The 121291-nt window shown below is 42.5% G+C and overlaps 5 protein-coding genes across 13 annotated transcripts in view; 2 read left to right on the top strand and 3 right to left on the bottom strand.

The window, feature by feature from the left end:
• Nucleotides 1-16517: 16517 nt before the first annotated feature.
• Nucleotides 16518-41102, bottom strand: c1qtnf12 (C1q and TNF related 12). Of its 2 annotated transcripts, none has more exons than XM_014136084.3 (8): nt 39874-41102; nt 28408-28512; nt 27893-28004; nt 25857-26044; nt 24702-24810; nt 24380-24473; nt 17444-17522; nt 16518-17260 (listed from the first exon to the last, which is right to left on the bottom strand). In XM_014136084.3, the coding sequence occupies exons 1-8, from the start codon at nt 40045-40047 to the stop codon at nt 17162-17164; spliced, it is 960 nt and encodes a 319-aa protein (XP_013991559.1). In that variant the 5' UTR covers nt 40048-41102; the 3' UTR covers nt 16518-17161. The 2 variants fall into 2 exon arrangements, with proteins under 2 accessions (XP_013991559.1, XP_013991558.1); XM_014136083.3 differs by having other exon boundaries at nt 25857-26047; nt 39874-41101.
• Nucleotides 41103-44647: 3545 nt separating this feature from the next.
• LOC106567133 (45 kDa calcium-binding protein) lies at nt 44648-59028 on the top strand. The gene is made up of 7 exons (XM_014136086.3): nt 44648-44992; nt 54257-54631; nt 55517-55653; nt 55987-56100; nt 56342-56500; nt 56715-56890; nt 57406-59028. The coding sequence occupies exons 2-7, from the start codon at nt 54312-54314 to the stop codon at nt 57580-57582; spliced, it is 1083 nt and encodes a 360-aa protein (XP_013991561.1). The 5' UTR covers nt 44648-44992; nt 54257-54311; the 3' UTR covers nt 57583-59028.
• A 154-nt stretch (nt 59029-59182) lies between these two features.
• LOC106567134 (coiled-coil domain-containing protein 42) lies at nt 59183-61518 on the top strand. The gene is made up of 7 exons (XM_014136087.3): nt 59183-59432; nt 59626-59731; nt 59888-59992; nt 60112-60312; nt 60573-60794; nt 60965-61129; nt 61305-61518. Exons 1-7 carry the CDS (start codon nt 59368-59370, stop codon nt 61386-61388), a joined length of 948 nt encoding a protein of 315 aa, XP_013991562.1. The 5' UTR covers nt 59183-59367; the 3' UTR covers nt 61389-61518.
• A 607-nt stretch (nt 61519-62125) lies between these two features.
• Nucleotides 62126-85032, bottom strand: hipk1a (homeodomain interacting protein kinase 1a). Of its 7 annotated transcripts, none has more exons than XM_014136088.3 (18): nt 84701-85032; nt 83470-84239; nt 83149-83340; nt 79959-80140; nt 79615-79738; nt 79303-79422; nt 78988-79080; nt 78607-78788; nt 68120-68270; nt 67785-67989; nt 67356-67474; nt 66973-67101; nt 65862-66031; nt 65292-65429; nt 64951-65112; nt 64542-64744; nt 64263-64396; nt 62126-64121 (listed from the first exon to the last, which is right to left on the bottom strand). In XM_014136088.3, the coding sequence occupies exons 2-18, from the start codon at nt 84235-84237 to the stop codon at nt 63732-63734; spliced, it is 3462 nt and encodes a 1153-aa protein (XP_013991563.1). In that variant the 5' UTR covers nt 84238-84239; nt 84701-85032; the 3' UTR covers nt 62126-63731. The 7 variants fall into 7 exon arrangements, with proteins under 7 accessions (XP_013991563.1, XP_013991564.1, XP_045549212.1 ...); XM_014136089.3 differs by having other exon boundaries at nt 65862-66028; XM_045693256.2 differs by having other exon boundaries at nt 65862-66028; nt 78994-79080.
• Nucleotides 85033-91136: 6104 nt separating this feature from the next.
• acap3a (ArfGAP with coiled-coil, ankyrin repeat and PH domains 3a) overlaps nt 91137-121291 on the bottom strand; it is an 81445-nt gene continuing 51290 nt past the window's right edge. The window contains exons 5-24 of one of the 2 annotated variants that reach the window (XM_014135588.2): nt 114381-114439; nt 111494-111677; nt 110614-110658; nt 110397-110492; nt 109729-109803; nt 107566-107577; nt 102004-102119; nt 101603-101654; nt 101041-101141; nt 100693-100804; nt 100268-100476; nt 98472-98636; nt 98034-98251; nt 97782-97883; nt 97552-97653; nt 97103-97332; nt 96583-96692; nt 96192-96302; nt 95926-95987; nt 91137-92502 (exon numbers count right to left, since the gene is read on the bottom strand). In XM_014135588.2, the coding sequence (XP_013991063.1) occupies nt 92396-92502; nt 95926-95987; nt 96192-96302; nt 96583-96692; nt 97103-97332; nt 97552-97653; nt 97782-97883; nt 98034-98251; nt 98472-98636; nt 100268-100476; nt 100693-100804; nt 101041-101141; nt 101603-101654; nt 102004-102119; nt 107566-107577; nt 109729-109803; nt 110397-110492; nt 110614-110658; nt 111494-111677; nt 114381-114439 (2268 nt within the window). In that variant the 3' untranslated portion in view covers nt 91137-92395. Of the gene's footprint in view, nt 92503-95925; nt 95988-96191; nt 96303-96582; nt 96693-97102; nt 97333-97551; nt 97654-97781; nt 97884-98033; nt 98252-98471; nt 98637-100267; nt 100477-100692; nt 100805-101040; nt 101142-101602; nt 101655-102003; nt 102120-103853; nt 104599-107565; nt 107578-109728; nt 109804-110396; nt 110493-110613; nt 110659-111493; nt 111678-114380; nt 114440-121291 lie in introns of those variants that run through there. The other variant, NM_001173659.1, reaches the window with a different exon arrangement.

Raw genomic sequence — 121291 nt, 5'->3', positions numbered from 1 at the left:
GCATGGCTCTCTGTTCCTTACTATGATTCACCTGAGTGAAATGCCTCAAACTCTGATTAATGACGGCTTTATGGGTGCCAGGTAGGTTGTGAAATTAACAGGGTTGTATATTTATGGGCAAGGCTGCCTCTTCCTGTAAGCAGAATGAGACGTGCAGAAAGGTCTTGAGAGGTCCAAATCCTGAGAGAGGTTAGTCTTTTTATACCTTTATTTAACTAGGCAAGTCAGTTAAGAACAAATTCTTATTTTCAATGACAGCCTAGGAACAGTGGGTTAACTGCCTGTTCAGGGACAGAACAACAGATTTGTACCTTGTCAGCTCGGGGATTCGAACTTGCAACCTTTCGGTTACTAGTCCAACGCTCTAAACACTAGGCTACCCTGCCGCCCCACCCTGCTTGCCAGACAGCATGTTCTCAATGTCTTTCTCCTGAGCTACGGCTGGGCCTAGGTAGGAATCTCTTATCTGAACACCAGTGTCACAACAACAGCATCCCTGTAGACTGGTCTGGAGTAGAAGACGCGGGGAGAGAGAGACTTGTCAGCAGCTGCTTCAGCCTGTTGGATGGTGTCGAATACCTCTGTCATAGCCTACCTAATGGTAATTGCCAGGAGCGCTAAGAGCCCAGTGTCTTGTCTGTCTTGTCTGTTTATAGGGGACAGATCATCTCTATAGGGGACACATCATCCTTAAAGGGGACACATATTTATAGGGGACACATCATCTCAACGATGGGTGTGATTGTGGAGAGACAGACAGAAGCTTGGTTTCTCCTGCTAGGGTTCAGACCGCTTTAGCATATGGGAGCTACGTAGATCAGAGTGCTGCAAACTAAGTGAGCAAAAAAGAGAGAGAGCGAGAGACTGGGAAAGAGAGAGAGGGTCGGGGAGAAAGAGAGAGAGAGAGAGAAAGTGTTAGGGAGAGATGCCGCCCGCCCGCCACAGCCAGTCAGACTGTCTGGCTGCACAAGGATCTCCAGCACTCGGCGTCATATGATTCCCGGGTCAAAGGTTATCCCTACTGATGAATATCGGTCTGAGGCCAGTCTCTTGCACCTCGCCCACAAAAGAAAGGGAGTTGTTTTCACTCCCAGGGTCTGGAAAGTTTATTTCAGGAATTCATTCTGCCAGCATGAGACTGTAAACCTGTCTGAAGCCAGGAGAGTTATGTCCACAAATATTATATTATTTTCTAAAGTTTTATCAGCCTGCCAAGAGATCTAGACAGTCTTTTTCATATAAATACATCGATTTATATCCAAAAGGACTCATCCCACACTAGATCCCATGTCTTAGCCAGCCTCGCTGAGATACTGTATGTAAACCGCTACGAACAGAATAATCACAAGGGTATTTAAAAAACACTGTCAACAGGATTTCAACTAAAAGCTTCTGAAAGATTACAGCGTCTCCGCAAGTGACTTCTGATGTATGGGATAAGACATGTAAAAATGGATGGTAGAGCAGCCAGGGCATTTATGGGGCTAGATCAGACTCAGGTTGGACATACAGTATATACAATCACGACAGCTTTGATTTTTAGGACTGAAATATTATTGCTGATTCATTACCCCCTCTGGACTAGAGTGAAAATGGTGGTATTCATTTGGGCAAACGTATCAACATTTTGTGCAACGGAAAACAAGTGTTTCTTATTGGACAAGTTTAGATAGTACCTCCAAGTTTCAGCCCATTTTCTTCCGTTTCGTGCCTAGTGAACACAACCCTGTTCATGTCCGACTATAGGTCCAGGACGATGGGAGCTCCCTATGGACTAGATTCAGATTCCCCCATCTCCATCTCTCCATTCCTTCTCCCATCCCATTAGAGGCAGAAGCACCGCCATCGCATAGCGTAGGTTAGCCTTTCCCCCCGGCCCAAAATCAAACCTGTGAAGGAATGAATGGTGCTCACAAATTTTAACGAGGCAGAGTGCTGCCAGGTTTAACGTTTACAGTTTATTAACACGGTAACAAGGAGAGGAGTGAGTGATGGCGGGTTGAGGGAGATGGCAGGAAGGCTGTACAAATCCACGCCAAGCCCAGTCCACATTCCATCACCATCCGGAGAAGGAGAACTCTAGTTGGATTGTTGACAGTGAACTTTCTGGAGTGTAGTGGCAACATATCAACCAGCTCATATAACTTTCACCCACTTTTGCCCTCTTTCCTGTAGCTGCTCAGGGATTCTGTAAGTCATTTACACCAAAAATATAATAGGAAATCGGCCCAATATAGGTACTATCTAACACAGTATGGGATGCAAGACAAATACAGAAAGCCATAAAAGACCAATGACTGGCAATGAGTCGCAAGGACATCCTCGGAACGGTCACCTACAGTTACGGTTTTGTCTAGTTCCCAGTTTGTTCCAGAGACATACCCCACCTACTGGGCACAGACGTCAATTCATTGTCTATTCCACATTGGTTCAATGTAATTTCATTGAAATTACGTTGATTCAACCAGTGGGCAAGGACCCCTTGTTACTGAGCCCATCAGGGCCCTGAATGGTGAACCACTGATCCATTCACTGCTCTTTGTCATGTTGGCATGGATAGGGACACCCACACACACACATAGTGTTTTCAACTTACATATTTGACATACAGTGCATTCAGAAAGTATTCAGACTCCTTGACTTCTTCCCCATTTTGTTACGTTACAGCCTTATTCTAAAATTGATTACATGTATTTTTTCCCTCATCAATCTACACACAATACCCCATAACGACAAAACGAAAAACAGGTTTTTAGAAATGTTTGCAAATGTATTAAAAGTAAAGAACAGAAATACCTTATTTACATAAGTATTCAGAGATTCGAACTTGAGCTCAGGTGCATCCTGTTTCCATTGATCATCCTTGAGATGTTTTCAAAAACTTGATTGGAGTCCACCTGTGGCAAATTCAATTGATTGGACAGGATTTGGAAAGGCACACACCTGTCTCTATAAGGTCCCACAATTGACAGTGCATGTCAGAGCAAAAACCAAGCCATGAGGTCAAAGGAATTGTCCGTAGCGCTCTGAGACAGGATTGTGTCGAGGCACAAATCTGGAGAAGGGTACGAATTTTTGGTTTGCAGAATTGAAGGTCCCCAAGAACACAGTGGCCTCCATAGTTCTTAATAGGAAGAAGTTTGAGAGCTGGCCGCCCGCCCAAACTGAGGGAGGTGACCAAGAACCCAATGGTCACTCTGAAAGAGCTCCAGAGTTCCTCTGTAGAGATGAGGGAACCTTCCAAAAGGAAAACAATCTATCTCTGCAGCACTCCACCAATCAGGCCTTTATGGTAGACTGTCCAGATGAAAGCCACTCCTCAGTAAAAGGCACATAACAGCCTACTTGTAGATTGCTGAGGGTAAAAAAACGATTTAATCAATTTTCGAAGAAGGCTGTAAAGTAACAAAATGTGGAAAAAGTCAAAGGGTCTGAAGACTTTCCAAATGCACTGTACATGATTACATTGTGCATGTTCATTTGTACAGTATTTGTTATTCAACATGTTCTCACCTTTGATTTGAACTCACAGTCTCTTGGTTCGTGGTTGCAATCTTGGTTCCAATCTTCCTGCTACACCACCATGCCCGTGTCAATGCCTGAGCGAACCTGTACTGCTACACTTTGGAATTTAACCCAGTTCTGTTACAAATACACTCAAGAAAAACAATGGAATTGATCATAGTGATTAAGGAGTAACATAAAAACAGAGTAAAATGCCCCACCAACATCAGACAACTATACAGAAAAGCCTCAAATTGCTGTGATAATGATGAGAGAATAGTCAGATTAACTGATAACTAGAATAGCAGTGCCGACAGCACTATTTTCCTAAGTGCAGAGATATATTCTAGGTAATAAATGTGTTGGTCACTGCAGAATGTGTTTGGTACTGCAGAACGATCAGCATTCAGTTCAAAGCCCACGTGAGGGTCATATTAAAAGGTCAGTATAAAAAAGTGTCATTGTCCCACTTACCTAAAACCCCCAATTCCATTCCATTACTTACTTATAAAACAAGTGTCCCGGGAATGTCTTAAAAATGTCCTGAAATGATCCTCAACGACGTCCTGTAAACGTACAGGGAACTTGACAAAGCTCCCCCAGAGAATCTTCCCAGAGGACCATCATGCGATGTCCTGACGACTGGTAAAACAAATGTCATGAAAACGGCTTAAAGATATCCTCACATGGTCTTCAACAACATCCTGGTAACTTACAGGGAAGTAGACAAAGGTCCCCCAGAGAACGTTCCCTTGGGACTAGAAACATTTATGTCCTGAGAGATCCCCCTGAGAATCATGGCACAACATCCTGGCTAAAGCAAACTAGGACCTGTGTGGAACATCCTTTTGTGCTCGTTGAAAAACATGAGGAGAACGTCCTGTCAAAGCCAAACAGGGTCTCGGCCTCCCGAGTGGTGCAGTGGTCTAAGGCACTAAATCGCAGTGCTAGCTGTGCCACTAGAGATTCTGGGTTTCGAGTCCAGGCTCTGTTGCAGCTGGCCGCGACCAGGAGACCAGTGCAGCGGCGCACAATTGCAGCGTCATCCGGGTTAGGGGAGGGTTTGGCCGGCAGGGATGTCCTTGTCCAATCGCGCACTGTTGACTCCTGTGGGCATGTACGGGAGTGTACGCTGACACGGTCGCCAGGTGTACGGTCTTTCCTCCGACACATTGGTGCGGCTGGCTTCCAGGTTAAATGGGCATTGTGTCAAAAAGCAGTGCGGCTTGGTTGGGTTGTGTTTCAGAGGACATACGGCTCTTGACCTTCACCTCTCCTGAGTCCGTGCGGGAGTTGGAGCGATGAGACAAGACTGTAACTACCAATTGGATACCATGAAATTGGGGAGAAAAAAGGGGTAAAAAAAAGTCAAACAGGTTCGTTCCCTAACGGTCATTCAAAGACCTTATTGTACCATACTGCCAGTAGTAAACCAGGACCTGTACTGGTAGTCCCCTTGTGTTTGCTGAATGTCCTGTCTAAAACATCTCCTTGTGGTCAATGAGGACAACTTTATGTCAGAACTAGGGATTCATATTTTCCCAAAAATCTACCAAGTTTCAATACCAGGAATAATTTGTATTTATCCAGAGAGTACCAGGAAATAGAGAAAAAATTGGCAGATCTCTAGGCCCTCTAATCTTTTATCAGGGAACCTAATAAATCAATATCAAATTAAAGTGTTTCAAACCACGATATGGTCACTCTGCCAGGGTTCTCCCTAAATAAGAAGGCGCTGCGCCACTATGTAAGGATTTCAGAGCAAATTAAACTGATACATAGTAATAATAAAGTAACTATCTTTGAAAAAATACATGTTTATCAAAAACGACTGCTTTCCGCACCTAAAGAATAGTAGGCCACAATTACACAGAACAATGTCGTATTTTTTTATAAAACGTCATTTTATCTGACGTCGGAGCTCCAGTCTGCCCACACTCGTCGCCGCTCAACTCCATCGTAAATTGTGGAGTATAGCGTTGTCGAATCATACAAACTTTGTAAGGGCAGTTAAAGAAAAGTCAAGTGACCAAAGTTGCTAAGCTTGCTAGATAACCTCCTTCAACGAATGACAGAATATGTCCTATATTTGGCTAAATTGAGTTGATGATTATATGCCTACAGATAGTAGACCAGCGCATGGATAACATGCAGGGAGATGTTTAAATAGTTTAAATATCAAAGTATCTTACATGAGACCAACACTGTTAAAAATATCCATATCTATTCTCATACCGTTTGTTGATCACACATTCTCTAATGAAGCTCTCATATGGGCAGCAAGTACGAGACAGCACAGAGAAGCAGAGGAAGTGGTATAGCGTAAGATGTGCTTGGATAATGCAATCTATGGATCACAGAATTTGCATGCAAGACAGGAGTCAAGATTTTGGGTTTCAATGGGATTGGGACTGGATAGGAAAATAACGTAGGCTCTAGGACAGGAGAAAATTGAATTTTCCCTCTTGCGTTTCTGAATTGTTAACAGCCTTCATGTCTGTGACAGATATGCCTATGTAGTGAATTGTGCATTGGCCTATCAAATTTGTGACTGTCTGAACAGTCACAATGACAGCTCAAAAAGGCACAAGTTATTTTATAGGCTAAACTTTATGGGTTTCCTGTGGAGTTTATTAACTGCATTCGGGTCGCGTGTGCAGTCCGGCAGTGTCAATTATGCGTGTGCTTTGAATTCATGGCGACTTTGTGTGCAGTAAATAGGCTAGGCTAGAGGCTTCCATCCGACAACCTGTTTGGATAATGTGCTATTTTATTTTTTGCTAATCTGCTGCTGTGCATGTTGTGTATTTTGTGGAATTGCATTAGTGCGTCATTGGGAATTTTGTTTGTAATTTTCAGTATCTTCTCATTTTATTTTTAACATTCACTAGTGAACATCAAAATACTTTATTATAGCGTTTTACTGCGATTAAACCGGGACCTGTACTGAACGTCCCTTTATGGTCCTGAGGTGAACGTCTTATTTTAATTATCCTAGAACATTCTCAGAACAGTGGGATAACATATTGCCACAACCATAAAAGGGACCTAATGGGAATGTTGCCTAATGTCCTTAGGACATCCCCTGTTTGCTGGGGGAGCACCTATGCTACCATGTCTGTTTTTCATGGCCGGGGATTATCACTGAGTCTGTAAACTCATCTTGGTCCAGACGAGGTCCAGACCAGGACACTTCCATCCACACCAGCCCAGCCCCTCTCTGCCGCTACCCCAGTCCCACTCCCTATTCCCAGCCCCCCAGCCCCCTACCACATAACATAATACCAACCCCCTACCCAAGTCTCAGTCCCAGCCTCTCTACCCCCAGCCCCTCTACATCCCTTATCAGTCAGGGAGACATAATGAGGGGGAGATTTAGCCTTTTTAGTGCCATTAGTTCTATTCCCTGTCTAGTCATAATCAGACCAGTGAAGACGCTTGACATGTTTTTCATTACGACATAGCTTAGTGGCGCTGTCGAATTAGGTAATCAGCTGGTGCCAGGCACGCAGGTACACCACACATGCACACATGCGCATATAAACACACACACACACACACACACACACACTGAGCGAGGGTGAACAAAAACTCAGCCCAGCCAGTTTCCAGACAGGGCACATTGTCTCATGTCTGTATGCAGCGTCTGCAATTGTCTCTAATTCAGAAATTCTGACATTGATTCAAGGAGCTCTACATTCCATTGGCTCTTATGGTTTTTCCCGCTATGTGTCTTGGAGCCTTGGCCCCCATTAACACGATACCAATCTCACCAATGGCTCCAGTCAGTACGGGCCTCTAGCTCTCCCATGGGCTCCTCAATGCAACCTTTCCAACTCCAGTCTAGGAGGATCCAAACATCCCCCACCATCCCCTTCCACTCCCCATGGAGGTGGGCATCAGGACAAACAATCAATGTCAGTGACAGATCCACGTCAGACAGATGAGATGGAGGGTAGGAGGATAATTATGGGAATGTTCTGAAAGACACTCTGTGTCATTATGACATCGTCCACCGTCTCCAGTCTAAACCCTGGACAGGAACCTTGTCTCAACCTGGGGTAAGAGAGTCGGGGACAAATGACCTTGTTTTGTTTTGCTTCTATAATATATTTGGCTTTGTGTCCTTACACAATTTGTGCATAGTTAAACCTAGAACCATAGTGTAGAGAAGCTGGGAGCTGGGACGGATGGTTTGGTTTGTTGTGCTGTTGTAATGTCTTACAATACAGATGGGGATGATTTCGAGATTGTTTTGTGTCCTTCCACTGTTTAGTACATAGTAGTGGCATGTTGCATTTGAAAAAAATATAAGGAGACTGAAGATAATTTGATGTGGGAAGGACAGAAACAGGCACGGATGGAGCATGTGTGTGAAAGTCGTGTATGAAAGTACGAAACTATAAATGCACTTGACAGCTGTGTAATTTTAGAATAAAATGACAGGAAATTACTCTATTATTGCTGTCTGCTCATAAAGAAAACTTTTCCTCAGAAAGGCAGATGTAAAACAGATTAGCTAAATGAAGATATGAGAGATAGGATGGACAGTTTGAATTGACTATATCATGGAGGGGATGAGTGTGCAGTTTGCAAATATTTTGCAGATATGAGTGGCCAGATATAATTACCAGTACTTCCCCTAATAAGCCACATAAACCTTTGCAAAAGCAAAGGACAAGAATTAATGATAATGAACTTGCAGTTAGTTGGGTAGGTTTCTTTGACAGACTGGAAAAAGAAGTGTAACCTAGGCAAGGTATCTATATCTATCTAGGAGCTATGGTTACTGTAAATAAATGACCAACACGTACACCAACAATCTCTACCTTTCTGTCTAGCTCTTTACATGGACTGATATGGACAGACGGGGGGGGTTAGGTACTGTTAGCGGAAAAACGTCTCCCACTCCTCCTGTCAAGGTGTGGATGCTTTCCTGGAGCCTCCAGGTATGAAAAACAACCCCTGCTTCTGCATCTAGAGCACAATTTATAGAAAAATCTAGTGTTGCTCACTGGCTGTGTACTTTGCTCATTCCAAATCTTCACTGAGCTGCATGTCGTAATGTAAGCTTTGACTAGGGGATAATTTACCAACCCGCCCGACTAAAGAGAAAGAAAGAAGTGACGGGGGAGAGAGAGAGAGAGAGAGACTCCCCAAAGAGAAAGATAGTAGAAAAGCTTAAGGAATGCCACACATGACCCCTCCGTTGCATTTTCTTTCACCTTCTTTCTTTTCCAACAGAGAGACAAGAGAAAGGACTTAGATACCAAGCTGGTATCATAGCAACAGTTGTGTTTAGGGCACAGGAGGTTGGTGGCACCTTAATTGAGGAGGACAGGCTCATGGTAATGGCTGGAGTGGAATTAGTGGAATGGTATCAAATACCTCATTACGTAGGGAAAACCTGTAGAAGCCTTAAGATCCAGATCAGTGAGCACCACAGCAATATAAAGACAGGTGAAACACAAAATCTGGTTGCTGTTCATTTTGTACAAGCTGGACATCCTATTAGTTCTCTGAGATACTTTGGGATGGAAATGGTTAAGATGTCACACAGGGGAGGGGACATTGAGAGGAAACTTCATAAAAGGGATCCTTTCTGGATCCACAGGCTGAACACACTGTCTCCTCTTGGCCTTAACGAGGTTTTTGACTTTGAAGTTTTTATAGTTTCAAAATGTCAAAATGATTGTGTTTTTTATCCTAATTGAATAATGTGTGATATACAGTACCAGTCAAAGGTTTGCACACATACTCATTCAAGGGTTTTTATTTATTTTTACTATTCTCTACATTGTAGAATAATTGTTGGCTGCTTTTCCTTTACTCTGCGGTCCAACTCATCCCAATCCATCTCAATTGGGTTGAGGTCGGGTGATTTTGGAGGCCAGGTCCTCTGATGTAGCACTCCATCACTCTCCTTCTTGGTCAAATAGCCCTTACACAGGCTGGAGGTGTGTTGGGTCATTGTCCTGTTGAAAAACAAAATGATAGTCCCACTAAGCGCAAACCAGATGGGATGGCGTATTTCTGCAAAATGCTGTGGTAGCCATGCTGGTTAAGTGTGCCTTGAATTGTAAATAAATCACAGACAGTGTCACCAGCAAAGCATCCCCACACCATCACACCTCCTTCTCCATGCTTCACGTTGGGAATCACACATGCGGAGATCATCCGTTCAACTACCCAGCGTCTCACAAAGACACGGTGGTTGGAACCAGAAATCTACAATTTGGACTCATCAGACCAAAGGACAGATTTCCACTGGTCTAATGTTCATTGCTCATGTTTCTTGGCCCAAGCAAGTCTCTTATTATTAATGGTGTCCTTTAGTAGTGTTTTTTTGCAGCAATTCGACCATGAAGGCCTGATTCGCGCAGTTTCCTCTGAACAGTTGATGTTGATGTGTCTATTACTTGAACTCTGTGAAGCTGCAATCTGAGGTGCAGTTAACTATAATGAACTTATCCTCTGCAGCAGCGGTAACTCTGCTTCTTCCTTTCCTGTAGCGGTCCTCATGAGAGCCCGTTTCATCATAGCGCTTGATGGTTTATGCGACTGCACTTGAATAAACTTTCAAAGTTCCTGAAACTTGACTGATTGACTGAAGTTCATGTCGTTTCTCTTTGCTTATTTGAGCTGTTCTTACCATAATATGGACTCAGTCTTTTACCAAATAGGGCTATCTTCTGTATACCCCACCTACCTTGTCACAACACAACTGATTGGCTCAAACGCATTTAGAAGGAAAGAAATACCACAAATGTACTTTTAACAAGGCACACCTGTTAATTCAAATGCCTTCCAGGTGACTACCTCATGAAGCTGGTTGAGAGAATGCCAAGAGTGTGCACAGCTGTCATCAAGGAAAAGGGTGGCTACTTTGAAGAATCTCAAATAAAATGTATTTTGATTTCTTTTACACTTTTTGGTTACTACATGATTCCATATGTGTTATTTCATAGTTTGTATGTACAATGTAGAAAATAGTAAAAATAAAGTAAAACCCTCGAATCAGGAGGTGTGTTCAAACTTTTGATTGGTACTGTATATTACTGTAAATACTGATCACATTCCTTGTGTATGATCATATATTTTGATACACTGAATGTCAAATAATATTGTCATATTATTTGTACCTCCTGTTTCAGGAAGTGATGTCACAGAGTACTGCCCCTATATACAGTGGCTTGCAAAAGTATTCACCCCCCTTGGCATTTTTCCTATTTTCTTGCCTTACAACCTGGAATTAAAATAGATTTTTGGGGGGTTTGTATCATTTGATTTACACAAATGCCTTCCACTTTGAAGATGCAAAATATTTTTTATTGTGAAACAAACAGGAAATAAGACGTAAAAACAGAAAACATGAGCGTGCATAACTATTCAACACCCCAATTATAGCTGCAAGTCTCTTGGATATGCCTCTATCAGCTTGGAACATCTAGCCACTGGGATTTTTGCCCATTCTTCAAGGCAAATCTGCTCCAGCTCCTTCAAGTTGGATGGGTTCCGTTGGTGTGCAGCAATCTTTAATTAAGTCATACCACAGATTCTCAATTGGATTGAGGTCTGGGCTTTGACTAGGCCATTCCAAGACATTTAAATGTTTCCCCTTAAACCACTCAAGTGTTGCATTAGCAGTATGCTCAGGGTAATTGTCCTGCTGGAAGGGGAACCTCATCCCAGTCTAAAATCTCTGGAAGACTGAAACAGGTTTCCCTCAAGAATTTCCCTGTATTTAGTGCCATCCATCATTCCTTCAATTCTGACCAGTTTCCCAGTCCCTGCCGATGAAAAACATCCCCACAACATGATGCTGCCACCACCATGCTTCACTGTGGGGATGGTGTTCTCGAGGTGATGAGAGGTGTTGGGTTTGCGCCAGACATAGCGTTTTCCTTGATAGCCAAAAAGCTCAATTTTAGTCTCATCTGACCAGAGTACCTTCTTCCATATGTTTGGGGAGTCTCCCACATGCCTTTTGGCGAACACCAAACGTGTTTGCTTATTTTTTTCTTTAAGCAATAGCTTTTTTCTGGCCACTCTTACGTAAAGCCCAGCTTTGTGGAGTGTATGGCTTAAAGTGGTCTTATGGACAGATACTCCAATCTCCGCTGTGGAGCTTTGCAGCTCCTTCAGGGTTATCTTTGGTCTCTTTGTTGCCTCTCTGATTAATGCCCTCCTTGCCTGGTCCGTGAGTTTTGGTGAGCGGCCCTCTCTTGGCAGGTTTGTTGTGGTGCCATATTCTTTCTATATTTTAATAATGGATTTAATGGTACTCTGTGGGATGTTCAAAGTTTTGGATATTTTTTTAGAACCCAACCCTGATCTGTACTTCTCCACAACTTTGTCCCTGACCTGTTTGGAGAGCTCCTTGGTCTTCATGGTGCCGCTTGCTTGGTGGTGCTGCTTGCTTGGTGGTGCCTCTTGCTTAGTGGTGTTGCAGACTCTGGGGCCTTTCAGAACAGGTGAATATATACTGAGATCATGCGACAGATCATGTGACACTTAGATTGCACACAGGTGGACTTTATCTAACTAATTATATGACTCCTGAAGGTAATTGGTTGCCCCAGATCTTATTTAGGGGATTCATAGCAAAGGGGGTGAATACATATGCACGCACCACTTTTCCATTTTGAATTTTTTTGAATTTTTTTAAACAAGTTCTTTTTTCATCTCACTTGACCAATTTAGACTATTTTGTGTATGTCCATCCAAATAAAAATCAATTTAAATTGCAGGTTGTAATGCAACAAAATAGGAAAAACGCCAAGGGGGATGAATACTTTTGCAAAGCACTGTATAGGACCTTCCACCCCCATCTGGAATATGGATGCCTGATGAAGACCTAAGGGTCGAAACATTGTTATAAATAAAATCCCCTCAGAGCATGAGCAGCAGTGTGCGGCGTTTTCCTTTCTGTTTTCCATCAAATACATCAAACACATGGTTTCCTTGTGTTTGATGCCATCCCATTCGCACCGTTCCGGACATTATTATGAGCCGTTTTCCCCTCAGCAGCCTCCTGTAGTTTAGAGTACCCTGCCTAGGTATCAGTGGGTCTTGGACTGAGTAACTGTTTGGAGAAACTTGGGTTGCTGTGAAAAAATTCAAAGCATGCACAAAACATAATATACAGGAGCTTGGCGTGCGTCTCCAAGGGAGAGACAGTCTCTCTGACTGTGTCCCAAATGGAACCCTATGCCCTTTATAGTGCACTACTTTTGACCATGGCCCATGGTCAAAAGTAGTGCACTATGTAGAGAAGTGGGTGACATTTAGGACACAGACTCTGTCTGCTCTGCTCTCTGCAGGTAGCCTTGTTTGGAAGTGCTGACAAATAGGAGAGTGAGACAGAAAGCCACCTCTCATCCAAACAACATCCCCTCTGCATTGTTCAGCTGCAATCTAGTTTTTGAAAAATTCCTGTATTGTATGATTGGGAGAAAAAATGCTTTACTGCATTGCTTGTTACATTGAAGGGAGAACAGAGGAAACACCCTGTCTAAAATGCAGGTTGGCTTTTATTGGGATGATTAATGTACTAGAGGCAGCTCTGCAGAGTAGTCCCTAGCTTGCACAGTCAAAAATTCATAGAATTGTATTTTAAACCTAACCCTAAACTAAACCCTAACTTTAACCACACTGCTAACATTATGCCTAACCCTAACCCTAACCCTCACCTTAAAATAAGACCAAAAGCAACTGTTTGTTGTCAAGAATTTTGACGATATATAGGGGGGCTCCCGAGTGAACGGGGCTCCTGAGTGGCGCAGCGGTTTAAGGTACTGCATCTCAGTGCTAGAGGCGTCACTACAGACCCTGGTTCGATTCCAGGCTGTATCACAAACGGCCATGATTGGGAGTCCCATAGGGCGGCGCACAATTGGTCCAGCATCGTCCTGGGTTTGGCCGGGGTAGGCCATCAGTAAAATAAGAATTTGTTCCTAACTGACTTGCCTAGTTAAATAACTCTGCCTCCAGGACAGGATTCATCCCAATAAACATCAACCTGTGTCTTAAAAAGGCAAGCTACTTCACCAGATAAGACCTGAATAAGTAACTGAAATGACGTGCATTGTCATTTTCCTCTGTGCCAAGAAGCTGAATAAACCACTCACGACTTTGCAGTTCAATGCAAATGAACCATTTCATGACAGGGACACAACCCATTAGTGCTTCGCTTCTACAAAACCTGTCTTGAGTTATTCCTTGCAGAGACAATAATGCACAACACTGATAATGTTGCATTGGTACTTGGCACACGAGTAGGTAACCATTGTCACGAGCTGCCATAGCCTTCTGGTGTGAATCACTGCCCACCATGGAAGGTACTCTGCTAAAGCCGTCACACCATCACCCCACAGACCCCAGTAAGTTTCTAAACAGGGAGGAATCCTGCTAGCTAACTAAAGCCTCATTAAAGCTATACAGGCTTGTTTACATAACCCTGAACCAGTCAGACAGCCAGACAGAAAGACAGAAACCTCACAATTTCACAATGGGCCCATTCATAAACTCAACCTCTCCTCTCTGGGATAGGATAGGAGGTGGAAAAGGAGGAAAAACGGTTGCTCTTAGCATTTGGGCAGATGTAATTGCGATCACTCAGCTCGTCTGATGCTGATAATGGGGCGATGGGAAATTCCTGTCAGGGAGTCTCAGTCGAAGACGTGGTTTTGCAACCGCTTTGGCAGGCAGGCTCTTTCGTGTGTGTGTGTGTGTGTGTGTGTGTGTGTGTGTGGTGTGTGTGTGTGTGTGTGTGTGTGTGTGTGTGTGTGTGTGTGTGTGTGTGTGTGTGTGTGTGTGGTGCGTGTGCACGTGCACGTGCACGTGCGTATGTTAGATGCCAGGACAGAGAATGAGTCGCGGCATGCTCACAAAGCTGTCATTAAACACATTTTAGGAAAACATAAGACAATCAAAACTCTCAAGTATGTGCCTGGCATGGCATTCAACTCTCAAGCAATAAGGAGGAAATGTATTGTTGAAATAGAGTGCCTTTCTCTTGCCCCATTTCTTGGAACCCTATAGTATGGTTGTTAAAAGATGTATGAGTTTTGGGAATTGTCCCTCCCTCTCATGACATCATTTTAAATACGGTAAGTCATTTGTATACCGATTCAGTCTTCATTCCTGCCCCAAACACACTAAAAGTCATGTCTGATTCACCTGTATAAGAAATGACAGGTTAGTGGTTAGTCTAACACAATTAACACAGGCAGTATAAATACTGGTAGAAGGGTCTGATACAGTCCAAATCCAGGCTTTAGATTCAGCCAAAATGGAATTTAAAGGGCTTTCCCTTGGATCAGCAGATTACTGTTGTAGTTTGACTGGTGTAGATAAAGTCTTTGTGTTTGGTGTGTGTGGGTACAGTGTATGGCACTTTGGGCTCAACAATGCTTCCATGAGCAGAACTCTCTTATTAAGGCATTCATGACTTGATGCTAACAAGCTCGTACAAGTGGCTGGACTGACATTTGTGCAATGGAGGCTAAAAGCTGCTTATTAGGGCCTTGTGATACACAGACCACCCAAGATATTTATATCTAAAAGAAATATTCATACCCCCATTATAACTCCATTATATGACTGGTCAAGGTGGTAAAAAGGCTCGCATTCCTCTCTGTAAAATGCATTGATTATTGATACTTTTAGTCTTCTCCAATATACACTGAGTGTACAAAACTCTAGGAACACCTGCTCTTTCCATGACATAGACTGACCAGGTGAATCCAGGTGAAACCTATGATCCTTTATTGATGTCACTTGTTAAATTCACTTCAATCAGTGTAGATGAAAGGGGAGGAGAAAGGTTAAAGAAGGATTTTGAAGCCAATTGAGACATGGAATGTGTATGTGTGCCATTCAGATGGTGAATGGGCAAGACAAAAGATTTAAGTGCCTTTGAACGAGGTATGGTAGTATGTGCCAGGCGAACTGGTTTGAGTTTGTCAAGAACTGTAATACTGCTGGGTTTTTCACTCTCAACAGTTTCCCGTGTGTATCAAGAATGGTCCACCACCCAAGGGATATCCAGCCAACTTGACACAACTGTGGAGAGCATTGGAGTCAACATGGGCCCCCCATCCCTGTGGCACGCTTTAGACACATTGTAGAGTCCATCCCCCTGGTGAATTGAGGCGGTTCTGAGGGCAAAACGGGATGCAACTCAATATCTGGAAGATCTTTACACTCAGTGTAAATGTCAAGCTTTTTCAGCACTAACATGTATTTAGTAAACACAGAAATAACATAATATTTGACCATAGTTTAATTTTGATCTCATTACAATATATCATACTGTATTAGTTCTTAAAAAGCAAATCAGTATAAAACATAACGGTACTCCAATCTGTGCTAGTCTTGAAACTCTATATAACCTGTAAATGAATCCCTATGGTAAGAAAAGATATGAATATCCATTTGTGGTTACATTTGAACATAAACTCCATGTACGTCCAAATTCAATTCTTAACAATGTGTATTAATTAAATATAATAATTTACAGAAAACGTAATCAACTATATGGCGAGAAAAAAAACGTATAGATATACACAACACAAATCTATATGTGAGTATTTTCTAATTGAATAGATAACATGATCGGTCTCTTTTGCTGAAACAACTGGCATTTTATAAAACAATATGTAACATCTTTTCTGCTTGACCATGGCAGTTATATCATTTGGCGTAAGCGTAACTTGGAAAAACTGTATATTAAATACATCAGTATAAAACAGAATGGCCGACACACTCGCATTTCATTTAAATGCTCTAACCAAATTGGTTCGTTTGGATTTGAATCCCACAAAATAGTTCCAGACAGAAACTAATCTCTGTTAACCCAGAAGTAAAATGTTGTGTAAATTTGGTCAGCTGCGTGATTAACTTTTGTGTTCATAACGTGTTAGAAATTGAGAGTTACGGCAAAAATGAAGTCTCCACCCTCACAAAAGGAAACTCTCAGCCAAAGACCCCCCCCCCCCCCCCCCCCCCCCTCCCCCCTCCTTCTGATCCATTTTAAGCACCGCCTTCGCCCAATCCTGATAAGTCCAAATAACCAGTGACGAAAACCCCAAAACCGGAACTAATGTTGCTCTCATGCATCTCGTTCAGTCCTACCAGATTCTCTCAGTCTACACGCAGAATCTGCCCACGGAATATTATACAGAGGCCAATTTTCCCCAAAATTCCCTGTTTTTTCCTGGAATTTTGCAACCTTAGCTGAAACGTTTGACACCCATACGATGCATCTGAGCATCTTTGCATCATCCAGTGTATATACACACTCACAGGTCTATGTACTGTACTTACTTACTGCCATACAAATGAATAGATTGACATAAAAACCTTTCAAATAAAAACCTTTCATTGAGTGATTTGAAGTCTTGTCTATTAGGATTTGTCTGTTGGAATGTACTTAATGTCTTTCTTGGCCCACGGGAGTGCTTGCTTTCATGGTGTCTGTGGAGAGACACAGTCCTAAAGCTTTCAAAACTGTCCTTTCTCCTCCATGGATGGTGATAGGCCAATAGCGTCTGTTAGTAGTCCAATTAGATACAGATGCCTTGCGTGGCCAGGGCCCTGGTGTCCAATGGGAAGAGGTAAGGTATACCCCCAGCTCCAAGGCCAGGACGTAAGGCTATACACCCAGCAACATTCCCATGAAGTCAGAGCCATTCTGTATTATGATGGATGCCCCAGCTCCATTGTCCACAAATATTGAGGTGTACTGTCCAACCTGAGGAGATACAATAACATTTTAAATACAAGAATATGATTACTATTTGTTTTGTTATAGTGATAATACAACTCATTATACAATAGTAATTATACTTCCAAACCTTTCTTAAAGGCTTTATATTCAGCTCAACCCTACTGGAGAATCTAAATGGTGAGCGTGGTTTGATAAATATAAGCCTACCTGTAGCTCTAGTAACCCTTGCACATTCACTGTGAAGATCTTGCTGTTACTTTCCAATCCAACAATCATCTCTAATGACCTGCAATGAAGAAGAAAACAAAAAATTATTGACAATTAATCATCATCTTTTTTTCCTGAACTTTATATTTGTTCTAAATAACTTTACTTAATCTATACACACCTAATAAGTTCTGAAACAAAATCATCTAATTGCATGATACTTCATGCAAAATGTGTTTTTGTACACATTAAATAAACATGTCATTGCTTCATTTTGAGTCTTGAATCATCATAATCATTACAGTGAGTCTTTAATGAAGTCTGCAGTGCAGAGAGTAATATGTAATATAGCAGGCATGGAGTCTAGTTGTACAACTCTTGCTGAGACCACTGGCTCCTGTTTAGTGGAAAACGCACAATTTTTATGGTGAATCAATCATGTTTGTCTTCACTTTAACTGCCATCGCAATGAGCCTCATTTCACATTCTCTGCATTTTCATGTGTGGGAGAGCGAGACAGGCTGGAGGCTTAGGGGTGGAAAGGCAAAAAAGATTGAGCCCACTTTTTCGGATAACAATATTATTTATACATTTCTTTCATAATACCAGGTTGTGAAGCAAGGTTGTTGGCCTGTATATATGGAGGAAAACTTGGGTACCGTTCGTTTCAACATTTCAGATTTTGCTTACTTTATATAAACAAAAAAGGCCAAAGTATGTGAACAACAGTACTCATATCACCGAAAATGGGTGTGTAATATTCTGGTATTTACAAATGAGTGTGTAAAATTCATCCTTCACACATCCCAAAAAGGGCATTTCTCTATTCAGGGTCGTATTCAATAGGCAACACATTTTTTTAAATAGGACTGAAACAGGGAGGGACTACCTGAACCTTTCCCATATGAAATGTTCCTTTTCTTCATTGCAAAATGTTTTGCTATGATGATAAACGACCTTGGCCTGTGATGTTGGAAGCAGCAGCAGGGTTTCTCAGGTGTCAAAGGTGAGTCTAGAACAATTTTGGAGGCGAAAGGGACCAGGAGAAGGAGTGAGAGGACATTTCATTTAAAGCGTGCTTCACTTTTACACAGGAAATGCCTAACTTGTTCCACACAACGTATAATAAACAACTTGTTTAACAGGTCATAAAACTGGCATTAAACTCTGATTATCACGCATGACTGCTGTCAATATAGAGCCTCAAGAACACAACAAGAAAGGCTGCCCTGGCAGACAATAGAATGGATTAGCTAACTCTTTTGGGGGTAAAGCAAAAATAGTTTTGATATTGTTTTGTTTTTACTACACTCCAAGTATGTTGCAAAAGCCAGCGGTCCGCGGTCAAATGACCACCCCTCATCACTGTCAAACGCTCCCTAAAACACTTCTGCGAGCAGGCCTTTCTAATCGACCTGGCCCGGGTATCCTGGAAGGATATTGACCTCATCCCGTCAGTCGAGGATGCCTGGTCGTTCTTTAAAAGTAATTTCCTCACCATCTTAAATAAGCATGCCCCTTTCAAAAAATTTAGAACTAAGAAAAGATATAGCCCTTGGTTCACTCCAGACCTGACTGCCCTTGACCAGCACAAAAAACATCCTGTGGCGGAATGCAATAGCATCGAATAGTCCCCGTGATATGCAACTGTTCAGGGAAGTCAGGAACCAATACACGCAGTCAGTCAGGAAAGCAATGGCTAGCAAAGTTTGCATCCTGTAGCTCTAACTCCAAAAGGTTTTGGGACACTGTAAAGTCCATGGAGAACAAGAGCACCTCCTCCCAGCTGCCCACTGCACTGAGGCTAGGTAACACGGTCACCACCGATAAATCCCTGATAATCGAAAATTTCAATAAGCATTTCTCCACGGCTGGCCATACTTTCCTCCTGGCTACCCCAACCCTCCCCCCCCCCCCACAGCTACTTGACCGAGCCTACCCAGCTTCTCCTTCACCCAAATCCCGATAGCAGATGTTCTGAAAGAGCAGCAAAACCTGGACCCGTACAAATCAGCTGCGCTAGACAATCTGGACCCTCTCTTTCTAAAACTATCCGCCGCCATTGTTGCAACCCCTATTACCAGTCTGTTCAACCTCTCTTTCGTATCGTCCGAGATCCCTAAAGATTGGAAAGCTGCCACGGTCATCCCCCTCTTCAAAGGGGGTGACACTCTAGACCCAAACTGTTATAGACCTATATCCATCCTGCCCTGCCTAAAGTTTTCGAAAGCCAAGTTAATAAACAGATCACTGACCATTTCGAATCCCATTGTACCTTCTCTGCTGTGCAATCCGGTTTCCGAGCTGGTCACGGGTGCACCTCAGCCACGCTCAAGGTACTAAACAATATCATAACCACCATCGACAAAAGACAGTACTGTGCAGCCGTCTTCATCGACCTGGCCAAGGCTTTTGACTCTGTCAATCACCATATTCATATTGGCAGACTCAATAGCCTTGGTTTCTCAAATAACTGCCTCGCCTGGTTCACCAACTACTTCGCAGACAGAGTTCAGTGTGTCAAATCGGAGGGCCTGTTGTCTGGACCTCTGGCAGTCTCTATGGGGGTACCACAGGGTTCAATTCTCGGGCCGACTCTTTTCTCTGTATATATCAATGACGTCTCTCTTGCTGCGGGTGATTCGTCTGATAAACCTCTATGCAGACGACACCATTCTGTATACAATCTGGCCCTTCTTTGGACACTGTGTTTTAACAAACCTCCAAACGAGCTTCAATGCCATACAACACTCCAACTGCTCTTAAACGCTAATAAAACCAAATGCATGCTTTTCAACCGTTCACTGCCCACACCCGCCCGCCCGACTAGCATCACTAGCCTGGACGGTTCTGACCTAGAATATGTGGACAACTACAAATACCTAGGTGTCTGGCTAGACTGTAAACTCTCCTTCCAGACTCATATTAAACATCTCCATTTCAAAATCAAATCTAGAATCGGCTTTCTATTTCGCAACAAAGCCTCCTTCATTCACGCGGCCAAACTTACCCTAGTAAAACTGACTATCCTACTGATCCTCGACTTTGGCGATGTCATCTACAAAATAGCTTCCAATACTCTACTCAGCAAACTGGATGCAGTCTATCACAGTGGCATCCGTTTTGTCACCAAAGCCCCTTATACCACCCACAACTGCGACCTGTGTCTAGTTGGCTGGCCCTCGCTACATATTCATTGCCAGACCCACTGGCTCCAGGTCATCTATAAGTCTATGCTAAGTAAAGCTCCACCTTATCTCAGCTCACTGGTCACGATAACAACACCCACCCATAGCATGCGCTCCAGCAGGTATATCTCACTGGTCATCCCCAAAGCCAACACCTCCTTTGGTCGCCTTTCCTTCCAGTTCTCTGCTGCCAGTGACTGGAACAAATTTCAAAAATCGCTGAAGCTGGAGTCTTATATTTCCCTCACTAACTTTAAACATCAGCTATCTGAGCAGCTAACCGATTGCTGCAGCTGTACATAGTCCATCTGTAAATAGCCCATCCAATCGACCTACCTCATCCCCATATTGTTTTTATTTACTTTTCTGCTCTTTTGCACACCAGTATCTCTACTTGCACATCATCATCTGCTCATTCATCACTCCAGTGTTAATCTGCTAAATTGTAATTACTTCGCTACTATGGCCTATTTATTGCCTTACCTCCTCATGCCATCTGCACACACTGTATATAGACTTTCTTTTTTTCTATTGTGTTATTGACTGTACGCTTGTTTATTCCATGTGTAACTCTGTGTTGTTGTTTGTGTCGCACTGCTTTGATTTATCTTGGCCAGGTCGCAGTTGTAAATGAGAACTTGTTCTCAACTAGCTTACCTGGTTAAATAAAAGGTGAAATAAATAAAATAAATTAAACAAAAAACTTTACCATACTGATTTGTTGATAGATGATCAATAGACTGAGACGGTAACACTTCACTGTAGGTATCCTTATGAATGCATTCATAAAGCCTTTACAACAGCTATATAGCACATACCATTTGTCATAAGCTTCCATAAGTAGTTCTAAATAGTTATGAGTAACGACATAAGATGTAATTAAACAATTTTTAATGAGTGTTGGAGATGACTGTTCATCCTGTTGTCATATACTCTGTCAACTGTTAATAACAATTGCTTTTACACCATCTGCATGACATATGACATAAATTGTTATTGCATGCTACATAGGAGTCTACATACCATGTGTTATAACAGGGCGTTATGTCATTTACCAACCTCTGTGTACCATTATTACATTTCATGGAATGATCGATGTCATAACCATGTCATCTGCCCTTAATATAATGTGCAAAGACACCATAAGTAAAGTGACATTAATTTGAAGTGTTTCACAATAAGACAATAAACTGGTCTGAGCTGCACAAAATGGACCACGTCCTGGTATAAAAAATATAAAATGCAACATGCAACATGCAACAATTTCAAAGATTTTACAGAGTTGCAGTTCATATAAGGAAATCAGTCAATTGAAATAAATGTTTTAGGCCCTAATCTATGGATTTCACATGACTGGGAATTCAGATATGCATCTGTTGGTCACAGGTACATTAGAAAAAAAGATAGAGGCGTGGATCAGAAAACCAGTCAGTGTCTGGTGTGACCACCATTTTCCTCATGCAGCGCGACACATCTCCTTCACATAGAGTTGATCAAGCTGTTGATTGTGGCCTGTGGAATGTTTTCTCACTCCTCTTCAATGGCTGTGCGAAGTTTCTGGATATTGGCGAGAACTGGAACACGCTGTCGTATACGTCAATCCAGAGCATCCCAAACATGCTCAATGGGTGATCCGTCTGGTAAGTATGCAGGTCATGGAAGAACTGAGACATTTTCAGCTTCCAGGAATTGTGTACAGATCCTTGTGACATGGGGCTGTGCATTATCATGCTGAAACATGATAATGAAGGCGGCGGATGAATGGCACGACAATGCATCTCAGGATCTCGTCATGGTATCTCTGTGCATTAAAATAGCCATCGATAAAATGCAATTGTGTTCATTGTCTGTAGCTTATGCCTGCCAATACCATAACCCCACCGCCACCATGGGGCACTCTGTTTACAAGGTTGACATCAGCAAACCGCTCGCCCACACAACGCCATACATGTGGTCTGCGGTTGTGAGGCCCGGTTGGACATCCTGCCAAAGTCAAGGGGTATGAATACTTTCTGAAGGCACTGTATATTATAAAAAAAATGGCTTGTTAGTCAGGTAACTAAGTAGTTGACGTTGCAATTGCGTTATTTTTACGACCCACGGATGGCATTGGGGAACCGTCAAGGCAATCTACACGTTCAGAGAAGGCCCAATTATAAAATAATTGTTGTATTTTTTAAATATAAATGTCGTTTTAATTTCAATTTCATCTTTTGAATAATATTTCAATGGTATTCTGATTATACTCTTCTTTTCAATTACATTCTGATTTAATCTCTTCCGTTTGTATTGGAAAGTGTTAAAACTGAGGAGAAAAAAATATCTAAATCAGGATTTTTCTTTGGTGGTTTCTGTTGAGATAAATCTAGCTAGATAGCTCACCAGGCACTAAGCCCTCAGAAGCTCGATAGAAGACATCTGCCATTCAACTGAGCAGAATTTTGTAGTGACAGTGGAATCAACCAATCACATTTTGACTTGTAATGGGTGGAAACAGTTTTTTTATTGCAGCTCACTTGCTGTTGTTAGCTATCTCTGAAAATAACGCATTATGTGTGTGAAATGTTGTTTCATTTAAACTTTAGATCACTGGTTACTTTATGTGCTGAACTGTTGTCACTTTTGGTAATAGTGTTATATTGATGGCGTTACGTGGGTTACCATAAGTTAATGTAAGCACTGTGGTTGTTGTTACTGGTAATGGTAGTGTGGGTTCTGTATCTGTGATTTTCTTGATTATTTAGTTTGGTACAAAAAAAAATCCCCCACTGAAAGGCAAGGTCCAATAGCCACGGTTCGCAGCTGACGGACTGCTTTAGCTATCTAGCTAACGTTAGCTATCTGCTAGCGCTAGATAGCTAACTTCACTAGCTACAGGTGGAATAAAAAAAAAAAACTCTTTCTCACGTTACACATATACATCCTATTTTACTTGCACAATTACCTTTTCATCTTAACAAATCTTATTTAACTCAACCTAACTGGGTCATTATTATTCAGATGATTTACTGTCACAAATCCTGTTGTGCCCCAGCAACCTTGATTGTGTTGTAAAATTCTATTTGATTCCATTTCGTTTAAAAACAAAAAGTGTTTTTTTTTGCAAGTTGATGGCATTATAATGTGTCCTTTTTTATATCTGGACATGGTCTAATTTGTTCAACTCAGAGCTGTTTATTGTCTCGTTGTCAAAATGAAGAAAATCCCAAGTACATATGTGCTCCCATTTGCCCATGTTTGTTGGAGATCCTTTGAATTGTAAAGTTTTATGATAGTTTCAACTCATCCTGTGGTATAAGCACATTCATAACTGTTTTATAACACTTCAAATTAATGTCACTTTATTAAGGGCATATGACATGGTTATGACATCAATCATTCCATGAAATGTAGTAATGTGACACAGAGGTTGGTAAATGACATAACACCCTGCTCTAACACATGGTATGTAGACTCTTATGTAGCATGTAATAATACATGGCATAAGTTGTCATGTAGACTGTTTAATAGCAGTTGTTATTAACAGTTGACATTAGAGCATATGACAACAGGATGAACAGTTATCTGTAACACCAATCAAAACAGGTTCAATTACATATTATGCCGTTACTCATAACTATTCAAAGCTACTTACAACAGCTTATGACAAATGTTACATTGTGCTATATAGCTGTGATAAAGGCTTTATGAATACATTCCAAAGGACACCTACAGTAAAGTGTTACTGACTGAAACTGATGGTACTCACGTATATCGATGACACAGGGATTCGATGCAGATCAGCACTCGCACATTGTCCCTGGCTCTCAGCTGACTCTTACTCCTCTTCACCTCATTGTGGTCTTCAGGGAGAAAACAGAGTTCATCTGAGGTCAGACATTATCGAGCTCAGAAACACCTCTCTGAATACAAGGTCACAGAGTCCTCTGAAAATATATAGTATTTTAGCCAAATATCTGTATAAATGGGGCCTCATTCATTGTCTCAATATATTTCAATATATTTCAATATATTTCCCAAGATGATTCCCTGTTATTTAGATTTACTTATTGTAGAGAAGCATTCCCTACCGATATGAACATTAGCAGAGAACTGGTAGATCCCTGTGACGGGAGCCGTGAATCGTCCTGTGGATTGGTCCATTCCTGTCCCTCTGAGGAAGGCACCTTTAGCAAGAGGCTGGAAGGAGAAATACAATGTGACATGCAGAATGGAGTTATACAATGACTGACGGATAGAAAATACCAAGTTTTACATCTCATATTTGGGCTCAATTGATATCTGTACGTCTGCCAAAGTGAACACCCGAACAATCAATCCGAACTTTTCCAACTGACATTTCTTAAACTTGGTAAATGTCTACTCTTAAAGGACCAATCAGCAGTTGAAACAATAACAAAGCACATCCCTGCCACTGTTTTGGTAAAATGCTGAGGGATGGGGCTGGAGAAATGTAATCACTCTCAAATTCATAGACAGACCTATGGATACAAGGTATGGTATCAAAGTTATAGTTTTAACCATGTTCTGAGGCTATACAGTGTTTGTTTACATTTACTTTGTTAACAAACATTGGAGTAAAACAAGCTTATATTTTGGGTTCTGATGGGGTATGACAGTTAAACTAAGCTCATGAGAACTGTATAAGATATATTCTTCAAGAATCAATGGGTACATATCATTCATTTAGAAATCCAAAAATGGATGTAGCAACTGCTGATTGCCCCTTTAACCTCCCGCCTCAGAATGTCCCTGGGCATAGTTCTTCCACTACAGCATGCTAATTTAAACAGTGTATAAATTTGTCCTCTCCACACCATATTCCAAGTCCCAGACAGAGTGCCTTTTGTATGCCGACCCAGAAAGAGATGTGGAGCATTGGATTTTTGACTAAGGAGCCAGTCTGAGCTCCAGCCTGGTACTGCTTTGTCAGACTCTAGGGATGGGGTGATCCCTAAGGATTCCTGGCATCATTCTTATACATCAAGTGGACATAACTAGAATCATTGCTGGTTCAATCTTCAATCCCAATATTCAAACATGGCTAAAAGAAAGAAAATTGAAAGATAGAAACCTGACTGTGAATATTAATACGGGCTTGATATTGTGTACTAAATGGCTAAGAGTAAGACAAGAGGATCCAAAAGATGTTCAAGGGGGTGACCAAATACTTCACAAACGTCTACATCCTTTACAAACTTCTCGATTGTTCCTCTAAAACGTACCGTCTGAAAGTTCTGTAACTCCATCAGTGTCTTCTTGTCGATAACCACAGGTCCTTTGAGTTTACAGTGGAAGGCTTCCTCTATCCTCCTGTAAGAGGTCATTCTTTCCAGGGCGATGTGGGCCGTGGGTATCTGACTAGGACTGGTACTGGACTGTCTGTCCACTGCAGCAGTTCTCCTCTCTGTAGCTTCTGATTAAAACACAGAAGGAATATGAGATAATCTCAACTAGAAAGATGACACGAATATGGACTTGACTTTAAACTATAGGAAAAACTTTCTCTGGCACTACAGTACACCAATAGGTTGCTGACCCAATATCTACAGTGAGGGGAAAAAAGTATTTGATCCCCTGCTGATTTTGTACGTTTGCCCACTGACAAAGAAATGATCAGTCTATAATTTTAATGGTAGGTTTATTTGAACAGTGAGAGACAGAATAACAACAAAAAATCCAGACAAACGCATGTCAAAAATGTTATAAATTGATTTGCATTTTAATGAGGGAAATAAGTATTTGACCCCCTCTCAATCAGAAAGATTTCTGGCTCCCAGGTATCTTTTATACAGGTAACGAGCTGAGATTAGGAGCACACTCTTAAAGGGAGTGCTCCTAATCTCAGCTTGTTACCTGTATAAAAGACACCTGTCCACAGAAGCAATCAATTAATCAGATTCCAAACTCTCCACCATGGTCAAGACCAAAGAGCTCTCCAAGGATGTCAGGGACAAGATTGTAGACCTACACAAGGCTGGAATGGTCTATAAGACCATCGCCAAGCAGCTTGGTGAGATTATTCGCAAATGGAAGAAACACAAAAGAACTGTCAATCTCCCTCGGCCTGGGGTTCCATGCAAGATCTCACCTCGTGGAGTTGCAATGATCATGAGAGCGGTGAGGAATCAGCCCAGAACTACACGGGAGGATCTTGTCAATGATCTCAAGGCAGCTGGGACCATAGTCACCAAGAAAACAATTGGTAACACACTACGCCATGAAGGACTGAAATCCTGCAGCGCCCGCAAGGTCCCCCTGCTCAAGAAAGCACATATACATGCCCGTTTGAAGTTTGCCAATGAACATCTGAATGATTCAGAGGACAATTGGGTGAAAGTGTTGTGGTCAGATGAGACCAAAATGGAGCTCTTTGGCATCAACTCAACTCGCTGTGTTTGGAGGAGGAGGAATGCTGCCTATGACCCCAAGAACACCATCCCCACCGTCAAACATGGAGGTGGAAACATTATGCTTTGGGGGTGTTTTCTGCTAAGGGAACAGGACAACTTCACCGCATCAAAGGGACGATGAAGGGGCCATATACCAACAAATCTTGGGTGAGAACCTCCTTCCCTCAGCCAGGGCATTGAAAATGGGTCGTGGATGGGTATTCCAGCATGACAATGACCCAAAACACACGGCCAAGGCAACAAAGGAGTGGCTCAAGAAGAAGCACATTAAGCTCCTGGAGTGGCCTAGCCAGTCTCCAGACCTTAATCCCATAGAAAATCTGTGGAGGGAGCTGAAGGTTCGAGTTGCCAAACGTCAGCCTCGAAACCTTAATGACTTGGAGAAGATCTGCAAAGAGGAGTGGGACAAAATCCCTCCTGAGATGTGTGCAAACCTGGTGGCCAACTACAAGAAACGTCTGACCTCTGTGATTGCCAACAAGGGTTTTGCCACCAAGTACTAAGTCATGTTTTGCAGAGGGATCAAATACTTATTTCCCTCATTAAAATGCAAATCATTTTATAAAATTTTTGACATGTGTTTTTCTGGATTTTTTTGTTGTTATTCTGTCTCTCACTGTTCAAATAAACCTACAAAATCAGCAGGGGATCAAATACTTTTTTCCCTCACTGTACCGTGGATGGTCAGGTACTAATGAAATACTTCCGCCTTCACTGAGACAATGATCCATCAGTAGTAACAGTCAATCACCAATGTCTTGAAATCAATGAGTCCTCTTATACACAGCGAAGGACTTTATCACATGTTATGTCTTGATATGACATTTTAGGACTTTATATGATGTCACCTTTTATCATCTTTTTGAACTCCTGGAGGAGGACTTCCTGGGTGACCTCTGCCCCGGGGGATCCAGGTGGTCCCTGGGGGCCTGGGGGGCCAGGAGGACCTGGTGGCCCGGGCTGACAGAGACCAAGAAATAATAACACATTACATAATAATATAGGATCATATGAATAAGAAGATAATCTACTGTACAGCAGTGGAGGCTGCTGAGGGGAGGAAGGCTCATAATAATGCCTGGAATGGAGTCAATGGAATGATATCAAACACATCAAACATGTGGTTTCCATGTGGTTGATACCATTCCATTGACTCCATTCCAGCCATTATTATGAGCCATCCTCCACTCAGCAGCCTCCACTGCTGTGAACACGATTTGAAACAGAAACTTGTTTCAATATTCAAACAACCAATATTCTACTTATGTATCGTACTAGATGCTTCGTGACCAATGTAATGAACGAACCAGTGCTTGATCAGCTAGCTTCTTTGAACCACTACTGAAGCCATTGTTATATTTACCAGTGGCCTTTTGCGTTTGCGGCACTTCCCAGGGAAGTTGCCTACAGGTCGTTTCACAAAGTCCATCCATGATCCCAGGGGATCCACTCTCTGGTTGTCAGGATTCTATAGGATACATGAGACAGAGAAACCCATGAGACATTTTTCTTTCAACATCAAACCACTTCAGAGGTCTGATTTTGCAACGAAGACAGGCCTACTTTGAATCAATGATACATCAAGGAGAGGTAGGTGTACCTACATAAACCTGGCTGATTGATGGTGAGCATTAAACAAGTGCCCAGTGAAATAAAGTGTGATTAAGGGTTTTGCCAGAATGTACTTACAATCAAGCTAGTCCAAAACTGTTGCACTGTGTTCTTATTCCTCAATCAAAATGGCTCTTTAAGGAGAACAGTGCTAATTGCAAGATTCATCAGATATTTCAGTCTGGAATCATTTCGCCCACTGGCACACAATGCAAAGTATTGTAACTATGTAACTGAATCCAATGAGTCATAATTTCTGCTTACCCTCCATTGGAAAATCTTGCCTTAAGATACTATTAAATGGTGCCAGACATCAAGGCAGGTCACACTGTTAAGTGAACTCTCTTTCTTTCTTTCTTTCGCTCTCTCGCAGTGTCTCCTTGCCGATCTACTGCCATTCCAGAGAGCAGGAAGAAGGCTTTTTGTGTCGTATCTTTCACTTTGACAATTATGTTCAGTCACTTTTTCTTTCCAAGACTTTCCCTGTTTGCTTGTTTTTTCTCTCCAGATAACTCGCTCTGGTGCCACGTCAATTGTTATTTGCCTAATAGGGTCAGAGGAAAATAAACAAGACTTCTGAAGTGATTTTTTTTAACAGAAACATGTCCATGAGCATACTGTGCATTCAGGACTCCCTGAAAAATGACTATCCATAGGATATTTTAGTGACCAATTAGCCTACGACAAGATTTCTAAACATCCAACAACACTTTCACCTATAGCTAGCTACAAACATACCAGCAATGAAACATTTTTTGGTGCACAATTGAAAATGTAAGCGATAACAGGAAGGAAATGACCGAAACGACCTTGATGAACACAATAATAGATATGGTGGCATACCATAAAAGTCAACAGAGGCTGTTGAAGAAGTGCATGGACGTACATGATTTCTAAGTGGAAACTCCCTCATGCTGGTGGTGATGATTGTAGACCTTTGATTGACATGCAGGGATTCTGGATGTGTGGTGGTGTTATACGTTTGTTGAAGAAAAACACCCTCACAAATCTCATTTATCAAAATGAAAGGCCTCTGCCACCAAATAATTCTAACCCTAACCCACCCTGGCTGACGTTATTTCATTTGGGTGAAAAGCGATGCTGTATGAATTCCAATAACCACAGAATGCCTTGAATCCTCCCCAAGCAAAGGCCTTCTTCCTCCTCCCCAAACATCAAGTGACTGTGGTGGAGATAAAAGAGGAGATTAAGACAAGCCATGGAGGTGAGCTGTCTGAAATTTTATTTATTTAGGTTTGGCAGGAGGACACGGATCACTTATCTGCAAAACTAACATGCCCCCTTTTCTTGACAGAAAGAGAGACTCACCTCTTGTTCTGTTCAAAAGCAACAAAGTAACCCCTTGTTTTTCTTGTCTTCAATATACTGGAATAAAAAAAGGTTTTATATTTTGGGTTTGTTTTTCTCTCCGTCTTCTCTCTTCTCTCTTTTCTTGTGACGGCAGACAAAATAAACAAGTTAAGTAACACAGTGCCTTGTGCATGTTAGACGTCTGTGGGTTTTTGTTGTGTTTTTGAAGCCTGGAGACAGATAAACGGCAGACAGATTTTGTCAAGCCAAAGATACTGTTACTGCATAATCCACCACATCTTTTCCATAACACTGCAACACTGCCCGGGCCATTTAATTGGTTATACTGAACCTTTTTTTCTTTCTACAGCTCATGCTGCATAGGAATTATCTCTAATTATACCTCTCACTTTCATACCAACCTTAAAAGCTCATAGGAAAAATTATTTGCGTTTGAGACGCCGAAAAAATCTGAAAGAGCTGTCTGCAACTCTATTCCTAAACCACACGTTTGATTTAAACACCGACAATAATCACCGAGGACCCTCTCTGACAACTCTGTTTGATTGAAGTGATGCACACTGAACACTGACAGCAGGTGAAACGCAAAACAAGGACCTTAAACGCTACACCTGACGGTTCATCCTGCAAGTCTCAAAATAACTGCACCTCTCCTCTCACATTGATGTCATACATAGATCATCATACTGTATGTCAGATGTTTTTAGACCACCTCAAGTCAGCCCACACATGCAACTTATAATTATATACGCTACCGTAGCTATTCCCTGCATAATAATAGCACTGCTAGGACAGGAAGCCTCTCTTTCTGCTTGTTATCGTCTTGTATTGTTAGCACACGCATTTCTAATTAAACGCGTGAAACCGTGCCCTAAAGGATTTTCGATATTTTAGGAAGTTGGCCTGTAACCAAGGTAATTATAACTGTTATTCGAACTGCAAAATGGAGCAAATCACTTTCTGACACTTTTATACCGTGTGTAACACAACATATCATGAGAATTGCTATTTGGTGACAGGAGTGCATCAATCAAACATTAAGTCATGAGGATTTTAAGATCTGTTCAAGTCTTTTATCTTTCTAGTATGGACACACATTCCTCACTTTCATTGATCGTGCTGTACATCACTCAGCATAATATTTTTGCTACCATGACATCCAATAGTGATAGATGGTTGCACTTCCCTCAGCTGGCAAGAAATTATGATTCAATGCACCTCAGTCATCTTCAATATTCCCCAGATGAAGGACAGAGTCCATACACAGAGAAATTAAAATCCCATTGCATGACGAAATAGAAAAACTGTCAGTTACTGTATGTTTAATCCAGTTCCTACTGAGTGTGGCGCAAATGAAACAATGTTCTCACTCACATACCTGTATATCAGCGCGTACAGCACATGAACAAAGTGAACAGAGGATAGATACAGGTATCAATCTGAACTTCCCTTTGATCCCGGCTGTTGTATGAGTGCCATCCAATGGCCGTGTCTTTCAACAGCTGTGAGAGCACACCACTCCAGTGGTGATTTGGAAAATGTGTCAGACATTCTTAAGGTGTGAAACTAAAAGGTATTCCTCAGAACATCAAACACTGTTTGTTTGGCTCATCGGTGGGGGCTTTATTCATACCGAAGGGATGGTGTATATTGCTACATGCCCCGATCCTTATAGTGCAATGAACTTTACTTACAAATATGTGACCACTATATATGATGAACATCCCAGTTTGTATGCATGATGTACAATATCATGACACTTTTGCAACACTATGTTGTTGAACATTGCATGTAAGGTTGCAAATATGTAATAGCCTACCTACAATGTATGCGATTCACCAATTTAGTTATTGCTTCATTATATCCATGATCATTCAGGAAACAGTTGCCCGAGTCGTGATGAAAAATCCCTTTACATGCATCTCTTTATTAAAGTGACTAGTGTTCCATTATTAAAGTGGCCAGTCATTTCAAGTCTATGTATTTGCTGCCCTATATACATAGACTCGAAGTCAGTGGCCACACAATGGAACACTAGTCACTTTAATAATGTTTACATATTTCTGCTTTACTCATCTCATATGTATATACTGTATTCTATTCTACTGTATTTTAGTCAATTCCACTCCGACATTGCTCATCCTAATATTTATATATTCCTTAATTCCATTCTTTTACTTGTAGGTTGTGTGTATTGTTGTGAATTGTTAGATATTACTGCACTGTTGGAGCTAGAAACACAAGCACTTCGCTACACCCGCAAAAACATCTGCTAAACACGTGTATGTGACAAATAACATTTGATTTGTATGTTTGGTGAAATTAGGTAGAATTTTATTTGAAGCAATAAAGAGAGGGAAATATGTCCCTGGGGCAGCATGCCATCAAAAACACTTCGTGCGTTCCAAATGACCAGAGCTGGTCAAAAGTAGTACACTATGTAGGGAATAGGGTGCCATATGGCCATGGATCCTGATTAAAAGTAGTGCACTATGTAGGGAATAGGGTGTCATTTGGAATGCAACCACAGACATAACTGTTAAAACTTGTCTCTTTGGCTGCAATAGATACTCATCCAGAACAGCACTCCACATAGCAGGTAGTTTCTGAATCCTTAAGAAGCATTGCCGCCTCCTCTGTAGACATAACGGTATAGCCCATAACTCTTAACTTGTTAATAAGTATCCATAATTTACTGCTTAAAATGCACCAACTAGTACAGAAAAAATACCTTCACCGTGCAAACAATATCTTGTAATGTTACCTGACTGGTCCGTGACAAAGCTCTTAAAATAAAATGTTTGGAATGGACTCATGTTTTTATCCTACTGTTTTTACCAAACAAATGTAAATGTGAGAGCAGGGTGCACCAGCCACACCAAAAAATAAGCTTGTAAGATTATGTCTAATGTATGTTTTGTGAACAGGTACATATTTAGTTTGACGTGGGATAGGATGATGTAGAGGCGTCCCTAATCCCTTGTTTTTATATCGTTATAGTCCTTTTGCAGTCATCCATGCATGCGTGTAGGAGGCTAACTAAGGCAGGGCCTATCACATCCTGGGAGACAGGGATACCCAGGCTACAGTAGGGCTGGGCTAGGGGGAACCCACATGCTTCCCCATCGTCACGCATCCACCCGTTCCCCCCTAATGAGCGTCCAATCCACCGCAGTTCTCCCCCGATGCACCTCATAGACAGAGGATTTACCACCACAACACTAAATATGGTTAGACATGCAACCTGTGCAACTGGTGCACCCTGCACACTACGCTGCACTTTAACTGTGTAGAGATGTCACATAAAAGTTGTTGAGGATATGAGAAAAGTGTAGGCCTTTGCATATTAACCACATGAAACATAGACACCATTTTAATCTCTAGAGTGCTACCAAATTATCAAATGATATGACTGTAAAGGATCAAGCCAGTTTCAAGTCACAGTATTTGTGGGTATGCTGCACGTACACATATTCCTATGGTGTAGCCATCATATCGTCTTTCTTTTCTTTCCACAAAACAACTGCTGCAGTGTCAACATGCCGTAGATATTTATGCAAACATTGAATGTGCATTCCTTTCCAGTGAAGACATGTAAGAGCTACTAAAGCAATCAAATGTATTCATGAAACCTCCTAGGGAATAATAACTGTGCTTTAGTCCAAAAATCTGAAGAGAGTCTGATTGCTGACACACCTGCTTTGTGTTCAAATTATAGTCTTCAAATTGCTCAAATGGGGGCTATTTTCCCCCTGTATCTGTGGTAGGTAAGAGGATCCATGGCTCCACTTCCATATCAAACTGAAAACTGAACAGTTTTTCCAGACCTAGGTTCAAATACTATTTGATATACTTAATTTGTAGAGCACAAAGTTCTGAAAAACTTTTTGTGCTTGATTGAACTTGCAATGGTGTCACGACTTCCCTCTCCTTGTTCGGGCGGCGTTCGGCGTCACCGGTCTTCTAGCCATCGCCGATCCACCTTTCATTTTCCATTTGTTTTGTCTTGTCTTCCCACACACCTGGTTTCAATTCCATCATTACATGTTGTGTATTTTACCCTCTGTTCCCCCCCATGTCCTTATCCGGAATTGTTTATTGTAGTGCTTGTGCACATTATGCTGGTGTGTAACGGGTTTTGTTTACCCATTGATTTATTGTTCTGTTTACGGTGGTTTTATTTATTAAACTGCGCCGTTGTAAATCAGTTTTTGCTCTCCTGAGCCTGACTTCTCTGCCGCCAGTACGCACCCCCTACAAATAGAACTAATAGAGAAGTCCCAAGCATGCAAATCATGCCCACCAGGCACTCCAGACAGGGTAAAGCAAACACTCAAAGTATTTTTAAATATTTCAAATAGTATTTGATCCCAGGTCTGAGTTATGCTCCATGGTTTTATTCACTGTGGAATGCACCAGGTAGATACTGTAGACACTCATGAGATCTTTTCTTCTCTTATGTGCTCCATAGCCTCCATTTGCGGTTCCACTCTACCACATAAGTGCAGAGTCCTCCGTTCTGTTAGGTTTAAGCACTTTTATTGTGTAAGTACTGTGCTCACTTACTTTATGAGGTATTAAAAACATGTTGGAAGTAGAAAAGCACAAAATATAAGAGGGAAATAAAAATATAATTTATCGTTCATCTGAAAGGCAAATTTGAATACATGCCAAATTCTCCCTGGCTTCAACACCCATCAAATGTAGGTCTGATGTAAATATCACAGCAAAAAAGAAATACATAACTCTTTTCTACAAACAACAATGGCTCTGAAAACGATTCAAGGATTGCCAACATTTTAACAATCATTTGCACGGCAGTAGGCGTATACACCCCCATATTATTCTTTACTTTCAAGACTCCAGTCCAATGTGAATCTGAGGTAGAGGAACATGACCAGCACATGATACGTATCAGGCAAGATTAAGGGATTTCTATAAATCTGGCATCAATTAGAAGTTATTAAAATAAGAGGTAATCCAAATAAAACAGGACCTCTTTGCCTAATATATATATAAAAAAGTTTTATTTCAAGGGGAATATCATCCTAACATTTTATTTTACTTGTAGATTTTAGATATAATGACAAAGGGCTGATTATTGTTATTATAGCTGTCTGTCAGGATTTCAAGGAGTGCATACATTGATTGTGAAATGTGTAACTAAACAATGGTCATTACGACATGTTATAAATGTCATACTCTCACTATGGGATCCTGGTTCTCACTGTTTCCAATCTTTTGGTTGGATATGGTGATGGGCAAGCTTAGTGGGCTATACCTCCTTTAACAGTGTGAGAGATGAGTTTATTTTGTGTGTGTGTGTGTGTGTGTGTGTGTGTTCCCAGCCGGGTCCCCTGTGTGTGGGGCGATTCAAACGGTGCCACACACCCCTTCATTAATCATGGTGTTGGGATGAGAGAGGGGAAACTCAAGCCCTCCCCCAGGGCACTGCTTAGCCATTACTCAACATGCTAGGTGTGATGTTCGACTTGACTGCCTCAATTACTGCCTTCACTGACCGAGCCCTTTGCTGCTCAACATTGACAGATTTCACTGCACTTTGGAAAGAAGTGAAATACAAATGTATATATTGTTCACGCAGTTCTGCCCTCACAGTGTATTTTCGGTGCTAGTCAGTGAAATCATGATAGAATGGACTGCGAATCATTAGCCATCTATGTTATTACTTTGACACGTGCCCAGAAAGAATGGTAGCAGAAAATAAATGTGTAGTGCTGTCAGCGATTTTAGCAGACATAATGTTGATTTTGGTGCAAAAAAAGTACTGCTTGGTACAAAAGGTTACTGCTTTGTATCATCTCACCAAATTTCACAAAGTGCACCACTCCACACCTCAATTGTGATCAATTTCAAATGGAAAATCTCTGATGGAATGTGGTCTGCTGCACCCTGCCAACAGCTCTCACTGGGGTTGGGCCAGATACGAAATGAATGCCATCACAAGAAGACTTTCCACTGCATGAGCAAAAAGAAAAACATGCAAATGTATAAACTGTTTGGCTTGTTTGAAGATACAAGCCGGTGTTCTCCTGCCAACATCACTTTAATAAGGAGGTTGTTTTCTCCAAAACATTACAGGTAGGGAAGAGTGGGGCAAGTTGAGCCAAAGGGGTTAGTTGAGCCAACCATACACAAAATTAATTATTTGACCAAATATTTAGGAAGAGGTCATAATTTCATGAAGTCTGTGAAGGAAGAAACCACATGGAAAAAGTGGTTAGCAAGTTAGGTCCAAAAAACGGATTTTCACCAAGTCAAATGAATGTATCGTGTTAGAGGTTTCATCTAAACCAAAGTAGATCGTTTTAAGACTCTTCTATAAATCGGTTGGGATCTCTATAAGCTTCAATATAAGGTCCTAAACCCAGCATGAAATTGTATCCTTGTAGCTGTGTGTGCTAATATGGTCTAAATGTTTGCCTTAGTATAAGTTGAGCCAATGGCCATAGATTGTTTTGAGCCAATGGTTGAGCAGATGTAAGTGTTTTCTTCCCAGTTGTAATGCAAGGCATTATCGCTGGGATATGAGGTAACAACAGAGCCTGTGATAAAAGTGTTTAAAAAGTACAAAGTCTGTGTTAAGGTGTAAAGCCTGTGTTAAATGATTCAAAAGATTTTAAAAAAGTGATTGTAGTTGTGTTGAATTGTGTTTTGGAAATAAATATAGGCATGGTTTTAAAATGGTAGTGGTAATATTTCATTCAGTACAGAAATGTGTAGGCGGCTTAACTTACCCTGTCCCTTTGCTTAACTTACCCTGTCCCGCAGCTCAACTTACCCCATACCCGGGGGAAGTTGTGCCAAGAGACCCCTTTTTTTGGACAAGCTTTTTTTTCACAAACTGTAATGTTTATATGAATTTGGATTATCTCTAGGGATACACCAGATCCTGAAATATACGTAGATATCTTTGTTAGAAAGAATGCTATATTTCCCTTGACTGAGTGAATGTAAAAATGCTGAATGTAAAAAATGGCTCAATTTACCCCACTCTCCCCTACAGGTGTGAGGATTAAGTGATAAAACTTGAACAAACTAAGATTCCATCATGAAATGAAGCTACCAAGCACTGCTTGCAGTTGGCATAGTAGACATTATTCGTTTTTTACTGGATACATTTTCATTGAACTCTGGGTGACATAGCATTCCATTTTGCTGTTGCATTGTCCATACAAAATGCATAATAAGCAGCCTGGCCTCAGAGCCAATACGAAATATACTTTACGTATTTCTGAGCATCCCCAAGACATATGATACCTACTAATGGTCTAGTTACTTAATTAAGACAGAAACTAATGTAGGGAGGTTGGGCGGCGAGGATGGGTGGGCATAATCCGCAACACTCTAGCAATCCAAAGGTTGAATGTTTGAGTCGTGTCGGGGAAAACTGAACATTTTAGCTAACCCTTCAGTTAACCCTTATTCTAAAAGTAAATTCACCTAACCTTTGTTGTTTTAGTTCTCCTAACATTTGTCATTTTAGTTCTCCTCATATTTGTTCTTAGTTCCCCTAACCGCCAACGTAAATTCTCCCAGTAATTCTCCTTTGTTGTTACAGCGCAACAAGCAACCTGGTATCAGATAAAGATGTGCAATACTATACGTCCTCCAGGATGTATGATAAGTCACATCATTCAATTCATATGCTATTGTACGACCAGGTAAGATGTACGATACTATACATCCTACGACCAATAATGCATTCATTATGTAACGTAACCTAACGTAACGTAATTTATTATACTAAACGGAATGTCACAGATTTACGAACAGAATTTGACAAATATCCCTGAGACCACGTTACAATAAGAAGTGCTCAATTTCTGTAGCCTTAATGAGTCTTCTGTAGCCTAAATGAGTCTTATGTAGCCTAAATTAGTTTGGTTGCATTGTCTAACCTTCAACATCTCCACTCTTTAACCTTAGATGTAAAGTCTAAACCCCAGGGTCCTCAACTAGAGGTGACAGTATTTGGCCGAGACACTATCTGCCATAACACAAGGTCTTAGGAGTGATTATGTCATTACCCTCAGATTGTGGGAGACAAGATGAAAAGAATGTAAGTGAGGGGGGCACAGGGGGCTAATCCTTGTCGAGGTGTCCTCTTTCAGGACCCTTTCTATGGGGCTTTGTGAGGGGCTTACACGGCACGCTGCCCCAGTTTTTCTGGGCCGCACCGCCCCTATCGGATGTCCCAGACACAGCGGAGTCAGACTGGCCCTGTGAATGACAGCATCAATGGGCTGGGAACAGTACTGCCAAAGCTCTTTAAATATCTGCCCACCTAACTTTCCCAGGAATTACATCATGGCAGTCTGCCTGTGGCCTGTTGCTGGACCATGGGGGGAGATGGAGGGGGGCGGAAGGGGGCTATGGAGACAGAGACACCCTGGGCTCGGGTTGGATAGATGGGAGAGAGAACTGAACAGATATATCCCAGTGGGGTGCAGAAATCCTCAGTCTTCAGCAACCTGGGGGTTGACACAAGGTCATCCTTCAGAGCCTTCTGCCTTTACAGGGCAAACCAAGTCAAATAAACACAGCCAGATCACAATGAGACAGGCTAGGGCTGAATAATGTGTTCTTCTTCTTGAGAATACAGAAACAAATCCTCACTCTATCTATGGCAAATAAAAGTCATATGCTAACCAACCAACAGGGCAGAGAGGCAACCTGGTAGAGCTTGGACTGGGAGGAAGGGCTGGTATTGAGCGGACAGGGCAGAGAGGGTTATTTAAGAATGCCAACACAATGGGTGGGCTCAAGGCAAAACAAATACCTCATTGGAAACTCCTGGAAATATGTAATACCAGCAATAAACCAATAAATAAGAATGTGAAAGGTCAAATGCTGTTTTTGGACAGGAAAACATAAATGAAAAGTAGATTTATGAATCAGTGGCAACGGAGCATTTTGTGTTTACCCGAGTACCACATGGTGTATTTTCAACAGAAAACAACTTTTACTACACCTTTTTCATATTGTACTTTGGTGTAAAAATACAAGTTTCTATCTGTTTGCCAATTACTGTCCATATTTTATATTTAAATAAATACTATACTTTGGCTACACTTTAACAGAATGTAGACTAAACTGTCACATCTTCTTATCCCCAATTCACGTTGATTCAAACACTCTTGAGCCCCGATTTGTCAATATACAATCCTTAAATCTGATAGGCTGGGAAATCGGTGTTAGCCCCCCATAGTGAGGACTAATTGGTGCATTGATCATCCCACATTCCACACATTCTTCAGGAAGTCATCCATTTAGGTTTGCACACATTTCAGACACAACTCACTTTCTCAGGCTTGACCCAGTAGGGCAAACCTGTTCTATGCGGTCTATTGCCACTACACCACTACACTCATTCTCTCTATAAAACACTTTGACATGAATTATACATTCATAAAGCCTGAATCAAGTCCAGATAAATCTGTCAGAGCATGTTACCTGCCATAGCCAGTCATTGCAATCCATAATTTAACAAGTTAATTATCAGCTCAAGTATACATCTCAGAATAGATTCCAAGTTAAGAGAATGCGATCAGATAATTTAGCAGGTTGTTTGAATTTAGGTAGCACAATGTTATTTTCAATGAGGTTTGTACTTTGATATTCATCAGATAAGGTTATCAAAATCAAAAGTCACAATCCAAAACCGCTAATAAAGTTCATTACATATTCCACATACTAATCATAAACATTCTTCTTATGTTCAGCACTCGTAGGATCAGACCAAATATACACATTTCAGCCATAAAGTTTGAAATACACCAGTAGATCGACAGAGCAAAGAGGCTGGAGGCAGCCTCTGGTGACTTCAAAACCACATTTTAGTTAGTTTCAAATCAAACATTACCTTGGTGCTCCCGCCAACCTCTTCGCTGTTGGAGAGGGTAGTGTTATATGCCTCTGTGTGCTGTGGGGGGGTCTCCTGCGTCCTCTTCCTCTCCTTCTTGGCATCCACCCCTTCCAGCAGGACAAACTGGGTCCAGAACACCACAGCCAGCACGGCCAGCGGCCCACACCACATCTTCAACAAACACTAAATCAACCCAAATATCCCTGAAACTTCGATCAACTGGCCCAGTGGTCTGTCCAAACTGTCCAACGATTGGGAAGTATAAAGTTATTGCCAGGTTACAAAAATGCAAGGACCCCAACCAAGATGATTGGACTACAACAACTCTGACTCCTGGTTTGGCTGCTCTCTTCCTGATGATCTTTGAGCCAGACAGCAGTGTGTTGCTGGAGCTGGAGCAAAGCTAACTCTAGCCAGAAAGCCAGGCGGCTTACTCAACTATGAAATGTGGTCCGGGGGAATGACAGATCGGCACAGATCTGACAGCAAATAAACCCATTAGTGAGATTTTTCACGCTTTCTGCTCTGTGGGGGGGATGAGGGGGATGCAGGGGGCAAAGGAGAGAGAGGCAGAGAGGAGGGGTGTTTGAAGCTGGGGGAGGGAGGGAAGCCTTGGGTAGAAGTGGATGGTAGAGTTCTTTATCACCCTCTTTCTTGCTCTTTCTCTCACACTGAGCAATGGATCTTCCTCATAGTATTTCGATAGTTGGTTGAAGTGGAAGTCCAATAATAGTTGGGATTTTCTTCAGAGAATACTGCTTGGCATTCAATCCCTCAGTCCTCCTCACACGTGCTTCCCTCAGGAGTAGACAGAGAAGGAAAAAAAGTCCAAGGGGAGTTGGAGATGGTCCAATTTTGTTAGCCTTTGGCCTTCCTTCTTCTTTTCTCCTTAAAGGGTATAAAATTGGTCCCCCGCAGCAGCAGATCCAGAGAGAAAACTTCAAAGTGGTGTTAAAAACACTTTGAGGGTTATTAGCAACACAGTCTCTGCTGTCCAGTACACCCAGCTGTACATAACTCACTACTGCTCATTCATCAACCCAGTCCGTCTGCTCTGGGGTGACAAAAACATGTGCAATTTCACCTCAGAGAGCCCTGTTTGTCTGCCTGTGTGTGTGTGTCAGTGTGTGTGGTAAGTCCCTTTTGCTTGCTTGCCTCGTTACACACTCTCACTCTCTCTCCTTCTCTGTTGCTCTCTGTGACTGAGCTTACAGGAGTGCTCACAGTGGAGTTTTATCGTCACTCTCCCTCCCTCTCTCTCTCTCTTCTTCCTTCCCCTAGCTGCCTCTATTTTTCTCATCAGTGAATTGGCAACCCCGCTGGTTTGTTCAGTCTCTGTTTTATCTCATAGATGAAATGCTTGACTCCTTTTTGGAAAACTGAGGAGGTTCTTTGGCAGACAAACTACAGTGTGTGTGTGGTGTGTGTGTAGCTCTGTGTTTGGATCCAAATCATATTTAGGAATTTATATACGTACCTTGCGTAATCTGTTGTTTGACAAATTGCCAAATCTGACTGTCCCATGTTGGTGGGGGGTACATAGGCTACATGTACTTGTTCTCATGTACTTGTTCTCATGTTTTTAATAAGTGTTGAAATAGGATCTGCTTTTACAAGGAGTCGCCTCATACAATAGCCTGTCTGGAATGTTCTGGGATGTATTGTTCCTCACTTACACTTGATTGCTACATAAACAAATACAGTATATAAAGAGTAAGACATGGTTTATAGTAAATCTCTTGATGCTGATCCCTTTTTCAAACACATTTATGTGGAGACCAGTTCAAATAAGGAATGATTCTCTTGAGAGCAATGTTAAATGTTTACAAAAGAAATGTATATAGTTATGCCAAGAGCAGAAATGTTTTAATTTCAAACAAATTCATATCATGCATGGGATTCACACATACCTACTGTACATGCATTAAAGCTAGAATCCTTAATTGAAACAATAACAAATCGGACACCCTGCCTCAGTTTTGGTAAAAAGCTGAGGGATGGGCCTGGAGAAATTTAACCACTCTCAAATTCGTAGACAGGGGTATGGATGCAAGGACTGACCATCCATGATGTCAAAATTATCGTTCTAGCCATGTTTTGAGGCTATAGGCCTACAGTGTTTGTTTACATTTACATTGTTTACAAATATTGGAGTAAAATAAGCTTAAATGTTGGGTTGTGTTGGGGTACGGCAATTGAACTAAGCTCATGAGGCATGTATAAGTTACATTCTTCAAGAATCAATGAGTATACAGTGAGCTCCAAACATATAGGGACAGTGACACATTTTTTATTGCTTTGGCTCTGTACTCCAGCACTTTGGATTTGAAATGATACGATGATACTATGAGGTCAAAGTGCAGACTGCTTTAATTTGAGGGTATTTTCATCCATATCGAGAAAACCGTTTAGAAATTAAAGCACTTTTTGTACATAGTCCCCACCATTTTAGGGGACCAAAAGTATTGGGACAAATTCCGTTATATGTGTATTTAAGCAGTAAAAAGTTAAGTATTTGGTCCCATATTAATAGCACGCAATGACTACATCAAGCTTGTGACTCTACACATTTGTTGGATGCATTTGCTGTTTGTTTAAGGTTGTGTTTCAGACTATTTTGTGCCCAATATAAATGAATGGTAAATAATATTGTGTCATTTTGGAGTCACTTTTATTGGAAATAAGACTAGAATATTGTTCTAAACACTTCTACATTAATGTGATTCATGTGGATGCTACCATGACTACGGATAATCATGAATGAATCATGAATAATGTTGAATGAGAACGTTTTCACAACTTCAATAAACATATAAGTGAATTTGTCCCAATACTTTTGGTCCCCTAAAATGGAGGGACTATGTACAAAAAGTACTGTAATTTCTAAACAGTTCACCCGATATGAATGGAATTAAAGCTGACAGTCTGCACTTCAACCTCAGTCATTGTATAATTTCAAATCCAAAGTGCTGGAGTACAGAGCTAAAACAACAACAAAAAATGGGTCACTGTCCCAATACTTTTGAAACTGACTGTATATCATTAAAGGTAGACTCAGCGAAATTATGTTGCCACGAGCAGCACAGCAAATATTGAGATGAGCGAGATGTGAGACGTCACTCTCACATAGTCCCACACAGTATCTGAGCATGTGCATGGGTTAGCTTCATGCTGTTCACAGCTTGGTAGCCTGGACACCAAAACAGTGGAGAAGTTGAGCTTCGTGCTTCAACTCTCTTAGTTGTTGCAGAAATGGATCCACTATGCTGTTTACTTTCTGTATCTATGTCATATCGCTGAGTCTACCTTTAATTTACAAGTCCAAAAATGTATGTAGCAACTAAGGATTCTAGCTGGGAACTGATCATGGTATTTTATTTCTGTATTTCTTCATTTCTTTCTTTTCAATTTTGGGGGTTTGTGTGTATTGTTTTGTATTGTTAGGTATTACTGCACTGTTGGACCTAGGGACATAAGCATTTCGCAATAACATCTGCAAAATATGTGTACCCTACCAAAACATATTCAAAAATAACATTTCTTAGAATTTCTTATCAACCACTGAGACCCCAAAGGACAGATTCAAAGTCTGCCTAAATATAATCTGCATAGCCTAGTTACAGCCTCATCACTTATGTTTTATGTAGAAATATAACTTTTGTGCACAGTGCCACCCAGAGGTGAAGTTTAAAAAAAGTGCACCAGCCAATCGTACCTCTAAAATCAGTATCGTTGCCCTCCTAACTTGAGCATTACAGATTCATAGTAATCAAGCATTATTTGCATGTGAAAATGTAATTGGGTGCATTACATTTTATTAGTGACCAACTTGCACATCCACAATGTAGCTTTAAATGTGACAATTACCAACTCCCCCGCTAGTGGTCAGTCTACTGTAGATTGGTGGTTTTCAAATGCCATCTTTGTAGACTGGGTAACGCTCGTTTTGCCTCGGCCGGTTCCCTGATGCGTGGAGAATTCTCTGTTGAATGGTCGTGAGTAAACTCAATACCCCAGAGGACCGAGCGATACAAACACGAACGCCCCCTATTTCATCAGGAAGGACGAAATCACCACCTGAGTGACAACAGAGATAAATAGGAAGAGAGGCCAACTAGGCAGAAAATGTGTCTCCCTCCAGCAGGTGGCGTTTGTTCGTTGTTCCGCCGCCAAGCAAGGAGTTTTTGTATGGAGATCAATGAGAGTTTCGAATTTGGGCAACAGAAAAGTGAATGGCTTATTTACTGCGTGAGATTTATTTGATCGAATAGAAGTAATGCTTAAGTTGTTATGAGTGTACTGATATAAGTAGGGCACGTGACATCCCGGAAACTCTGAAAAAAAAACACTTAATATCGGGGTTGTAAGATGTCTATGCATATTCATGAGATGAGGCTAGTAGCGAAGCCTCTCTCTCAAATCAATTTAAAGGGCTTTATTGGCATGGGAAACATACGTTTACATTGCCAAAGCAAGTGAAATAGATTATAAACAATTCAAAATTAACAGTAAAAAGTACACTCACAAGTTTCAAAGGAATAGACATGTCAAATGTCATATTATGGCTATGTATAGCGTTCTCTCTCTCTCGCTCCCTCTCCATTGAATACAGGCGGTTGACGTCAACAACCCTCATTGAATATTAAAAAAAAGGATTACAATAATGAGACGGCGAGAGCTAGACATCCTGCCGTGCCGCTTTGTGCACAACGACTCCCATTGTAAGGGCGGAGACATGCATCTTGTCAGTATATCCATAATCTTTGGTCAAATGTACCGTACGGCAACGTGATGACGCAATCTGTGTACACACGGCGTGAGTGGCAGCTTGTTTCCTGAGAATAGAAATTCCCCAACTCACCTAATCAAACATTTGCTGTGTATGCGGATTGATTCGGTAGCTAGAGTGAGACGTTTGCTCCTGCGTGAAGTTCGTAGTAGCAGCCACGTGTACATGAAATGTAACCTAGCTAACAGTTTTGTTTTGCTCGTACGACGATGCATTCTCGCCATTGCTAGGTGTGCTAGCTAACTAGCTAGTGCCTTACCTCTTCAATTTCCTGGCATTTATTTTGAGCAGCGTTCCAGATTTTGTGTCGTTGGAGCTCAACACTAGGTAAGTCATCAAGCCTTGTCCTCTCATCGGCTAACGTTAGCCGGCTTGTTAGATATGCTGGGGTGTATTCACTAGTCGGATTCCGTTGCAAAACGTTTAGTTTGTTGCGGAATATATTGGAACGAAAACGTTTTGCAACGAAAATGAGAGTTTCTATTGGACAAATTCAGGTAGGACCCTCCCCGTTTCGTTATTTTGCTCTTTTTGTTTCCGTTTGGTTCCTAGAGTAAACGGTAAAAGGGTTTCGTTGTATAACGTTTTGAAGCCATACAGTTGGTTACGATTCCAATTTCATCCTCCAGATGGCTAAACTCAAAATGTAATGATAGAGAAAAGACCAATTTTCTTTGAAAAAAATAAGGAAGGTATCATGTTTAAGGCTGCAATGTGACTTTTTGGGCAACCTGACCAAATTCACATAGAAATGTGAGTTCTAGATGTCATTTTGTTGAATGCAGTTCTAAGTGGTAGATGTGGTCTATGTGCACTATTTCTGTTTCCCGTTAAGTTTAGTTTTTGCTTCTTACTTTTGGTTTTGTACACCAGCTGAAAATACAATATTTTTGGTTATTGAAAATATATTTTTCATCGGTTTAGATGGTACAATGATTCTCTACACTTAACATTGCTTGTTTTGTCACAAACTGAAACATACAATTTTAGCAACCAAGAAATGGTAGTGCGATTTCTGCATTCTGCACCTTTTTAATATAATGCAACTTTGGATTTTACCCCCATCTCAAAAACAAATGGTTTAGACCATTTGGCATTTTAGAGAGCTTGGTCCTTGTAACGCTTATCAGTTTATAAAATAAAGTGGTGTATTTAATGTGGTCCTTGGAGGCACTCACTCATTCTCTCTCACACACACACACACACACACACACACACACACCAGATATCCCCAAAGCAATGCTATACCATTCTAACAGCCATGGTGCATTGTCAGGACACCTAATGGAGTTAACTCTAGGTACTGTCACAGACTGCGAAGACATGGAGTTGCACACATCAGACCCTGCAGGCTGTCCTTCAAATTCGCTACAACGTTATCCTCAATCCCCTGCATATGCCAACACCTTGCATAGAATCTAACAGCTAGCCTATATGTTGAATGTCCAGTGGCGACCAGTCATTTTTTTTGGGGGGGGGGTGCCTGTTTTGCATGTTATTTTGGAATTAATGCGTGTCACATATTAGTTTGCAGACAATGTCTATATATCTTTTTTTTTTTAATTGAGTTAATAAAGCTGCATATAAACTTGATGTCTCTTTAGCTTTCTTGAGTAAGGCAGCTCCAAAATGCAGGTGTTTCAGCCTAGCTCAGTGCCATCAGAGGCCATCAGACTGTTAAACAGCAATCACTAACACAGAGAGGCTGCTGCCTACATACAGACTTGAATCATTGCCACTTTAATAAATGGATCACGGGTCACTTTAAATAATGCCACTTTAATAATGTTTACCACTTTAATGTTTACATATCTTACATTACTCCTCTCACATGTGTATATACTGTATTTTATACCATCTATTGCATCTTGCCTATGCCGCTCGGTCATCGTGCATCCATATATTTATATGTACATATTCTTATTCCATCCCTTTAGATTTGTGTGTATTAGGTAGTTGTTGTGGAATTTTTAGATAATACTGCACTGTCGGAACTAGAAGCACAAGCATTTCGCAACACTCAAATTAACATCTGCTAACCATGTGTATGTGACCGATAACATTTTATTTTATTTGCTTTCTGTGGTGGTGGGACAGCTAGCGGAGAATATGGAGCGTAGGGGTTGGTAATGTTCTCTAGTTGTGCCGTGATTGGCTCAGTGTTCAGTCACTCATAGGGACACTACGTCACCGCCAAATGGTAGCGCTCGAAAATGTAAGCCCTTTGGGTGCTGCCATAGAGTTACATTAGAAGTGCCCATCCAAGAAAGCTCAAAGTCATTGGCCACAGATAAAATGACGTCAAATCACGTTATATCTACAGCAACTTTGATTGGACTGATCGTACTTTCAAAATCTTAGCTAGCAAGCTAGCAGTCGTCATCATCATGAATCAAGTCGACAATCTACTGGCAAATCCTTTTTAATTCTTGTCATATGATGAGAAATAATGAAGAGAAATTATAGATAAAAGGTATTGGTGCTCATCAGCCATTGGACATAAACATTACACAACAAGTTGGAAATCGCAAATTTAACAATGAGTGGTTTGGAAGGAATCAGTGGCAAGCGTTGCAAATCAATCACTAGCCTGCTATTCAGTGGACTGGGTGTGTGGTCCCAAGTCTGGGTTTAAGGGTCTTTTTTTCCAAGCTTAAAAGGATAAACATTCTACATTGGTCATGGTGACAGTCCAGCATGACTTCTTTCGCACTCAAAACATCTGGGAAATCTGATTATAGTGAGTTCAAGACAACTGGGTACTGGGAAGATACGTTTTGAACAGTTATCCAACTTGGAATTTCAGGTTGGAAACTCTGGCCTCTTTCTAGAGCTACGACCTGAAGATCACTGACGTCATCATGATTCGGCCTTGTTTTTTTCCACAGTTGTCTTGAAAGAACCATAAATCCAGAGAATGCCAGACTTTTATGAAGTTTGATGACAAAATTTGCCCACAAAGGACTGCCGCACCACCTTCCTGTTCAAGTGAGCACAGCACAACAAGGGGAGTCCAAAAATGTATTGTATGCTGTTGCATAAATTATGTAATATGCCAGGGAGATATGTATACTGTAGCTAAGAAGGTAATACTAAGTGTATGTTGTGTAGTAAGCTTTTAGTAGCCCATGTGCCTCTCTCATAATTTGGTCCCGTTTCCTCTCCAAATTTCACCTACTGTTCTGACTTGGTGGTGCACGTGTAGCCAATAGCCTGTTTTAGAGAGATGTAATCATCGAATATTGGAAGAACTTTCTTTGTCTGCTTATATGTCCCCTTTATTTATCATATGGTTCTGACTTGGTGTAGAGTGAGAATACTGTAAGAACGGCCCATGTTTTGAATTCTGTTGCTGTACATTTCAAAAGTGCTGAACAAATAGTTATATTGACTACGTCTGTCCTAGCTCGCTCATTAATGTCTTGAAATTACGGATTGCCTTTTATCCGCTTGTCGTCCCCTTATGCCATAGTTTGTACATCTCAATTGTCAGTAGAAACCACATTTGTTTAAGAAAGTCGGCCATATCAGCTATATTTTTTGAAAAGGCAGTAAATGAGGCAGAATGAAGTATTTCGCTCCATGATTGGACTTCCATAATATTTCCTTTATTTTCTAGTGGACTTCCATAATAGCCAGGTGTAGCAGTGGTAAGGTGTCGGGACTGCTGTTAGAGCAGCTTTATGTAGGCCTTAACAGTGTGTGGGCACTGTTTGTCACCGTTATAGTGCAATTCATGTGTTGTGTAGTGGGTTTGCTGGCCTGCATCTTAAGACATTTTTTTGCCCCACCAAGATTTACATGCTAAAATCGCCACTGAATGTCGAAACGGAAGGTTAACTTACAAATCGGTGTGTAATGGCATGGTGTTTTATGTACACTTCCAATGAAGTAGCCTCATAGGCCTAGGCTTATTATCTTGTGAATGTAGGCTAATGCACGGCTTGCGTGTCCCTGTCGGGCTCACAGGCTTCCCCCGAGCACCTGTGATGGATGGGGCGTGGGGTCGGTTAAAGCGCTGTCTGAGACAGCAATTTTAAAGTCCATTATTATAACCTATTACAGGTCTAGATTAGACACTAGCCTCTGTTGAACAAGTAGCCATTAGCAGTATAGCAGAAACAAATGCGTAACGATGCCCCTGTTTTGGGATAACCTATGCATCCTTCATTCCTCCCATCCTTGAACACATCACCGACGGATGTGTGAAAGGAGATTTTACACTAGGCAACCAAGTCATGTCAGTTTAGTGAATATTTCTATAGCCTATGATCATTGATCTAATATCAAAGTTTATTTGTCATGTGCGCTGAATACAACAGGTGTAGACCTTACAGTGAAAGGCTCTAACCAATAGTGCAAAAAAGGTGTTAGGTGAACAATAGATAAGTAAAAAAAAAAAATGACAGTAAAAAGACAGGCTATAAAAGTAGCGAGGCTACATACAGACACCGGTTAGTCAGGCTGATTTGAGGTAGTATGTAGATATGGTTAAAGTGGCTATGCATATATGATGAACAGAGAGTAGCAGTAGCGTAAATGAGGGGTTGGAGGGTGGCGGGACATAAGGCGGTTAGCCAATGTGCAGGAGCACTGGTTGGTCGGCCCAATTGAGGTAGTATGTACACGAATGTATAGTTAAAGTGACTATGCATATATGATAAACAGAGTCGCAGCAGCGTAAAAGAGGGGTTGGGGGGGGCACACAATGCAAATAGTCCGGGTAGCCATTTGATTACCTGTTCAGGAGTCTTTTGGCTTGGGGGTAAAAACTGTTGAGAAGCCTTTTTGTCCTAGACTTGGCACTCCGGTACCGCTTGCCATGTGGTAGTAGAGAGAGCAGTCTATGACTGGGGTGGCTGGGGTCTTTGACAATTTTTAGGGCCTTCCTTTGACAGCGCCTGGTGTAGAGGTCCTGGATGGCAGGCAGCTTGGCCCCAGTGATGTACTGGGCCGTACGCACTACCCTCTGTAGTGCCTTGCGGTCGGAGGCCGAGCAATTGCCGCACCAGTGATGCTACCAGTCAGGATGCTCTCTGTTGCAGCTGTAGAACCTTTTGAGGATCTCAGGACCCATTCCAAATCTTTTTAGTTTCCTGAGGGGGAATAGGCTTTGTCGTGCCTTCTTCACGACTGTCTTGGTGTGTTTGGACCATTCTAGTTTGTTGTTGATGTGGACACCAAGGAACTTGAAGCTCTCAACCTGCTCCACTGCAGCCCCGTCGATGAGAATGGGGGTGTGCTCGGTCCTCCTTTTCTTGTAGTCCACAATCATCTCCTTAGTCTTGGTTACATTGAGGGATAGGGTGTTATTCTGGCACCACCTGGCCAGGTCTCTGACCTCCTCCCTATAGTCTGTCTCGTCGTTGTCGGTGATCAGGCCTACCACTGTTGTGTTGTCTGCAAACTTAATGATGGTGTTGGAGTCGTGCCTGGCCATGCAGTCGTGGGAGAGCAGGGAGTACAGGAGGGGACTGAGCACGCACCCCTGTGGAGCTCCAGTGTTGAGGATCAGCGTGGCAGATGTGTTGCTACCTACCCTCACCACCAGGAAGTCCAGGATCCAGTTGCAGAGGGAGGTGTTTAGTCCCAGGGTCCTTAGCTTAGTGATGAGCTTTGAGGGTACTATGGTGTTGAACGCTGAGCTGTAGTCAATGAATAGCATTCTCACATAAGTGTTCCTTTTGTCCAGGTGGGAAAGGGTAGTGTGGAGAGCAATAGAGATTGCATCATCTGTGGATCTGTTTGGGCGGTATGCAAATTGGAGTGGGCTTAGGGTTTCTGGGATAATGGTGTTGATGTGTGCCATTACCAACATTTCAAAGCACTTCATGGCTACCAACGTGAGTGCTACGGGTCTGTAGTCATTTAGGCAGGTTGCCTTTGTGTTCTTGGGCACAGGGACTATGGTGGTCTGCTTGAAACATGTTGGTATTACAGACTCAATCAGGGACATGTTGAAAATGTCAGTGAAGGCACCTGCCAGTTGGTCAGCACATGCCCGGAGCACACGTCCTGGTAATCCATCTGGCCCCGCAGCCTTGTGTATGTTGACCTGTTTAATGGTCTTACTCACGTCGGCTATGGAGAGCGTGATCACACAGTCGTCCGGAACAGCTGATGCTCTCATGCATGCCTCAGTGTTGCTTGCCTCGACGCGAGCATAATATCTATTTAGATCAATGATTATTTAAAGAAGGGGAGAATCCATCCACGAACAGTGTCTATATATGCTGTTTTGCAGGAGTGGTCCTTGAGTTGCCTCTCCTCCCACAGACACGTTTGAGTCAAATCCGCTTGACATGGGACACATACACATACTCCTGGTCTCCAGGATCCTAAGATAATTAGCCTGCATTCGTTAGGATAGTTGCCATAAGGGTGAAATACTGTTAGTAAAGCACCATGGATAAGGTCATTGCCATTATATTTTTGTGCCCCCCCCCCCCCATTCTGAAAGTCCCTTTCATCATATAGGCCTAGCTTTTAGACTTTCTAAGCTACAGTACCTTATCTAAGGTGTTCGCCTAGGTTCCGCATCCGAACGTTGTAGCGAATTCGGAGGGCAGACTGAAAGGAGCTCAGTCCCAGGTCTCTTCACAGTAAGTGACAGTGCAAAGAGTGTTTTTCATTGGGTTGTGCTCATATTGCATCATGGCCATTTTAATAGAGTATATGCCTATATTATGAAGTTGCCAGGGGGGAGACTTGGTGTGTGCGCTGTGACGCCTGTTATATGTGCACAGTGGAGATTTTAGCTTGTAAATCTTAGAGGGGCAAACTCAACATATTTATGTTTTATGCATGCCAGCAAAGCCACAACACTAAACGATACATTTATTGCACTATAACGGTGACAAACGGTGCCCATAAACTGTTAGGGCCTACATAAAGCTGTCCCAACAGCAGACCTTTCTTTTCAGCACCATGTAGTGAATCCTTACCACTGCTACACCTGGCTATCAGCGGAGCCTGGTCTGGCTGGGAAACAGATCATTCAGCCTCATTTACTGTGTTTAAAAAAAAAGATGGCTGACTTTCTTCAACAAATGGGGAGTCTACTGACAAATGAGATGTACAAACTATAGCACAAGGGAACAATGAGCGGATGAGAGGCAAATCTGTAATTTCGATTAAGACATTGAATGAGCGAGCTAAGACGGACGTAGTCAATATAACTAACTGGATTGTCGTTTCTCTTTGCTTATTTGAGCTATTCTTGCCATATAATGGACTTGGCCTAACTCCCCTACCTTGTCACACCACAACTGATTGTCTCAAACGCATTAATGAGAAGGAAATTCCACAAATGAACTTTTAACAAGGCCCACCTGTTAATTTAAATGTATTCCAGGTGACAACCTAATGAAGCTGGTTGAGAGAATGCCAAGAGTGTGCAAAGCTGTCATCAAGGCAAAGGGTGGCTACTTTAAAGAAGTTTATATTTTAGATTTTTCAAAGTAGCCTGCCTTTGCCTTGTTGACAGCTTTGCACATTCTTGGCATTCTCTCAAACAGCTTCACCTGGAATGCTTTTCCAACAGTCTTGAAGAAGTTCCCACATATGCTGAGCACTTGTTGTTTGCTTTTCCTTCACTCTGTGGTCCAACTCATCCTAAACCACCTCAATTGTTTTGAGGTCATGTGATTGTGGAGGCCAGGTCATCTGATGCAGCACTCCATCACGCTCCTTCTTGGTTAAATAAACCTTACACAGCCTGGAGGTGTGTTTGATCATTGTCCTGTTGAAAAACAAATGATAGTCCCACTAAGTGCAAACCAGATGGGAATGGCGTATCGCTGCAGAATGCTGTGGTAGCCATGCTGGTTAAGTGTGCCTTGAATTCTAAATAAATCACTGACACGGTCACCAGCAAAGCACCCCCACACCATCTCCATGCTTCACGGTGGGAACCACACATGCAGAGATCATCTGTTTACCTACTCTGCGTCTCACAAAGACACTGCGGTTGGAACCAAAAATTTCAAATTGATGAAATTAGCTTGTTCATGTAAAAATGACCAAATACACTGTTTACACTAAAACTACCAAAACTAGTTATGGCAAACCTGGAAAAATAGAATCCGAATGATTTGAAAACCCCAATCAGCAGCTGGATGAGAGTTGTGTGTCAACTCCGGTAAAAAAACATTCTCTTCAGCGCATTTGGTAACATTGAACCAGCTAATTACATTGGCTTTCATTCAACTAATAAAGCCTATGCTTTACTAATGAAGCCTATGCAAAGCTATACATGGCAAAAGCCATTTTACAAGCATATGAATGATGAAGGTGAATATCCTATAACAGGGATATAGGCCTTGTAGACTCAACCACTCCATGGTGAAGGAAGTTAACCAAAGGCATACAGCCAAGACCAGGCGTTGTGGAATCTAGGTCTGACTACATCGATTCACCCAAGGTCAATACTTTAAAAATAAAAGTAAATTATGAAATGCCAAACTTGTACCTATATTTGTCCTCTGTAGTTGCGTGCTTTTCTTTGCTGAAATCTGTACTTTTTCAATAAATATTAATCAAATACACCCACTGACTGTTTGCTATTTGCTGTTGCTCGGTAGTGGTATTTAAAATAACAAGGTGTTGCGTTTTCATGATTTACATTTTTTTTTATATATATATTGGTCTGCAAATCGATGTAGTCGGAGCTAGATTCCACAAAGCCTGGTGTGGGCTCCAGCCTTTGGTAAAGTTCATCAGAAACTTCCTTCACCATGAAGTGGCGTTTAGTCCACTAGGATAGGCCTACCTCTCGTTGGCACGAGCAGCTGTGTCTCCAGCACTGTGCGCACTGTTGTTATCTGACAGTCAGTTACATGCATAAAAGTTCAAGCTGGACGCATCAATTCAGACGCAACAGAGAAGGTATTTTCGGAATAAAACCATGAGTAAAAAAACATTACTGAATGGTTATTCTGACCGTGTTAATCGGTTTTCTGACCGACGCTAGTATCTTAGGCACCAGTCCCCGGTTTAAATGTTTATCGGTGAACGTTACATCCCTAATGTGCATCTTTCCCTTTCAAGAAGATTTGATATGTATCTAGATACGTGGGCTCCATATGTCACATTAAACACATTTTCCATTCAAAATGTAAATTGCTGCTGATGGAGCTCATGAGCTGGGCCTCTCTGAGCTGGATCTATTGTGTGTGTGTGTGTGTGTGTGTGTGTGTGTGCAAATTGTCTATGGTGCATGAAGGCACCTGAGCTGAATCATAAGGGACACTAGGTAATTATCCCACACACACACACACATTTGATCTAAAATCAGCATCGTCCGGTATTGAATTGTTATAACTAGTAATGATCAATATTTATCTTAAATGAGCTATGACATAGCCAATGAATAGGCACAACTTTTGATTTCACCTCAGTCTCATAATCAAATGGTTTAAACCGTTTGGAAGTTTTGATGGACTCCAAGTGAGCTCCTCTTCTTCTCCCACTCCGACCATGCCGTGCTGGTGGCAAAAATGATTGCTGTCCTCGTTATGACTAGCTAGCCAAGAACAACACTATTCTAATCAGTGATGAGGCTATCCACCTTACCCAGTGTTGTTGTTGTAGACAGGTGTGTTCATCAGTCCGTGAGCAAGCGAGGACACTGAACTTGGAAGAAGCCATGGCTAACTACTGGAGGACGGCTTGGTGCAGACACCTTCTGGCTGTGTCCATGGCCCTGTTCTGCCTGCTCCACAACACCACGGACGTCCATGCCCGACCAGCTAACATGTCATCCCTGAAGGACAAAAACAACCCAACCAGTAAAGAGGAGAATGAGATCCTTCCCCCAGACCATCTGAACGGGATGAAGCTGGAGATGGATGGTCACATCAACAAGGACTTCCATCAGGAGGTGTTCCTGGGTAAGGAGATGGAGGAGTTTGAAGAGGACTCTGAGCCCAGGAGGAACAGGAACAAGCTTATTGACATCTTCAGCAAGTAAGTGGGGATGACTGGCTTTCAATTTCTTGACTCATGAGTCGTATACATACTCTCTGTGTTGAGTACATCCACCAAATGTTTCTAGGTTTAGCTTTGTTGTAGAGTGTCTGTGTTGTATTTCTATCATTTTTGTGTGGGCCAAATTGTGAAGTGGTGTGTAAATGCAAGGTTGTAATTACGATAAATCCACATTCCTTAGTTGGGAGTTTGGATCATGTCTATGTAGCCTATACCCATCCAGTTAATGTGAACACCGTTCATGGTCTGGTTCCTATTTTAAAGAATATGGGGGCATGAACAAATGAGGCTAGATTATCTCTTATGATAAACAAAGCAGTGTTCCTGAGAATGGAGACGTGAGTGCATCGAAAAGGTCAACCACAGCAGTCTAAGTAAATATCTGGCCTTATCCACCCCATACTGGATAAGCTAGGTGTCAAGTAGTAAAAGCTAGGAGGCTGATTTTATAAATACTGTTGAAGCGAAACAGTCCAGATATTTTAGTCCTACTTGTCACCCTCGCCAAATTTCAAGGTTCCTTGACAAATCCTCACTAGCGTTCCATTATTTTGACCCTATATGGCGAAGGAATGACTGTGTTGGAAAAGCATGAAAGCTGAAACATTTGAAAAGCATATTTTGAGCTAAGGTTGCATCTTACTTAGTTAGAAAACTATCCAAAATAATCTGGGTTCGTGGTTGAAGCAGATATATGATAGTGGATTTGAATAAACTACTTGAATTTGATATTCCATTTGAGTGTTTGTTTGAAAATGCTGACTAAGTCACTGTGGATAAGGGCATCTTCTAGCTAAATGACCTAAATGTAAAACTGTAGATCGACATGGTCTTAACACTAGCCCCCCCCCCCTTCGTCTTCAGGGTGGACTTTAATAAAGATAAGAGTGTCAGTGCCAAGGAGATGCAGCGCTGGATCGTGGAGAAGACAGAGGAACACTTCCAGGAGGCTGTGAGAGAGAACAAGATGAGCTTCCATGCTGTGGATCCAGATGGCGATGGTAAGCGAGACGACAGTCGTATCTGGATGAAAACGGACTGAAACAAGGAGGGACTACCTGGACTTGTCCAACAATAACCAACAGTTTTCATTTTCTGTAGCTGTGGACTAATGAATACAACCCTGATACATAGCCATGATGGTGACCTATTCATTGAGAGCAGTGCGTTTGTTACCGACACTGATGTCTTACTGTTTGGCCTCAGACCTGAAATATGTGGGCCACAATACATCTCAGACCTGATGACAATACAGCACTGTTTACCAAAACTGCCTCAAAATCCTTCCTAAACGGTCTAGCCCCAATCCCTAAACCGTTATATTCTCGTTATAGGCCATGTGACATGGGATGAATACCGGGTAAAGTTTCTGGCCAGCAAAGGATTCAACAAGAAGGAAATGGCTGACAAGATGAAGAACAGTGAAGAACTGAAGGTGGACGAGGAGAGTAAGTTCATCCACAACAATACAATCTGCACAACACTATTTTAGTTGTAGTCCGTGCATTTCTACTGATTAATCAAGAATTCTGGCTTTTCTGACTATCCTCTTTTCATACTATCATTGAAACTGACCTACCCCCAAACCGATATCAGTTTTTTTCCCTAGGTTTTCCTGATCACATCCCCGATAGTAGCCTATTGCCCCTAGCTCTGCCAGTAATGCTTGTACTTACTGTCTCTTTGCAGCCCAGGAGGTGCTGGAGAGTCTGAAGGACCGCTGGTTCCAGGCTGATAACCCCCCAGCCGACCAGCTGCTGAACGAGGAAGAGTTCCTCTCCTTCCTGCACCCGGAGCACAGCAAAGGAATGCTCAAATACATGGTCAAGGAGATTGTTCGCGACCTAGGTACGGTCTTCTCTACTCGCTCACATTTAGTTTTGATTTGAATTCAGTTTGTTTCTATGTATCATGCTATACGTTTTAGTGATAGAGTATGAATTAAAGGTGGAAGACAAACATGCATAATGAATACATAAGTTGTGGATGACCATGATCAATCATGAAAAGTGTTACAATAAAGCTATCTGAGTGTGATGTGTATTTTGTGTTGTTTTTACAGACCAGGACAGTGACAAGAAGCTGACTCTGTCTGAGTTCATCTCCCTGCCCATGGGCACCGTGGAGAACCAGCAGGCTCAGGACATCGATGATGACTGGGTACGAGAGAGGAAGAAGGAGTTTGAGGAGGTCATCGATGGCAACCATGACGGCATCGTAACCATGGAGGAACTACAGGTGGGTGCCGTGTGTGCTGGTTATACTGCAGGACCTGATGGCATGGTCTTTTCTAATAAAAATGGGGTTTGGGTGGGCGTGGCAATTTTACGGAACCCGCCCCATCTTGGCGCTGTAGAATTTTTTTTATTTACATGTTTTTTTTTTAAAAGAGAATTTCCTGCAGTTCTACACATTTTTCCATGGAGCTGAGAGAAACTTTAGCATTTCCTACATACAACACATTTCCTCCCGTTCTATGCATTTTGCCATGGCTAATGCTGTTTTTTTTTAAATAACAAATAAATACTACTAAATTCATTGTTTTTGGAATTCTCAATTCTCCCTCACTGTGTAGTTCATATTTTGGTGCTTGTTAGTTCTCAAAGATATTATTAAAAAAAAAAATATATATATATATATAGCTCCATTATCCATACTTTGTATATGATTTTAGTAGTTTAAGGTTAGTGTTTTTCCATCCCGAAAAATCAATAATTTTTTTTTTACACTTCCCCGTGCTCTCTGCTCTCCAGGAGTACATGGACCCGATGAACGAGTACAACGCGCTGAACGAGGCTAAGCAGATGATCGCTGTGGCCGACGAGAACCAGAACCACAACTTGGAACTGGAGGAGATTCTTAAGTACAGCGAATACTTCACTGGCAGCAAGCTCATGGACTATGCCCGGAATGTTCACGAGGAGTTCTAAGCAATAAAGACAAACTGTCCTACAAAATCCTTCCCTTTCCCTTCTAATGGGGGCATCTTGGTAAGTCTGCTCTAACGACAGGTCTGTCTTAAAAAAAAGCTTATTGTTGGGATGTTTTAGTGTGCAATTGTGTTTAAATCCTAGTCCCAGCCGACTGACCCGCCCTGGCCTCCTCTACTGACTCTTAGAGTAAGGCCTAAAACATCCTTCATTTCTGGACTGTCTGCCTCTTCTAAACATCCCATCAGAATGAACCATAGCCGAGGTCTGCCTTCTGTCTAGTGGTGCTCATGTTGCATTGTCTTACCTATATGTATTGGTCTTTTTCAGTGCATTCTAGACACTACGTCACCTTCATGGTTCATTCATGGTTCATGGATGCTATATTGTGAAATGTATGTATATGAGGGATTCAAACAAGATTCCTTTCTTTTCTCCTCCCCTCTATCGAAGCAGTCTAAGTTGAGGAGGATTACACAATCAGACCTATTATTTGTAGCAGGGCCTCTAATTTGACTCCAAACATGTTGATTTTAAACTCGCACAACAATGGTATATCCAAATAAAGAAGGTATTTACATCACGTATTTTCATTGGCATTTCAAAATTAGTTATAGCCTACGTACGTACCACAATGTTGCTCGGAAGTAACTGGTCTTTACAAAGTTGGCAATCATTTTGATTATTGAGCTGAACCACAGTAACCACTGTATTCTCCACACTGACTCCATATTGTGCTTGCTGCCCTTGTGAACAGTTAGTTTTCATTTTTCTATTTGGTAATGGGGGTACTAATGGTTACACTGGTAAATTCTTAATAGGTGTTTATGATTCTCTGATCTGTCCTGTTCTTTACAATTAGTGCTTATGTGTGATAATTATGGAGGTTTTTTTTCCATACATTTGTTTGCTTTTGTATCTATAATTCCAAATGGGATTGTGCATTTAAGCATCTCAAAAAAATGCTAGTCAATTGTAAACATCTCAGTTTAATGTTTGAGACTGGTGTAAGAAATTAACTTATTTATTTATTTGTTGTTGGTCTGCATTTTTGCAATTACATAAATCAGTAAAAATAATATTCAGTATTTTCCCAGTGGTGTACTTTGTTGTTCAATACTTATGTTTTATTCAGGTTATGCTAATTACATATTTTCTATACATTTCTGATGAATATGACTAATTGTCATTAAGAAATCCCGTATTGCCCCTTGTCATGCTTTGCCAAAGCTCTATAATATATGTATAATATGCATTCATCAATTGTTTTCCTGCTTCAAGGACAATATCCTGTGGAAATATCAGTCATTTGGATCCCTCTGAGCTCCTGTCATCGCGTTGAATTTATAAAAGAAAAAGCTCATGCTATCAGAATGTGACAAAGCTTTATACATTGTATTCCCGATTTTACTTGTAAACCAATAAATATTTCTCATCAATCTCTGACCATACTCTGCACCCTAATGTGTTATGCGTCCATAAATGTTTCATCATTTTAGCACACTAACTTGATGGGCAATAGTTTTCCACTAGGCTTTTTAATTTGTACAACTTTTTAGAGCTTGCCATGAGTGGAGCTTGCCAGAAAACAGGCAATTCATGTCCCTCATTTTGTTTTTATTTGTAGTAGTTGCTATGAGACCATTTTGTTATTTTCTGACTCAAAATTCTGTGAACCGCATTGGCTTTCTACAGCCACCCACAGAAATAGTCAAAACAATAACATTAGGCTTTGAAAAATCAAATATCTTATTTATGACCAAATATTATTAGTAGATTATAAACATGTCTGTAAATTTGTCAGACTATTTCAAAATATATTTTGGCAAGAACCTTCGAGACCAGCTATTGTGAGTAAAAATATGACATGTAACCTAGACGTTTAAGGAACTTTTTGTCCTAAAATGTTAGAAGCTTCTATCTGTTCCATTTAATGTATTACTTTCCTCTCCCTACCCAAACACAACATTATCATTAGCAGAAGGCTCATGGTTTATGTTAAGAAGAAATAAGACAGTCAATCCCCACTGACCATTTTGACAGGAAGGCCACGTCCGCAGCAGATGAGATGCTGGCCCCTTCCTCCCGTCTCCTGCAGAAGAGACGGGAGGCCATGGAGGTCAACAATGCTATGACGCTGCAAAGAGAGGTGAAATACATATTTTTTTAATTGTCTCATTGTACCTCAAACCAACAATTCCTGGCAATAAAATTATATGACGAATTAGTACAATCCTTTTAGTCAAGTCTCCACACAATCCTCCTGTATGATATGGTCTCACTTTACATTCTGTTTGGGTTTCAGGATTTTGAGTCAACTCTCAGAGCCCTGAGAATCCGCAAGGATGAGCTCATAGAGAAGGAGGGCCAGATGAAGGAATATCTGCAGAAATTTGACAATTTTCTGAAGGTACTGTCATAGCTTCTGAACATCACTTCTTAGACTAAACTATGGACCCCGTCCTGTAGTCTGCCCATCAGTCAGACTTTGAGATGAATTGGTCATGCTCTTCCATGATCTCATTTCAGGAGAACGAGGTGAAACGATGTCGTGCTGTTAGGAAGGCCGGCCGAGAGAGGGAACTGACCAATCAGAAGAAGGTGGACCTGCTCACTCTCCAGGAGGAGATGAAAGCTCTCGTCAAAGAGAGGGACCGTCTGGAGAAACGAGTGCAGAAGAATGCCATATACCCCCATTACCTGGATAAAGTGGTACAGGCCAGTGAACAGGTAGGTCATAGTGCGGATTAGAACTCTGAGGTAGTGTGTGATTTGACTGGACTTCACAGACAAACCAATCCCTAGCCACTTGTATCTGACCAGATTGGATAGCTCTAAGCAATATATTGGTGGTTCCATCTTGCCCTGTGATAAGCCAGGTGGAATATTGTAACCATATTGCTGACACCTGTCCAATCCTCTTAGGTCTACACAAGAGCCTAAACCTTAGGGGTTAGGGGTTGATTTGGAATTCCTTTTGTGCGTCTCAGTTTCAGGAGGCCAGACAGGTGATGTCTCGCTACGACACGTTGATGCTGACCCGGGAGGACCTGGTGCGGACCACCCAGCAGAACCAGGACAGCACGGAGAACGTCCGGGCCCAGCTGGCCCGCTTCACAGAGCAGAGCAATGACACCCTGCTGCACTACAACAACACTCTGGCCCAGCTACAGAGCCAGCTGGACAAGGCCCGCGCTGAGGGCATGATCTGGGTGAGACATGAGATGGTCACGCTCCCTATGGGTATTTTCCCAGACACAGCTTAATAAAGCTAGTCCTGAACCTCCCCTTTTCAGTCTGTGTTCGGGACACCAGCCCTGAGTGTCCTCAAAGGGAACTAAGAGTCTGATCAAAGGATGAACATTTCTCTCTCGATATACAGGAATCGAGATGGGCCCACATTCAGAACACAGCTGCCAAGAAGACACTGCTGTTGGGCACAATCAAGATGGCCACTCTTAATCTGTACCAGTGTGTGTGCAAGAGGGCGAAAGACACTGGGGAATCACCTATTGCTCCAGAGGACACTATTAAGCAGCTGGAGAAGGTACTTTAGGCTACTGTTATCTCACGACTCATTATTCCTCATGAGCGCACAGTGCATCATAGGGCATAAATCATGAATCCTCTATTACTCATTCATCAACTCTGTCAGGTATTCAGAGGGCATTTCCACTAGACCAGCGTGTTCCAATAATAACTAATAGGACTTATTTTGACAGATCCAGACCTTCCTAGCCGATCTGATCTGCATTTGGGAGGAGGTGAACAAGCCAGATCAGCCAGGGCCAATCGGACACAGATAGATGATCCGTGTCAATCAGTAGAGCTGTTTTGTATGAAAGTTTAGATTCTATACTATGTCATTGCCCTTTGCTTATCAACAAAATTATTATTGCACTGATAAGATCAAAAATAAAGATATTTTGAGACATGGATAGTGTATTTTTGGGGGGAATTTGGGATTGACCAGTTGGCAATAATACAATATCCATCTAAATATATTGATTAAAGTGTTTTCTATGTAGCACTTCACATTAGTAAGATTGTATGAACGACCATGTTGCAAACCATTCACTCTTATATCCAACAGCCATTCATATACTCATGAATCACCATTGGATTCAACACAATTCACCAAATATCACCATTTGCAATGCGGTCTAATGGACTGGAGTTACTTGGATTGAGATACCCAATCGAATTTCTACTTTGCACATTAACAAGTTCACATACACCATCATTCCACATGACAAGATCCTAACTATCAACAACACTATTGACTTATAAGGCCTAGGCAGCCTACTAAACGGATCCTTAAGAATTACTTAAACACATAGTGGCTGGTTTCCTGGACGTGGATGCATTCTCCATTGAACATACTTTTCAGTCCAAGAGTTAGCTTAACCAGGTTACAGGGGCCTAAAGTGGTGATGAGATGAACACGTGATTGGTGTGTGGAATCACGTGTTAAAGCGCTTGGGTGACATGCTGGAGAAAATGCACTCCTCCACATCTTTATATGGACAGTGAAGCTGAAACCTTTATGGCTTTGTTCTCATGTTTATCAGGCGACATTGTCACCTTTTATTTGAGAGTATATTCATACATGTTCTTCCGTTTAGAAATGAAAGCACTTTATGTATTCCCATTTGAACAAAGATAATGCCCCCATAACAGCAATAAGGAATAGCATTTTTGGGGGGGATATGATTTTACACCTCTAAACTTCACTTATCATTATTCACAGTCCTTAATCATGGTAGCATCCACATTAATGTAGAAGTGTTCAGAAACATTCTATTATTTACAATAAGTGACTCAAATGGCACAATACATTACTTACCATTCATTTCTATTGGGGGCACAACATAACACAATACATTATTTACCATTCATTTCTATTGGGGGCACAACATAACACAATTCATTTCTATTGAGGGCACAACATAACACAATACATTATTTACCATTCATTTCTATTGAGGGCACAACATAACACAATACATTATTTACCATTCATTTCTATTGGGGGCACAACATAAACTGCAAATGCATACAAGGTTGATGTAATCATTGCGTGCTAGAAATACAGGACTGAATACTAAACTTGACATGTAATTTGAACCTTTATTTAACTAGGCAAGTCAGTTAAGAACACATTTTTATTTACAATGACGGCCTAGGAAAAGTGGGTTAACTGCCTTGTTCAGGGGCAGAACGACAGATTTAACCTTGTCAGCTCGGGGATTTGATCTAGCAACCTTTTGGTTACTGGCCCAACACGAACCACTAGGCTACCTGCCACCCCATAATACACTTATGACATCTTTAAATGGGGGGGGGGGGGGGGGAAGAGACTAGATATATAAAGTGCATCCATTTCTAAAGAGTTAAAGATGAAAATACCCTGGCGACGTTCTGTACTGTCGCCTCATATACAACATTTGATCTCAAATGCTGGAGTATAGAGCCAAAGCAAAAGTTTCAGCTTCACTGACCAAATAAATAGGTAGAGGGGTGTACATGTGTAGGGAAGTGTTTCAGGTAAGGTGACATTTAGTCGACAAACTCATTATTTTATCTGTATTCTTTTACAACAGACGCGGAAAACACATTTATGAAACAGAGAAACTCTGTTCAGCGTTATTTGCAATACGTAGACATTCAAAATAATGATAAAAAATAAATTAAAAGGGACTGTCTTATAATTCTAGTACAATTTGATTAGCGGCAGTACATGGAAATAAAATGTCATGATAACGACAAAGGACACACAGTTAGTGCTTTTATAAGCTTAATATTCTAAAAACAAAGATAGCAAAATACTGGCTTTACATAGGAGAAATATTTAAAGTACTTTTTTTTGCAGATAAGCGCATTTCATTTAACAGGGAATGAAAAATATTAACCACTTGAAATCAGGACATTGCGAACAAAGCTGTTAAAATAATTCTAAACGAGGCCTTACTAAATTGCACATTTAAAAATATCAGTGGTATTTAAGTATCATAGTGCCTGTGCTAAACTTGTGCAGTGCTGCGCCTTTATAGTCTTGGTCTCCATTTGGTCTTCCGCTGGGCTAGATGGCTGTTCTTTCCACAGAAATAGAATCTAGGATATTCTATTTCTATGGCAGCCTCTATTCCTCACAGGTAGGGGTACTGACTGAGCTTCCTCTGGCTGAGCTGGTAGGCCGCTGCGCTGGACCGGGGGATGGGGTAAGGCTGGGCCGCCAGCTGCTGCTGGTGGTACTGTCCCTGGGCATGAAGGAGCCCCAGGGAGGAGTAGGGCCCGCTGGGCCGGGCGTGTCTAGAAGAGCCCCCGGCGTGGAGCTGGTCCATGGCCTGAGAGACAGAGGCCAGGGCGGCAGAGGCAGGGTAGGCGTACAGATTAGGGGTAGAGGTGAAGATGGAGGAAGCCTCTTGCAAGCGGTAGGAGTGGGAGGAGACTGGAGGAGGGTAGGTGGGCTGACGACGCAAAGAGCTGCTGTTGCCTCCTGTTCTGTCTTGTGATGATGACATCACAGACTGCTGTACCTGGGGAGGAATATAATTCTACATTATAATACGCTACTCGCATTTAGATACTTTTTGCCTCCGAGACTTAACTTGAAATAAGAAGAGGATAAACAAAAACCCTAAGACGTGACAAGTGAGGTCAACCATATCGCTTTATACCTGACTCAGATTGAGAGGTTGAGATCTGCTAGTAGCGGCCCTCTGATGGCGATCAGAGCTGGAGGCCCCTCCTGCCCTGCTGGACTGCTGAGCTGTCACCTTCTTGCACTTACCAGAGACATTAACATGTTGATCTGAGAAACAAAAACAAGAAAAAAAAACATCCCACATACTTAATGCTGTGAGGGTGGTACACAAAAGTTCCCAAAGCAACAAAGCTAGAGGCCGCCCCACCTATACCATGGTAGGGGAAACACTAGGCTGGAGGTGTGTGCTAACCTGATTTGTGGGTCCCGCTCTCCCCAGACTGAGTCTTCACTGAGGGCAGGATGATGGCAAGGGACTTGGAGGAGGACTGGGACGAGGAGGAGTTGGTGCCAAGGCGCTTGGGGCTCAGGGGACTGCTGATCGACGAGTCAGAGTCATGCGAGTCGTGCACCGTCACACAGCTAATCACATTGGCTCGCTGGTTAACACCAGAGCTGTGACAGAAAAGTGAAAGAATACTTTAGAGTTTTATTTTCAGAAAACAGATATACATCTTTTGCTTTCAACCCAACCCCTTGAGAGACAAGACACATACCCGAAGGGGTTGAAAGCCAGGGTCATACACAGTGCTGGTTTCAGCTACTTAAAACAGCAGCGTCTCATGAATTCACGCATGAGAATACACAGGATGTGACCTCACCCGGCAGCAGGGAACTTCCTGTCATCTTCGTCCTCTGTGTCACTGTGGATGGTGATAATGCTGGCAGCAGGGCTGGGAGTATCGGAGATGACGATTGGATCACCATTGAAGGCAGGGGTGTTGTAGACCACAGAGGCAGCTTGCTCCAACGACAATACAGGCCTGCAAAGGGGCAGCACTCCTTTTTAATGTAAAGTATACTGAGATGTTTCAATGTAATTAAAAAATGTAAAGATTTAAAAGTGGTCAATCATAAAGCGCTCACTGATTCACATAAATTACATACATGGTGAGGAAGGGAACAATACAGTATAAAAGTGTCTTTTGGGTTTGAAAGTTACCTGGCCCTACTGTCGGCATGTCGAGCCTTACACCCTTTCCCCTGCTGGGGTCTTGCTTGGGAGGGGGCCGTGGGTGCTTGACGCCCCAGTGCAAGGTCCTGCTGTGTGATGCCATCGTAATGACTGCCATGACGACCCCTGGCATCACAACAAGTTGGAATTAGCTTCCCTAGCCTATTGGAATCAGTACAACACACTGGCATAAGTGGGAAGCTATCTGAACCAACTAATGTCTCCACATACTGTAAGCTAGATACCAAAACATTGCATAAATATCAAATAAGGGCCTCCTCTGAAATTACTCTAACTTTCTGCTGTTTGGTCAGTGATATGGGGTGGCCTAGCGGTTAGAGCGTTGGACTAGTAACCGAAAGGTTGCAAGATCAAATCCCCGAGCTGACAAGGTAAAAATCTGTCGTTCTGCCCCTGAACAAGGCAGTTAACCCACTGTTCCTAGGCCACCATTGAAAATAAGTATTTGTTCTTAACTGACTTGCCTAGTTAAATAAAGGTAATAAATAAATATGGCCTTAGTGACTGAGCCCAGAGGGACACTACTGCAGTACTCACCTCCGGTGTGAGGCCTGTTGTCCTGAGCGGTCTCCACCAGAGAGAGGGGCTATCATGGGAGAGTCAGGGACCAGTGTCTGGTTCTGGCTGGGGTTGTGAAGGGCCATGCCTGGCATCTGCTGCCACGTGGATGGGATGAGGATCTGCTGGGTCCCTGCTGGCCAGCCCTGCTGTACACACACACACACACACACACACACAGAGTTATTGTAGGTTTGCTTCTCGAACAACTAATACTGAAATTAATTGCAAGTTGAACAGTCTGTTTTGAGAGAAATAGAAAAATGCTGTACTAAATGTGAGTATGACAGTCAGACCACCACAGAATGCAGGTGCATGACGAGCACATGCAGTTTGTAGACAGACATGATTAGGCGTCTGCTCCTGTCACACCTGAGGCATCCAGCACACCCCCACTGAGTCAAGATCAAATTCAGAAGAGAAAGATACACTGGAAAAAAATAAACATCCAATAACCGGTCTCTGTTCCCCAGACTTCCAAAGCATGACCTAAACAATAGTTACTGCTGAGGAAAGAAATAGGAATGAAAATCAAAACACTATTAAAATGGGAACTCCAACTGGCAGAAGAGAAAACAGTTCATGCTCTCAAGCCAAGCACACATGTCCTGTCCTGGAAGGCAGTCCTGTAGAACTGAGAAGGTCCGTTCAAAAGACTGGTTTAAGACCTGGAACTCAGACGAATCTATTAAGAGAAACATGACAGATAATCAAGCGGCAGCATTCCAGCTGACATTTCTCATGTCTGCTGCACGATTCCAGGACCAAAGCAACGGCATTAATCATTTCAGTCAACAGCAAGTTCCCAAGGTTGCAGCGATGAAGGGCACATTTACATTTGGTTGAATTTATTTACATTTCAGCAAGACTTCCGGAAACTTCAGCTGTCACTGTATTATAATGCAAAAGCTTTCTTTTTGGAAAGGGAAGAGAAAGGGAGAGATGAGACGCTGCAAGCAAAAGCGCAGACTGTAGTAAGCAGCAGCACATGCATCCCATGCTCTGCACACCCCTGAAATGTGTCAGGGGGAGAATGGGGTACAGGGGAGACGGGGGCAACGGGGAAGCAGGAGTGGTGTTGGTGCTTTACCAGCATGGTGGAGCTCTGATCCAGCAGGCCAGGCCTTCCAGCCCCACAGCCCAGGGGCAGCGAATACAGAGGGGCCATTCCTGCCACAGGGGTGTGCAGAGTGGCTACCATCAAAGGATTGCAGGAGGCCTGGTGGGGAGGAGGTTTGAGGGACGAGTGTAGGGGTTAGATAACTAGACATGGGGGACAGATCTGATCGCCACATCCCTTCACCAGAGTCTGAGATTGATTCCCAAAGAAAGGAGAGGACGTTAAAACAGGTTTAACACGTTGTGATGAATCCTGTCTTTACTCTGGTGAGATACACCCAAGTTATTCATAGGATTCCAAACATGGAGTCAGGCTGTGGGTGGGTGGTCATGCAGCAGTCAGTCTTGCTGTACCTGTGTGAGCATTCCAGGCTGGAGATGTAGAGGCTGAGTGGACTGGTTCTGGGGCCCCATGGGAACAGCGTTGTCCATCCTCACTGGGAAACCAGAGTGTTTACCGGACGTCTGGAGGCCTACAAAGAAATGAAGGTAGATTAGTTGCAATGTAATGAATATACAGCTTTGCAGAAGCAGAAGACAGACATTACAGCTATTTTAAGACAATTGGGCGGAATCAAAATTATGAAGTTCAGATCATCCCGTGTTAATTGATCACATAAGGTTACGACAACATGTCCCACTGAAAGTTGTCTCCCACATTACAACAGATTTACTTAGTTGCGACATGAATTTGGTCTTCATACGAGCGCAACAAGAGGCAAACAAACTATTGTTCTAACATTGTGACCCTGCTCCATACGGTTCCTTCTCTGCTCAGCTCACCCTGGATGGTGGGTGGGCAGACGATGAGAGTCTGCTGGAAGGGCTCAGCCTGGCCACACAGCTGGGTGGGTCTGGTCTGCAGAGGGACACTCTGCTGGGGGAGACCTGGGATGTTGATAGTAGCCTGCTGATACAGGCCTGGCTGGTAGTTCAGCAGAGGGACGTTGCTGCTCACTGACAGTGACTGGCCGCCGGTGGACGCCATCTGACACAGTGGGGATAACATGACATAACCAACCATTTAAATCACAATGTGTTGTCAAATTTCACACTTTATTTACGCGTTGAAAGGACATCCTGAGAAAGTCTGACAATACAAGGCATTCGTTTCTCACCTGGTTGTGCTGGTTGAGCTGGCTGCTAAATGTAACAGTGAGGTTTGTAGCTGCACTGGGATTGTTGTTGCTAGAAAACAGGTTCTTTCCACTCTCGAAAGCGCTGACCCTGCGCTTGCATATGTCCATGTTCTGGAAGCATGACTTCACACTGAAAAAGAATAATATTTATCAAAAGGGACATGTAACTCTAAAGGAGTAAAGGTAAACAGGAGAGGCCCGGAAAATCATAAAAGAGAAAAACAAGATTTGCAAAGCTGTCCTAATCCTGGACTGTTGTGTGTAAGAGCTCTATGCCATAATGTTTTATATTAAATCAAATAGATCGTAAAGGTTGAGTAAGTTAGAATGTTGTCCACAAATGGACCCACATTTCTATTGGCTGAAATCTTTTGTTTTTTTCCCCACAGCCATTTTAAAGGTTGTCATTAGTTACCACAGCCAGAAAGTCACAATTATGGCTTAACCCCCCCACTTCTAAAATGTATATCTTAGAATCAGATTTTAAACCTAACCGAAACCTTAACCACACTGCTAACATTATGCCTAGTCTCACGTTGCCATACCTCCAAAAATCACGTTATTGTCAGGTCTCCCTTGAAGGTCTGGAAAATTTTGTATCACAAAAACAGTTTGAATGGTCCGCTGGAAGAGGAAGATTTTGATTGGATGTTACATTTCAAGAACCCTCCCCCAACACGCTCATAGATGGGGAGCTATGTGTAATGTGCGTCACTGTTTTCTGTCCAGGTAGTTGTTGCTATGCTAGTTTCAAGTGGCCATTTAAGTGTTGCCAACAGTCTGCGATTTATATTAATTGACAGTGGATGACGCAGGTAAAGTCAAACGTCACAACATGTTCTAAAACGTTCTGGTGACAAACACTTTTCCTTCTCTCCATTCAGGACGTCCACATGGCTGCTGGCTGTGCTTTGCTACCACTGAAAATATCTTGAAGAGGGGTAGATCAGCTTTAATATTGCAGATAGATTATGGCTTCCATCAATGTAATTGTCTGCCTCATTTCCAATCCCCCCCCTTTTTATATATTTCCCTTTATTACCTTCCCCTAACCCCTTCCATTATTGGAGTAAACTATTGGACAACACCACTTAGGCTTCTAGACACACTATTAGACACACATTGTATATAGTCTTATTTTTTTTATTTTATTTTCTTTTTTTCATTTTTTTTTCTTCTACTGCATCATTGATTGTATGTTGTTTTACTCCATGTGTAACTCTGTGTTTTTGTATGTTGTCGAACTGCTTTGCTTTATCTTAGCCAGGTCGCAATTGTAAATGAGAACTTGTTCTCAACTTGCCTACCTGGTTAAATAAAGGTGAAATAAATAAATAAAAATAAACATTTTACGGACACAGTATTGTACATTAGTTATGTTGTTCTTTTTAGTCCCACCCTTCAGCTCCACTCAACCCCTCCCATCTATCTCTGAACACCATCCAGTTTTGATTTCTATTTGCCATATATTTTTCAACTGTGCTGTTTCAGAAATGTTCTGAACCTTTAATAATAATAATAATAAAAATACACACACAACACTCTATTGGTTGCAAGAACTTTGTATAAATAATTTCCATGGCTCATCGCGCTCTAGCGACTCCTGACCTTGGTCGTCAGTTGAACGGTGTTTCCTCCGACACATTGGTGCGGCTGGCTTCTGGGTCATAAAGTGTGGTTTGGCAGGTTTCAGAGGATGCATGACTCGACCTTCGCCTCCCGAGCCCGTTGGGGAGGTGCAGCGATGAGACAAGATCGAAAAAGGGGGTAAAAATATATACACACACTAATTGATTTAAAAAAATAAATAAATAAACATTTCAGTTTAACCATAATATGTTGTAGTAATATTTGTTCTGTCTTTTCTGGTGGATTAAACTGAAATTGCAACCAACTTCCTATGGCTTGTTTTAAAATTGTGATATTTTGGAGATTATTTCATTTTCAAATAACCGAAAGTTAGAGGTTGTAATCTGAATAAAGGGAAAACGGCCATTCTTGAACATGGGGTGAGGCATTCTTACTAATCTGCTAGAGAACACGTTTGGATTTAAGTATAACTTTTGAATGACTGATGCCTTTAGTGAGAGGTCTAATACTTTAATATTTAATCATTTCGGCCCTCCGAATTCATATTCATTATATAAATCTGGCTTGCCGTTCCTAATAAAAAGGCAATATTTTTTTGCTAATATAATTTAAAAAAACAAGTCGCTAGGTGTAGACAAGGCCATAAGCAAATAGGTAAACTGGGATATGACTAAAGAGTTAAATCACAAATAGACAGGTATTTTCCTTTCCACGGTAGCAAGATCTTATCTATTTTTGCTAACTTTCTATAAAAATGTATTGTAATGAGATCATTTCAATGAGAGCATTTCTTTCTTGCAGGATATGAATACAGAGTATGTCCACATCACCGTCAGACCATTTTATTGGTAAACTACACAATAATATAAAAGTTAGTGATCCAACATGTAATATAATACACATCATAATTTGGTATTCTAAAATATATTTTTTATTATCTGCAATCTACACACACTAAATGACAAAGCGAAAACAGGGTTTTCAAAATGTTCGCAAATTTATTACAAATAATTTGGAAAGGCACAGACCCGTCTATGTAAGGTCCCACAGTTGACAGTGCATGTCAGAGCAAAAAAACAAGCCATGAAACCAAACAGAAATTGTCCGTAGAGCGCCGAGACAGGATTGTGTTGAGGCACAGATATGGGGAAGGGTACCAAAAAATGTATGCAGCATTGAAGGTCCCCAAGAACACAGAACACATCATTCTTTAATGAAAGAAGTTTGGAACCAACAAGACTCTTCCGAGAGCTGGCCGCCCAGCAAAACTAAGCAATCGGGGGAGAATGGCCTTGGTCAGGGAGGTGACCAAGAACACGATGGTCACTGACAGAGCTCTAGAGTTCCTCTGTGGAGATGGGAGGACCTTCCAGAAGGACAACCATCTCTGCAGAACTCTGCCAATCAGGCCTTTATGGTAGAGTGGCCAGACGGAAGCAAATCCTCAGTAAAAGGCACACGTAAGCCCACTTGGAGTTTGCCAAAAGGCACCTAAAGGTCTCTCAGACCATGAGAAACAAGATTATCTGGTCTGATGAAACCAAGATTGAACTCTTTGGCCTGAATGCCAAGCATCACGTCTGGAGGAAACCTGGCACCATCCCTACGGTGAAGCATGGTGGTGGCAGCAACATGCTGTGTGTATGTTTTACAGCGGCAGGGACTGGGAGACTAGTCAGGATCGAGGGAAAGATGAACGGCGTAAAGTACAGAGAGATCCTTGATAACCTGCTTCAGAGCACTCAGGACCTCAGACTGGGGTGATGGTTCCCCTTCCTACAGGACAATGACCCTAAGCACACAGCCAAGACAACACAGGAGTGGCTTCGGGACAAGTCACTGAATGTCCTTGAGTGGCCCAGGCAGAGCCCGGACTTGAATCCGATCGAACATCTCTGTAATTATCTGAAAATATCTGTGCAGCAACGCTCCCCATCCAACCTGACAGAGCTTGAGAGGATCTGCAGAGAAGAACGTGAGAAACTCCCCAAATACAGGTGTGCCAAACTTGTAGCGTCATACCCAAGAAGACTTGAGGCTGTAATCACTGCTAAAGGTGCTTCAACAAAGTAAAGGGTCTGAATACGTATGTAAATGTGATATTTATATATTTTCTATTTTTATAAATTAGCAAAACTTTCTAAAAACCTGTTTTTGCTTTGACCTTATGGGATATTTTGTGTAGATTGATGAAGGGGAAAAAAACAGATTCCATTTTAGAATAAGGCTGTAACGTAACGCAATGTGGAAAAAGGGGTCTGAAAACTTTCCAAATGCACTGTATGAGCAGCTCCATGGTAAGAAATGTGACCGTTCCTGGTGCAAAAACTATGTCCTATCCCGGAGCTCGAGTAAATGACATTACTAAGCTGCTCCCGAATGTACTATTGTAGTCCATGTGGGTTTTAGTGACATTATGAAGGGCAGCTCTGAACAGTTGAAAGTGGATTTTAAAAAGAGCTGATTGACTCTCTGCTAGACACTAACAAAAGACCCATCATATCTGTCCCTGTGCCCTCTTTGAATCGTGGCATAGAATCCTGCTAAAGCGTTCATTCGCTTCACAGCTGGCTACGGGACAATTGCAGCTCAATGGGTTTAACTTTTGTTGACAATCTTTCGATACCTTTTTGGAAACAAAACACGTTTTATAAAGAGGATGGGATCCACCCAAATAATGAGGGTTCCTGGATCCTTTCAAAGACAGCTCAGCTAATCCCTACCATTGTGACGCAGAGTTGTCATAATGCTTCAGCAAATGTACATTACACCAGGGGCATTGGTAGACACAAAGTAAGTAACCTAATTCATGTCCCTCTAACTGCCCTGAAGGCCTCTGCTGATCCTGTATGTAGTAATCATGTGCCTATGAACCCTATTTACACTGTTAGCACTGAGGCGGTGTGCCCTAGGAGGAAGTCCACTGTGTGCAGCTCACCCTGCAATAACATGAGCATATCTTCTTCTGGTAAGCTTCCCAGTAAAGCAATGAAAACAAGTAAGCATCCCAGAAGAAAAGTGCTCAAAATAGTCCACGTTAACATATGTAGCTTAAGAAACAAGATTCATAAAATCAATAAATTTGCTAGTAACAAATTACATTCATATTCGGACTATCTCTGAAACCCACTTAGAAACACCTTTGATACAGCGGTAGAAATATAAGGTTATAACATTTACAGAAAAAATTGAAATGCCAACGGTGGAGGTGTTGCTGTTTATATTCAGAACCACATTCCTGTAAAGATTAGAGAGGATCTCATGTTAAATGGTGTTGAAGTAATATGGCTACAGGTTCATCTGCCTCACCTAAAGCCCATTCTGGTGGGAAGCTGCTATAGACAACCATGTGCTAACAGTCAGTATCTGGATAACATGTGTGAAATGCTTGATAATGTACGTGATATCAACAGAGGTATATTGACTGGCTTTCATCAAGCTGCCCACTCAAGAAAAAGCTTAAAACTGTAATGAGTGCCTGCAACCTGGTTCAGGTTATCAGTCAACCTACCAGGGTAGTTACAAACAGCACAGGAATGAAATCATCAACACGTATTGATCACAGCTTTACTAATGCTGCAGAAATTTGCTTGAAAGCAGTATCCAGAGCCATCGAATGTAGTGATCACAAAACAGTAGCCATATCTAGGAAAACCAAAGTTCCAAAGGCTGGGCCTAATATAGTGTATAAGAGGTCATACAATAAGTTTTGTAGTGATTCCTATGTTGTTGATATAAAGAATATGTTGGTCCGTGGTATGTAATGAAGAGAAAACAGACGCTGCACTTGACACATTTATGAAATTGCTTATTCCTTACTAATAATCAAATGTATTTATATAGCCCTTCTTACATCAGCTGATATATCAAAGTGCTGTACAGAAACCCAGCCTAAAACCCCAAACAGCAAGCAATACAGGTGTAGAAGCACAGTGGCTTGGAAAAACTCCCTAGAAAGGCCAAAACCTAGGAAGAAACCTAGAGAGGAACCACGCTATGAGGGGTGACCAGTCCTCTTCTGGCTGTGCCAGGTGGAGATTATAACAAAACATGGCCAAGATGTTCAAATGTTCATAAATGACCAGCATGGTCAAATAATAGTAATCATGCACCCGTTAAGAAAATGACTGTAAAAACTGTTAAATCCCCTTGGATTGATGAGGAATTGAAAAAGCGTATGGTTGAGAGGGATGAGGCAAAAGGAATGGCAAATAAGTCTGGCTGCACAACCAATTGGTAAACTTATTGCAAATTGAGAAATCATGTGACTAAACTAATGAAACTACACTTTGAAACAAAGATAAATGACAAATAATGATAGTAAAAAGCTTTGGAGCACCTTAAATGAAATGTTGGGAAAAAAGGCAAACTCGGCTCCATCATTCATTGAATCATTCATCACAAAACCAACAGATAATGGAACGATTAGCAAACTTAAACATGACATGCCAGCAACAAACGCTGACACTACACATCCAAGTATATAATGTGACCAAATTATGAAAGACATGCATTGTAATTTTGAATTCCGTAAAGTGAGTGTGGAAGAGGTTGGATGGAAAATTACTGAGGATAATAGCTGATGATATTGCCACTCCTATTTGACATATGTTCAATTTAAGCCTACTAGAAAGTCATTCAGCTACCTAAGAATAGTAAAGCCCCCTTTACTGGCTCAAATAACCAACCAATCAGCCTGGTAACCAACCCTTAGTAAACTTTTGGAAAAAAATGGTGTTTGACCAGATGCAATGCTATTTTACAGTAAACAAATTGACAAACTTTAAGCATGCTTACAGGGAAGGACATTCAATAAGCACAGCACTTACACAAATGACTGATGACTGGCTGAGAGAAATTCATGATAAAAAGATTGTGGGGGCTGTTTTGTTAGACTTCCGTGTGGATTTTGACATTATCGATCATAGTCTGCTCCTGGAAAATGTATGTGTTATGGCTTTACACCCCCAGCTATATTGTGGATAAAGAGTTACCTGTCTAATAGAACACAGAGGGTGTTCTTTAATGGAAGCCTCTCCAACATAATCCAAGTAGAATCAGGAATTCCCCAGGGCAGCTGTCTAGGCCCTTTCAATCTTTACAACTGACATGCCACTGGCTTTGAGTAAAGTCAGTGTGTCTATGTACGCTGATGACTCAACACTATACATGTCAGCAACTACAGCGACTGAAATGACTGCAACACTTAAAGAGCTGCAGTTAGTTTCAGAGTGGGTGGAAAGGAATTAGTTAGTCCTAAATATTTCTAAAACTAAAAGCATTGTATTTGGGACAAATCATTTACTAAACCCTAAACCTCAACTAAATAATGTGGAAATGTAGCAAGTTGAGGTGACTAAACTGCTTGGAGTACCCTGGATTGTACACGGTCATGGTCAAAACATTGATACAACAGTAGCTATGATGGGGAGAAATATGCCCATAATAAAGCGCCGCTCTACCTTCTTAATAGCACTATCAACAAGGCAGGTCCTACAGGCCCTAGTTTTGTTGCACCTGGACTACTGTTAAGTTGTGTGGTTAAGTGCCACAAAAAGGGACTTAGGAACATTGCAATTGGCTTGGATGTACAAAGAGAGCTAATATTAATAATACGCATGTCAATCTCTCCTGGCTCAAAGTGGAGGAGAGATTGACTTCATCACTTCTTGTATTTATGAGAGGTATTGACATGTTGAATGCACCAAGCTGTCTCTTTGAACTACTGGCGCACAGCTCGGACACCCATGCATACCCCACAAGAGGTCTCTTCACAGTCCCCAAGTACAGAACAGACTATGGGAGGCACACAGTACTACATAGAGCCATGACTACATGGTACTCTATTCCACATCAAGTAACTGATGCAAGCAGTAAAAATAGATTTAAAAAAAAAAGATAAAAAGGCACCATAAGAAACAGCGGGGACTATGAAGCAACACAAACATAGGTACAGACACATGCATGGACATGGATTTTGTACTGTAGATATGTAGTAGTGGTGGAGTAGGGGCCTGAGGGCACACAGTGTGTTGTGAAATCTGTGAATGTATTGTTAAGTTTAAAAACATTTTTTGTATAAACTGCCTTAATTTTGCTGGACCCCAGGAAGAGCTTATCTAATGGCATGCATCGCCAATGCATCCAGAGGCCTACAGTATGATGGCATTACTGGCCTTATGGACTTCTGTCATCTAAAGCAGAGAATAGCTAAACTCACACATTGTTTACATGTTGAGCTATACACGAAGTGTACAAAACATTAACGACATCTGCTCTTTCCATGACATAGCCTTCAACTTGTCAGCCTATAATCCCTTATTAATGTCACTTGTTAAATCCACTTCAAATCAGTGTAGATTAAGGGGAGGAGACAGGTTAAAGAAAGATTTTTAAGCCTGGAGACGATTGAGACATGGACTGTGTATGTGTGCCATTCAGAGGGTGAATGGGCAAGACAAAATATTTAAGTGCCTTTGAATGGGGCATGGTAGTAGGTGCCAGGCGCAACGGTTTGCTTCAAGAATTGCAATGCTGCTGGGTTTTTCACGCTCAACAGTTTCCTGTGTGTATCAAGAATGGTCCACCACCCAAAGGACATCCAGCCAACTTGACAACTGTTGGAAGCATTGGAGTCAACATGGGCCAGCATCCCTGTCCAATGCTTTGACACCTCGTAGAGTCCATGCCCCGACGAATTGAGACTGTTCTTAATGTTTTATACATATATGTTCTCAATTGAAAATGATACCAGTAGACACTGTATATGACGCAAAGCATATACAGTGGCAAGAAAAAGTATGTGAACCCTTTGGAATTACCTGGATTTCTGCATAAATTGGTCATCAAATTTGATCTGATCTTGATCTGATCGCAAAAAAATTTAAAATTATTGTCTATATTGAATACATAATTTAAACATTCACAGTGTAGGTTGGAAAAATGATGTGAACCCCTAGGCTAATGACTTCTCGGAAAGCTAATTGGAGTCAGCTAACCTGGAGTCCAATCAATGAGATGAGATTGCAGATGTTGGTTAGAGCTGCCTTGCCCTATAAAAAAAACACTCACAAAATATGAGTTTGCTATTCACAAGAAGCATTGCCTAATATGAACCATGCCTCGAACAAAAGGGATAGAAGACTTAAGATTACCAAATGTTGACTTGCATAAAGCTGGAAAGGGTTACACAAGTACCTCGAAAAGCATTGATGTTCATCAGTCCACAGTAAGACCAATTTTCTATAAATGGAGAAAGTTCAGCACTGTTGCTACTCTCCCTAGGAGTGGCCGTCCTGCAATGATGACTGCAAGAGCACAGTGCAGAATCCTCAGTGAGGTTAAGAAGAATCCTAGAGTGTCAGCTAAAGACTTACAGAAATCTCTGGAACATGCTAACATCGGTGTTGACGAGTCTACGATACGTAAAACACTAAACAAGAATGGTGTTCATGGGAGGACATCACGGAAGAAGCCACTGCTGTCCAAAAAAAAACATTGCTGCACGTTTGAAGTTTGCAAAAGTGCACCTGGATGTTCCACAGCGCTACTGGCAAAATATTCAGTGGACAGATTAAACTACAGTTGAGTTGTTTGGAAGGATCACACAACACTGTGTGTGGAGGAAAAAAAGGCACAGCACAGGAACATCAAAATCTCATCCCAAATGTAAAGTATGGTGGAGGCAGCATCATGGTTTGGGGCTGCTTTGCTGCCTCAGGGCCTTGACAGCTTGCTATCATTGCCGGAAAAATGAACTCAAGTTTATCAAGACATTTTTCAGAAGAATGTTAGGCTATCTGTCCGCCAATTGAAGCTCAACTGAAGTTGGGTGATGCAACAGGACAACGATCCAAAACACAGAAGTAAATCAACAACAGAATGGCTTCAACAGAAGAGAATACACCTTCTGGAGTGGCCCAGTCAGAGTCCTGACCTCAACCCAATTGAGATGCTGTGGCATGACCTCAAGAGAGCGGTTCACACCAGACAGCCGAAGAATATTGCTGAACTGAAACAGTTTTGTAAAGAGGAATGGTCCAAAATGCCTCCTGACCATTTTGCAGGTCTGATCCACAATTCCAGAAAACGTTTGGTTGAGGTTATTGCTGCCAAAGGAGGGTCAACCAGTTATTAAATCCAAGGGTTCACATACTTTTTCCACCCAAGCCCTCATTTTAGTTGTGATACAAACCTTATTAAAACATATAGGCCCATGGGCTAGGCTACATAAGGTGTGCAACTATAATTCGAACAAGTTGCCAAAAAAAAGACATTGTTTCTTATGCTGGGCATCATTCACAAATGATAATATAGAATTCACAAGTGTTAGGCTAATATTGTCACCCATCAAACTTTATTTATTTTTGTTATCTAGTCTTTACATATACGTGTGACATTTGTTTTGATTTAGAATGGACCATTATCATGCACCTGTATCAAAACAGGGGCAGCGTGGGAAAAATACATGTAATCTATGCACTTACATAGCGAATGGAGGTCGATTTTCCCCGTGGTCTATTTTCATGCCAGCCAGGTAGCCTATACTCCTGTTGTAAATAAGCAATGTGCTTAATATAAGGAAAGTTGAGAAATAAATATAGTAGGCCTAGCCAATAGAAAGGGATCCTCCTCTTTTTATTAGCTGCCATCACTCGGTTTTCTACCGCAATTGCATAGCCTATAGAAATGTTGCACATGAGCTCATGGGCTCTCATTAAGTGTTTGATTCAATTTTCGAATACATTTGCATTGAAGTCAGAGTGATTAGAGGGACAATAGAGTGCTGAATACCAGAATTTGACTGCCTGCATGACTCATGACTCGTGTGGCGGTAATATGGTCACCGCAACAGCCATAGTCCTGACTCTACTTACTGTGAGCTGTGAGGGAAGTGCAGCAGGTGTGTCATGGTGACGAAGGGGTGGTTGAGGGTCTTCATGGGGGTGATGCGTTTGTCTGCGTCCAGCGTCAGCATTTTCTTTAGCAGATCAATAAACTCCCTCCGGTCAGCCTTCTCTGCCAGGACGTCAGTCCCCACCAAACTAGTCATGTTCACCTGCAACAAAACACAGAAAGTTGCCTTCTCTGGCTAAGAATGTCTGCTAAATGACTCAAATTTAAACATTAAGTCTCCTCTGAAGAAATCAAATACATTTATGACATGAAACAAAGCAATTTATTAGCATAATACAAAAACATTAAGACATCAATGACAGGAGTGAGCTATTTAATAGAATGAATGGTAACCTGCTCACCCTCACCTGCATCATGTCATCCAAACAGTTGAAAATGTATTTCCTCGCCTCCTTTGACTTTATCCCCAGCTCTGCCTCATGCTCTGAAGGTGTCTACAGACAAAAACAAAATACAGCAGAAAACTATTATGTACAGTAGCACTATACATTACTGCACGGAATAAGGGAGTAATAATATGGTAATAAGTTGGAAACTAGTTACAACTAGTAATAAAATGCTACCAAAAGTACTGTATCATATAGACCTAGCTACACTCATGAACAAAATATGTACATATCAACAACCCTGAGATGTTCTGTTGCCACATACTGTACCTTGAGCCTCCAGAGGGGGTAACTGGAGTCAGGGCCTCTGTTGAAAAAGCGGCTGGTCTTAGTGCCTGCACTCAGGAGGTACTCAGCAGGCAGGCCCTGGGTCTGGGAAATGTACCGGATCTGATGCAACCAAGGGAAATGCAAATCAGAGATTGTATTAAAAAAGCAGCGCTCATAATGCTAGATGTATAAAATGTATAAAATGCTAGATAAAATACAATACTGTATAACTACAAAATGAAAGAAACAAATAAATGTCAACGATGGATGATAGTGTATTGTCTCACTGACAGTAGAATAATTGCTGCTGACCTGACCATACTCTGAGGCACCGGGATAAAGAGGCCAACCCAAGAACAGCTCAGCAATGACACAGCCCAGAGACCACATGTCGATCGCTTCACAGAAGGGAAGGCCCAGGATGATCTCTGGCGCCCTGTAATAACACACACAAACCATTGGACATGTCCATAGTTGTACATTGAGCCTGCAATACATCCTCCATGGCTACTGGGAACTCAGATTGTGCCCATAGAAATATAATTACTAAAACTAGTATCCCCATTTAAGTAAATTGCAGTGGTCTGATGGGCTTTGCCTGTTCTAGTAATTCTATTTCTATGCTTGTGCCTCCCATGAGACAGTCAGACACTCACCGGTAGTAGCGGGACTGCAGGTAGGTGGAACACACAGCCTTGGAGACGTGGCTGGCAGAGCCAAAGTCGATGACCTTGACCCTGTAGGGCTGTCTGAGAGGATCTACAAGCATGATGTTCTCTGGCTTCAGGTCAGCATGGATCAGACCTAGGCTCTTCAGCTTCATCAGGGCCGTGGCCACCTGATGACACACAAGAGAGGAAAAAATATACACTCCCTACGTATTTATTCCAGGCTGCATGACATCCGGCCGTGATTGGGACTCCCATAGGGCGGCGCCCAATTGGTCCAACGTCGTCCGGGTTTGGCCAGGGTAGGCCGTCATTGTAAATAAGAATTTGTTCTTAACTGACTTGTCTAGTAAAATAAAGGTTAAATAAAAATAAATATTCAGACAGTGAAGCTAAAACCTTTTATTTGGCTCTATACTCCAGCATCTTGGATTTGAGACAAAATGTTTTATAGGAGGCGACAGTACAGAATGACACCTTTTATTTTAGGGTATTTTCATACATATCTGTTTAACTTTTAGAAATGAATGCAATTTATATATCTAGTCATTGCTGAACTGTTCTTGGGTTGGCCTCATTATATACCTGCAGTCCCGTGTGTAAGAATGGCGCCGGAGGGGATGGCTGCCGTTTTATGTGCTCCTAACCAACTGTGCTATTTTGTGAATTTTTTCACGTTGTTTGTAACTTATTTTGTACATAATGTTGCTGCTACCGTCACTTATGACCGAAAATAACTTCTGGACATCAGAACAGTGATTACTCACTTTGAAATGGACAAAGATTTTTTCTTTAACGAGTCCGACGCGAAGGATATACTGTTTCTCGGGAACGGGCCCAAATCCCCATCATTTTTGTGAAGAAAAGACGGAGAAAAGGGGGGAGGGATCGGGCTGCCTTCTGAGAATTCGTAGGCAAGTGAGTAAACCCCCTCTAGCATCAGTCGTATTAGCCAAGGTGCAATCATTGGATAACAAAATGGATGAGCTCCGATCAAGGATATCCTACCAACGGGACATTAAAAAATTGTAATAACTTAGGTTTCACTGAGTCGTGGCTGAACGACGACATGGATAACATACAGCTGGCTGGGTTTTGGGTCCATCTGCAAGATAGAACAGCTGCCTCCGGTAAGACAAGGGTGATTTGAAAAGCCATAGTCAATCAATCAATAATATAATAATTATTTTAGCAAAAATGTTTATTTTTAAGATGTACAATCTGTAGAAGCTATGAGAATAGAAAGGTTCAGTACTTTTGTGAAGCATCACAGCACAGTTGAAAAATATATGGCAAATAGGGGTTGAATGGACCTGAAGGGTGGGACTAATAACAAGATAAACAATGTAAAACATACGGGGTCTATAAAATGTATATAGGTTCCGAAATTTTGTGAAATAGCACAGTTACAAATAGAAATCAAACTGGATGGACATCAGAAATAGAGCAAGGACTAAAAACAAACAAAATATAACTATTCTAAAATAGATTGTGTCTGTGAAATGTGTATAAGATGTATAAACTGAAGGTAGAAGCCTAAGTGTTTATTAGTTTACTCCAATTGGGGGAAGGGGGGGGGGGGGGGTTTGCAGGGAATAATAAAGGTATATTCTTAAAAAGTATGTATGTCTATATAAGTATGTGTATGTATATGTAGGCATACGTTTATGTATATGGATATATATAGTTACCAAAAAAATACATATGGGGGATTGGAAATGATGCAGACAATTACAGTGATGGAAGCAACAATCTTTCCGCAATATTAAGCTGATCCACCCCTTAAATTTTTATTTATTTTTCTTTTAAAGACAAGGGGTGGCGGTCTGTGTCTATTTGTAAATAACAGATGGTGGAGAAAATCTAATATTAATAAGGAAGTCTCTAGGTTTTGCTCGCCTGAGGTAAAGTATCTCATGATAAGCTATAGACCACACTATCTATAATATATATATATATATATATATATATATATATATATATATATATATATATATATATATATATATAAAACAAAAGGCCTTAACCAACAATGCAGTTTTAAGATATTTTAAAAAAATGAGATATAATATCTATCTATCTATCTATCTTAAAACTGCATTGTTGGTTAAGGGCTTGTAAGCATTTCACTGTAAGGCCTACACCGGTTGTATTCGATGCATGTGACAAATACAATTTGGTCCCATATTCCAATCTCGCAATCTACATCAAGCTTGTGACTCTACAAACTTTCTGGATACTTTTAAAAGTTTGTTTCAGATTATTTTGTGCCCAATAGAAATGAATAATATATAATTAATTGTGTCATTTCGGAGTCACTTCTACTTTAAATAAGAATACAATATATATTTCTGAACACTTCTACATTAATGTGGATGCTACCATGATTATGGATAATCCTGAATAAATTGCAAATGCATCCAAGCATCACATGCTTGATGTAGTCATTGCGTACTATAAAATACAAATACTAAACTTTTTTTTATTTTTTTATGATAGGAAATTGGAAGCTACAGTCTTGTCCCATCGCAGTAACTCCCGTACGGACACAGGAGAGGCGAAAGTCGAGAGCCATTGTCCTCCGAAACACAAACCTGCCAAGCTGCACTCCTTGACACACTGCTCGCTTAACCTAGAAGCCTGCCGCAACAATGTGTTGGAGGAAACACCGTACAACTGGCTGTAGTGATGCCTTAAGCACTGCAATTCGCCACTTGGGAGGCCCAAATACGAAACTTTTGACAACATTTGATACATTTCAAGTGAATTTGTCCAAATACTTATGACACCTTCAAATGGGGGGACTAGATAACTAAAGTACATTCATTTTTAAACAGTAAAACAGGTATGGAGAAAAAAAAAGGGGGTAACATTCTGTACAGTAGCCTCCTATAAAAACGCTCAATCTAAAATCCAAAATACTGGAGTATAGAGCCAAATTAAAATGTAAAGCTTCACTGTCCAAATAAATACATAGGAGAGTGTATATATTATGTATGTGGCTGTATGATATGTGTATGATATGGGTAACGTGCAATATATGTATCAATGTATGTGTCAAGTGGGTAATGCAAAATGTATTGTGTTATTTTGCATACAGTCAACAGCAGTACTGAAAAAGTGTTCAAGACAATTTTCCCCATATGGATAATAAAGCATATAATGGACTGTATCGTACCTGCTGCAGCACAGGCCGAATGGACTTGAGTAGCAGCGGGCTGAACTTGCTGTGCTTCAGGAAGTCATAGAGGTTCTGCTCCAGCATCTCAAACACCAGGCAGGTGTGGTTCTTGTGTTGGAAACACTCGTAGGAACGCACAAAGTTGAACTCGTCAGCATTCTCTGTGCTCAGTCTGCTCAGGATACTCACCTGGCGAGTGGAGAAGGGCAGATGTGTTAAATTATATTTCTAATTATTCTTTCTCCTCCCAAACTTTTACAAAATGTTTTGGTTAAAGCTTACAAGAAAGTCACTTTTGCTTAGTGATACAACACTAACCTCAATTTGACCTTGCCGGACATATGAGGGATGATTCTTCAAGATCTTGATGGCCACAATCTCATTAGTGCCACGCTTCCAGCATTTAGCCACCTGACCAAATGTACCTCTCCCTAGGAACTCCAGCACCTCATAACTGTTGGAAACAGAGCACAAGATCTCATGCTGCACTAGCTGGTAGTCCCCCTCACTGTGGGAGTTACTACTCTTAGTGGTGGAGGTGGAATGTGCTATGGACTGGGCTGTGGTGGTCCCCCCGCCAGCAGCGGTGCGGTTGGAGAGCACAGGGGCCGAGAGCTCCTCCAGGATCTGAACACTGTCACTGCTGTCCACCTCCTCACTCTTCCTCTTCAGGCTGTTACCGTACTGATTTTGGTATAGGTCGCCTGGCTGGGAGGATGATGCGGCATCTTTGACAAGGCAACTGGTGGAAGAGGATGAAGATGAAGAGGAAGGTGGTCCTCGGACGCTGCCGGTGCTGTCTGCCGCCCGTACGACCGTCTGCTCCCGGGAGCCTGCCCCCGTTGATGGATACCCCTGGTTGGAGTTGGAGGAGTGGTATGCTGGGTTGAAACTTGATGCAGAGGGGGAGGATGTGTTTCCATTGCCCTGGCTGGGGCCCTGCTGCTGGTAGTAACTGTTGTTGTTGTTGTCTCCCACTTGGCTGCTCACATCCCACACACTGTTCTCTACCTTCAGTTTCTTGGAGCGAGTGTAGGCACTGGAGGAGATTGAGGGAGAGGAGAACACCTGGAGCTCGGAAGCCATGTCTACACAAAATGGGAGGCAAATAGAGATGATTGCATTTTACATTACATCTTATCCAGTCACTTACAGTAGTGAGTGCATAAATGTTTCATACTGGTCCCCCGTGTGAATCGAACCCACAACCCTGGCGTTGCAAGCGTCATGCTCTACCAACTGAACCACACGGGAAAATCACCCTAAACTGACAGCTGGTGTTAAGTAGCTAATTGTCTTACATAGTTGTAATAGATCAAACAGTTGAAATCAATTTAAATGAAATCACCTTGACAACTCATACCAAGTGAACTACATTTACAAACTGTAGTAGATCATCAGTGTTCTGCTAGCGGCGCCAGCCATGTTATTGCGGAACAAAGCAGCAGCCAAGCAGCCTAGGAAACTATAGTTAGCTAAATGTTATGGAACACTGGTTGTCAACAGCCGGAAAATAACATAATGTAAAACAAAAACAGATTAACGTCACCTGTGTTTGGTTTAGTCCCGCAGTTCCGATCGTTTTCCAGAAACAGCAGGCCACATTGTTCTTGGTCCAACGAAGTGCAAGCTAGCTGCAGCTACGGCGAGATTCATGCAGAAGATCTCCCCTCGAGATCTCTCCTCTGACGCGACATCATTCACACAATCAACCGGAACATCCTAGTAACATTAGCTACGGAGATATCACACGACATCATATAATTTGGAGGTACCTAGCTAGCTAGAAAATGACAAACTCATTCCAAAAACACCAGGAGAGACCATGATCCATCACTAGTATTGCTATGCCAGCAGCACAAATGATGACGCCACTTTGTATAGTAATGAGGAAACCTTCAAAATAAAAGCCCAAATTGTTTAGTCCAAATCAAAGAAAGCCTTTCTCTAACTCTTTGCCAAATCACGAGGTTTCGGCTTTGTGACACGCTGCACACATGCTCTGATGTTGCTCGGTAATCATGCTTCCATCCTTTTTATGAGCGTAAAGTAACTTACATGTCGGTTCTACAGTTTCATACCTTTCAGACCGTCAGTGTGGTTGAAAGTATGGATTATTGCCGCGTTCTATACAACTACGAACTCAGAAAAAAACGAGGTCAAATTATGACGTCAGTGATTTCAGTTCGGAAAGTCGTTGCTCTGGAAAGAGGTTTGAGTTGGATGACTGTTAAAATAGATTTTACCCAGTTGGAGCAAAATTTTTCCGAGTTCCCAATTGTTTTGAACACTCGGAAGTAGGAGATTTCCGGTTCCCAGCTGTGAGTTCCCAGTTTTGAAGGAGGGATATGTCCCTCACGCTCCTCGCAGGTTGAGTAATAATAAAAGCAAAGTCAGGTTGTATATGTGACAGCGTTGGAGGACGTGCCATGGTTCATATAAAACCTTAGGTCAGACCATGTCTCCGATTTCTATTTGCAACGATACACTACATGACCAAAAGGATGTGGACACCTGCTCTCGAACATCATTCCAAAATCATGGGCATTAATATGGAGTTGGTCCCCCCTTTGCTGAAATAACAGCCTCCACTCTTCTGGGAAGGCTTTCCACTAGATGCTGGAACATTGCTGCGGGGACTTGCTTCCATTCAGCCACAAGAGCATTAGTGAGGTCGGGCACTGATGTTGGGCGATTAGGCCTGGTTCACAGTCAGCGTTCCAATTAATCCCAAAGGTGTTCGACGGAGTTGAGGTCATGGCTCTGTGCAGGCCATTCAAGTTTTTCCACTCCGATCTCGACAAACCATTTCTGTATGGACCTTGCTTTGTCATGCTGAAACAGGAAAAGGCCTTCCCCAAACTGTTGCCACAAAGTTGGTTGCACAGACACGTCTAGAATGCCATTGTATGCTGTAGCATTAAGATTTACCTTCACTGGAACTAAGGGGCGTAGCCCGAAGCATGAAAAACAGCCCCAGACCATTATTCCTCCTTCACCAAACTTTACAGTTGGCACTATGCATTGGGGCAGGTAGCGTTCTCCTGCCATCCGCCAATCCCAGATTCATCCATCGGACTGCCAGATGGTGAAGCATGATTCATCACTCCAGAGAACGCGTTTCAACTGCTCAATAGTCAAATGGCAGTGAGCGTTACACCACTCCAGCCGACGCTTGGCATTGCGCATGGTGATCTTAGGCTTGTGTGCGGCTGCTCGACCATGGAAACCCATTTCATGAAGTTCCCGACTAACAGTTATTGTGCTGACGTAGCTTCCAGAAGCAGTTTGGAACTCGGTAGTGAGTGTTGCAACGGAGGACAGATTATTTTTACATGCTACACTGAAATAGCCGAATCCACTAATTTGATGGGGTGTCCACATACTTTTGTATATATAGTTTATCTTGTCCACTGCTCCTGTCTTTCGGCCAGGTCCCGGTAGGGTAAACTAAACACTGTGTGACTTATGTGTACAGTCAGTCTGTCACCAACAGCCTTTGACCTGTGGGTTGGAGTGCGCAATTCGCCCTCCGAGGCTGTGTGGCAGGGCTCCCCTACCTATCCCTTAATATATTGGATGATGCTGGGCTTTCTTGTCTTGTGCTGACTTAGCCTACCAGCTAGTGTGTATGTGTTGGCGACCTACTCTGGTGCTAACCTTGTCAAGATATCCTGCACTGACATGCTCGTTAGCCACCGGCCACTAGTCCCCCTTTCGACTTTTTAAAACTCGAACGTGTCACTTTCCCTAGATAACCAAATCTCATAGTGCGCGCCGTCTACAAAAGGTTGTTAGCCTAGCTAGCTATACAACGTAAGATTCAAACTGCTTCCCCCAGGGATGCATCTCCCCTGGTATTACAAGCACGCTACAAGTTAGCTAGTTTACCAACTCAACCTAGCTGCCACTGTGTGTCGTCAGCTTGGTTTACCAAACAACAGCCATTTGTGGGGGTTTCGCATAAATAAGCCTATGATGAAAAAACAGTATCTCTCCTGCTCCATTCCTGCGGTCATAACTAGTCTCACTAGAATTAATTTTGCGGTTACAGTACAACTCCCGCCAGATTATTGTCGCTCTCTACCTTTACTGTGTATTGTGGTAGCTGCTGTGTAATACAGTCTCTGGTTACTGTTATATTAGTTCATTTGATTAATTAGTATATTTGCATAATAATATTTTTTTCCTTCAGTCTGAGCTGAGAGAACACCACATGGCTGCTCCTCTTGTGGAGCTGAAGTACAAGAAGAAGATAGTCATGACCTGTGCCCCACCTGTCTAGGCGTTGGTCATCTGCGAGAGGCTCTCCCTGACCCCTGGTTTTCACAGATAATTTACCAGCGTCCGGCATGATTCACCAGGTTCCACCAACGACCACCAAAAGAGAGAAGCCCACGAAACCTATGGCGCTTCACTCGGAAGGTTGATGCCTTATCCTCTGAGATAGAGCTGTTGAAAACACTTTTGCGTTGCTACACGCCCCTGAGTCGGGGCCCTGTAGCACTTTCTCCAGCATGGGGGACATGATGGATTACTCAGATAGTCGTGATGATGACCTGCTCTACACTCAGGCATCCATCCGGCGTGTTAATGACCAGGATAATGACACGCACAACATGGTGAGGGAAGTGCCAACCAGTGTTGTGGACCCATTTAGCGTCAACGCTAAGGATGGGTCAGAGGAGTTATTCCAAGGCTCTGATCACATTGAGTCAGACTGAAGCTCTGCATAACTACGCACTGTCATGCATGGATGACCCTCAAGCCACAGATCCTGCCGCTAACCATTCTTTAAGAAGGCCCCGGCAGCTACACAGTTCAATGTGCCACCTTCACCGGCTTTTCTTACCGATCCCCACAAACAGGCGTGGGGGCAAAATCTGACTGGCAGGGGTCGGCCATTGGCCATTTTCCCAGCAGCACCTGGCCTACTGTGCATCACACTCCTCAGACCCATGGTGATGACCCTCTCACAAGGGTACAAGCTGCAGTTCTGACGCCAATCCCCACCATTCTCAGGGGTAAGAATGACCTCAGTCACAGACCCCTGAAACTCTCCCTGGCTCCTCCGGTCTTCACAAGATGCATGAATGCAGCCCTGAGCTTCCTCCACCTACAGGAGATTAAGATCCTTTCTTATCTTGACGACTGGCTCATCTGCGCCCACTCTCACGAACGTGTGGCCGAGAGCACAGCACTGACCCACATCAAGACACTGGGTCTTACCGTGGTCAACGAAAAGTGCAACTTCACACTAAACCAAAAGGTCACCTTTAACACCTCAGTGCGTGGACAGCATTCTTCTTCTCCTCCTCCAACAATTCCAGTTGAAAGCATTGGTGAAAGTATGAACATTCCAACAACTGATGGGTATGCTCGTGATGGCCTCCGGGGTGACACCGTAAGGCCTGCTTTAAGGCCTGCTTTAAGACCACTTCAAGTGTGGTTCAACAAAATCCATCAAAAAGAGAACCTACCTGACTACAGGTATCCCTCTCAGATTAATACCATCAAGACGGGAAGTAGTGACGACCGATGCTTCACTGACAGGCTGAGGAGCAGTGTGGCAACACAGAACTGTACGTGGAGAGTGGTTCCCCCGCTGGAGGAAAGAGCACACCAACATGCTAGAACATCAGACAGTTTACCTAGCTCTGAAACACTTTCTGCCTGTTCTCAAACACAAACATGTCTTGATGTGATCAGAGGTAGGTCTGTACGGTCCCTACAGGTGGCCAAAAAACTCCTGACATTGGCCCTACCACAACTGGCCAACCTACGAGACATCCGTCTGCCAGACAAGGTGAACGATGTGGCGTATTTCTTGTCGGGACAGAAACCGCCCCCGGGGGAATGGAGATTTCACCCACAAGTAGTGAAGATGATATGGCAGCAGTTCAGAACAACAGATATATATACCTGTTCGCCTCAGAGCAAACATCCCACTGCTCACTCTGGTTCTCTCTGGCAGAGACAAACAGCCCCCTGGGCATGGATGCCTTAGCACACACATTGCCAGAGGGCCTGCTGTATGCTTTCCCTCCGACTACCCTTGATCTTAGGGCCTGGACAGGCCCTGGTTTCCAACCCTCTTCAGTCTTCTGGAGGGAGAGCCATGGCAGCTGCCACCCAGACAAGACTTGCTCTCAATGTTGGACCACAGGATATGGCATCCCAGCCCAGACCAACTACATCTATGGTTGTAGCCTCTGAAGAGCCCAACCCTCTACTGATCGGCTGATCCCACTATTATCGAGACTTTACAGAACACCAGAGCACTATCAACCAGGATGATGTATGCTGATTGCTGGAAGCTGTTTACCAAATGGAGCTCTACCAGGGCGGAGGACCCGGTATCTTGCTCCGTACCTGTCATACTGAGCTTCGTTCAGTCACTATTGGACAGAGGTCGCTCTAATTCTACCTTGAAGGTGAATGTCTCAGTCATACCGGCAAACCATTTACGCATCGATGGTAAAGCGACGGGTCCACTTTTCACTGGCATGACTTTGTTGTTATTATTACTCAACCTTGTGCACTCTAGCCAACAGCCTGCAGATACAGATATAGCCGGAGATTATTATTGGCAAAAGGGCAAGATCATTTTTATTTGTCAAATGGCAGCCAAGCATTGATCATCATATCACCAGAATAAGAGTTTAAGACCCTCAATATTTATTGGAAAGAAGCATCAAGCTCATCACTGTGTACTTTCACCACACTGTGAAGTCCATCATAATTTATTACTAAGTCGTAGTGGGAGGACCACACAGCATATCATCACGTGACCACAAGTTTACTTCGATATGATGGTTAGGCTATATCAATATATGTGCATCGGGGCGTTTCCGCTGCTATTTCTTGCATAATTTATTTTACTGACACAAAAAGACCCCTCCATGTTGAACTAAATAATGATCTATCGGCATTTATAAAATTGTACCAACACTTCCAGTTTCCATCACAGCTGTCATGATTTTTTTCTATATGGTATGGTACTCGCATAAAAACTGTGGATGAGAAAATGGTTAGTATCTCAAACTGCCTTTCTATGCCGTGTTCTTCTGACTCTCAAACTCAGAGTGCTGCCAGCCAATGGTCATATTTTTAAGAATCAGATGATATATACTTTTACCAGTTGAATATAGACACAAATCTAATTATTTTTGGAATAAAAGAAACTGAAATATTTTATTAAAATATGCAAATGAGAAAATATCTCATTAAATATGTTCATATTTGCGTATTGCGCAAATCCATTTTTCTGGACACTGTATGAAGCCAGTCCAAATATTTTGGTTTCGGACTTATCCAGAGCAGATTGTGGATAAATACTTTTTTTCATCTTTCTATTTGTAAAATAGTAAAGACATGCTTGTAAAATGCATTTTTGGCAAATTCTTCCAAAGAAAATGTTATCTAGAATAAAGAATTGACAACATATCAATAATTCCATCTGGGCAAGTCTAGAGAATATATCTAAGGATAACCATACACCATTTGGTGAATGCAGATGCTTCTGAAGCTGAGAAAATGTTTCAGGAAATGGCAGTTAGACAAGTACACTGAATTTAAACTACCAAACGCTAGACCCAATCACCATCTCTTCAAAATAAGTTACTAAATATATTCCAGATTGTAACATTCTCTATGAAATGGGCTTTTAAATTATGTGTAATTTAATGTAGTGAGCTTTGAAATTATTGAAAATTGATGATGGTAGTATGATGAACTAAAGAAAGTATATACATTTATCAAGTTAACATTTTTATGTTTACTTTTTGAAAATACTAATATTGATGGACCAAAATACCAAAAAATCTCAAAATTGGTAGGTAGGTAAATGCAAAAATGTACTTTCAGCCTGTGACGCCTGGCCTTAATTATAATTAGTTTCAGAAATATGGACACATCAGTCTTGTGTAATTTGTTTAACTGCCAGTCAGGCAACAAACCATTGTGTCAACAAAAAAACAGTCAGATTTAAGAGACTTTCTTTATTTTCACCCTTCAAGAGGCATACATCTTCCAAAAATATTCATGACAAAATAACTTTCCTTTCAGATATATTAGCATTTTGCCTCTACAGCGTTTATATACAATATCTGCATTGAAATTCATAGTGGTATGAATATAAAGAGATTTTTCATTACATTTCATCAAAAATTAAGACTATACCAGCATAGTCAATATCACAAATCACCTTCCATATAGTTCCAGGATAAAAACAAAACGTATTTAAAAAATAATACTGACATTATAACACATTTCAAAGAACTGGATGGTATACACAGTAAACAACCCTATCCATTGAGCCTATAGGCTGTAGTGTAGAGGCATTGCTGCTTAATTCAAGTTTGTTTATGTGTAAGAAATATAAAATGGACCAAAGGCATGCATTACACACACAGCTGAATACAAAAAAAACTAAACATTTTGCGATGTAAATAATATGCTTATATTCCTTCTATAATGAGTCAGGTACATTGAACAAAATAATAAAGCTGATCTGAGCACACAAAGAAAACGTATAATGCTTAAAGACTCCTGACATCTATCTAGAACACAGGATGAGAAACTGTTAAGTGCTTGGATTTATCTAAAGTTAACATTTAACAACAACGCTTAAAAAACGATGTTATACGGCAAATAAGAGAGGACAAGTCCAGCAAATCCTCATAAAGCGAGTACAGGCTATGTTACAAAAAGTTATCAAAACAAAGGGTTGATTTGATAACAGAATATGCATCTCACACATTTGTAACATACAGCATTCTCCAACAAAATATGCTTCCCAATTGCTGAAAAGCATCAACATCTTCTGTCAAAGAAGTAATACATGAACATCATCTAAGAATCCACAGATGTTTGTAGCACAGTGACAATCATTCTTGATAGCATCTCCCTATGTTTTCAGAGGCAACATTTCTAGGCATCTCCCATATACTGTAGTGCATGTTGACAAAAGTGGTTTTACCATTAAGATGAGTGGAGTAATTTAGTGTGAGGTGGTATTGAGATTATCAGTAGAGATAATACCTGTAGTGGGGCAATTTGGAACAGGGCAATAGTGGTTCTCATTTGTGAAGAACATTTATGAGTTGAGGATCTGAGAGGATTAGTGAAGTCGGGTTCTGAATATGAGGGGGCTAGACTCACTATGCAAATCTGTAATGATGTAAGGAAAGTGACTGTTGCACTCTTCAAGTATGACTTCCCAGACATCTCATCCCTCCGTGGGCTACCTGAAAGAGTGTCTGAAATGCACACTCCTCCGCTTCAGCTTCTCTGGGTTGTGTGAGGCCATGTGAGAAAACTCTCGGAAGATATCCAGGTAAGTAGTGTCTCCTGAAAAAGGATAGCAATGTAACAGAACATTATCATCAAGAATTGCATTAAATCGATCTGGTAAATAACAGTAGGCCTACCATACAATGTGGAATTTGTGTAAAAAAACAACAACATGAAATCGATTGTTCAAAACCTGAAATGATTTTCAAAAACGACAGAGCCTCTAATCTAGACACATCAACAGAGGAACAAAACCACAGTCTAGGCACCAAGACGCTTGGCTTCACTCTATTTCTAAATTCTCAAGCTTTAGTTTTCTGGTGACCATGGTTACAGCCAGTCGAACTCCTTTCGACCTCCTGAGAAATTCTCAGCTTGACTAATTAAAAATAACATTCCAGTCTCTTCCTGTGTGTGTCTATGATCAATGGCTCATACGAGAGAAGACGTCCTCCCGAGTTATGACATCGGCCAGTATTGAAATCTGACATGATAGGCGTTTTCGCAATCTAAAAGTCATATTCCTATTAACTTCCAGTGTAGTGAGAGCGGCTTTGTCATGGTGCTGCGTCATATCAGCCAGATGTCTGCCTACTTGAATGCCAATAACTCAGATACACATGAAAACATGAAATGACCCCTGGGAATCAATAGAACATCACTCAGAGATGCACAAAAACAATATAACATTCAAAATGGGTGAACCTTTTCTTTAAGCAGCACACCAACTACAGGTGAGAAATTGAAAACAAAGTTCTGAAACAAGTGGGGTTTTGTAAATCATTAATGTTATAGGGGCAAACAGGATTCATCATAGAAATCATTTGATTCCATACTTGAGTTAAATGTCAGGAGGACAACGTTTCTAATCTCTGAAAATGTGTTGACAAAAAAAATGGGTTGACTAATAGGTACAGTGCCAGTTCAGGTTAATGCGGTTAGTTGTAGTGACAGAGGGAAAGTGTTATAACGGTGATATATAAAAGAACAGAATAAATGAAGCAAGAAGCAGCGGAAGAAGTCAGGCTTTGAATCACATCTTTAATTTATTTTCAGTATTTTCTCATTTTAGAAGATATTAGGAAAATAACAAAACGGTAGCAGTAGTGTAACTTGCACAAAGATATTCAGAGACACATGTTCTCTAACAATATACAAAGAAAATGTACAGATTTAAGTCAGAAACACAAAAATGAAAATACAGAAGATAGAAGCAAGCAGTTTTAAGTGTTAATAGTTTTTAGCATATTTACAGCAGAACAGTCACCTAGTCAACCTATAGTTTAATCAATTCACTGACTCGTACACTGTACAACATGTAAACCTTTAGTGGCTTGATGCAAATCATCGGCATTGTTTAGTCATAACATTGTTTCCCAGATATTTCATTAGAGTCACTACTCTTGGTCTCGTCTTCTTTTTTACTCATTATTTTCTCCTCAAATGACTTGAACTTTGTGTGGTCTTTGGCTTGAAGTAAACTCAAGCAACACAAACGCAATGCCAAACATAAGTTGTTACTAGACTTAAGCGAGGACAACTAATTACATTTCCTGTTTAAGATTATTTCAAAATGGCAGTAAGCAACTGCACAGTATCAAATTAAACCTGGGCACTGTGGTCACCCTCTCACTATGTACACACGGCATGTATAGTGTGTACACAGGCAGTGCTTACAGAGAAGGGGGTATTCTGTTGGTATTCAGAGGAGTTAGAGGGAAAGCTGGCATATTTGCATGGACCAAGCTTTCTCTCCTGTTCTCATAGGCCTGTAGAAGTCAATGGGAAACTATGCCTGTATATTATGGGGTATTCTATCCAATATATCTGTTTTAGTTTCAGTTTGATTATAGACCACAGATCTAACTGATCTGTAGTCTTTTTATGTACAGTTCTCATGATTTGGCAGCACATCACGCAGTTATTTTCTTTTAACAATATATAAAATATTACCATACACAGATTAATGAAGTAAACAAAACCAACATGGCTTTGAAAGACCTGGGCACCGGCAACCCATGCACTATTCAACCAAGAAACCCAGAACTAATCTAATACTGTATAGCCATGATACATCAGAATACCATAATAAGTCAACATTTTCGACAAACATATACAAATACTGTACCCAATACATGTGAGTTTTCATATTATATAAAAGAAACCTCCATCTCATCGCAGTTTAAGGTAAATCCCGGTCATTTTCTATTATAAGATTGTGAGTTGTGGTTGTCTTTTCCAAGAAGAGAAGTGAAGAAATGACAGTAAAGGTTAACTGGCCTTATGCGTGTGAGTGCTCAGGAAAATAAAATCTAACAAAATATATCCAGTTAAAAAAATACCATCTGCATCGTATTGATAAAATTAATACAAAAAATACAGTGTATCTGTATTTAAATTATCATTGCACTATTGCTCTGGGCAGTTCATCATAAATTAAGCTGAAAACCTACACTACTAAATGAAAATACCGAAAGTAACTAAATGAAATTCAAATCATTGTTGGTAGGAAAAGTGCATAATGTTGCTTTAAAATCTATGAAATGATAAATAATCCATATCATCTACACTCAATCACAGTTGTTCCTTAGCTTCATTGTTATCCTGTCTAATCACCATAATGAAATTCACAAGTACCCGCCTCTTTTCACAACGTGCGTGTACTAAAGAACCACCTCATGCCACAACACAACACAGCTGGAGCAGAACTGACAAGATATAAAGACAACGACTTACAGGCCTTGAAGGTCTGTTTTTATACCCTTGACAAGACTACCATATACTGCTTTGGTATTGTTACATGAGCAGGCAGAGTAGCTTGATGAAAGTATTGTGCAGCATATTGGTCTGATCTGGTCTTTGGTTCGGAGCACACTACCCTACCTTGAAAACCACAAGCAAACACCTGTCCCCTCTCCAAACGAATAAAGAGCAGCTGAATTAATTCGCTTGACATGGTTATAGGTAGGGTACATTATGATTTAAATTAACTTAGAAAGTCGATTATAAAGTTGGTCCCTAACCATTTGTTGACAAATGATCTAACTCTGAACTAATGTTGCCAGTCCAAGTCAACAGTACAGTTTGACATCATGATAAGAGTTAATGATACTGACATCCTATACCGTTGATAAGGAATAGTAGTTGGCATATTCTGGTCTGGCCTCGTTTCAACAATGTTAGTCTACAGGTTTTTAAGAGAAGAACCATAAAGCTGGGAGGGACAGCAGCGTGTAGGGAATCTGGTAGAGAAATGTGTGTTTTGGACTACGTTCCTTCCTGCACAAGATTCCCGACAGGCCTGTCCTGCCACAGTCCTGGTATGCTATTGGCTTCCCCTCCAACCATGACCAGAAGGGAAAGCCTGAACTGGACCAGGTAGTGTGACTGACTTCTAGCACTCAGCTATGTTGAGACAGATAAACTCTTGTATGCATTTCTTATACTGCTGTTCTGTGGGGCTGCTGGTGGGGTATTGACCTGGCTGGCCGAACGGTCCCTCCGACTCCCGCATCTCCTCGTTCATCCTGGCCAGACGCAACCTTAGGGGAAAAAAGGGAGGTGGGAGAGAGAAGGAAAGAGGGAGGGATGGAACACAACATGTTAGATGGATCCACTCATACGTCCCAGAAGTGAGGAGCTACAGTAGTCTAGCAAGCTAACCCCCGGTCATAACATGTATTTCAAAGGATCGTGTGAGGCTGAGTAAGTTGAGGGACAGGGTGTTATGTCCCATTGAAACTCACAAGGTGACGATGTCTGCGTTGGCTGCCTGCACAGCGATACTCAGAGGGTCCTGGCCATCCTCGTCCCCGTCGTTCTGCGTGGCTCCTCTCTTCAGGAACAAACACACCTGCCTGTAGAGGGCAGCATGGAGACAGATCAGACGGGAACATGTACTGAACACTCCCACATCTAATCAGCATAAAAAGAACTGGACCCAGCAGCTTTGTCCCTTATGCCATCAAGCCCGAGGAACAATATGAATGTAAAAAAGAACTGAACATTAATCTGCTTTGCAAGCTACATCATTGTCCATGAAAACTATTCTTTAAAATGTTTACTAGTGACTCAAAAAGAACATTGAAAATAGTAAGGAAAGAAACAGGGAATGTGTTATGCCTTGGCACTACTCACCCTGTGTGTCCCAGATATGTGGCGTGGTGTAGTGGCCCCCTCCCCTTTGCGTCTCTTTGGTTGACGTCAGCTGCATTCTGGAGCAGGAACTCACAGGCTATCAAAGAGCCCTGGAATGGAATACACACACACGTTGTGAGGCTCTCTCCATGTGGCCAAATAAAGCGCATATAAAATGTGGCAGAATATTGTGGTCAGTAAAAAGCACAAGCTGACACACACCCAAAATAGTTCGTAGAGGTGCTGACTAACGGAAGGTAAACTGTATAAAAATAATTACAGAAAGTTGCACACTCTAAATATGCCCCCAATATGTTGTGCATATTTAGAATATTGTGATCATGCATAGACATGCTGTATGGATAGATGCATGCATTCATGTATGTTGCAATGCTGTCAGTCGAGGCTACTGAAGAAGAATATTTCAGCAAGATGCCTCCAGCGCTATTCATCGTGAATGACAAGGACTGCCTTTGCCAGTGTACTAAGAACAAGCCGGCCTGTTTTTACAATGGCTCACCCCAATCACAGCCTGTATGAGTGGGCTCTTGCCATCATCCTCGTCGTTGACGGAGTTGACGTCAGCCCCGTGGGCCAGTGCCTCGGCCATGACGGGCAGGTTGCGTGCCTGGGAGGCCTTGTAGAGCAGCGCCCCAGGGTGGAGCTCACGCCTATCTTCCGGGTCCGACTGGGTCTCAGGCTCCGGCTCCATCTCAGCCTCTCCGCTAGAGTCCTCTGACACCTCACGCTCTGCAGAGAGACAGAAGCAGCAGAGTTACAAAACAACAGAACAACAACTGTGACAACTAGGATTCAATGCAACTTTATTTATCCCCTCAAGGGCAATTAAGAATGATTGAGATCAACTGTCAGGTTTTCTGAAAATGGCATTTCAAAACGATGGCTGAACATATATGTTGCAATTTTTTCCCCCCCATTCCATCAGTTACCCGTATGTGTTTCTCTTACCCTCCTCTGTGACACTGTCCACCACTGAGCCGAACACCAGGATGTCTGTGCTGCCGTCTGTACTGCCGCCCAGGCCACTGTCACTGCTCAGACCTGCAGGGCCAATAGGAGCCAAGCCATGGGCACGTTAGTGTTGCTTCTAGTTATTTCACATTACTCACCACAAAGGATTCAAGTATCTCTGTAGTTTAGGGTGTAGTGTTTGTATATTAGACGGGTAGGTAACTTACTACGAGGCCCAGATCCTGTGTCGAAGTAAGAGAAGAGATTGTCCAGCTCATCTGGACAAAACAGTGACTCTCGTCGGAACTTCCTCTCTAGAGCTGAAGCCGCTGTTAAGCACAAGGAGAGAATGTGTAAATGTTAAATGTCTTATGTACTGGGTTGTCATTGTCAACAGATGGTTAAGCACGATTGGGAATATGAATACAAAGATAAATAAAGGTATCCTTTCTCTAGTGGCAAGAGAGCAATTAGAGTACCTGAGGAGAGGGTGGCAGGGGAGGCGCTACCCAGCTCCTGGCGATATTTTCGTCGGGTCTTGGGCACTGTGGTGGCACTGTTGTGTCTCCGGCACTTCTTCACACTCCACCGGCGCGCTGACTTTCGCCCGCCGTTCACCAGCACCTCGGTGGCCCCCAACTTCTTCAGGAACTTCTTCTCCACGTACTTAGATTTGATCCACGCCTCCTTCTCTTGCCTGCAGAAGATAGCATGGAATATTGATTGATCACAATGACCCTAGCATCTAACCATCAAATATACACAGTTGCTCAGAGGACATTCCCAGTCTCCACCAATAATCTGGGGGGAAATAATTGATCATCTAAATATTCAAAGGGGAATAAAAAAATCAAAATAAAAAAATCCAAAAAAAAAAATCAGGTAGAGGCATTTGAATAGGGTGTGGCAGTTCTTACCTGGAACTTGAGGGCCCTGGTTTCTTCAGGCCCTGCTCCTCACATGCTCCCTCATAGATGTGGTTGATGACACTGTTTCCCAGCTCGCACATTAACTTGAGTAATTCAGGTTCCCATGAGTCCAACGTTAGAGAGCGCACCTTGGAGCAGTGAACCCCCAAACTCCTGCAACAGAGACAGAGACACAACAAGTCTTAAATTTGAATTTGAATCCTGTATGTCTTCAAGTTCCGTGGCTAGAATTATTATTGGGTAAGAAGCATTTTAAGTTAGTGTTGCTAACAACATGACGCACTTTTTTCCCCTTGCTTTGCTTTATAACAACATTAAGAAGGCAGACGTAATAGCCTCCCCTAATAAGCAACACAGGAAGCTCCATGACAGTTGAAAAGCTGCAGTAGGGGTTTCAAATCACACGGGCGTTATCCCCTTGGAAACAGAGTAGCTGCCCTCAATGTCATGCAAATCCCTGCTCCACCAACAAAACCTTTTGGTATCCAGGCAACTGCTGCGCGGCATGCCAAAATAAAAACTGTGAGAGATAGTGTGTCTGTGTCCCTCCGCCACTCTAATGGGAAACCTCATGTGATCTCATCTCAACACTGTGAGAAGACAGGCTCTAAGAGAAACAGATCATGCATATTCAGCAGATGGTCCAGAGGAGGTGGTGATTACATAAGCATTGATAATTGCTGCATCTCTGCAGTAAACCGTAAATGGAGGAAAACTTTCCCCATCTAGCCTAATGCTTGATAAATACCCTAGCGGGGTACAGCTATGATGAATGCAGTTCTAGAGTCAACAGAGCTACAGTATTAATTAAGGACAGACAGGTATTAGACAGGAATCTTCAGCTTGCTTTGGAATGGTTAGTCAACAATTGCGTACTTTCACCATTAAAGGGATGCCATTATATTCAGAGTGTCTCAGTGCTATGGGGCTTATCGTCTAACTCCCATCCTGTCTACTCACTCAATGAGCTCTCCCAATCAAACACAGCGTGATCCCATAAGTAGAGTTAAGCAGCCTAGCCACAAGTAAACCCAGCGGGGGTGTGGCAGAATGTGCCCTATACTAGCAGTTGACAAGGAAAGGCTAAGGCACCCTTTTGGTCATTGGGACTCTTTCATATTCTCAGAGCCAAGAGACCAGCACATGGTGGAAACATGGACTGAAACAGTCACAAGTGACCCCTTAAATCACCCCTCGCCCTACGCTACAATCTGCTGCTACTACATTACATCCAATGATCTACAACCAAAAGTAGCTTAGGTCTAGAGTAGACCATACAACAGTATGCGTGGCCAGTGTAGTATGCCTTTATGTAGTTGCTCTCGGCAGGCCAAGCTAGCTATACAAAACTTATACTAGCTAATATATAGCTAACCTTTTTCGAGCTAATATATTTTGAATATAACTCATAAGACTGTAGCTTTTATTATGCTCTATATAAACTGAGGTGACTCAGATGTCTCCAGTCCACCCAGACACAGTGCCTGTGGATGCTGGAGCAGGATGCCCTGGCCTCCATACAAACTGACATTACCTGTGGATGCCGGAGCAGGATGCCCTGGCCTCCATACAAACTGACATTCCCTGTGGATGCCGGAGCAGGATGCCCTGGCCTCCATACAAACTGACATTACCTGTGGATGCCGGAGCAGGATGCCCTGGCCTCCATACAAACTGACATTCCCTGTGGATGCCGGAGCAGGATGCCCTGGCCTCCATACAAACTGACATTACCTGTGGATGCCGGAGCAGGATGCCCTGGCCTCCATACAAACTGACATTACCTGTGGATGCCGGAGCACTCGATGCAAAGCAGGATGCCCAGGTTGATGGAGGCCCAGCGCGGGTCAGCCTGGCCACAGTCACAGCAATACTCGTTGCCCGGGAGACACTGGATGCGGTGCAGAATACTCTCCCCCCTCATGCTTCGCTCCCGAGGCTCATTGGCCGAGTCGATACTGCTGACAGACGGTGAGGCGGTCCTGTCCAGACGCTAGTGGTGAGAAGAGACATGCGCACATGGTAAACAGAGCATAACAAAGAGAGGCATGGATCATTCTCTGAGGCATAAGACTCTTGATTTTAGATATCTCACAAATAACTATCACTTCATGCAAGCATATAAGCTTATAAATGACGTGTCGTGATGAAAAAGTGAAAAGAATATCATCGTTTATTTGACAGTTATGTTTTAGATAGATGGACTTACCTCGACATAATGGTAGTCTGGGCTCTCCCTGTATGCTGAGGCAATGCTGGCCTGCACTGCTTGGATCCAGGCTAGCCGAAGCTTCTCTGACTCCGCCTGGAGCATACAGCTCCTGTAGAATGGAAAGACAGCCCCATATTACAACACACAGTCTCTCAACAGTACAAAACTATAGCCCATTGGCCCTCTTAGAAGAAGAATGCTTTAGAAGAAATCTTAAATGGACAGTTTAAGATTTCACCTCAAGGGATTTAAATAAATTGAATGCATGTGTAAGACAAATCCATTGGAACAAAGGTGAATTGAGTTAGTTCATTCCTTAATATAAGGGCACTAAGAAGAACATACTTGGTGGGGGAGACAACCTCGAAGCAGAACCTCCTCTCGATGTCCTCACAGGGCTTGACAGAGCAAAGCCTGAGGTCCTCCACCACCACCGTCAGGGAATCCTATTGGTCAGTAACAGTGAAAAAGGCCCGGTCAGTCAATCAGTTCAATTATTCATCACACCAAGATTATGTCCAATGTGTCCTGGAGTAAAGTAAGACATGTCATTTGGATTCCCAAGTTGAGCACCTTTTCCCTTTTAAACCAATGTGCACATGGGTACACTGACGCTCACAGTCTATATCCCACTATGGATTAATGTGATGGTCTATGTAAGGGTGTAGGATGGGGTTAACACACACAGCCATCTATCGTAGTCTTTGGACAGGACTCTGAGGAGTACCCTGTAAACGGTCCTCTGCCCTAATGCAGTCAGTGTTAAATGAGGGGAGGGTTGCATTTCGCCAATGTAGATCACTGTGACTTTCAGAGCAGCTCTATACCCCATTAAAGTTGCACTTAACCCCACCCCCCACCCCCCGGGGACCTATAGAGATGATAGCTGGTGGTTATGTGGACTAGCCTTCAGCTTCTTCTGATAGACCAGCTGACTGTTCTGGATGGAAAACCACCGCCTGGAAAACAAGAAATGAATAACAGATGGATGTTAAATGGATATGTTTCTACAGGCAGTATATATTACAGATCTCCACTATTTCCTACTATGTGAACTCACTGGAAATGGGGGTCTCTCTCTAACCAAGGTAACTCAATGCTAGCAAGTACGGCCATTGGTTTCCTAGTGAATAGACTGTATTTCTTTAGTTCCCTATGGTACGTCTTGAAATCCTATACAATATCCACAAAACATACCATTGCCAAGGTAGAGATCAAATCAACAGGATTATTGTCATACAGCATATATAGATTTGAAGCCAGAGTGTGGCTGGTTTAGTGATGGCTACTCGTCAGTCATCTAGTTACCTGTTCCAGGTCTTGAAAGCATTGCTGGCCCTCTTGAACAGGTACCCCTCCATCACCACGCCATTGGGAGCGTCCACGTTGAACAACTCCACCTTGGAGTCGTCATAGGAGAAGTCCTGTCAGAGTTGAGAGACAAAAGGGGACCCCAAGTTAACCCTGTTGCCACTCAACATAGGACAAATTGAGGGTATTTCACTGGTCAGTGAGGGAATGCATTTGAGAGGGACAGTGACTGAAGCAATGGTTGTCAAACTCCTCCTCGGGGAACCCCAGCCGTTCCATGTATTTGATCTATTCCAGAGCTGGTACACCCGATTCAATTTGTCAACAATCCCTTATAAAAAGGGGAATCAGGTGATAGTTCAGGGCTACAACATTGTGAAAAGTCTGGGGGTCCAAAGGAGAGGTTTGAGAAGCACTAAAGTGGAGTGTCTTCTGTCCTTTGTTGAACTATGTCATCACATAAGATCAGGATGTGATATAAGCCCTCCATGAAAGATGCATAGATTGTGCAGCCATGTTAACACAATTCACATGTGTGCGCATGTGATGGGAAAAGTGTTCCGTGCATCCTCACAGAGCAATTCACTGTGCCCTTTAGGAACTCCCATCTGAGATGTTCACTGTGACGCAAATGGTTGTGTAAGCATCTTCTGGCTGAAGAGAATTACTACCCCCCCTACCCTTTTCACAGATTCTTCATTTACACCAACTACACAGTGAAAGGCAGCTACTTGAGGTTCAGTGTCCTAGTGCAGTCCGTCGGTTCAAGTCTCAGCTGAATCATGAATCATTGTGCCAAGTCAGACAGTAACTTGGGTTTAATTTAGATAGTAGTAGCTATGACGTGCATCATTCTTGAGATAAAGGCATGTCTCACAACACAGACCAACATGTACAAAACAGCGACCATGCCTTCAACAGAAATAAACATACATTTTAGTGCCTGTGTTTTGTTGGGCCCATTAACCACATTATACCACAGTGGTAAAGCTTCCTCTGCCAACACAATTGTCTCATTAGTGAATAGAGTCTTGATGAAAGAGGTCTCAGAGAAGGAATATGGTGGTCCTTTGTGAGACGAATGTTAAGAAAGAATCTAAGTATTAGATTAGAATCATTTGATGTCCTGAAACTTTGCCTGTGACACCCACCCACGGACAGGTGAATAGGTACAGAACGTTGATCTAGCTTCAGTTTGGGTTCTTTTTCATGACAAATACACAAACAACATATTGAACACAATCTTCCCATCGTGGTCAAGTACCATCTGAATAATGAGTTCTCTAATGAAAAGCATTACACGGTGAAGGTTTTGACGACTCTGTCCATTCTGTCATTTCTCTCTTTTAGGATGATTCAGAATAGCTCCATAGCTGACCTAGATAAACGAACGCCAGCGACGGTGCACACAGTCAGATCCCATCAGACACTGTGATCAGTTGAGTTTCATAACAGGGTATTAGCAGCACTGAGCAGGGCAGCACACCATTAACTACTAGTCACTCCGTGTTTGTATAATACAACTACTTCTTAAAATCGCTCATTTTGACATGCACAAATATGCATTGTACAATTTGTTGTTACAGTCTGATCTTACAATGTGTTGCTGTTTACCATAAATTAGCCTATTTCTAATATGCTGTTCAATACTCCATCAAGTCATGACACAAATGAAAAACAATCATTTTTTTATGACACACAAAAATATCCATATTCAAATGATGGGTCTCCTCTCTTCACAAAAGGTAAACTCTCCATAAAGCAACATAATGCAAATGCAATCAAAACAATACAGAGTAGAAGTGAAATAAATGATTAACAGACTACAAAATAAAAGCTCAACCCACCAGAGTGTGGTCCAACCTTCCAAATATCTTCATTTTCAAACGTTTCAAATTATCCAGCATTGGACATGTAAATAGGCAAACAAAAATATAAAAGAAAATATAGGAACTCTAATCAAATGCTCAGTGAATAGGCATCTCTGTCGAGTTGCAAACGAAACGTCCGTTAAGTCCTCTGATCGCTGAACACTGAACAAATCTGCGACTGTTAGTACCGCATCGTGAATAATTACCCTATACAGACATGTGCGCGCTCCACAATAGCACCTGCCTGCTGCCGTCACTGTGTGGGTCTTTGGATTAGATCTTATTATCATACAGCTGCCAGTTTATTCGCGGAACGTCGAACTTCAAAATCAGAGTTGCCTTCAGTCGCTCTAGACCCAAAGACGTGCAGTTTGTTAAAGTGACACCAGAATCCACGCTGCGCTGTTTGGACACTTTTACGACTCCTCAACACTCGGACCCCGTGCGTGTTCTGCAGCGCGCAATAAATGGAGCCCGGCCCAAGTCCCTATGATTCCATCTGGCAACCAGCCCAGTTAATCAAGCAATCACCACTGAGAAGCTATGAGACTTTGCCATCGACCCGAACAAAAAGTAAACTAACTAAATGCAAGCCACTACAGAAAACATGCCAGTAGCAGCACATTTACCATATAGTGTAGTCTACACAAATATGCACTTATCAATTAGTCCAGTAGCCTTCAAGAATGTTTATCCTTACCATAAACATAATGCCATTAGAGTAACCCAACACATGTTATGAAAAAGGGAAGCAAATATTTCCTGTATGGAGGCTAACCGAACAATAAAGGCCATTCATTATTCATGATCTGGCATCATGCAGAGGGGAAATGACTGGCGGTAAATAATTCAACAAGAATAGAAACGAGCATCTTGTTAGCAATGTAGTCAGGTGGGCCACCGTGTTAAAAAACCAAGAGACAGCAAATGGTTCACAATAAAGGCTACTTTAACTTAATTTGATTTATTTATTTACTGTTAGAGCTTTGTTGTGTCCCCTAACTTAGCACCCTAAACTTAGGTTAAATGAGCTGATCCTTGTCTGGATGCTAGCAGCAGCGGAGCTGTGCCAGATGAGGGGGATTGGGAGCTGTGGAATGTGATAGGACATCGAAGGGGCAACAGCAGCCTGTGAGATAGTCAGACATAGAGTTGTGTATCATGGCTCTGGTCAGACATATTACACCAATTAGTAGGCGTAGATAACTCAAAATGAATCTATTTACTGGTGCAATCCCATTTGTGCTTTATTTGATAAGTCAATTATTGAAAGGAGACTAGAATGGATGTTGGATGATGTTGCAATCCATGCTGGTGAAAACCGTTCATTCCAGCAGCCATGTTCCGCAGAGGTCAGAGGTCATAGACTACTGAGTACAGAGCTGTAAGAAGTTATAGGACAAACTAAGGACATATTTATGTAACTTTGAGAAGGAACCCCTCAACACTCTCCAATATCAAAGGCCTGGGTCTCCATCGGTCAGAGCAAAGCAATGTGGGTGTCCGACTCTCCACAGGCTTTCCTCTGGACCGACAACAAGGCCCACTATTGATGTACTCTGCCATTACCCCCTCCCTTGGATATTGGATAGAGAGAGACTCTGCTTGACTGAAATGCGAGTGTTTAAGATATTAAGATCTCATTCTCATCACGAGCATCTTAGGATCCCTTGGTTAAGTATGTGCTAAGTTCCCTTGGAAAACCCCTCTCTGATATTGTTCCAAATACGACTTAAGGGGAGAGAATTTCAGGACTATCAAGGGGTGGCAGTTTGCGGCTGAATGGGTAATAAAATTTGCCCTTTAGCCTCCTGAGTGTGTTCTTGCCCTAAGCCATTTGAGACGGTTTACACAGAAATAAGTTGCCACTTTTTACAACGGTTATTTATTCATGTCTATGTACTCATTCACCTCAGCAGTATATATGCCATTCGACGGTCCAGTCTCAACAGCAATCACAGCAGTGTGTGTGGCCTACATCATGCAGCTGATAAAAAATATACATAGATACTACAAGATGGAGATTTTGATCAGGATCAGCCGAAGCTCATGTCAAATGAGGCAAGAACACACTAAAGTCAACTACACTAAACTAAACAGACTAGGGAGGAACGTCCTGATATCTCACCCACCTGGTAAAGGGAAAGGGGGATACCTAGTCAGTTGTACAACTGAATGCATTCAACTGAAATGTGTCTTCCGCATTTAACCCAACCCCTCTGAGACACGTATGCCCCCTCACTCTTTGCCACATGGGCCCTGGCCAGGACAGGACAGTTGGTGGCACTGATAAGCCAGTCTGTCTGCAGTCACATACTACACCACTATTGTCTGCAGCCAGCAAGGATCCTCTTGTCCCCTAATACCCGAGGTGTCATCTACCACTGACTAACCTGGCACCTTGCCTTACCAGCCCTAGCCTCAGTCCCACCCACAACACAACAGCCTGTCTGACCTAATCCGGAGCCCCACCTGGTTTATTTAGCGCTCTCTTCGCTGTTGCCACGAGAAACAGTTACCATGGAACCGAGCCCATCTTGAGTTTGTGGACACTGTACAACACTGGTGAAAAATAACTCCCACATTCTCATTCCCCGAACCACGACCTTCACAGACAAATTAGCCGATTAAGTCTTTGAAATCACAATCCTGCAATATACTGCTAATGCTTGTAATAGCCTAAAATATAAAAGATATTGTATCGAAACCTCAGGACTCCTGAAATCTGAATATTAAAGTACTGAAACGTTTTTTTTTATGATCAAAATGTATTTTTTTTATCAGCCTAGTTCATTATCAAGCTGTGTGCTAGAGGAACAGTAGCCTAGAATGTTGTGGTGGTACTGTATTAGTGTTGAGCTGGAGAGATCAAACTTGGCCGAGGACAGAATTCCTCTATTAAACCCACAGTTAGAAATGAATAAGACCTCTCAGGGGGTTGACATTTACAGGCTTTCTCTGCTCTGTTTACCAGAGACCTCTGGTCACACTTGGTGGCAGCACTTTATACTCATCTCTCTGCTGGTAATGTCAGGGGTGCCCCATTGCCCCATGTACCTTTACACAAGGGTTATTGCTCATGTCCAGATGTGATGAGAAGAACCATCAAATCCCTGTGATATTTAACCAGCTCAGAGCGGAGTATGACTTTAGGGAGGGGTGGGGAAGGGAACACAAAATGGTGCCCGTTGTAATAAGGCCACTACTGATTTGTCAAATGCCGTAGATGAGCTAGAAGGTGATGCTTGAAGTGGTGTGATAACAAACACATTTCCCAATAGTATGAAATTAAGAACAAATATCCGTCAAAAAGTCCATCAATAAGATTCAACCTTTCTTTGCCTCAGGGAATCTACAAAACATCCAGACAATCATTCAGCAGAACACGACTGAACAGAAGAGAAGAAATGAGAACAGAGCCATCCACTTCAGAACAAACGACTGACTGTATATGCTTTACTGTCCTATGCTATGCCTATAGCAGTCAGAGCTGAGGATCTGATTGTGTCATATAAATGATTCACAGAGTACTGTTGTATGCCTCTGCAGCCCCACACACTAGTGCTTAAGATAACTTCAAAGGGGTTGGCTAATGTTCTCCAGAGGCACTTCTGAGCTGTGCTGTACGTCTGCATCAGTCTCTCACAAGAAGCAGACAACAAGCATGTGAAGTATAAAATGTACTCACCTGCATCAGAGTCTGGTAGAGCAGATCGCAGCATGGTTAGAGAGAGAGCGAGAGAGAGAGAGAGAGAGGGGCAGCATTATAACATGCAAGAGGACATAGCAGACCAATTGGGGGGTGATAATACAATGATCTCAACTGCTTCATTGTACCTCAGATTATAATTCTATTTATTGGCCTTCCAGCATCTCATAATCTGACTCTAGAAGACAGTGTCCCTGATATTTGAGCTCCTCTTTAAAATGACCAGCCCTATAAAAACACAGCCTACATTTTATTTGTGACCAGATGCTGACATTATTCTCACTGGCAAACATGCTCACAAACTACCACTTTCCAATGGAGTGTGTTAGTTTGATGCTTGCATCAAGAAAAAAAACTGGTTTTCAGGCATAAACAGATAAAAAACTGCTAGGCCCTTATCCAATCTGCCACCTCCTATTTCTCTGTCTGTGTCCAGACTACAGGCAGTGGCCTGGTGATAAATAGGGTGTCCAGGGTTGCCTGTCTAGCTGCCTGCATGACTGTCTGCATGGCTGTCTCCCTGGCTGTCTGCAGGCGGATGGACAGATGGCCACTGATCCTTCCTGAGGTAAGTATGTATTGTTCCTGGGGCTCAGTACCCTGAGACTGGAGACTGCAGTGTCTCATTCATATGGAGATCGTGAGGACCTCAGGAAGTCCCACTCAACAAGCCAGGGATTATTCATTCACAACCAGAACAGGACTAGACTGGTCCCAGATCTGTTTGTGGTTGCCTTGCCAACTCACGGTAATTGTCGTAGAAGTTGGGAGGATAGCACAATTTTTTTCCCTTCTAATTTCAACTCGCCCCAAATGTATCTGTCTGTTTTCTGCCAGTTTCACAGCAAACTGACAGCCCGCAGACGGATACATTTGGGTCAGTAAATATAGCATGGCACAGTGGACCTGCATCTGAGACTTAAATTATCCATTAAAGCACTAAAACAACATCAGAGGCACTATGGCTACGTCTACGTCTACGCCCTAACTGTGTGTTTAAAAAAAAAAGTGGGTTCTCTCCGTTCTGTACTCCTAGGCTGCGTTTACACAGGCAGCCCCATTTCGGATATTTTTCTCCACTAATGGGTGTTTTGACCAATCACATCAAATCTTTTCACATCTGATCTTTTTCGGAGCTGAACGGATTGGTCAGAAGACCAATTCGTGGGAAAAAAAATATCCGAATTGGGCCGCCTGTGTAAACGTGTACGGAATGGAGAGAACCCACATTTCAAATGTCAGCACAAAAAAAAAACACAGTTCGAGCCACAAATCTCAATGATTAGCTAGCCTAGCATACACCAAAATTGCTGAACATTCTTATTTACAGTGGACAACACTGGGATTAGCCTCTTAAAAACACTTAATTCCACTTGATTTAACGGTTAAACCAACGACTGGCCTTTCTGAGGCAGACTAATCAAACGCTGACCAGTCTCCTCCCTAATCCCCCAGTCATAACAGTAGCCAGGTGGTGAACTCAGGATTGGAGGGAGCTCTCATGTGTTTCCTAAACCACAGCCAAACTCCCAGCCTAGTCCCAACACAGACATGGCCAACTCACAGAAGACTATCCTAACCCTGGTCCCCAGCAACTCTTCCATCATTATCAAGCACTGAGTGGAGCACGGCGCATAACAGAAGGGCATCAAACACCTGCAAACCATGTGTTTGATGTATTTGATCAAATCGTATTGGTCACATACACGTGTTTAGCAGATGTTATTGCGGGTGTAGCAAATTGCTTGTGTTTCTAGCTCCGACAGTGCAGTAATATCTAACAAGTAATATCTAACAATTTCACAACAATACACACAATACACATAAATCTAAGTAAAGGAATGGAATTAAGAACATATAAATATATGGACGAGCAACGTCAGAGCAGCATAGACTAAGATACAGTAGAATAGAATTCAGCATATACATTCTTTATTCATTTACACGAGCCCGTTCTCCCCAATTTAAAGTGCCACCAACTTCCTGTGTTATCAAGCCATAGATGCGCGGTGCATGGCAACGAAAGAGAAGTCATGGCTATGGCACATACAATATGCAACCAGGCTAGCAAACTCAAGATTCCCCAGACCCGGGCAACTTCCAGAGGAGAAACAGAAAGAGTGAAATAGCTGCTTGCTTTACCCTCTGCTGTATGGTGGCGTGCTTGTGTTCCATATCCCTCTTCTCCATTGCCGAGTCAATCACCAACTGATCCAACTGGAAACAAGATTTACAAAACACACATGACGTTGATCACATAGCTGAGATTTGTGGGTGGAGAAGAGGTTAAGCCAAGGAATGTCCATGGAAGCGCCTCATTTTAAGCATAGGTAATTCCAACGTGAAAGAATAGCCGTCAGACAGAGTGGAGCTCAGAAACGGACTGCAACACTTTGAACTAGCAGCGTCCAAACACGGGGATGTGCGAGAGGTCAATGTTTTGTCATGAAGCGCCTGATCAAGTCTGTCTCACTCTTCTGCATACTGGACATGTGAGAGGATACCATGCTGCTGAAGTCTTTGGCTAACAGTATATCTGCTACATCTACCACCCAGCACATTCAGGGATTTTCAACAGAGAATGTCCCTGGTTTCACACAGTCAAATCAGAAGGCTAATGCACTGTTATGTTAACAGACAGCGCAACAGCGGACAGAGCATCGGTGACGCAACTCTGCCTGGGTCGATATTTTCAATCGGAACCAATCCAATACCAATCAGGAACCAGGGTTTAGGGCCTGACGGAGCAGCAAAGCGGTAGGCTGGCCGTGGCTCTGGATGAGGCCGGTGAGGGTGATAGTGATGCTCACCTCAGCAGCCAGCTTCTTCATGTAGGGGTCAATCTCATCCAGCAGGTTGTAGCCCTGCTGAAAGAGGGAGTACTGGGCATGCATGAAGGACAGCATCTGCAGGGGAAACAGAGACAGACAGAGGAATACAAGCAATCTATTATTGGTATGTTTTTAACAACAGCAAAACACTGAGCTGTACTCCATGTTGTTGGGACTGATCGCTAAGGGCACTTACAGCATCTAGGATCTCAAACTTCTTCTTGGCTTGAAGGACGTTAATCTGCAGGATGGGAGAGAAGTGGGTAACAGTGAGTAGTAATATGGTATGTTACAACACCACCAGAATCAGCCTGATCTGATACTACTGTGCTGTGCATTGAAACATCTCCCTCTTGTGGACAATAGTTACATTTCACTGATGTCAGAACAGTGACCAACCGTTTACGACACTAGAGAGCTGTGCTGCATGTCTCGCAGCTTTCATGTATGTTATGAACAAAATAACATAACATCAACATGATACTGTAATGACCTTTACATGAACCAATTATGGACACATTGTTGACATTTAAGAAGAAAAAACATTCATTCAGCTCATTGGCTATCTTAATGAATGATGCAAACCTAAATTAGATCTTGCGCTACATTTGAGAGGTCACTAGAGTACATCTCCAGACACAACCGTGACCTTCTCTGCCTTCAGCCAATTAAAACCAAACAGGGTCACACACACACACACACACACACTGCAAAATTAGAGCAGAGAGGACGTTAGTGCCGGGAGACATACTACAGACAGAGGGAGCCACAGAGATCACACCACATCAGTTCTCTTTTTCTAAAGATAGATGTAGTAGCTGTCTGGAGACTGAGTGGAGAGGAGACAACATGTGTGCATGCAGAGCTAAAACCATGCTGAACCACAATATGCGACTACAATTTCCTAACTGAGTACAATGCCATAGCTACTGTACCAGCATCTTTAAGGGCCTGCCATTGAATTCACTAATCCAATTGGTATTTTATTCTATTCTAGACCTACAGAATTCAAAGGCATCTAATCTGTCTAAATTCCTGTTGTCATATATCCCTGGTTACGGTTCTCTATTGCTGACCTGAAGTACGTAGTCGAGGGCCAGGTGTCGGAAGCACTTCCTGGTGATGCTGAGTGTTCCAGTGGCCTCCTCCACCTCGTGAGGTTTGTTCCTGGGGGCCTGGGCGTTCTTCACCTGGGCTATCTCCAAGTCCTCACGCACACGGTCAAAGTGCTTCTTGGTCTCCTTGAATTTACGGACATCCCTGAGAATGAGAAATTGGGGACACTGAGATTGGGTCCTAGAAACAACAGATACTTCATGTGATTTCTATAGTTGTACCTGAGCAGATAACAGGAGTAAAGGTGTCTGCTTGCTTTCCAGTCGAAACAGTTCAGAAGAGTTTGCGCATATATTGTTACAACATTTTTGGGATGCTTTTGTTCGTTTTGGACTTCGGGAAGGATTTTCGGGCACACAAAATGTTTCTCGAGTCTACGCCCCTTCGTCCATGATTGGTCAATTGTAGGGATTCTTCAATAGTTTTTGTTGTCATTCAATGAGACACGTCTCGTTTTCATGCACATTTTGTCTTTGAGATACAGTGAGGGAAAAAAGGATTTCATCCCCTGCTGATTTTGTATGTTTGCCCACTGACAAAGAAATGATCAGTCTATAATTTTAATGGTAGGTTTATTTGAACAGTGAGAGACAGAATAACAACAAAATAATCCAGACAAACGCATGTCAAAAATGTTATAAATTGATTTGCATTTTAATGAGGGAAATAAGTATTTGACCCCCTTTCAATCAGAAAGATTTCTGGCTCCCAGGTGTCTTTTATACAGGTAACGAGCAGCACACTCTTAAAGGGAGTACTCCTAATATCAGCTTGTTACCTGTATAAAAGACACCTGTCCACAGAAGCAATCAATCAATCAGATTCCAAACTCTCCACCATGGCCAAGACCAAAGAGCTCTCCAAGGATGTCAGGGACAAGATTGTAGACCTACACAAGGCTGGAATGGGCTTCAAGACCATCACCAAGCAGCTTGGTGAGAAGGTGACAACAGTTGGTGTGATTATTCGCAAATGGAAGAAACACAAAAAAACTGTCAATCTCCTTCGGCCTGGGGCTCCATGCAAGATCTCACCTCGTGGAGTTGCATTGATCATGAGAATGGTGAGGAATCAGCCCAGAACTACACGGGAGGATCTTGTCAATGATCTCAAGGCAGCTGGGACCATAGTCACCAAGAAAACTATTGGTAACGCACTACGCCGTGAAGGACTGAAATCCTGCAGCGCCCGCAAGGTCCCCCTGCTCAAGAAAGCACATATACATTCCCGTCTGAAGTTTGCCAATGAACATCTGAATGATTCAGAGGACAACTGGGTGAAAGTGTTGTGGTCAGATGAGACCAAAATTGAACTCTTTGGCATCAACTCAACTCGCCGTGTTTGGAGGAGGAGGAATGCTGCCTATGACCCCAAGAACACCATCCCCACCGTCAAACATGGAGGTGGAAACATTATGCTTTGGGGGTGTTTTTCTGCTAAGGGGGCAGGACAACTTCACCGCATCAAAGGGACGATGGACGGGGCCATGTACCGTCAAATCTTGGGTGAGAACCTCCTTCCCTCAGCCAGGGCATTGAAAATGGGTCGTGGATGGGTATTCCAGCATGACAATGACCCAAAACACACGGCCAAGGCAACAAAGGAGTGGCTCAAGAAGAAGCACATTAAGATCCTGGAGTGGCCTAGCCAGTCTCCAGACCTTAATCCCATAGAAATTCTGTGGAGGGAGCTGAAGGTTCGAGTTGCCAAACATCAGCCTCGAAACCTTAATGACTTGGAGAAGATCTGCAAAGAGGAGTGGGACAAAATCCCTCCAAGAGATGTGTGCAAACCTGGTGGCCAACTACAAGAAACGTCTGACCTCTGTGATTGCCAACAAGGGTTTTGCCACCAAGTACTAAGTCATGTTTTGCAGAGGGGTCAAATACTTATTTCCCTCATTAAAATGCAAATCAATTTATAACATTTTTGACATGCGTTTTTATGGATTTTTGTTGTTGTTATTCTGTCTCTCACTGTTCAAATAAACCTACCATTAAAATTATAGACTGATCATTTCTTTGTCAGTGGGCAAACGTACAAAATCAGCAGGGGATCAAATACTTTTTTTCCGTATACTGCACCAAATATCTTAGATGTAAAATTAAGACTAAGACCTTCTTGGCACAAACTTCAAAATTAATGGCAGATTTCTTGAGTTAGCTTAGATGAATTTTGACTATTTTGAGGAAGTGGATACTGGCTACGGTATCTCAAAAGTGACAAAAAGTACTATTACCGCTTTTTTCTAGTTTTTCAAGCAAATGTATTTTAAGGGAGTATGCGAACACACTCGTTGGCTAACCGCCAGCCGAACTGAAGCATGCTGATGCCTTCTACATGGTTGAAAATGACAATACTGTATAATATTATAATTGACAGATTCACTAAGGACTGGTATGTTGAATACATGGTTGAAAATGACAATACTGTTTGTGGTTGGAGGATTCATTAAGAAGAATTCAGTTTGATTGATAAATGTTCCTTATTCTCCCACCCAGATCACCCCAGTTCACCTTCCTATTGGTAGTGGGTAATAAATCCCTGAACTGTGGTTTCAGACTGCTGTCAGACTAGGGGTTTTCCCAGGAGGTTGTAGTTAAGACAAGAACAAGGGCAGGGTCATGACCCCTGACCTTTCCCAGGTAAAAGGCCCTGAGCCTCAGGATAGTTGTCTGCTTCCCGTTCTCTGATGAGCACTAACATCAAAAATCAGTAAAGTTTCATTCCCCTCAGGTAGGTCCCAGTCCACACAACGAGAGGCGGTGTGGGGGGGATCGTCTCAAGCTACCTAGCTATACCGGGGAGACAGTATGTGACAATGGAAGGAAGTTGTCTGAAACTTACTCTTTCACAAAGGTGTGTAACTGCTGCTTCACAGATCTCTGGGCTTGATCGAACAGAATCTGAAACACAAAATGAGTTTCCATTAACATGTGTTGATCAGGAGTGTGGAGTGAGATGTTCTGAGCTGGTGTGTAACTTATTTTGTGCCCACAATCGTAGATACTGAGAGGTTTCTGATTTTGCAGGGCTGTTGATGGTCCTTTAGTAAAATACGATCTCAACCAACAGGGGGCGATAAAGGACTGCCTTTATAACACTTGAATTCTCATTTGATTCAAAGCAAAATCGGAAATACAATAACACAAAATTGAGATCACCCTGTCCCATGCATACAAATACTGTGAGATGAATAACATTCATGTGCACACAAACACACAGACATGAGCACACACACACACACACACTACACCACAACTCATCTCCTTCATTCAAAATCCCCCCCTTTCCTCTCTTCTTCTGAGGACATTCACATTGATTGCTTCTGCCACGCTGCGGCTGCAGTAAAATAGGTCACTGGGGCAGAGAGGGAGGGAGGAAGGGAGCAAGAGAGGGAGTGAGGAAGAGCGGGGAGGAGGCTTTTGGTATAAATTTGACGGCACTGCAGATACAGAATCTATACCAGAGCTACAGAACAGTACATGGTGAAAAGACATGCAATCAAACAATTTGTTTTTCTCTGGTTTTGTCCATAAAACAATTGAATTTGATGTCGGTGTTTAGTAATTAGCAGGGTTAGGTCAGAAGTAGGGTGGATGGTGGCCCATCCTCTCTCTGACTGAGGGACAGAGTGATTGGTAGCTGGGACCCTTCCTGTGTTCGGATTAGAAGGCAGATTTTGGAGGATTTTTGGGAGACCATGTAAAGTGGTTCGACCAAAGCAAAGGCTCTCTTTTTGGATATGTTTCAACCCCCCAGGGTTCCAAAACCTGTTGCCGTCATGCTGAACCATGGTAGGATAGCTTTGGGCGTTTTTCATGACACAGTCTATCACTCATGTTAAAATCACGAGGCAATGTGGCCATGATCGGGTGCATATTTAAATAACTCTCTCTTTTATTAGTGTATACTACATCATCATCACAACTCAAGAGAAACCACATACAGTACTATAGCTATGGTGCATTCATTGAACAGAGCGTTGACTGATTTTATTACGTGGAAAAGAACATGACTGGGTATCAACATACAATTACAATGACGCCACAAGATGACCTTGTTAAGACTTCTAAGACTGCATACGTCGGCACGGCAAACCTGACACCACCATGAGACAAACCGGCTCACTTAAAAACATGTCATTTTGTTCAATTAAGACCAGAAGTTGTAACCACAACGCTACAAAGTGTGTACAGGTGTAATTAACAAGGTATAAGCTGTGTATTTTCACGGTTAGTTGTATTGCTCTATAAACTTCACTGGGTCCAAATAAGGCAATTCATGAGAGAGAGAGAGAGAGAGAGAGAGAGAGAGAGAGAGAGAGAGAGAGAGAGAGAGAGAGAGAGAGAGAGAGAGAGAGAGAGAGAGAGAGGAGAGAGAGAGAGAGAGAGAGAGAGAGAGAGAGAGAGAGAGAGAGAGAGAGAGAGAGAGCAACAGAACAGTCCTTCCTTTTGGAAGCGTAGTGTTTCTCCCACCATAACAGGACCCAGCGCCCCTCTTGATTAACAACAAGAGTCTGCCTCATTCAACCAGCCATAAATATGCTAATCCGAAGGTTACACCTCACTGTGTCCAGTAAATATACTGCCTTTGATGCTTCTGGCCTTTCTTAAGGTTTGTGGGTTCGCTCTCAAATGAAGCGCCGTGTTAGGAGGCGGACGCCGACCACCCTTTGTCACTGTAAATCAGCAGAGCTTGGCAAAGCAGAGGGAAAACACTAAACAGCAATGTCTTTCGCTCTCTTTCTCTCGGTCTCTTCGCCTCTCGCTGTGTGTGGTGGATTGATTTGCTTTGTCTGATCCAAGTTAATAAGTCACAAAACAGCAAGTGATAATTGAAATTTTGTGTGACATTTCAGACACACGGACAAGCAAAATGCAATCAACAGGGCCTGGCAACAAACACCACTGTGTAAGTAAGGTGGGCTTGTCAGATTGGACACTCTGATGGGGCGTACGTCTGACATGTTGGTGTATAGTTGGGGAAGGTTTGAGGTGGATAACGTATTCTACAGAGTTTTAAATAGAGAGGTTTGTGGTTAACATCCCTACAGGTTGCTCTGTGTGTGTGTGTGTGTGTGTGTGTGTGTGTGTGTGTGTGTGTGTGTGTGTGTGTGTGTGTGTGTGTGTGCGTGCGTGCGTGCATGTGTGTGTTATGGAGACAGAAAAGTGCCGAGGGGTTTCCAAGCCCATCCCAGCCCGGCTCGGCGGTTTGTGGTTTGTGCAGCCTGTGACATTCCTGAGCTGCTTTGTGGTGACAGCAGCCTGTGTGTGGAGGCAGAGCGGCTGGAGATACATTGCCTTAATTAAGCCAAGATGCCACAGGTGCTCCCTGTTTGCGGAAAGAGAGAGAGAGAGACTGCCTGCTGGTTCACTGATCCATCTCCAAAGACAGAAACAGGGGGATGTGGATCGTTTCTACGGACTACAAGAACAGGGAAATGTGAAACACACATCCTCTATGTCCTGAGAGTAGACCTCTAGAATGAGGGTGGGATCACAACTGCACTTACATAGGCACTTACATAGGCATGCTGGGACAGGGGGATATTTGATGCAATCAAAAGATTAGATAGCACCAATCCACTCAGCACCAAGCAATCCGATCCCTACTGTACTTATAGTAGATGGCTTTATCTATTTTGTAGTGAAATGCTGTATAGATGTGGTAAAGAGGTCAATGGAACTCAACCAAAACGATGGAAATTCCATGGAAACGTGTGGGGGAATGATGCCGTGGGGAAAAGATCCTGAATCTCCTCATTGCCCCCCAGCAAAATTAGCTTACATTTAGGCTGTTGTTTACATGTGTATTTCACACTATGTTGAGGCAAAAATCAGAGTATAATGCTGTATGGGTGTCAACCTCAACACATGTTCATGTCATCATCACCAATCAACTGCGTTACAGTTAAAAAAGACTTTGACGACCGCCACAGATTTCTCCATGCTAGCTATGCTACCAGTTTATACAAACGGGAGTTAGCATTTAGCAGTCAATTCTTCTAAACCTGATAAAGGACAACTTCTAAATGTTATCCAGTGAAAATAGCCAAATATATCTAAATCTGACTTTAGTAACCACATTGTGGGCCTCTTATTAAACATCAATCATGACTGATTTGACAAATATCCACTTGGTTAGATCAGATTTGTTGAATGTGCGCCTTTCCGGCGTCCTTCTTCTATCCCCCACGGTCTGCAGTCCATTGACCTCTTCACCACATCTATAGGCTAACCTTAGCACTAACTCTCTGCATGGAAAGGTTGCTGGAATGCTCTTGGTGGAATGCTAGATACCCACTCTGTCCTCTCATCAGTTAGCATGGCCAAGAAACCAGAACTTGGCATCCCACTTCAGAATTCTACTAATGTAGAGAATCCAGTCTAATCCAATCCCACTCCCCTGGACCAGTATCCAGAGAATGCCTACTGGCTGATCCTAACTTAAACATGATGGGAATCCTGCATGCCACTTCAGAATTTGACTAACGTAGAGAATCCAATATAAATGTAGCAGAACACCATTCCCCTGCCCTGGAACAGTATCCAGAGAATCCTGACTGGCTGATCCTAACTGGGAACGTGATGGGGATTGGAATGGGAATCCTGCCCATCACATCCTCATGCTTTGTCTACAGCTTCCAGCTCCAAAGCTCTGGATGGTCACGTTGCTGTACCCCCTGGTGATAATCCAGGGATTGTGTGTAAATAAATAGTGTTCAGTAACTGTTTTATTACATTAAGACTTGGCAATAAGCCCCCACATCCCCCAGTCTCTCCCCCAGTCTCTCCCATAGTCTCTCCCCCAGTCTCTCCCCTAGTCTCTCCCCCAGTCTATCCCCTAGTCTCTCCCCTAGTCTCTCCCCCAGTCTCTCCCCCAGTCTCTCCCCTAGTCTCTCCCCCAGTCTCTCCCCCAGTCTCTCCCCCAGTCTCTCCCCCAGTCTCTCCCCCAGTCTATCCCCTAGTCTCTCCCCTAGTCTCTCCCCCAGTCTCTCCCCTAGTCTCTCCCCCAGTCTCTCCCCTAGTCTCTCCCCCAGTCTCTCCCCCAGTCTCTCCCCCAGTCTCTCCCCTAGTCTCTCCCCTAGTCTCTCCCCCAGTCTCTCCCCCAGTCTCTCCCCTAGTCTCTCCCCTAGTCTCTCCCCCAGTCTCTCCCCTAGTCTCTCCCCCAGTCTCTCCCCTAGTCTCTCCCCCAGTCTCTCCCCTAGTCTCTCCCCTAGTCTCTCCCCCAGTCTCTCCCCTAGTCTCTCCCCTAGTCTCTCCCCCAGTCTCTCCCCCAGTCTCTCCCCTAGTCTCTCCCCCAGTCTCTCCCCCAGTCTCTCCCCTAGTCTCTCCCCCAGTCTCTCCCCCAGTCTCTCCCCCAGTCTCTCCCCTAGTCTCTCCCCCAGTCTCTCCCCTAGTCTCTCCCCCAGTCTCTCCCCTAGTCTCTCCCCCAGTCTCTCCCCTAGTCTCTCCCCTAGTCTCTCCCCCAGTCTCTCCCCTAGTCTCTCCCCTAGTCTCTCCCCCAGTCTCTCCCCTAGTCTCTCCCCCAGTCTCTCCCCTAGTCTCTCCCCCAGTCTCTCCCCTAGTCTCTCCCCTAGTCTCTCCCCCAGTCTCTCCCCTAGTCTCTCCCCCAGTCTCTCCCCTAGTCTCTCCCCCAGTCTCTCCCCTAGTCTCTCCCCCAGTCTCTCCCCCAGTCTCTCCCCTAGTCTCTCCCTCAGTCTCTCCCCTAGTCTCTCCCCCAGTCTCTCCCCTAGTCTCTCCCTTTCCTCACCCACATCGCTACCATTACCTCATTTCTAAAATAATGGATGTTAAGAGAGACAAAAGTACATCAATAATTCATCAAAAACTCAAATGTACTTTCACGCTTGAATGAAACAGTGACTATTTAACAATTGGCCCAGTTTTCCTTGATGATTTGTTGTTCTAGAAGACAGAGAAATATATTGTGAACCCCCTAGAGAAGAACAAACAGGCCTAGTTTCTGTGCTTAGAAGGGAGCTATACTTGGCTTGCTTGTGTCTTACTTCCAAGCAAACATAGCTTGTTTGTTCTGTTGTGGTGGTTGGCCTGGCCTGGCATAGTAACTGAATTAGCAGGAAGTGGAGAGAGAAGAGTGCCAGGGCGATCCCTTTAGACATGTGTGCCTCCTTCAAGTGTATGTGTCTGTCTACCCACATGCATATGACTGTGAATATGGGTTATGAATATGGGTTATGAGGGCACAAGGGGTTGGCTGTGACCGGGGCAGTTGGCACTCAATGGTCCCACTTGTATGGGTCTTTTAGTAGTCTGGAGGGGTGCCCACAGTGGCAGCTGCCATGCCCTTCCACACACACACACACACACACACACACACACACACACACACACACACACACACACACACACACACACACACACACACACACACACACACACACACACACACACACACACACACACACACACTTCATAGGGGATTGAGGGGCATGTCATAAGCTACAGATGTACCCCTCATCATTTCTTATTCATTAATCTCTTGCAACACTGCTGAATGGACACATGGAGGCTCAAGGCAACTTCAAAATGCTGCCCCTTTGTCGATAAGAAACCAAAGATGTAGCTTAAAGATGAAAACCTACAGTAGTTCAACAATGATGCTTCAGATGATATAAACTGCATAGCCCTTATCGTCAGATCAGAAAGGGGACATGGCTACTTTGACTGGTGATCTGTGTAAAGATCATTATGTTAAAGGTGCCATATGCAGAAATGTCCCGGGTGCTAAAATTCTAATAATTCGCCTAACTTCAGTTTATGTGACAAAACAAGGCAAAGAATCGTTGTACCATCTAAACCGCTGTGAAATATATATTGTATTTTCAGCTGTTTGAACCTGGTGTACAAAACCGAAAGTAAAAGACTCATAAACTAAAACTTAAGAACAGGAAGAATAGAAATAGAGCACATATACTGACCAAGAATATAAACGCAATACGCAGCAATTTTTACAATTTTACTGAGCTACAGTTCATATAAGGAAATCAGTCAACTGAAATAAATAAATTAGGCTCTAATCTATGGATTTCACATGACTGGGAAGGGGCGCGGGCAGGGGCGCAGCCATGGGTGGGTCTGGGAGGGCATAGGCCCACCCACTTGGGAGCCAGGCCCAGCCAATCAGAATTAGTTTTTTCCACAAAAGGGCTTTATTACAGATAGAAATACTGCTCAGTTTCATCAGCTGTCCGGGTGGCTGGTCTCAGACGATCACACAGGTGAAGAAGCCGGACGTGGAGGTCCTGAGCTGGCGTGGTTACACGTGGTCTGTGGTTGTGAGGCCAGTTGGACGTACTGCCAAATTCTCTAAAACGATGTTGGAGGTGGGTTATGGTAAGAGAAATTAACATTCAATTCTCTGGCAACAGCTCTGTTGGACATTCCTGGAACCTAAAAGGGTTCTACGTTGAACCAAAAAGGGTTCTCCTATGGGGACAGCCAAAGAACCCTTTTGGAACCCTTTTTTCTAGGAGTGCAGTAATGCTAATGTAAAGCAAGCTGGCTTTCATGTGGACTAGAGGGAGCAGAGAGGGGAGATAGAGAGGGGAGGAGAGGGAGAGCAGGGAGTGGAGAGTGAGGGAGCAGAGCATGGTGAGGAGAAGAGACTACGAGTGGATGTAGGGAGGGGAGACAGAGGGAGAAGGGTGCTTCCAGCTGGGTGTTCATCAGACTGTCCAACACTCTCTCTCAGGTGAAGGGCAGCACCCCCCAGTCTCTACTAGACAGACCGTA

Source organism: Salmo salar, chromosome 13 (genome assembly GCF_965601325.2).
Source record: "Salmo salar chromosome 13, fSalSal1, whole genome shotgun sequence".
Classification (NCBI taxonomy): domain Eukaryota; kingdom Metazoa; phylum Chordata; class Actinopteri; order Salmoniformes; family Salmonidae; genus Salmo; species Salmo salar.
This window is presented reverse-complemented; position numbering and strand designations above follow the sequence as displayed.

Coding starts and splice junctions, on each gene's coding strand:
- LOC106567133 (XM_014136086.3), top strand. CDS start 54,312: ATGGCTAACTACTGGAGGACGGCTTGGTGCAGACACCTTCTGGCTGTG. Junction 54,632..55,516: donor CTTATTGACATCTTCAGCAA/GTAAGTGGGGAT, acceptor CTTCGTCTTCAG/GGTGGACTTTAATAAAGATA. Junction 56,101..56,341: donor ACTGAAGGTGGACGAGGAGA/GTAAGTTCATCC, acceptor GTCTCTTTGCAG/CCCAGGAGGTGCTGGAGAGT.
- hipk1a (XM_014136088.3), bottom strand. CDS start 84,237: ATGGCTTCCGAGCTCCAGGTGTTCTCCTCTCCCTCAATCTCCTCCAGT. Junction 78,789..78,987: donor ATGACATGATGCAGGTGAGG/GTGAGCAGGTTA, acceptor GTTTTGTTGCAG/GTGAACATGACTAGTTTGGT. Junction 65,113..65,291: donor CATGCCGACAGTAGGGCCAG/GTAACTTTCAAA, acceptor GCCCCTTTGCAG/GCCTGTATTGTCGTTGGAGC.
- LOC106567134 (XM_014136087.3), top strand. CDS start 59,368: ATGTCTGTAAATTTGTCAGACTATTTCAAAATATATTTTGGCAAGAAC. Junction 59,993..60,111: donor AATTTGACAATTTTCTGAAG/GTACTGTCATAG, acceptor ATCTCATTTCAG/GAGAACGAGGTGAAACGATG. Junction 61,130..61,304: donor CTATTAAGCAGCTGGAGAAG/GTACTTTAGGCT, acceptor TTATTTTGACAG/ATCCAGACCTTCCTAGCCGA.
- c1qtnf12 (XM_014136083.3), bottom strand. CDS start 40,047: ATGTGGTGTGGGCCGCTGGCCGTGCTGGCTGTGGTGTTCTGGACCCAG. Junction 24,474..24,701: donor CTCTGCTAATGTTCATATCG/GTAGGGAATGCT, acceptor TTCTCCCTGAAG/ACCACAATGAGGTGAAGAGG. Junction 17,261..17,443: donor AAGGGTTACTAGAGCTACAG/GTAGGCTTATAT, acceptor GTATCTCCTCAG/GTTGGACAGTACACCTCAAT.